The sequence below is a fragment of the Lytechinus pictus genome, chromosome 12, assembly GCF_037042905.1.
Source record: "Lytechinus pictus isolate F3 Inbred chromosome 12, Lp3.0, whole genome shotgun sequence".
In the NCBI taxonomy this organism is placed as follows: domain Eukaryota; kingdom Metazoa; phylum Echinodermata; class Echinoidea; order Temnopleuroida; family Toxopneustidae; genus Lytechinus; species Lytechinus pictus.
In genome coordinates, this window is record NC_087256.1 from 19,372,501 (window position 1) to 19,487,968 (window position 115,468).

General features: G+C 36.6%; 4 protein-coding genes across 5 annotated transcripts; 2 read left to right on the forward strand and 2 right to left on the reverse strand.

Annotated features, from left to right (window-relative positions):
- The first annotated feature begins 41,441 nt into the window (after positions 1-41,441).
- LOC129273655 (2,3-bisphosphoglycerate-independent phosphoglycerate mutase-like) lies at positions 41,442-54,000 on the forward strand. The gene is made up of 10 exons (XM_064107377.1): positions 41,442-41,523; positions 42,299-42,585; positions 43,768-43,900; positions 44,590-44,768; positions 45,448-45,651; positions 46,332-46,458; positions 46,912-47,060; positions 48,093-48,210; positions 50,664-50,798; positions 51,846-54,000. The coding sequence occupies exons 1-10, from the start codon at positions 41,469-41,471 to the stop codon at positions 51,986-51,988; spliced, it is 1,530 nt and encodes a 509-aa protein (XP_063963447.1). The 5' UTR covers positions 41,442-41,468; the 3' UTR covers positions 51,989-54,000.
- A 986-nt stretch (positions 54,001-54,986) lies between these two features.
- LOC129273656 (phospholipase DDHD2-like) lies at positions 54,987-73,490 on the reverse strand. The gene is made up of 17 exons (XM_064107366.1): positions 73,339-73,490; positions 70,265-70,642; positions 69,319-69,533; positions 68,611-68,812; positions 67,863-68,059; positions 67,150-67,357; positions 66,635-66,724; positions 65,497-65,638; positions 64,273-64,481; positions 63,752-64,032; positions 62,839-62,934; positions 61,584-61,761; positions 60,671-60,837; positions 60,081-60,186; positions 59,012-59,251; positions 58,409-58,529; positions 54,987-57,953 (listed from the first exon to the last, which is right to left on the reverse strand). Exons 1-17 carry the CDS (start codon positions 73,451-73,453, stop codon positions 57,836-57,838), a joined length of 3,063 nt encoding a protein of 1,020 aa, XP_063963436.1. The 5' UTR covers positions 73,454-73,490; the 3' UTR covers positions 54,987-57,835.
- Positions 73,491-73,578: 88 nt separating this feature from the next.
- On the forward strand, positions 73,579-88,665 carry LOC129272507 (mini-chromosome maintenance complex-binding protein-like). The gene is made up of 14 exons (XM_064107613.1): positions 73,579-73,896; positions 74,681-74,760; positions 75,347-75,487; positions 76,634-76,777; positions 77,350-77,649; positions 78,213-78,316; positions 78,880-79,046; positions 79,756-79,879; positions 80,575-80,692; positions 81,238-81,403; positions 82,435-82,568; positions 84,212-84,382; positions 84,970-85,058; positions 86,130-88,665. Exons 1-14 carry the CDS (start codon positions 73,839-73,841, stop codon positions 86,266-86,268), a joined length of 1,935 nt encoding a protein of 644 aa, XP_063963683.1. The 5' UTR covers positions 73,579-73,838; the 3' UTR covers positions 86,269-88,665.
- A 2,975-nt stretch (positions 88,666-91,640) lies between these two features.
- LOC129273002 (protein deltex-like) lies at positions 91,641-104,339 on the reverse strand. 2 transcript variants are annotated; one of them, XM_054910069.2, is made up of 4 exons: positions 104,051-104,339; positions 98,261-98,882; positions 96,265-96,490; positions 91,641-93,974 (listed from the first exon to the last, which is right to left on the reverse strand). In XM_054910069.2, exons 2-4 carry the CDS (start codon positions 98,866-98,868, stop codon positions 93,705-93,707), a joined length of 1,104 nt encoding a protein of 367 aa, XP_054766044.2. In that variant the 5' UTR covers positions 98,869-98,882; positions 104,051-104,339; the 3' UTR covers positions 91,641-93,704. The 2 variants fall into 2 exon arrangements, with proteins under 2 accessions (XP_054766044.2, XP_063963821.1); XM_064107751.1 differs by lacking the exon at positions 104,051-104,339 and adding an exon at positions 99,266-99,434.
- Between the last annotated feature and the right edge of the window lie 11,129 nt (positions 104,340-115,468).

Sequence of the window (115,468 nt, forward strand, 5' to 3'; positions counted from 1 at the left end):
TAAAAAAACCCTCACTGCACACTTGCCTCACCTCATCTTACATTGTCCTCCACATATATTTATATTATCTCCTCTTTTGGAAAAACGTCACTGCACACTTGCCTCATCTCATCTTACATTGTCCTCTACATATATTTTATCATTATACAATTTTTGATAAAACCTCACTGTACACTTGCCTCATCTCATCTTACATTGTCTTCCATATATATATATGTACTATCTCCTCTTTAAAAAAAACCTCACTGCACACTTGCTTCATCTCATCTTACATTGTCCTCCATATATATTTGTATTATTTCCTCTTTTGAAAAAAACCTCACTGCACACTTGCCTCTGCTCATCTTACATTGCCCTCCATAATATATTTGTATTATCTACTCTTCTGAAAAAACCTCACTGCACACTTGCCTCACCTCATCTTCCATTGTCCTCTATATATTTATATTATTTCCTCTTATGTAAAAACTTCATCAAACACTTATTTTCTACACTATAGACTCCTACGTTCTTTTATACACACACACACCATTTGAAAACTCTCTTTGGTTGTTCACGCTCGGTATTGTACACACACACACACACATGCACACGACCACGATCTAATGAATATTCATCGGCGAACCGTCGGATGGATAGTGACGTAGGAGCTGGACATCTTATCGCCCCTCGCTGTACTTTGTCATCAAAAGTGCCTACCTGTTTACTCGACTGCATGGCTCGCTTTGCTCGCTTTGCTCGCTTTTCAGGTTGGTTTGCTTCGCAAACCAGCTCAGGCAGCGCAGCGCGCTTCGCACTCTGGTCTGGGAAAAAGGGAAAGAAAGAAAAAAAGGGAGGGGGGAAAGGAGGGAAAAGAGAAGAGAAAAAAGAAGAGGAGGAATTAAGACGACGAGTGAATAAAATGAGATGAGGGGAAGACTTGATTTTCATATCTTGTTCACTATGGAGTTTAAATATCAAGTTTGGAAGTCAGTATACAAAACATATTTCATCTCGGAAATCGAATTTTCATTATTTTGTGTAATTTACAATAAATTGATTTTTAAAAAGTGCTCTGTAAAAATGTCAGTTATGGTCTGAATATTAACATTTTCTGCCCGCGCTGCGCGTTCGTGAAACTTTTGATTTATCAGGTACCTATTATTTTCGTGTATTTCATAAAGTTTTCAAAATATCCCTTTTCAGGTCTGATTGTCAGAATGTATCAGCTAGCGCTGCACGCTCGCATTTTGATTGGCGAGTTATGTATGTCTCAATTATACAACAAAATACTTAAAATCCCCTTTTCATGACAGTTTATGAGAAAAAATTTGGCTCGCCATTTGCGCTCGCATTAATGGTTAAAATATATTAACTGATGCATCCCATTTATAATTACAAAAATGCTTGAAATGTCCAGTTTTCAGGCCATGTTTCGCGCCCTCATTAGACATTAATGAATAAGATATTAATTTAATAATTAAATTGTCCTTTATGTTTCATCTCGCTCTTTTTTTTAGCGAGAGGAATAGGAACAGTGGCGTACCTAGGATTTTCCACAGGGGGGGGGGGGGCAAATTCGTCCGCCAAAAAAATTGACAAGCAAAAAAAAAGAAAGGTTTTCAACCACAAATAAAGGATTTCGTATCAGAAAAAAAATTGACAAGCAAAAAAAAAAAGAAAGGTCTTCAACCACAAATAAAGGATTTCGTATCAGAAAAAAAATTGACAAGCAAAAAAAAAAGAAAAAAAAAAGGTCTTCAAGACTCGTCAGGGGGACAGGGATATGTCCCTTGCATGGGTTGTGACTCGTCAGGGGGGGCAGTCTGCCCCCTCTGCCGGCCCCCGTAGGTACGCTAGTGAATAGGAAGATAGTCATCATTTTCATATGCATGTCCTATAAGGCCTAAGGATGTCCCGGTCCTATATATGCTAAAACTCAAAGTAATAATAACGTGCGATCCATATCCACCTCACAATTTTCCTACAAAGTGCTTGAAAATAATATAAATATAGAGCTAGCTGAAATTGACTCTTTTTTTAGATCGGAATATCAAATAGTTTAAGCTCGCGCTTCGCGCTTGCTTTGATTTTCATGATAAACTATGTATTTAGAATGCCTAGATTTAGGAGTGGATCCAGCTTCCGCCAATAAGGGGGCCCAACATTTTTTTCACCCATATTTTCCCCGATCGGCCGCTCAAAGTTGATTTTTGTTTGTTTCTCCCAGTGGCGTAATAAGTTTTTTAATAAGCCAACAATTTTATGCGGTCTCGATGCAGCGTATTGCGCAAAATTAATAAGAAGTTGCGAGCGAGCAAAACGAGCGAGAAAAAATTATGACATTTTTATTACAAAAATCAAAGTTTGTGATAGATTTTTACATAACACTTGGAAAAAAGGCCTGTTTCACCCTTATTCCTTTCCTTTTTTCTTTTTTTTTCTTGGTCGTGAAAATTGGGGGGGGGGGGGGCAAAACGCCCATGTCCTTACATTCATTTTGTAGCTTTATTCTTATAAAACAACATAAAAGTGTAATAATCTCATAAGCCCTCTTTAAATACTGCGAGCGCGAAGCGCGAGCTAATTAAAATTTTTGGGAGTTTCATGTATTTTGTCCTGAAAATTTAACATTCTGGGCAATGTTTGTAAACCTTGAACAAGATGCGTATGTAATAGATAATTCCTGTGAGCGCGAAGCGCGAGCAGAAATTTTTATTGTGAGATTCCGGCTTGATCGAAAAGGGACCTGTTAAGGACGTTTTGCAGTCAGTCATGAAGACGATGCATATTTCAACTATTAAATAATGCGAGCGCGAAGTGCGAGTTGAAATTTTTTGACATTCCGACCTAAAAATTGACATTCTAAGCATTTATTGTAATCATTAACGGTAAAGGTAAATAACCAAACAATTTATTGATACGAGCGCGAGCGGAAAAAAGGAGATTTCAGACCTTAAAATGGAACACCCTATTTAGGGGCAGCGGAACGGTTTTCAAAGTGGGGGGCTGACCATGCAAAAAATCACAATTATTTGGTCATTTGTACCGCGTATTTCTGTTTTGTAAATCATGAAAAAGGATGTGTAATTTGGTATCTTCCTACATTAATAATAGCGCAAAGCACGAGCATAAATTTTTTATATTCTCTGAAACTGGATAATTTTAGCACATTTTGAATAAAGATATCAAGCTGCGTATTTAATTAAACATGTGTGCGCATGTTTTAGAGTTAGCCAGAATCTGAGAATTCTTAATACATTTCTTTTTTTTTTCATGAAAATCAATAATGTGCGAGCGCGAAGCGCAAGTGGATATTTGATCCGGTCGTGCATTAACCCCCTTGTATATAGTGCCCTATATACATTATACGTTAGCATTAACAAAACAGTACGTGATATGCACATCTAGGTGAGTCAGTCGATGATGTCCATCACTCAATATTTCTTTTGTTTTTTATTGTTTGAATTATACAATATTTCATTTTTTATAGATTTGACATTAAGGACCAACTTGACTGAACCATATAATATTAAACAATGCTAATTCCACATGTTCAGGAAGGAATTAATTGTTGTATCACTTGACAATGAGGAAAAAATTAGAATATTTCATATTACATAAAACACAAAAGAAATAGTGAGTGGATGACGTCATAGTCTCCTAATTTGCATACCAGCCAGAATGTGCATCTGTTTTGTGAAATTAAGCAAAACTTTAAAATGTCATAACTTTCTTAATTTACATCCGATTTTGATGAAATGTTCAGTGTTATGCTTGTTGGATTTTTCTCTTTTTATTCAACTTTTTGTTGGGTACGTGGACCAGTCCTTTAAACGCGCCTGAAATGAGGTCCATACATTAAACGGGTACGACCCAAAATAGCCTTACCCGGAACAAATTGCAACAAATGATTTTTCAACGGTATTTTGTACTATTAGACCTCAGGAATAACATACTAAAAATTTACCAAAATCCGCATACGGGAAAGGGGTTATTTTCAAGATGGCGTCCAATTAAGATGGCCGCCATTCACTGAAAATGGATACAACTGACACATTATCCACCCTTAATTAAATCCTAATCCGGTTCATATTCCATGGTATGGGGGTAAAAAAAATGATTTAGGCTAGAATGAATTATAATGTACCTGGCAAATCCAAGATGGCGCCCAAAATGGCAGCCGTACGTAGGCTGGAAATCCACAATTCATCTAAATTTGTTTTTTATTCAATGGTTTTAAGGGTGAATTAGTACATTGAAACAAGTTATAAGGACAGCCAGTGGTCTGGTGTGTCCAAGAATCCAACATGGCTTCCAAAAATGGAGTTTAAAATGGACATAGTTCATTATATCCGCCTGGCCAATGATTTTGGTGTCTAGACCATGATTTCAATGGTCAAATAAGACATTTGGACAAGTTACAAGGACAGTCAGTGGTGCAGTATGTTCAAAAGTCCAAGATGGCTTCCAAAAATGGAGTCGAAAATTGCTGTTACTACTTAAAAAAACCCGACATAGTTTGCTAAATGTCCAGAAATGTGATTTTTGTGTCTATACCATGGTTAAATGGGTCAAATAATACATTGGGACAAGTTACAAGGAAAGTCAGCGGTCTGGTATGTGCAAAAATCCCCGATGGATTCCAAAAATTGATTCTGAAATGGCTGTTAATACTTAAAGCGGATAAAGCTCATTTCAGTTTGGCCTGGGATATGTGATTTTGATGTCTAAACCACTGGTTTCAAGGGTCAAATAATATATTAGGATAAGTTACAAGGACAGTCAATTGTCTGGTATATCAAAAAATCGAAGATGGCGTCAAAAAATTGATCTTAAAAATATACTACTGATACTTAAAGCGGACAAAGCTCATTTCATATCGGCCTGGGAAATGTGATTTGGTGTCTAAACCACTAGTTTCAAGGATCAATATTAATAGATTAGGGCAAGTTACAAGGACAGTCAGTGCAGGGCCGTAGCTAGAGGGGGGGGGGGGGGTATGGGGGGTGTGACACCCCCCCAACATTCGTGGCAGTCGGCAAAATCATGTACCAGTTGGCAAAATGGAGGATAGGGGAGAAAAAGAAAGAAAGAAAGGGAGAGAGAGAGGGGGGAGAGAAAGAAAGAAAGAAAGAAAGAAAGAAAGAAAGAAAGAAAGAAAGAAAGAAAGAAAGAAAGAAAGAAAGAAAGAAAGAAAGAAAGAAAGAAAGAAAGAAAGAAAGAAAGAAAGAAAGAAAGAAAGAAAGAAAGAAAGAAAGAAAGAAAGAAAGAAAGAAAGAAAGAAAGAAAGAAAGAAAGAAAGAAAGAAAGAAAGAAAGAAAGACTTTTTGACTTTTCAAATGAAAACTTTATTTACAAATTATAATCACAAAAGTCAGGTATATAATAAAAGAATAGTTTGACATAAACATTCAAATGAGATCAGGTTGATTACAAGCACAGAGTTATAAAACCAAATGTTAAATGAGCCATGCAATGCTGCCCTCGTTAATTGTAAAAAGTAATCTATTCATACACCATTTACGTGAAAAAGCATCAATATTAGAACATAATTTGTAATAAGTAAATTCATAGAGTATTCTGTTTTTGAGACGATGTAACCAAATAATAAGTGGATCGGTGAAATTTGAGGTACGGTACATGAAATAAATGGTACTTTTTAAACTAATAATAAGGAAATTAGCAAGGCGGATAACCTTTCTGTCACGCCCTCTGGCATGCGGAATGAGTGCCCAGTATAGGTCAAAATTAAGTTTGAGAGAGGGGAGGAGATTGTTCAACAGTCTATGAAGAAGATTGAGAGGGGGTTGGATTCCTTTACATTCGATGAACAGATGTTGAATGGTTCCTGGTTCTCCGCACCATCCGCAAAAAGAAGAAATGTCTGTATTAAGATGATGGAGTATAGTGAGCGACGGTAAAATATTGTGAAGGAGCTTGTATTGAATATCAGCCTCTTTTTTAGGTGTTGGTAATTGATAGATAGATAGCCAGTTCACTTTTGTAGATGGATCGAGAAATCCAGTATCATGCCAATGTGAGCTTGATGAGATTGTCGTATTATCTAGTTCTTTCCTGTAGATTCTGTAGATGGCTTTAGAAGAAGCAGTAAGTCCATTTTCGGAAGAAGCCAGAGTGAAGTTGATCGGAGTAACTGGAGCAAACAATAGATCAGAGTATTCGTGTTGACAGCCTGAGTCATTAAAATATGTAGGAAAAACTTTAGAGAGTGCAGTTCGAATGAGTAATGTTTCACATTCGATGAGACGCGATGGTTGTCGAAGTCCTCTTGGAAAGTTCTTTTGGAGACAGCTACTCTCAATCCAAAGACCAGTTGAGTGGTTTATCAAATGGCGAACTAGTTTCACTCCGCATGCCATCAGGCGCGTCGGAAAAAAATTATCAACATTAATTGCATCAATAATATGAAAACTATTTAAGGGCATGTTAATTGCATGGCTGAAAGAGAGGGATTGTGTCACAATTCGAGCTCCAGATGTCAACCAAGCTCGCAGAACTTCACTATAGTAAACTGGAAGACTTGTGTAAAACTTAGGATCAATTCTTGTAAAGAACAATTGGTAATCAAATCCTAATTTACAATACTGTCTCAGAAAATGAGCCATAAAGTCGTTTACTGGATGAGAATTTAAGGAAAGAAACCGTTGAATAATCGAAAATCTGTAAGTTAGAACACGAGCTTGGAGACAAGCTAGCCCCAGCCCTCCTTCGTCAGGTTTTTCATACAACACTTCTTTCTTTAACCAGTGCCGCTTATTTGACCAGATAAAATTCACAATTAAATTCTGAAGTTCGTTTAATACATTTTCAGGAGGAGAAAGAACTGCAAGAACATGAAATATTTTTGATGCAGCGAGCTGGTTTGCAATCAATACCTTGCCTTTAAATGAGAGTGAGTTCGATAAACGAGACCACGAAATGAAAGTCTTATTAAGTCTTTCTTTACATTTAATCCAGTTTTGTTTAGAATAATTAAACGTGTTCCCTAAATGAACTCCTAAAAAGGGGAGACCTTCACTATTCCAAGAAAAGTTGAGGGGTTTATCATTCCGCCCTTTCCAAAGGGCCGACCCAAAGGCCTTGCGATTTTTTTGTATTTAAACATGCAGCAGAGGCCAGACTAAACATATTGTAAGTTTGTTCAACTAATTCAAAGCCAGCATCGGCTGTGACAAATATCGATACATCGTCTGCATATGCAGATACTACACAAGGTTTGTTAATAGCAGGGATATTTAATGCATGATTTGACACGTTCTCTCTTAGTGAGTTCAGGAGAGGCTCAATGGCGAGAGTATATAGCAACCCTGATAGAGGGCATCCCTGTCGTATTCCTTTCTCAAAGGGGAAAGGAGCTGTCAGGGATCCACACACTTTAATGAGGCTTAATTTCAGCCCCTTCATACAAAATTCGTATATAGGATATAAAATGACTCCCAAAGCCCATGCGTTTCATAACATTGAATAAATAAACGTGATCTACATTATCAAATGCCTTTTTCTGGTCCAAGTTCAATACAGCCAAAGAAATATTATCAGTGTTTGCATAGAACAAAATATCTCTAATGAGATTAATGTTGTCATAAATAGAACGACCGGGGATACAATAACTTTGGTCTCTTCCAATAACATGATCAATGCATGATTTTAGCCTACTGGCAAGCAGCCTAGCAAAAATTGTATAGTCTGTGTTGAGGAGGGAGACGGGACGCCAATTTGAAATATCAGCGAGGACTCCTTTTTTGGGGAGTAAAGTAATGACCGCCCTCCTAAAGGAGTATGGTAAAAATCCAGATTCAAGAGAGGAGGTAAGAACTTCGAGAAAATCATCTTTGAGCATGGGCCAAAAGACATGATAAAATTCAGAGGTAAGTCCATCGATACCAGGAGACTTATTTTTACCTAGCTGCTTGACAGCATTATCAAGTTCTTCTACAGATATTGGATTCTCAAGGTCCTTTGATAAGGACGGATCAAGCGTTTTGATATTTACAAGTAAACTATTGATGGCGCTTTTGTCAGTTGGCTTTCGAGTGTAAAGAGATTCATAAAAATCCCGAACATGATTTTTTATCTCAGAAGGGTTCTCCGAAATACGTCCCGAAGCGAGCCGAATGCGGGATATACTTTTTGATAAGGAATTGTTTTTTTTTAAGTTGAAGAAAAAATTGGAGCATGAGTCTGTTTCATTTGTGTATTTAAAGCGAGACCTCACAAGAGCTCCGCGTGCTTCATTTTTCAGGAACGAGTTTAATGCATTTCTATGCTCGTCGAGAGTATATTTATCTTGTGGGCTAGATTCTTTTGCGCTCTGAAGTTTGTCAATCTCCTTGTTAAATTCTATGAGAGCTTGCCTTTTCCTTTGTACTATTTTTTTACTATACATTTGAGTAATTGATTTTATATGAACCTTTCCGAAATCCCACCAAGATGCAAGATTCGGGAAGTCATTTCTTTCTTTTTGCCAATCTGACCAAAAAAGACGAATAATATCAATGTAACTTTCGTCTTCCAAAAGGGTGTTATTGAAAATCCAATATGCACTTTTTCCTTTAGCCCGTATTGGGAATTTCAAAGTAAGAGAAACTGCAGAGTGGTCAGATAAGGAACAAGGTATAATTTCACACGTATGAATAGAAACTAGACACGATGGTACATAAAATCGATCTAATCTAGACTTTGAAAAGCCATGTGCACTGGCTGGATTGTGCCGTTGCCAGGTAAATTTCTTTTCATTTGGATTTAGAAAACGCCATGCATCGCAAAGAGAAGATTTATTCAGAACATTTTGCAAAGCCGTAACAAGTTTAGGTCTGCGTTCTGTGAGCGTGCACAAACGATCAATGGCAGGATTTTCAGTGCAATTAAAATCACCCACAATCACAATCTTATCTTCGCAACAGGTGGAGATATGACAATTAAGGGCATTAATAGCTTTAATTGCCATTTCATCAGATTGAGGAATGAGTGTGTTGTATACATGATAAATACAGTTATTATGGGAGAGCTTGTTATACAATATATATAGCCATAAAAAACAATAAAAGTAGATAAAATATCGACTTGAGAATTATTGACCAAAGTTGTCACTCCTGACCCTCGAGTAATACCGGGTGAGCAAAAAGGTTTATGGGACCAGTTGCTCCAGCAAGGATTGCTATCTTTAAGGTGGTAAGTTTCCTGTAAAAATACAACGAGCGGGTTGCATGCAATTTGCTCAACATAAACTCGGAAGGAGGCGTTTTGAGTTTGGGAGGAGCATCCTCCGGTGTTGAGGGTCAGCATTGACAGTGCCATTATGGCTATAGCAACTTGAGCGTACGTAATGAATGGAGAGAAGGTAAAAAGGAATTAGCTCTCCAGAGTGCTGATCAATTTGTATATCCTCTGCTGCATGTTACGTTTTACTAGGGGGCTGTTTTTCAGGGGCTTTAATTGTTTAACTAGCCCTGGAATATTTGATGTATATTTCCGTGCAATCTGGGCAGGCTTTTTCCGCCCTTTCACGTTTGATAGAAATTTCACAATTTGGCCTTGGGAGAGGGGGCCTTGAGTCAATGGGAGTGCATCTTCCTTCGGGATATCTTCATCCGTTTTGGGCATCTTCCCAAGTCATGGAGTCAGTGTCTGTAGATGAATCTCCAACTGTGGAGGATGGGGTAGGAGGGATATTGGGGGTTTGGGAGTCAAGGACTTGTGTTAGGGTTGGAGAGTCTACGGTTTCGGTTTGGGAGGAGGGAGCTTTCCTGGCCACTTTCCGAAGAGGAGAGGGGGCCTTCAGTGTAGTAAGAGTAGTATCGTTTTCGTTTGATTCGGGTGTTAGTTGCTTACGTTTTGAAACAACTTCAGAGAAAGTTCGGACAGGTGATGGGGGAGTTTTCCACACAGGCGAAGGGCACGCAGAAATAGATGTGGGGGGAGGGGACTTGGAGGACACGACTATGGGCGTGGTAGTTGAATTGCTGGACGGTTGAGCAGGTGATGTCAGAGGTATGTGCAGTGGGGAGGATTGAGGCTTCCTAATGCGCGAGGGGGTGGCTGAGGTTGAAAAGGGCCCACGATCACGAGGTGGTAAACTAGGGAAATCAAAGGAGGTGGGTACAGGTGGGGGCATTGTAGTTGCCGCCAAGGGGGGAGGTGATGGTGGCATGGGGTCCGAAACCGTAGTGAGAGGCGGGGAGGATCCGCGCTGGCGCACTCTCGTGTCATTTGAAACTGGGGCAGCGTTTGTCTTTGACTGATTAGTATTTGTGCTTGTTTGAGGTTTCTTACAATTGCGGGAAATATGACCAAATTCACCACAGTTAAAACATCTAACTGACTCAGTTGAAATAAATACACGATAGTTCATACCTGAAAACACGAAATTAATGTTATCTGGAAGTGTTGTGTTAGGTTTCACTAACACTTGAACGTGCCTTCTAAAACTCATAATATGGTTTAGACGCTTGTCTTTAAATCCTAGAGGTATTGGTTTGCAGTCGGACACAACTTTGCAAAAAGGTGCTAGATTTTCAGTCAAGACAGAATTCGGTAGTTCTGGGTATACATTAGATAAAATGACTCGAGTAGTGGGCCGTACAAGGGGGGTTAGTTCAAGAAAGGCCCCCTCATACTCGAGGCCTTGTTGTACAGCATTGACAACAGCTTCTTTGGATTTTAGGTACACAGCTATGCGACCATTAGAGATGCGAGAGGCAGATATTACGTCATTAGCGGGTATCGTTGTAGTAAAGACATTGATATAAGATTGTATCGTTACATTTTCAATAGCTTGAAAGCTTACACCATTGTGACGGGTGACATTTTTAAAATGTCCTACATTGTTTAACAAAGGGCCAGCTGCACTTGTGGTACGCTGGCCCTGTACACTACGTTGGTTTGCTTGACTGGCCATGTACGAACCAGTCTAGAAACCTTACAAAAAATAACAGAAAATGTGTTTAAAAAACACTAAAATTGGTAAACCTGACGAAGGAGGATCGAGTCTATATTAATCTATAACCCAACACAATTTTAATGGTACAAAATCAAGGACCAAATGGTCATATAAATCAGTGAAAAACCAGAAAAACCGGAGCTCGAAAAAAACACAACTACCTCACGAAAGAAAGAAAGAAAGAAAGAAAGACTTTTTTTGACTTTTCAAATGAAAACTTTATTTACAAATTATAATCACAAAAGTCAGGTATATAATAAAAGAATAGTTTGACATAAACATTCAAATGAGATCAAGTTGATTACAAGCACAGAGTTATAAAATCAAATGTTTAAATGAGCCATGCAATGCTGCCCTCGTTAATTGTAAAAAGTAATCTATTCATACACCATTTACGTGAAAAAGCATCAATATTAGAACATAATTTGTAATAAGTAAATTCATAGAGTATTCTGTTTTTGAGACGATGTAACCAAATTATAAGTGGATCGGTGAAATTTGAGGTACGGTACATAAAATAAATTGTACTTTTTAAACTAATAATAAGGAAATTAGCAAGGCGGATAATCTTTCTGTCACGCCCTCTGGCATGCGGAATGAGTGCCCAGTACAGGTCAAAATTAAGTTTGAGAGAGGGGAGGAGATTGTTCAACAGTCTATGAAGAAGATTGAGAGGGGGTTGAATTCCTTTACATTCGATGAACAGATGTTGAATGGTTCCTGCTTCTCCGCACCATCCGCAAAAAGAAGAAATGTCTGTATTAAGATGATGGAGTACAGTGAGCGACGGTAAAATATTGTGAAGGAGTTTGTATTGAATATCAGCCTCTTTTTTAGGTGTTGGTAGTTGATAGATAGATAGCCAGTTCACTTTTGTAGATGGATCGAGAAATCCAGTATCATGCCAATGTGAGCTTGATGAGATTGTCGTGTTATCTAGTTCTTTCCTGTAGATTGTGTAGATGGCTTTAGAAGAAGCAGTAAGTCCATTTTCGGAAGAAGCCAGAGTGAAGTTGATCGGAGTTACTGGAACAGACAATAAATCAGAGTATTCGTGTTGACAGCCTGAGTCATTAAAATATGTAGGAAAAACTTTAGAGAGTGCAGTTCGAATGAGTAATGTTTCACGTTCGATGAGACGCGATGATGGTTGTCGAAGTCCTCTTGGAAAGTTCTTTTGGAGACAGCTACTCTCAATCCAAAGACCGGTTGAGTGGTTTATCAAATGGCGAACTAGTTTCACTCCGCATGCCATCAGGCGCGTCGGAAAAAAATTATCAACATCAATTGCATCAATAATATGAAAACTACTTAAGGGCATGTTAATTGCATGGCTGAAAGAGAGGGATTGTGTCACAATTCGAGCTCCAGATGTCAACCAAGCTCGCAGAACTTCACTATAGTAAACCGGAAGACTTGTGTAAAACTTAGGATCAATTCTTGTAAAGAACAAATGGTAATCAAATCCTAATTTACAATACTGTCTCAGAAAATGAGCCATAAAGTCATTTACTGGATGAGAATTTAACGAAAAAAACCGTTGAATAATCGAAAATCTGTAAGTTAGAACACGAGCTTGGAGACAAGCTAGCCCCAGCCCTCCTTCGTCAGGTTTTTCATACAACACTTCTTTCTTTAACCAGTGCCGCTTATTTGACCAGATAAAATTCACAATTAAATTCTGAAGTTCGTTTAATACATTTTCAGGAGGAGAAAGAACTGCAAGAACATGAAATATTTTTGATGCAGCGAGCTGGTTTGCAATCAATACCTTGCCTTTAAATGAGAGTGAGTTCGATAAACGAGACCACGAAATGAAAGTCTTATTAAGTCTTTCTTTACATTTAATCCAGTTTTGTTTAGAATAATTAAAGGTGTTCCCTAAATGAACTCCTAAAAAAGGGAGACCTTCACTATTCCAAGAAAAGTTGAGGGGTTTATCATTCCGCCCTTTCCAACGGCCGACCCAAAGGCCTTGTGATTTTTTTGTATTTAAACATGCAGCAGAGGCCAGACTAAACATATTGTAAGTTTGTTCAACTAATTCAAAGCCAGCATCGGCTGTAACAAATATCGATACATCGTCTGCATATGCAGATACTACACAACGTTTGTTAATAGCAGGGATATTTAATGCATGATTTGACACGTTCTCTCTTAGTGAGTTCAGGAGAGGCTCAATGGCGAGAGTATATAGCAACCCTGATAGAGGGCATCCCTGTCGTATTCCTTTCTCAAAGGGGAAGGGAGCTGTCAGGGATCCACACACTTTAATAAGGCTTTCAGCCCCTTCATACAGAATTTGTATATAAGATATAAAATGACTTCCAAAGCCCATGCGTTTCATAACATTGAATAAATAAACATGATCTACATTATCAAATGCCTTTTTCTGGTCCAAGTTCAATACAGCCAAAGAAATATTATCAGTGTTTGCATAGAACAAAATATCTCTAATGAGATTAATGTTGTCATAAATAGAACGACCGGGGATACAATAACTTTGGTCTCTTCCAATAACATGGTCAATGCATGATTTTAGCCTACTGGCAAGCAGCCTAGCAAAAATTTTATAGTCTGTGTTGAGGAGGGAGACGGGACGCCAATTTGAAATATCAGCGAGGTCTCCTTTTTTGGGGAGTAAAGTAATGACCGCCCTCCTAAAAGAGTATGGTAAAAATCCAGATTCAAGAGAGGAGGTAAGAACTTCGAGAAAATCATCTTTGAGCATGGGCCAAAAGACATGATAAAATTCAGAGGTAAGTCCATCGATACCAGGAGACTTATTTTTGCCTAGCTGCTTGACAGCATTATCAAGTTCTTCTACAGATATTGGATTCTCAAGGTCCTTTGATAAGGACGGATCAAGCGTCTTGATATTTACAAGTACACTATTGATGGCGCTCTTGTCAGTTGGCTTTCGAGTGTAAAGAGATTCATAAAATTCCCGAACATGATTTTTTATCTCAGAAGGGTTCTCCGAAATACGTCCCGAAGCGAGCCGAATGCGGGATATACTTTTTGATAAAGAATTCTTTTTTTCTAAGTTGAAGAAAAAATTGGAGCATGAGTCTGTTTCATTTGTGTATTTAAAGCGAGACCTCACAAGAGCTCCGCGTGCTTCATTTTTCAGTAACGAGTTTAATGCATTTCTATGCTCGTCGAGAGTATATTTATCTTGTTGGCTAGATTCTTTTGCGCTCTGAAGTTTATCAATCTCTTTGTTAATTTCTATTAGAGCTTGCCTTTTCCTTTGTACTATTTTTTTGCTATACATTTGAGTAATTGATTTTATATGAACCTTGCCGAAATCCCACCAAGATGCAAGGTTCGGGAAGTCATTTTTTTCTTTTTGCCAATCTGACCAAAAAAGACGAATAATATCAATGTAACTTTCGTCTTCCAAAAGAGTGTTATTAAAAATCCAATATGCACTTTTTCCTTTAGCTCGTATTGGAAATTTCAAGGTTAGAGAAACTGCAGAGTGGTCAGATAAGGAACAAGGTATAATTTCACACTTATGAATAGAAGAAACTAGACACGATGGTACATAAAATCGATCTAATCTAGACTTTGAAAAGCCCTGTGCACTGGCTGGATTGTGCCGTTGCCAGGTGAATTTCTTTTCATTTGGATTTAGAAAACGCCATGCATCACAAAGAGAAGATTTATTCAGAACATTTTGCAAAGCCGTAACAAGTTTAGGTCTGCGTTCTGTGAGCGTGCACAAACGATCAATCGCAGGATTTTCAGTGCAATTAAAATCACCCACAATCACAATATTATCTTCGCAACAGGTGGATATATGACAATTAAGGGCATTAATAGCTTTAATTGCCATTTCATCAGATTGAGGAATGAGTGTGTTGTATACATGATAAATACAGTTATTATGGGAGAGCTTGTTATACAATATATAGCCATCAAAAACAATACAAGTAGATAAAATATCGACTTGAGAATTATTAACCAAAGTTGTCACTCCTGACCCTCGAGTAATACCGGGTGAGCAAAAAGGTTTATGCGACCAGTTGCTCCAGCAAGGATTGCTATCTTTAAGGTGGTAAGTTTCCTGTAAAAATACAACGAGCGGGTTGCATGCAATTTGCTCAACATAAACTCGGAAGGAGGCATTTTGAGTTTGGGAGGAGCATCCTCCGGTGTTGAGGGTCAGCATTGACAGTGCCATTATGGCTATAGCAACTTGAGCGTACGTAATGAATGGAGAGAAGGTAAAAAGGAATTAGCTCTCCAGAGTGCTGATCAATTTGTATATCCTCTGCTGCATGTTACGTTTTACTAGGGGGCTGTTTTTCAGGGGCTTTAATTGTTTAACTAGCCCTGGAATATTTGATGTATATTTCCGTGCAATCTGGGCAGGCTTTTTCCGCCCTTTTACGTTTGACAGAAATTTCACAATTTGGCCTTGGGAGAGGGGGCCTTGAGTCAATGGGAGTGCATCTTCCTTCGGGACATCTTCATCCGTTGGGCATCTTCCCAAGTCATGGAGTCAGTGTCGGTAGATGAATCTCCAACTGTGGAGGATGGGGTAGGAGGGATATTGGGGGTTTGGGAGTCAAGGACTTGCGTTAAGGTTGGAGAGTCTACGGTTTCGGTTTGGGAGGAGGGAGCTTTCCTGGCCACTTTCCGAAGAGGAGAGGGGGCCTTCAGTGTAGTAAGAGTAGTATTGTTTTCGTTTGATTCGGGTGTTAGTTGCTTACGTTTTGAAACAACTTCAGAGAAAGTTCGGACAGGTGATGGGGGAGTTTTCCACACAGGCGAAGGGCACGCAGAAATAGATTTGGGGGGAGGGGACTTGGAGGACACGACTATGGGCGTGGTAGTTGAATTGCTGGACGGTTGAGCAGGTGATGTCAGAGGTATGTGCAGTGGGGAGGATTGAGGCTTCCTAATGCGCGAGGGGGTGGCTGAGGTTGAAAAGGGCCCACGATCACGAGGTGGTAAACTAGGGAAATCAAAGGAGGTGGGTACAGGTGGGGGCATTGTAGTTGCCGCCAAGGGGGGAGGTGATGGTGGCATGGGGTCCGAAACCGTAGTGAGAGGCGGGGAGGATCCGCGCTGGCGCACTCTCGTGTCATTTGAAACTGGGGCAGCGTTTGTCTTTGACTGATTAGTATTTGTGCTTGTTTGAGGTTTCTTACAATTGCGGGAAATATGACCAAATTCACCACAGTTAAAACATCTAACTGACTCAGTTGAAATAAATACACGATAGTTCATACCTGAAAACACGAAATTAATGTTATCTGGAAGTGTTGTGTTAGGTTTCACTAACACTTGAACGTGCCTTCTAAAACTCATAATATGGTTTAGACGCTTGTCTTTAAATCCTAGAGGTATTGGTTTGCAGTCGGACACAACTTTGCAAAAAGGTGCTAGATTTTCAGTCAAGACAGAATTCGGTAGTTCTGGGTATACATTAGATAAAATGACTCGAGTAGTGGGCCGTACAAGGGGGGTTAGTTCAAGAAAGGCCCCCTCATACTCGAGGCCTTGTTGTACAGCATTGACAACAGCTTCTTTGGATTTTAGGTACACAGCTATGCGACCATTAGAGATGCGAGAGGCAGATATTACGTCATTAGCGGGTATCGTTGTAGTAAAGACATTGATATAAGATTGTATCGTTACATTTTCAATAGCTTGAAAGCTTACACCATTGTGACGGGTGACATTTTTAAAATGTCCTACATTGTTTAACAAAGGGCCAGCTGCACTTGTGGTACGCTGGCCCTGTACACTACGTTGGTTTGCTTGACTGGCCATGTACGAACCAGTCTAGAAACCTTACAAAAAATAACAGAAAATGTGTTTAAAAAACACTAAAATTGGTAAACCTGACGAAGGAGGATCGAGTCTATATTAATCTATAACCCAACACAATTTTAATGGTACAAAATCAAGGACCAAATGGTCATATAAATCAGTGAAAAACCAGAAAAACCGGAGCTCGAAAAAAACACAACTACCTCACGAAAGAAAGAAAGAAAGAAAGAAAGAAAGAAAGAAAGAAAGAAAGAAAGAAAGAAAGAAAAGGAAAATAGGGGTACTAACTTTGAAGAAGGTTACGACTTTTAGAGTAAAGACAACCAATTGGCAAATCCAAGTCCATGTAGCCAGGTTTAGAGCCCTACTAGTCAGCAAAATACTAAGTACAAAACAGATGGAGCTATAATAACACACAAAGTGAGCCCCCGGTCCTCCCCCAATAGGAACAAGCTTGTTAGTTTGCAAATTATACCACAATTATTGACGATTTAACAAACACATTAGTTTTGTAAAATTAGAGGCAAGACTAGGTACATAAATATTGGGTGGGATGAAATTCCAAGGTTTAAGTTGAATAATCAAAGCCAAAGTATAAAGTGGGCCTATTAAAGTGGCAGAACACTATACGCTCTACCAAAGTGATGTACACTTAGTACTGCCCCGTTTCAGATCTGAAAAGAACAGAACACAAGACTTAAAAAACTGGTAACTCTGCAGTTGGCAAATTTATATGAAGACAAGTCTACAACTTGTAGACTTGTCTACAAGTTTGCAGTTGGCAAAAAACACAAAAATGTTCTAAGTTATTTTACTAAACTTTTTTTTTAAATTTATGGTGTCAGAAGGTGCTTAGGGTGGGGATGGGGGCAGGTTGGGGTTGCCTCATTCCTGGTGCTCGCATTGTCTGACTAATGAGATATATAGTCCTGTTGTATTTTAAGTCCATAAAGATTATGCAAAAAACTATCTCCTCGCACTTCAAGTTATCATTGTTTTATGTAGTGACATATGCTTTTTTCATGTGTACTTAAAGTGATTGTCCCCTTTTAAGGCCTTAATAAAACATTTCCAGTCTGTGCTTACGTTCGCATTGGTGTGGACCGATATAGATACCGGGCTGGTGTTAAATCAACACTGGCGTTTTTGCAGTGCACGAATTCCTAAAGGCAGTCCTTAAAATGTCCCTTTTTCTGATCTAATTATAACAAATTTTCAGCTCGCGCTTCGCGCTCGCATCACTTAATTAGTGAAATAGTAAATTCCTACAAACAAGCCATAGAATGCCCCTCTTCAGGTCTGAATTTCAAAAATTGTCAGCTCGCGCTTCTCGCCCGCAATATTTCATTAGTGAAATACGTATCATGTTCATGATTACAATGACCACAAAAAGTGCTTCATGTGCCAGTGTAATTCTAACAAAATCAGCGCTTGGCGCTTGCATTAGATGACTATGATGAGATACGTACGCACTTCATAAATTCCAAAAGATAGTCCTTCGCGCTCGCATTGTTTGTTTTGTAAGACAGGTACGTATCATGATTACAAAACTTTGCTTATAATGTCCCTTTTTAGGACTGAATATCAAACATTTTCAGCTCGCGCTTCGCGCTCGCATTATTTGATCACTAAGATACATATCCGTTTAATGGCACAGTCCTTAAAACATCTCTATCAGGTCAGTATACCTGGCAATTGAGCGCGCTTCGCGCGCCCACTTAATGACTCTAAATTTTTTCTGGTGCCCCCCCCCCCAATGCCGTGACCCACGGTACGCCACTGTTTAGCAGTAGCGCTCTTGAAATATTAGTTGAGAAATCTTGCACAGAAGGTCAATTAAAAATTAACAAATCTTTGATTTTGATATTATTAATGCATAGGGTAAATCATTATACTGCAAGTTAGCAACTACGGCACACTAGCCTTTCTATTTTGATCCAAAATGTTTATTTTTAAAGTGCAAATATCTTTGTATATCTTTGTATAATTTACCTTAAAGTATTCACCAAATGCCACCAATTCAATTCTAAAAATTCAAAATCTTTTAGCATGTGATTATTGTAGGGGGGGGGCACATCCCCCATCAGACTCCCCCTGTGCTCACGTTGGCGCTGTCACGCCAAATTTAGTTGGCAAATTTAGCTGGTACACCCCCCCAACAAAATGCTTCTGGCTACGGCCCTGAGTCAGTGGCCTGGTCGGTCAAAAAATCTAAGTTGGCTTCCAAAAATTGATTCTAAATTGACTGCTGCTACTTATTAAAGCGGACATAGCTTATTTCATATCGGCCTGGGAGATACGATTTTGGTGTCTAAACCACTGGTTTAAGGGCCAAAATAATACATTAGGACAGGTTTATAAGGCCAGTCAGTGGTCTGGTATGACCAAAAATCCAATATGGCTTCCAAAACCTGATTTTAAAATGGCTGTTGATACTTAAAAGTGGCATAGCTCATTTTAAATCCGCTTGTGAGATATGATTTCGGTGTCTAAACTATGGTTTCAAGGGTCAAATTATATATTAGGACAAGACAATGGCAGTCAGAGGTCTAGTATGTCCAAAATTACAAGATGGCTTCCAAAAATGGAGTAAAAAATGTTTGATGTTACTTATAAAAGGACATAGTTTGTTTAATATCTGTCTGGGGAATATGAGTTTGGTGTTCAACCATGGTTTAAAAATGTCAAGTAGTACACTAGGGTAAGTTACAAGACCATTTACTTGTCTGTATGTAAAAAATCCAAGATTACTTATAAAAAAGGGGGTGTAAATTGACTGTTGCTACTTAAAAGTATGCATAGTTTATTATAAATACACCTTGGAGGTATGATTTTGCTGTCTATACTAGAGTTTATAGGGTCAAGCAATACATTGGGTTAAGTTGAAAGGACAGTGCAGGTGTCAGGTATGTCCAAAAATCGAAGATGGCTTTAAAAATGGGGGTCTTAAATGACTGCTGTTACTTAATAGTGGATGAAGAACATTATAAATACACCTCGGGGATATTATTTTGGTGTCTACACTAGGGTTTCAAGGGCCAAACAATACTTTGGGACTGGTTACCATGATATGCAGCTATCCATTTTGCCTCAAAATCCAAGTTGGCTTAAAAAATGGGTTCTAAAGTGACTATATACTGTAGAAATAATCTTGGTTCTTACACTTAAATGCATGGGGACAAGTTAATATTGTTTCATGAGTTGGTAACAGCACCCATTTTGATGAAATTTTAGAATCCATCATGGATTCTTTGACAAACTTGAGTACTAACCATCCTTGTTACTTGTCCGATTGTATTATTTGACCCTTCATACCACAATTTGGACACCAACATTATTTCTCACAGATGAATATTCTAGAACTCTGACCACTATTGAATATGAGTCGTTTTAGATTCCTTTTTAAAAAACCTTCTTGTGTTTTAGGCAAACTGGACAACTGCATATCAATGTAACCAGTCCAAACGTATTGTTTTAACCATGAAACCATAGTGTGGACACCGAAATCATATCTCCTTGGTGGATTTTAAATGAACTATGTCCATTTTAAAAGTAACAACAGTAATTTTAGACTCCGATTTTTGGAAGCCTTCTTAGATTTTCGACATACTGGACCACTGACAGTCCTTGTAACTAATTTTCTTCCTTTTGAAACCATGATATAGGCACCAAAATCATATGCCCTTGACGAATGTAACATGAACTATGTCCATTTTTAAATACCATCGCGGCTAATTAATACTATTTTTTAAGCCACCGTGGACTTTTGGACATACTTGACCACCCATCGTCCTTGTAACTTATCCCATTTTATTATTTGACCCATTAAACCATGGTATAGGCACAAAAATCATATTCCCGGATATTAAACAAACTATGTTGGTTTTTTTTAAGTATAGCAACAGCATTTTTTACTCCACTTTTGGAAGCCATCTTGGATTTTTGAACAAACCGGACCACTGACTGTCCTTATAACTTGTCACAATGAATTATTTGACCATTGAAACCATGGTCTAGACACCAAAATCATATCTCTCATGTAGATGTGGTATGAGCTATGCCCATTTTAAGGATAAACAGCAATTTAAACTCAATTTTTGGTAGCCATCTTGTATTTTTGGACACACCAGACCACTGGCTGTCCTTGTAACTTGTCCCGATGTACTACTTCATCATTGAAACAATCGAATGGAAACCAAATTAAAGCCACTTAAGTAAGTAATAGATGAATTGTGGATTTTTTAGACTACGGCAGCCATTTTGGGCGCCATCTTGGATTTTCCTGGTACCCTGGAGTGCTAATATTCACTCTAACTTGTATAAATAAATTCGTTTACCCATTGGACCATGGAATATGAACCCAAATAGGATTCTAGGGTGGATAATGGGTGAGTATAATTATATCAATTTTTAGTGAATGTCGGCCATCTTGGACGCCATCTTGAAAATGACCACTTTCCCGGATGCGGATTTTGGTAGATATTTAGTATGTTATTCCTGAGGTCAAATACTGCCAGAAACAGTTGAAAAATCATTTGTTGCAATTTGTTCCGGGTCAAACCATATATTGACCCGTCTGATATATTACTAGTTTGATGGGTCCGTATTGAAGACGGCGCTATCAGTACCATTATTCTAACTAGATAAACGCCATCTACGAAATGAATCAGAATTCCCTGTTAGAGCACTAACGATGACCCAAAAAAAAGGGTTCCGCCCTAAGAAAAAAAAAGGGTATCCGCCTACGATGACGCCCCCCAAAAAAACTAACAAATAAAAAAAAAAGTCCGTCAAAAGTCCGTCCCTGTGCCCCCCCCCCCCCCTGGATCCGTGTCTGCCTTGATTCTAGGTCTAAATATGAAACACGGGCGCATGTTTATTCAGATACTCAACTTGTTCTCTATTTAAATCATTATCCAGTTTCAGATCACAATATCAAACATTTTCTGCTCGCACTTTGTGCTCGCATTATTAATGTAGGAAAATCCCCTATTACTCATTCTTTTCATGATTTACAAAACATGAATATATTAGAGTGTCCCGTTTTTAGGTCTAAATCTTGATTTTTTTTATTGCTTAGTTATATACCTATCCTGTTCACGATTACAAAAATTGATTAAGATTTTACATTCTTTATGTACAAATGTCAAAAAATTGTCAGCTTCGCGCTCGCATTATTTGACTGTTTAAAGAACAAGTCCACCCCAACAAAAAGATGATTCAAATAAAAAGAGAAAAATCCATCAAGCGTAACACTGAAAATTTCATCAAAATCGGATGTAAAATAAGAAAGTTATGACATTTTAAAGTTTCGCTTAATTTCACAAAACATTTATATGCACATCCTGGTCGGTATGCAATTGAGGAGACTGATGACGTCATCCACTCACTATTTCTTTTGTATTTTATTATACGAAATTCGAAATATTCTAATGTTCTCCCCATTGTCAAGTGTTATGTTTGTTTGATTTTTCTCTTTTTATTCAAATCAAATTTTTGTTGGGGTGGACTTGTCCTTTAAATATGTAACGTTTTCATGGCTAAGTGCATGCAAGCAGTCCTTAACAGGTACCTTTTCGATCAGTTCAAAACGTATATAAAAAAATTCTGCTCGCGGTCTGCGCTCGCATTATCAATGTAAGGAAGATCCCCACTTACTGATCCTTTTCATAATTTACAAAACTGAATAGAGTGTCTCGTTTAGTAAGTCTAAATCTCGAAATTTTCTGCTCATGATGGTTTGTTTCGGTCATGTTCGCTCATTTTGGTTCACGTAGCAGACGATGCTAGCCTGCTAGTATATAGTATACTTACGCAGACCCTATAGTAAATCAAAATCAATTCTGGACTCGATATTTGCTTCCTCAAACTGTAGCTATATTATAAATATCAGTAGGCAAAGCTTTATAGTACAAGAACATTGTTACTTTCAACATTAAATGCGTTAATTAAGTTTGTTTGGACTGTACTAATTGTTTCAAATAAAAAGGGTCTCGAAACAAAAACTATCATACGTTAGTCACGTGACGTTGTACACAGAAATATGCCATGTTCTGCCTGCTCGATCTCAAAGTTTGGGAGAAAAATAAGATGTAACCATTATACCAGTCATAAAGTATTATACATCAAACTGTAGGTAATTTATTTAGCATTGAGATGATAATCATGCAATCTCGACTTTTTTACCCTCAGGGATATACCAGTGGGAAAACAAAGGTGCCAGCGTCTCGAAAATATGGGTGGTTTTAGACCGTTTGCCATAGCAAGAGTTGTGAACATGGACACTTTCAAATGAACAGCGAGACGTTAATAGTGAATTAATTGTAATAATATTTACATCAAATTAACGGAATTGGATAAAATGTTCACACTATTATCAATCTGGTATGAGATTATTAATAGTTATAAAGATATTCTGCAATATTACGTTCATGAAAACCACTGTTCCCTGTGTTGAAGCTGTGTGAGGGGACTTTCGGACACTCAAATGCACGCGACTAACCATTATGCGCGCTTCGCGCTCGCATCAATTGTTTAGTTATATATTTATTATGTTTAAGTTACAAAAAGTGCTTAGAATTTCCATTCCTTAGGTAAAAATGTCAAAAATTTCAGCTCGCGCTTTGCGCTCGCATTATTTGATTTTTTGAATAAGTTACATCTTCATGGCTAACTGCAAGCAGTCTTTATACAGTATTTTTTCCATCAGTTCATTTCTGCTCACACTTCACGTTCGTATTTGCACACACATCTTTTTCAGGATAACAAACATTGCCTAAAATGTTCAAAATTGTAGGAAAAATTCTTAGCTCACGCTTCGCGCTCGCATTTTGCTATATGAAGTGACTATTAGGAATACCCCTTAAAAGAAACAAAAAATCATCTACGAGCGGCCGATCGGGAAAATATGGCTTAAAAAAATTCCGCCCCCCCCCCCCCCCCCGTTGGCAAAGGCTGGATCCGCCCCATTCCATATCCGGTGGACGATTGGCTCTGGGTTCTTATATCGTTGGTGCAAAATTTCGGTTTTCCCATTTAGATAAATGGATTGTAAGAGTCCCCCTCTTTGTTGCCAATTTGTTTTCTTCTCCATGATCCCCTATGATACTGATTTTTTTTTTAATTCAGTGAAGTTGCTTTTTCAATTATCTGTGTTTGTATAGAAGATATTTAACTAGAATTAAAACATGATTCATTAATTGATATTTAGCTTTAATTGTCTTCCCGAAATAAATTTCCTGCCAACTAACAAAAGTTATGTATTTAAAAATTGAAAAGTCTTGCACACGTAGTATCCCAAACCTTTTGAAAATTCACAAGTAGGCCCATAAAATAAATATTCATATGTTTCTTCTTTCTTTCCACAAAATGAGCATAAATTGGTCGAGACAAGGCCAAAACAAAATAGGTGATGGTTTGTGCATATCATTTCGTATAAAAGTTTATACTGAAACCCACCTTTTTGCCGACTATTTTTTTTTAGTGTGCAATGTCTGAGTCTTAAATATTTGTTTTCTATTACTTATAAGGAAAAAAAAATCATAATTCATTCTAATTCTTTAAAAACAGAGGATTAAATTAATCTTTCTTTAACAGCTGTTCGTGTATTTGTCTAGATTTTTAAAAACATTAAATTAGTTGTTTTCTTACCCAAAACGAAATCCATTCCAGAGTTATGCTTTTCTCAATTTTAATATCATTCTTCCAGCAACGGGTAAACAGACATTATGCTTGAACTTTTCAATGTTATTTGCCTCTAAATTCAAATTGAGAAAATGTTTGATGTATAGGCCCTCCCATTATTTTCCAAGATATGCTGATTCAAATTGTAAACCCCTTTATCATACATTTTTTCCATAAATATACAACTCCCTTTGTATCGAATAAACTTATTATTAAAAATTACCGCAAGTTTGTTTCCCGGAGCTTTTTCCTCCTCGTTTTTGAAAAGGCCCGAGACAAAACTTGTGTAGGGGTCATATTCTGACGACAACCTGTTTAGGGGCCAAAATGTGTAAATGAAGCCCGCAAAAAACTTGTTTAGGGGGTATTTTGCACCCGGAGAAAAACTCGTTTAGGGGGTGTTTGGAATTATTGTGTATACAGCAATACATGTCCCCCGGCCTTATGTTATGTTCATCAAGGGTAAAAAAACTCCTAAACTATTTCGCCGAACGAAAAAATCCAAATATTGACATGAACCTAATCTTATTAGTTTATTAGTTTTGTTGTCCAGAAAGTTTTTCAAAGTCTGCAAATAGCACTTTAGTCTATCAACTGATTTTGAATTGCGAGAAAAAAATTGCCATATCATCTACATCATATAAAAAATGCCTCTGAAATAGATGTACATGTATATAAATATGTTTTCAATAGACTCATGGAATTGGCATGAAAGAGCATTTAATGTTGGAAAAAAACAGAGGTGTATCCTCCTTTAATATTATAATGACACACTGGATTCAATCAGTCTGCCTGAATGAATTTTGAAAAGCCTTTTGTCAGCCAATATGAAATAAATTGTGACATCTTGTGTATACAAATATTTCAGTAATAATGAAAACAAGCCCCCTTTCATATTCTGATTTTACATATGATGTATGAATACATGCATGTGGAAAAGACTATTGAAATGTACATATAGATGTTGAAATGATATGGTTCATAGATATTATAATTTCATAAAAATAAATAATGTATTGATGTTATAAATTGTCAAACCTAATGAGACTACAAGATTTGAGTCACATGTGGACTTGATTTATTTTAATTGAGAGATCATCAAAGTTTTAATATCATAATTATTTGAGGTAAATTGCCGATCAGTCTACACTCGTTTGTCTATTTTCCATTTGATCTCATCCCACATGGTCTAATCCTATGGTTTGTCTAGTGTCTACAACCAGTTTGTCTTCTTAACATTTGGTCTAATTGCCATTTAGCCCATTTACCATTTTGTCTAATTTCTAGTCAGGCTAATGTCCACTTGGCCAAACACAATTTAGTCCACATGGTTGGATAAAATGTTTATGACATGAATCACTTCCATTTGAAAAGGTACAAAAGAACTATTAGTTGAAGTGGAAATTAGACTTCCTGGGCATTAGACCAAATGGCAATTAGACCAAATTGATAGATTTTGGTTTAGCCCATTTGGTATTAGTAGTTTCATTGGATCTTTATCATATTCAATGTTGAATGTCCGTACTGCAATAAATGATATTAATATTTACCCGAATAATTCGAGATTTTATGGTATTAGTGTTATATTGGTATATGCTTACATTATTGATAATGATGATGGGGATGGTGTTGATAATTGATGGTGATGATGATTCTGATGATGGTGGTGGTGATGGTGGTGGTGACGGTGGTGATGATGATGGTGATGATGATGGTGGTGATGATGATGATGGTGATGATGATGGTGATGATGATGGTGATGATGATGATTCTTGTGATAGGGCCTAGATGATGATGATTGTAATAATGGCTGATGGTGATGATGATGATTCTTGTGATATAGGGCCTAGATGATGATGATTGTAATAATGGCTGATGATGATTGTGATAGATGATGATGATTGTAATAATGGCTGATGATGATTGTGATAGATGATGATGATTGTAATAATGGCTGATGATGATGATGATTGTGATAGATGATGATTATGATGGTGATAAGGATTTGGGACTATGATGACTGGTAGCAAGGGAGATGATGATGATGGTCGAATGGGGATTATGATGAATGGTGGTGATGATGAGGAGCATGGCCGTACGCAGATGGGAATGGGGGTTGGGGGAGGGGCAGTTGCCCCCAGCAATTTTTAAAATTATATGTTTTTACTGAAAATTTTCACAAAATTCACCAAAAGTATGCAAGAAATCCTAAAATTTCACTTCACAAAATGCAAAAGTACTCCAATGACAAGCTCGGTCGTTTCCATCGCTTTCGATTAAAAAAAAAAGTTTGTGTGTCCTGCCACCCCCCCCCCAAAAAAAAAATAACTTTCTGCGTACAGCTATGATGAGGAGAGGATGATTATGATGGTGAAGAGACGTACGATGCATGCAGGTCCCTCTTGTTTTTTTTCTCCCTCTCTCCCTTTCTCATGCAGACCCCCACGATGGCCCATCTGTCTCTAAATCTACCCAACATGCCCTCAGCTCCCCCTTTCTAGCAACATGTTCACCAGAAAAAAATCAGACAGTAACCCGTCTCTCAGAAGAAGAAGGGAAAAAGAAAAGTTTAGGATACTCTATAATTTCCTATCATATTTTATTGAAAGCAATGGAACGACAGATTTTTTAATATACGTATAGGCCTAACCAAAGCATATCATCATCTTCAACATTATCACCACCACCACCACCATCATCATCATCATCATCGTCATCATCGTCGTGCATCATCATCATCGTCGCGTCATCGCCTGCGCCGTCGTCATCATCCATCATATAATGTATATCAATCATAATTTGGTATTAATTTTGTATTAATTTGGTTTCAATGAAAGCTTTCCTGATATTTCATTTCTTATGTTTATTTATTTTCAGTATTAGATGACAAACTTTTCATACTCGGGGTCCAAAGTTTATTTACTTACAACATGGGCAGAGGGTCTTCCAATATTTGTGTCTAGACGTTTATATCAGACTTACATCAATCTCTGACATTTTGTTTAACCTGAAAAGCAAAGAAAGAGCAATAAAAACTTTGAATTCACCAAATCGTTTTAATTTTGATTATTATTATTGATTTTTGTTTCGATTACTTCTCATAATTTAAACTTAATATATATTGTAATTTTGAAAAACGTAGAAACAGTCTGAAACTGCTATGTTACTCATCACGCTATGTCATCGTGGTGTGTACGTGTGTAGCTAGCTAGCTTGGTGCAGTGTGCAAAATCCATATCATGCAAATTGACCTGGGGAAAGTTCGTGCGTGAGGCTGAGCTAAAGAATAAAGGTAAGATAATCACAATATTTTGTTTCATTTTAATTGTTTTAAGGATGCAGTCGATGTAAGCGTAGTGCGTACTGTATCTCTAGTTTTATCTGATTGATCATTGAAATGTTTTCATTTTTAATAGTGGTACTGGTAGAAATGTTGAGTTGTCGGCATCAGACATTATGCAGCGCCGGAAAATGGTAGCTGTTTCCCGGGGTCGTAGCGGGGACAACAAATCTGGCAAAGCGCTCAAGTTGGGCATGTACAGTCAGAGCGCCACGCGTATGCTAATGAGCACGATCGCTGAAATTTATTCAGAATCCCATCCGCCCGAAAATCATCTAGCGGGACTCTCGTAGATCGCGAGATATCACGAGAGTCATGCAGGTCTCGTTCTAATGACGTCATACTCTTCACTGGAAAAGCCAAGATGGAAGAATGCAACCGTAAGTAAATCTTGAAATCTTTAGCTTTATTTTGATATGAAATATGTGGTAATCCAGAAAAAAATTGAACCTGAAATAATGCTTTAGATCTAGGCAATATTTTAGCCGGATCGGAGATCGAATTTTTCATTAGAATGTTGTTTTTTACGTCCTGACCCTCCTCAGAATTTTTGGCTTTCGTGAAGCCTCCGATGTTGTAGAATATATTTCAGTGATGAACATGTGTAAATATCTCTGGGACGCAAAATCTCCTTCGTACTCGTATTTTACGATGAAACTACCTCAAATTTCCCATTTTGTCAACTGCACTGACGCTGATTCTTCTTTTGTACTTGTTTATTTTATTGAGTGATGACGTCAGCCATGGTCTCGCGCGGAGTAACCAACTGGTGGGTCAGTCCCATTAGTGTATTTTTGTGTCTTGTTTAAAAAGCTTGGTGCCCAATTCTCTCACATTGATTGTGCGAGGGCCAAATCATTGCCATGCGAACTTGAAATAAAGATTAGATCTAGTTTGAAATTATTTTGTAATTATTCCATGAGGTTGCAATCTAATTTTGTGCCTTATATTCTGATGCATTTCATCCAAATCAGACTATTATTTGAGACTGAGATAGAGCTCGAGACACTAGTAGTAGTGTCAGTGACATGACACTGTCAACAGTTGTCTTAAAAAAAAGGGAATTGACAGATTGAGATTGACTGACTTCTTGACTAGCCATGAGGCTCCTTGAGCGTAAATATCATTCATTAACGTGTGCTTACCCTCCTTGGAGCCAGGGATTGCATCCCATACATTTGCGTGTACCGCGAAAAAAAACCCAGAAATTTTACGCTCTCGAGATTTCTACTTTCCATATAAGAGAGGTAGATCTAGTCCTAAATCATGTGAATGGGATATACAACTTCATCTCTGACATTTTTACATTTTAAACAAGAATTCATTAAAAAGACAGAAAACTTTCAACGATGTTCATGTCACCATCATGTTTTTGTTTTTTTTTGCCAAGGCTACAAAACGCCTATTGAGGAAATGAAGTTGTATCCCATTTACATGATTTAGGTATAGATCTTTTAGAAGGAAAGTAGAAATCTTGGGGAGAGTATGCATTTTACTCTCTGGGTCAGGAGCCTCCTGGCTACAGGTATTCTCTCTAGTTGTCAGTACTAATAGATCTCTATTGTAATTGATTATTGAATTAAAGTTATTAAGTAAATTGAAAATGAATTATGGAAACCTCAATAATAAACCTTGGTTAACAAAGGTGTCATTATAGATTTTTTTTAGAATTCAATTTAATCGTAGAATCTAATGTTAGATCTAAGCTTGATCTACTTTCTTTGAAAATTTAAATTCAAGACTCGGGCAATATACTAATCAAGAAGTTAACGTCCATGGGAACTCATTCATTTACTCATATTTTGTGGACTTTGAATTTTGATGAGACAAAAAGACATTTTAGCCCAAGATTTATTCAAGAAAGTTTGCATTTTTCAGGTGACAATCTGACATAGACTCAGATTTGAATTTTATTGCATTTTTAAAAACATGTATCATTACATGATTAATTGTGCAGATGGGTGAGGCCTGAGGGGCCCTGATATGGTGGGGGGGGGGGGGGGCTTTCATTATCATAACTGCACTTTTTGCTATAAATTTTATTACAAACAGCTAAAACTTACCATCCAATTATGATTTTTTGCATGATCCCAGGCTATGTTCTGCTCAGTCCTCCCCCTTCCCACTCCAAAAAAAAAAAGAAGAAACATTCTGCGGCCTTTGGGTATCCACACAGACAATGTCATTGTACAGATATTTTTAAGAAGTGCCATGCTGATACAGCAACGCTTTGATAATTGAATTGTCACACTGCTGATTTTATTTTCTGGGGGAGCAGCAAAATTATTTTTTGATGGAGATGTGTCCCTCAAACCCTGAAATGGGAGTTCAAGAGGGAAACATACATGAACATGTATTTGTTTTTAATATAGTTAGGAAATATGAGCAATATTTTGATAAACTAAAATATGAATCTATGCATTTTATTTATTGTAAAATTACTGAGCCTGCAAATTCTTTTTGCTTTGGGCAAAAATATTACTTGGATGGGCGCTTCTATTGCTATTTCAATAGATTTGTTTGCTATTTTTTCCACCGTGTCCTTCTTCATTAAGTGCTGACAAATTTTTAATGTGAACATTGTAATTTTGCTCTGAGTAAATAAATGATAGGAAGTTAAATGTTATGTTATTACATATTGCAATTATTTTCTTTGTAATGACATTTAACTCTCTGTCCTTTTGTTTTATTGCTTTCCTAGTTTGGAATTTATTTTGTTGTAAAAGCAATCTTTTCTTTTTTTTTCTTTACAGATCACCTTCACATCTGGCTGGATGCCAAGTTCTTTTGATAGGAGACTCAATTGTGCGACACGCTGTTTTTAATGGACCCTTGTCTTCTGAAATTTTGTGCTTTCCAGGGGCTAATGTTACATCGTTAAGATCGTCATTCGTCAAATCTTTCAGAATTACTTCGACTTTTCTACAAAGGCTGTTTTCATCCATATAGGAACAAACAATTTAGAACATAGTGTTTGGGAAAAGGATTCCAAAGCATTTCATAATTTGTATATTAGTGTTAGAGAGCAATTTCGGTGTGCAAAGATTATTAACTGTTTGGGATAAAGTACAGATTCCCATATACTATTATCCAGACATTGAATTATATGGCTTTGTTGTATCCAGGGATGATGGGGAAGTACATGTAGCATGCCAGTGGGACACAGATGAAAGTATTGAAAAGATTAAATCAAATGTTTTATATCTCACAAGGGGTTGTTCTTGTGCCAAGAGCAAATGTCATAACCGTTTATGTAAATGTAGAAAAGAGGGTAGATTTTGTGGGCCAGGTTGCCGCTGTAGACAGTGCCAAAATCTTACTGCTGTAGAGAAACTGGCAAGTGATAGCGACTCCAGTGAAGAAGATTCTGATATTGATCATTTTGATTATGATTCTGATTTTGATGAAGTTCCTTGTGATAAAACAATTATCGAAGGTACCATTGAAATCGACATTGATGGTGATTTATCTCTGTTTGAAGATTTGCAGGAAGACTGTTCAGATTATGAGTAGGCATTCTCTGTGTCATGTTCTTGTAGCCCTTTAAAATCATTCATCAGTCATTTAATCAGTCTATTATATGCCAGTATTCATTGGCTGCTGTGAGGGTGAAGTTTGTTACATTGAATCAATTCATGATAGCTATTACTTTTATATTATGTACATGTTTTTTTTAATGGTTATAATTTTTGTTTAAAGAACATTTATAAGAAGGCATGACAGGCAATGTGGAAATGTTGGTGAGCATTTACACATGTTTTTTATGCATGTGATACCTTTTTATTTGTATATCATTAAGTGTCTGCAACATTACACTATTTCCACATTATGCATAACAGAAGATGTTGAACTATTTTTTTTTTTTCACAAGTATGCACATTTTTCATATATTTAACGTACCTTGCCATGTTATGTTTATTCTTGCTTTTTACTGCAATACATATGAGTCAGTGTATGTATACGTTTCTTGCCAGTTCCATTGAGGTCTTGCAGGTCAATCATTTTGGGAGCTGAAATAATAGTTGTCGTAGTTGTATGAAACAAATGTGAAGTTTCTTACGACAATTGTGAGGCTTAAGCTAAATACATGATGGTTACATGTATTTTGTTAGATTGGCTAATTATTTCATTAGCAATATATAGAGGTGCAGTACATGTATTTCCTCTTGAACTTTGACGCAGCTTTTTCAATATGTTTGTGATTTACAATATCCTATAAAACAGTTGTGTATATTATTTTACCCTGCTGTTGCTGTTCCTACTTATGATTATGTAAATGTGTAAATTTTTTGTTTATGTATATGTGTAAATTTTTTGTTTATATGTTGAAGCACTTGTACAAGTTGTCATGATGGTGAGCATTGAACTACCCTTGTTCCTACTTTTACATGTACATTATGTACAGTGCGTCCCAAAAAAAACTATACACTTTTGAAATGGCTGCCAAATAAAAAATATAGCACTTTTGGGGAAATAACTTATAGATATGGAAAGCCGATAAAGTCAACTTTCAAGTGACACCAAAAAGTTGGAAAAGTATTCATGCTTGAGCGAGCACTGCCCACTGAAACAAAGGGTATGAAAATTAGGGTGGGCCGGAATTAGCCTTCCAATTTCTTTCAGGTTTTTTGTTTGGTACTTGGAAAGTTGAGGGTTTTTTGGTGAATTAAAGATCAGTTGTGATAGTTTGTTGTTTGTGAAAATTTAATGCGTTTATTACATTGAAATTTAATGCATGAGTGATCGTGAATTGCAATTTTTAGTGCAGCATTTTGTCTTTATCATGTGGATCTCAACAATGTGTTTATGAAAGTCAAGAGAAGAGGGGGTAATATGACTTAGGTAGGTGAAGTACGTTGATGGGATAAAGGTCAACAGAACATTTAGCAACCCCTCCCTCCATCTCAACCCCCCACCCCCGCTTCTTTCCTCCTCAGACACTAAGCTCGGCTAGGCTGGCAGGAATTAGATTTACAGTTTTTTTGAGTGGTTAGTCCTTTGGAACCTGCTAAGCTAAATTAATGAGTGAGGTAAGTTTTGGTTTCTTAGGCAAATTTCATGAGTTACTAAAATTGAAATTTAATGCATGAGTGTACAGGAATTGAAATTTTAGTGTAGCATATTCATCTTGTGGACCTCAGAAGTGTGTTCGTGAGAGTCAGAGTAATGTGATGGTACCTGTTACAAGCAAGAGGGCGAGATATGCTAAGACTTGGTTAAAAGGGCATTCCTCTTCTTTTTTTTCTTTTACAAATTAAAAGTCATAATTATGTACCCTCCCCTCTCCACCTCCATTTCCCAGCCCCCCCTCTCTGTCTCACTTCCTGGATTGTAGCCTATTCAAAACTTAGCTGCCAATTGACCTGTGGCTGATGGTCACTTTTTTATTGAATTATTACCAAGAAATTTAATGATTATGATGATTAATGAAATAATTTATTGAAAAAAAAACTGAATGTTTGATTGATCACATTGCACATTGAATGAGTTGATTTACTGATAAATTGTTGATGAAATGATTGATAGGAAAAAGTTGATGCCCCAATTCAGAATTAATCATTAAATCAACATTCCGCTCTGGACTTCACGCGTACATGACAATAGCCATCAGTCTCTCAACAGGAGGGGAGGGCGGGAAAGAGGGAGGGGGCGGGGGCTGAATGTTCTTCTCCCACTTAAGTCCTATCTCACCCCTATTCTCCCGACTCCCATGAACACACTGCTGAGATCCACATGATAAAGTTGAAATGCTGCCCCAAAAGTGTAATTTGTGCTCACTCATGCATTAAAGTTCAATTTAATAATTTATAGAATTTGCATAAGCAACCAAAACTGGTTACGGTTGAACATTAATTTATCACAACGCCCTTAACTTTGCAAGTTTGAAAGGATTTGCCTCTTAAAAACTGACATAAATAGGAAGGCTAATTCCAGCCCACCCTAATTTTCATACCCTTTGTTTCAGTGGGCAGTGCTCGCTCAAGTATAAACAGTTTTCCAACTTTTTGGTAACATTTGAAAGATGACTTTATTGGCTTTCCATATATGTAAAAAAAAATTCCCCAAATGCTATATTTTTTATTTGGCAGCCATTTCAAAAGTGTATAGTTTTTTTTGGGACGCACTGTATATTTTCATGATCACCTTTTTATAAATTGTTTTTTCCTTGCCATTTAGAGAGTGCATAGTGGCAGTTTTAACATCTCATACACATGTTAACAATGGGGACATTATTACAGTTGGTGATACGTATATTGACCCCAGTAATTCCATATATTGTAATATGTATTACCTAGATATACATGTATGTAAACGTATGGCTGAATTATTTCTTTTATGAGGCAGTTTTGATGGCACTGACTTCTGTATACAAAGATTATTTCACTTGTTTCCTGTCATGACTACCAAAGTAATTTCACTGATGACGGGCTTTCCTAAACAATACATTCCTTGTTTATAAAATTGTTTTAACTCATATTTACCTCAACTACTGTCTGCTTGCCAAAGACATTCAGGGAGCATTAGATGTAAAACTGCCTTTATCTTTATTAACATGTTTGATTGTAAAACAAAAACAGTATTCACTTATACTCTCTTCGTGTACTTGCCTTGAATGATATTAGGTGCCAAAGTTTTTTGCTTGTATTTATGTTTTGTAAACATGAGTTTCAAGAGTTTGATGTTGGAAATAAACTCTTTTTTTCTTGTTAAAATTGATCAGATATTGAACATGCTTTCAATTTTTTTTCTTTAGGAATATCCATTTACTATGAGCTAGATTTTGAATTCATGCATTGTATTGCACTGGAGATCTGAATATGAGAATATAGAAGAATAAATGAAGAAAGAAATAGAAAAAAAATCAAGATTTAAAGAAAAAGAAGAGAATATGTGTATGAACTTAAGTTACAGTTACACAACTGTTTAAACACGTTTCTGTGCATGACAAAAAGAAAAGATGTGTTCGATTAGAAAGTCGGCTGGATGTGTGAGGAAAATATTACATGTAATATCAAGAGAGAGAGAGAGACAGACAGAGCAACACTAATAGAGAGGGAGAGAGATGGGTGTTTCCCACGGAGAAAGGTGTTTGAAAATGAATAAAAAAACACAGTAGTGGGACAAGATTTGTGAATATGAGGAATTGAAAATTGAGGAGGAAGACGAGATCTGTTGAACAAATGATATCCAAGTATCCCACTGCACGATGGAATGTAATTGTTCAGAGAAAAGGGTGGATAATGAATCGTGATAAATAGAAATATACATCGCACCCAGGTGTGGAACCAGGGGGGGGACACGTGCCCCCCCCCCCCCCCTTGAGAGTATTGAGAGCAACTTGTCTTTTTTTTTTAATGTAAACATACCGTAAATACACAAGTGTCCCCCCCTTAGAGTGGCAGCAAATATTTTAAATGGGATTATGTGGTTCCTTTACAAGTGAGCCCCCCCCCCTTTTTTTTTTGGGGGGGGTTGTTAATTTCAAATGTGGCAAAATGTCAGTCATTTTTGGAGGGAAAACTTTTGCTTGTCAATATTTCCTACGAAATATTTGCCCCCTCCCCTTTTGGAAAATCCTGGATCTGGCCCTGATCACACCCCCCCCCCCAAATAAATAAATAAATAAACAGAAATACTAGTGAATAAAACAAAATCAACTAATGGGAGAAAGAAAATTGATAAAATGGATTGATAATGATTTAGAACAGTAAAACAAAACACATGAATTATGGAGGGTGTCTTTGCATTTTTGTATTTTTTATGCTTTTCTAAACTTCCAAGCATGTTGACATTTATTAATTGTTCTATCCATTCTTGTTTGTTTCTGAAAACGGGATGTGTGCATGTATGTAATTCTTTTCAACAAATCTTGGCAACAAAACCGGCCGGGGGGGGGGCAGCATCAATAAGTTAACTAAGTACATACCGGTACATGTAATTCAGAAAACGCAGAATTGCATACATGGGACTGAGTTTATTGATAAAACACAAATACGACTCTACTCACTTAGAATGGCTATAATAATGAATGCAGAGATATAAGGAAATATCCCATAAAATTTCTTGCATTCTTGTCAGTCTTCTATATTGAAAAATCTATCAAAAACAATTTTACGTCTATAAACTTTGTATAAAAGAACAAATACTCTATGAAAGTAGACGACGTTGTTGTTCGGGGTTTCGCTTCGAAAGTCGATGTGTAGAAAGGTCATGACCTGCGATCACGCGTTGAATCCATGGAATGCGTTGACCAATCAGATTGCTCTATTTACGTAACTCGTTTGAAGCTCGTTTTGGACAGGCCCTCATAATGACTTGGCGGTATGTTTCCCTGGTTCCTGACTCTCCTCATTAATGAAAAACCATGAATTATGTCTCATTTTAAAGAGTGATAATTCAGCTTTACAACTGTTATTAAATTTGAAGGACGCAAGAATTATGAAATGGTATTAATCGTCGTTAAAGCTGAATGATTTGAATTTTTCCGGGGGCAAAGTTCTAGGGCAGTTTACCTTACTAAGTTAATGAAATATGTCGATAATTATGGTATATATCGAATCCTTGATTCTTCCCCTTTCTATCAATATAATGTTTATGGTTTAAAACAGTAAATTAACCCGGTAAAACGCAGAGAAACTAGACCCTTGCGTTCCTCATTACGTATTCATGAACCGAGCGGTCACGAATACGAGCTGAATAAATACGTGCGAATTAGCTCGCGCGGCGGAGTGACTGTGTATGTAGCCTTGGGCCTGGCTTGAGAGGGCTCCATGATGATATTTTTAAATATTTTGACATATACTTCTTCATCATGGAGCCGTGAACCGCCTGCCATATATGTATAAGAGACACATGTAAACAAAGCTGGATTTCCTTAGGAAATCCATCTTTTAAGATCAAAATCACGTACCGGGGGGGGGGGGGGGTAAATATTTTTTATTATATTTATTTTTAAACCTTCGATTAGTAAAAAAGTTAGGCCTACGATTAGGTATGTGACAAAGAAATAAAAATCATGGAATTACATTGTAACCTAGTCCATTGGAAAGGGCTGAAAAACCATTTAAAATGGTATATTGACCATTACTCTAGGCCAGATATTAAGAGAGTTATGATTTTTTTAATATTAAAAATCTGATTTAATTATTGCCATTGGCATTGTCTTACTCTTAATACTGTACCATTGCGACCATTCAAAATGTGTGACCAACCGTCTTGTCTTGTCTTGGGTTAAGTCGGCATATGCAGACTTGCTGTACTCCGCCAACTTTATTGATGTGTGTGAAATCACCAAGTAAGCAGGTCACTTGCTAGGTTTTTGATTGAGTTTGGATTTGAAAGAGTCTAATGAGTTTATCAATGTTGTGTCCATGTTTAACTCGTTCCAATCTTTGGTAGTTCGAGGGAAGAAGCTGTATCTATGAACATCCCTTTTGACTAGTAGACGCTGGAGCTTGATACTATTTCCTCTAGTCTGCCGGGTGTTTTGCTGGATGAAGTTTTTGGGGTTGATGGCAACAAGACCTTGACCCCAAAAATGTTTTTTTATACTAAATTATACAAATTATTCATTTTTCTCTATAAAATTGAGGAAAAACAGGTGATGAGAAAGGATATCAATTTGTCTTAATTGATCAATGTATTAAATATTTAATTAGTAATTATCAATTAGTAAATTGATATGTTAATTGTTCATAAACTCATTACCGAACACATACAAACTTATATAATATCCTTATTGTTTGGAATTTTTGGACCTGCAACAACACATCTTCTAAATAAAACTTTCAGAATGATAAAACATTAAATACTTACAAGATCTCAGTATTGCAGTATTTGATAAATGAATTGATTAGTAATTATCAATTAGCAAATTAATTAGTTATCTATTCAAATCTCACTGCTGCAAAAAAAAATCCTGATTTGGTATATTTTGATGGAAATTTTTGCTAAGGAAACATGGAATATAATGGATATGTGATCTATGAATATAAGGAATAGAAGTATTAAAGAAACATTCAACAATTTCATATACATCATTTACATACATGTATGACAACTATTATTGTTTGGCATCTATTGAATTTGTACCTAGAATTATATTATTTATTATTATTTTTCATTATTTTTTCTTGGGTGACCTCAGGCTAAGTTTGCCTAAATAAATGATAAATGACATCCCAATTATCTTACAACAAAATACTGAAAACAAGCTAAAATTGTGTAATGTGTATATTTATATTCATCAAAGGATGTAATAACTAATAATATAAATATAAACAGGGAGACTCTAGATCTCAATAGCACGCAACTCTCGCGGCAGTTTGCTATTTCTGAAAATCAATATTTAGGATGTAAAAAATAAATGATTGGATTTTTAGATTCCATTTATATTCACCACACACCAAGAAAAATATATGAACAAGCTGTTAAGGTTTAAAAACTGTCAAAACTTACCTTCAGGGCCGGTCACGATGGTAAAGACAACATTAGACTTTCACATGAGCCAAATCAACTTCCATGCGTCCGATCTTCAAAATTTGACATCGAGGCGGAGGGGATTTTTTTCAGCTACGACAGTGAAAATAAGCCAAATTGGCGAGAAACCGCCAAATCTACACCTATTTAAAGCCACCCCTTACAGAGCAACCCAAGCTCATTTTGAAACCGCTGCCGGTGCCGCGGTATTGAGATCACACCGCGCGATAGTCACATACCTACCTTCATACGCCTAATGCGTATGAAGGTTTCCAAAATTGGTTAATGAAAAGGCGAAAAATTGAAGGTTTCTTACCAGACCAATCTCGTGTAGATCCCTCGATCCGTTTGTCAACAAAGCAAATACAATAGGTCTGACTCTTGAACCGCTTCGTTATGACATACCTTCGATTAGCAATGTTACAAAATGCCGTTTTGAAGAGCAATTTATAGATACAAATTATTATTTAACAAATACTAAAATTTAATACGTGGTTATGAATAATTATAATTATGGGGAAAATACAAATTTTCACCTTTGGACCCAGAGAAAATTGGCAAAAAATGAACCAGCTAATTATTTGCAAAAATGGCTTAATTTGAAAGTGGATGGGCAATTACAAATTTCACACAGATGTAGTGTTTGTAATTTTGATTCATATATGTTGTTCTTGTGAGCATATATACAATAATATGCAAATGAGGTAGTAATTAATTATTAATTTGTACATAACGAATGGGAAAATTGCCTAATTAATATGCAAAAATGATATAACTTGAACAGGGATAGGCAAATAATTACCAAATTTCACAGAGGTGCAGAGTTCTTAAGTTTACTTCATATCTGTTGTTCTTGGGACCATAAATATAATAATATGCAAATTACTGTAGGTAATAAATGAATATTCATTTGTACATAAGGAATGGGAAAATTGCCTAATTTACTGAATGGAAAAGAAATGGCAAAGCCAATGTTTAATACAAAATATTATTTATTAAGAGGTGCTTAAGACTAGGAAATTTAATATTATTCTCATGTTGATGTAACTTCCAATCCATACTAAAAACTTTTTTATTTCACTCAACTCATTGAATACTTAATTTAAAAAAATTTCAATTTCAGAGTCATAACCTATGCACGTTAAAACCAATACACTATTCGTCAAAGAGTAGGGTGTTCACCCGGTGTATTGCACCTGCCGGTCCCCGGTACTACAATACTGCAAGAATCTTCAGGATTGAAGGAGGCAGTGTAGCTTGAAAAAAATAAAAATAAAAAAATAACATTTCACACTACTAGGGTGTAAATACAATAAATGGATCGGCAGATTAACGTAAGTGCGCACGCGCAGTAGAAAAATCATTGAGCTGGGGTATGTAGTATCATTTATAACATACAGTGCAATGAACTTCACACATGCCCCCGGCCTCCCCCATGCTGTTAGCCTGGGAACGTTAACTACTAATTTTTCGATTTTATTTTATTTTTATTTGAGGAAAAGTACTACTTTTCCTCAAATAAAAATAAAATAAAATTGCTGAACACTCGTAATTGTCGTATACAAAATAAAACGTTCAGCATACTTTGCAAAATACCACTGAACACATCCACAAACTCTATACAATACATGCACCCAACACATTCACTAGCTCCCTATCACACAACAAAATCATCCGATGACATGGGCAAAATCTCGAACAAAAGTGAAATTTTCTTATCTAAATGACCGCATCTCGCACTAACAATGTCACAATTGCATTTCCTTAACATCATAATTAAGAAATAAGGGGTCTAAAAATGGGTTTTTCGGCAATTTGGCGATGTTAATAGATTTTTGAAACATGTCCTCACATAAAATTGACACTTCCGCGAGCCAATGCGGGTCGCCATTTTTTCCTGGAAGTCATTCACTATAACACACAGACTCATACAAGAGAATGTGCCTACTCGGTTACTTAGAAAGTGAAATCGGCATACCTGGTTTTTATCTCCAATAGCAGAGTGATCAAGTTATCAGATCATCATGAAAATGGCTGGGTATGAAGTGTGAGAAATCAGGATTGTGCAATCACAAGTGAAATTGACGAAAGTTCCTTAAGACATTCAGAAATCTTAGTACTAATCAACCTATCAACGATAGACGTTGTTCTGGGGGATTTTTTCGTTGTCAAGGACGTAAACTTGGAATGTTCCACTTTGACATGGGGTTTTAAAAAATGAAATTGGGCAATATAATCACGTCGCTAATAGAGTTTCAAAATACCCTTCACATACCAATCCCCCCGCTTAAAGATCAAATTCTTCGGTCCTGAAATCTTGATCAATGGGAATCAGCTGATCTTCCGTATGAATGTGTTGATTATGCTAGGATTTCATCGAAGTCGTAGTTGAAATATGTGTCAGCAATGGGTATGAAAATATAAGAACTTGAAAGAGTTTTTCTTCAGGTTAATGTGAGTATCATTGTTTGTGTTGTTATATGTGTACTTTTTTGCATTGTTGGAATAACTTTCATCATTCTTGCCAAGAATTTGTGAGGATAATCATCAGCAGCACGCACTGGCAGGAATTTCTCGGCGCGCGAGTGGCATCCCTAATTTTAGCACTGTCCAGGATGTGCATGTATGTACTGTCAAAACTGCCTTAGTAAGGCCACTATAAATTAAAGGGAAACAGAAAAGTGGCAATAAGTGAACTATGTCCTTTATAGTTATAGACACATTCTTTTAACACTTATTTCTTTCCAATTGGAAACAATTTGGGTGGCCACTTGAGAAAGTTTTTACGATAGACATCAAGACAGGTTTGACTGTAATTGTTTTATGAAATGCTCCCATCGGATGTTTTATTCAACAAGCCCTTTCATCCAATAAAATATATTTTATCCAACTGTTCAGGTCAAGTCCACCCTAGAAAAATGTTGATTTCAATAAATAGAAAAAATCAAACTAGCATAACGCTGAAAATTTCATCAAAATCAAAACTTTAAAATGTCATAACTTATTTTACATCCGATTTTGAAGAAATTTTCATTGTTGTGTTTGTTGGATTTTTCTCTTTTGATTCAAATCAACCTTTTGTTGGGGTGGACTTGTCCTTTAAGACATTGATACATTGTATGTTTTGGTGTATTTAAATATGAATTCCAATTAAATATTTTTTTAATCAAAATCTTTTTTTGACTGGATTTTAATTTTCTTTTTTTTTGCAGGGTGGTTGATTGATACCAAGGGATAATGAAAGTCTGCTTGGTTGTTATAGATGGCTGGGGTATCTCAGAGGATTCTCGAGGTATTGAATTTATATGAATTTTCATTTCAAATCATGCATGTTTACAATATTATATAATGTTTACATTTGAAAATATAAGATCTATATTTTATTAATGTACATGATATCAATCTAAAGTGTCAGATTTTAGCTTTAGCCAAAGGGATTCATAATAATTGAGAATTTGACTCACATGTTGTTCCCAAGAAAAGGTCTATAGGTGTTTGAAAAGTAATTTCAGGCTTTATGAAAAATAAAATGCAAACCTGTTTAGTTTCTCTGTTCTTTCCAAATAAACAACAATGCCCAGGAGGTCATTTTGTACTTCTGAGTCTTTTTAACTTAAAATCTAATTTTGTTAAAAAGTGAGAACAAAAGTATAGTCCGAGTAAGAAAATAATTCAACTTGGGTACATTAAATTTGCCAGGAATATTGAATAATGACATAGATGAAACATAGCATTCCATAGAAGAGTGAACTAATTATATTCTTTTATTCTGAAGTTCAATCTAGATTGGATTTTTAGATTACGACTCACTGACAAGTTCGAGTCTGTTTTGGAGTATTTGCAGTGACCCAAATTCCATTTGATAACTTTTTTTGTATGTAAAATCAATGAGATCTTTCTCTTTTAATAACTTGCAGTGGGGTCTTTGATTTTCGTTTTGTATTTTTGTCTTTGATTATTACATTGTATATAGATATCTTTTTTAACAAATGGAATGAAAAAATAATTGAATCTTGAATTTTATGATCTCCCTGTCCCCCCCCCCCAAAAAAAAAAAAACCATGCAGGCAATGCCATCCTGAATGCCAAGACCCCAGTCATGGATGGCCTCTCTGAGCAGTCTGGTGAGTTTGTGTCTCTGGATGCCTCTGGCCTTGCCGTCGGACTCCCGGAAGGCCTGATGGGTAACAGTGAGGTCGGTCACCTGACCATCGGCGCTGGCCGTGCCATGTACCAGAGTATCGTGAAGATCGATTTGGCGATCAAGCAAAAGACCCTGTTCAGTCAGAAGGCTTACGTGGATGCTTGCCAGAGGGCTAAAGCAGGCAACGGCAGGATGCATCTGCTGGGTCTGGTAAGCTTCTGATCAGTGCCCCCGTCTTACAAAGTGTTATAATTGATCCAATCAATCATAACTCTATGGAAATCCATCAGTGTCATAATTTTTTCTACAGGAAATTTGCACAATGTCCTTTGTAAACCAAGAGAGGCACAGTGAATTTTCAAGAAAACAATGAATGCATGAATATACATCATAGTTAGAAAATATTTTGAAGAAACATGCGTAATAGATGTTGACGTTGCTGGATTAGGATATAATATAGGATTTAATCTGAATTAGATTGAAGGGTTTATTTCACTGCAGACGAGAGCTGAATGAACAAAGATTTACATTTTTTTTTAATCAACTGCATCAACTTCATTGGGAAAGGGAAGGGGTGATTAAAAAAAAATTGTCAATTCAATTGATTGGAGCCCCCCATCAATATCAGGGCTGCCAATTCTCGCTGATTGTTAGGGAATAGGGAGAATCCCTGAAAGAATTTCAACATCTCGCTGATTCATACATCGATTTCTTTCATTGGATTGTGTGTAATCGAGGAAAATCTCCCTTCTTCCTCAGTAAATTCTCCCAGAAATTAAATTATCAATACTTAACATCCCCCCTTTCCCGGCCTGGCTGGTCTCTGTCCTCATGTCCCCTCTTTTGTCCCTTTTGTACATAAATGTGTCCCTCTTCTCTCCCCTCCTCTCTCTTTAGTTATCATATTATACTATATTGCCATTTCTTTGTTGTTTATCCAATATTCTTTGAATTCGTAATGAGGAACCTTAATTTACAAGCATTGCTTCACTTGGGTCTCCTCGTCTTCCTTTAAAATTATTTCTTTTCTGTCTTAAGCCGTATAATGTATTTAAAAACAATGTTTTTTGCATACTCTTGTTTTATATATACCTGTATGTTTTATCATGTACTCTGCTCATTGTTTCATACACACTTATATGTTTGTCATGTATTCAAACTCAAAGTTGGAAGACAAATAAAATGAACTTATGAACTTATGAACTTATGAACTTATGAACTTATGAACTTATGAACAGTAAGGTAAATATTAAAGTTGGCAGCTCTGAGACATAGTTGATTTAAGAAAAAAGAGTGAGAGAAAAAGATAAGTTGCAAAATGAAAGCAAGAATTCTTATGATCTTGAGAAGTTGATATTTTCCTGTAACTTGAGTTGTGTTTATACATGCTAGGTAAGCGATGGTGGAGTTCATTCCCACATCAATCATCTCTTTGCTCTGCTTGGTGGTATGAAAGAAGCTGGTGTACCACAGACATTTGTTCATTTCTTTGCTGATGGTAGAGACACAAGCCCTACCAGCGGTGGTAAGTTAAACAATGAAAATCCATATTTTATTGTTCAAAACAGAATTCAGAAATAGATATCCTATTAAAATTAATTTTGCCCAATCGATTGTGGGCCTGGCAGCCACTGAGCTCTATCCCTAAAATCGTTGAACTTCAAACAGAGTAGCAGCAGCTCCCATGTTTTAACATCTTTTGGTCTGACGCGGCTGGAGCTTGAACTCCTAACCTTCCGGTTGTGAGACATATGCACTACTGACGGCGACATAGCCAACACACCAGTGAATTAAATCAAAGTTGCCGAGTATTTCTTCATTTTGTAGGAGCATGAAAATCATAATTGTACTAACCACCTTTGAAATGCTTGATTCTGAATTATAACTGATAAATAGCGTTTGATATTCAGATATTGACAGTGTGATCTGAAAGTCCCATCAATACATGTATGCTGTACACATAACAGTGGAATATATATTTTTTTTAATGTACTGACAAAAGTGTTAGTTTGCATGGATAAGTAACATACATGTACATGTGTACAGAATATGTTACAAATACATTACCCAGTATATATTTTATCCAAGACTGTAGAAGATGCTTGCACATTACAATAATCAGTGTCTTCTTTACTTGCAAATCTTTATAGAGAAATATTGTTAAGTAGAAATGATTAATGATATAATGCTTACAGTTTTTTTTTAAATCTCTAGTGAAATACTTGAAGCAAACTCAAGACAAGCTTGCTGAACTTCAATATGGCTCCCTAGCAACTGTCATGGGTCGTTACTATGCAATGGATCGAGATAAAAGAGATGAAAGGATAAAGGTTGCATTTGAGGGCTTAGTACAGGGTATTGGCGAGGCTACAACCAAAGAAAATGTAATTCAGGTATGTGAACATTACCTTAACATTTTTGCATGGAGTATAAGGTTGTTGTCATTGGGTTAAAGTTGATTTTATTTGTCATCAGAAATGTATCATGACTGGTGATAATGTTCCCTTGAAGGTAGCCATAGTTGGGCAGGTGATTTCTTTACAGATGATATTATTGATAAAAGAGAATGTTAAACTTCAGTGGCTTTGGAAATTGATCCACCTGTTTTGCAACTTCAGGGGAAAAATACACAGATGCATGGAGGACAAAATTGCCCCTGAAATGCTCAAATGAGCCCTGAAAAGACTAGAGAAGAGCCCTGGAAATTTCAGTAGGGTCCACTCTTAATTGTAATGCAATGTAATAAATTTTGACCGGTAAGCTCAAAAAGTAGCTCTTGAAATTTTTTAATTTTTCTCTTGAACTGCTTTAAACATAAGCAGTGGTGTTAAAAAGTTAGTGGACCTCACCACAAAATGCACTCCTTCATGCTGAGTGTTGAATGTAGACAACAACACTACAATGCTCGGCAAGCCCAGAGAGAAAACTTTATTGAATGTAATATTTTATCACCAAACTTCATAATAAAATATCTAAAACATGGCAAAACTTGAACACTTTAAAAAATGTTCAATTTCTGGTGGGGTTTTCTTTTGAGCACCACTAAACCATATTTCTTCCTCTTTTCCCCAGTTGGTGCAATCTCGATATGACAATCAAGGTAGCGAGAGACAGACAGATGAATTCTTAACGCCTATCATCGTAGATAAGGAAGGATGCATTCGAGACGGTGACACATTGCTGTTTATTGACTTCAGGGCTGATCGAATGAGGCAGATCGTCGAAGCGTTTGCCATCAACCGCAACTTTGAAACGAGTGTTGTCCCCCAGAATATTGTAAGTGAAAGTCTGGACTACTATAAGATGACAAAACGGATCCTCTGGTGATTGGGTGCTTGAGCATGTGTCCTGTCATTTATTTGGCCTAACGTGTAGATTAACTAGATTTATTAGTGACCAGGGGTGAGTGGTCATTAGTAAAGTTACATCGACCGGTCATGATTTTGAGATGAAGATGATTTATCAGTTAACAAGGGTCCACTCGTAGGGGTGAGATGTACAGTCATACTTTATGGAATAGCCAATGAATCAAACTTCCATTTAAAGCTAAAAACAGATAAGCTATCCCACGTTTACTATGCTTGTAAATGTTTCAACAATGAATTACAATCAATATCTTTAATTTTAAACTAGGAGCTCAGCATTACAAGGAAAAGAATAATGACATTCATGTATTATGTTATGCAGGGCCCGCTGGTAGAGCAGTGGGTACCCGCACAAATGACGACATTGTTGTTTTTATCATTTACTCATGCTTTTTACTCATTTACTCATGCCACACATTGTGGAAGAGTCTTCCTGTAGAAATAAAAAAATGTATATCTGTTGAGTATTTTACAAATCTCAAAATCTTTTATTTCATTCTTGACTACTCAACATAATGGATTTGTCATTTTATAATTCACATAATTATTATTATTAATTCAGTTATTTCAATTTGTTTTTGTTTTTATCAGAGTGTGACCGGTATGACCGAATACAAAGCAAGTTTCAACCTTCCAGTTATCTTTCCTCCGGAAAGCCCAAAGAACGTCTTGGCAGAGTGGTTATCAGCAAAGAGAATACCACAGTATCATTGTGCAGGTATTGATGGCTACAAAATGATTGTGAATCAATGTTCAATTTATCTTTTTTTTATGTCTATGATTATGTTAACTGTCAATAGTTATTATGAGGTAATAAAGCTCGAGGAAGATTTCTAAAATTTCAGACCACAAAGATGACTTTCTATGTTGATAAATGAATATGAAAATACCTGGAAAATGTGATTTTTGTCATGTCTGCATAGTAGAGCAAGACTATACTTGTCGGCGCTGATTTTCTGACGGCGCTGCTTTTCTGACTGTGGCGGTGGCGTCTACTTTGAAATCTTAACCAGGGTTAAGATTTTAAAATGTCATCATAACTTATCAAGTATATGGACCTTAAAAAGGATAAATCTTTTCTATTCATTCATATATGTTGAGTTGTGATGTGACTTACAATGAGATCATATAAAATATTGTGTACATTTATTTATCTCTTCTGCCATTTTAGAGACAGAGAAGTATGCTCATGTTACTTTCTTCTTCAATGGTGGTGTCGAGAAACAGTTTGAGGGGGAAGAAAGGAAGTTGGTTCCCTCGCCAAGGGTCGCGACCTATGACCTTAAACCGGAGATGAGTGTGCAAGGTGTCGCAGATGAGGTGAGTGTAATGTCAACATAAGATTTAGGGTATGAACTGTTCTTTGTGAAATGGTAACTCAGTGGGGAAATTTAATTCAGTTTAAATGCTAATTCAGCTGTGACTTTCAATGATTGGTCGATGAGTTATAACAGAATCAACTAGAATCACAACCCATGTGCTTTTATACATGAATGATAATTATGTGCCAAATATTTAATTGCTGAGAAATGAGTTAGCATGCCCTGTAGAATGAAGGGTCTTTTCCACCTCTATCTGCACCAAAATTGCAGCGAAACTTTGTCAGCAAAATGTGCGGAAAGACTTTTAAAAATCCCTCATTTTGGAAGAATCCTTACCTCGAAAGTCGCACTAACCTTCGCTCGAAAGGTGATTTAGATATTGGCGTAAAATTCCACAGGATTGACAATCGCCCGATATTAATAGCGTAATATCATGCACTGAAAACCGGATGTTAAGAGCGCATTGCATTGTAGGTAACGTGAAGCAGGGGCTTTCCCATGAACAGAAGGATCAGAGCTGGGGCAATGATGGTCTCTGGCCGAAAGATTTCTCGGTGACGATCAGCGGGCTCACAAGAGCGTTGTGAACCTTACCTTACCCGCGCCGCGGGCAAGGTAATAAAAAAAGCGTAAAGAGAAAGTTAACTGTATGACATCAATTTTGACAGCTGAAAACAGGTGGTGGTTATGAAATACGGTCTTTGAATGTCCAGTTGTAGTAGGTCCATTCTTTCTCTCACTCTTTCTCTTCTCCCTTTCTCCCTCTATTTCTCTTTCTCTCTGGGTATATGATCTTTTGTACAGTTCAGAATTTGCTTCAACTGCAACTAACAGGGTAATCGCATTTATGTCATACTCCAAATTTTTTGTACTGAAATATTTTTTCCATTTTCTCCCCACTCTCTCACTCTTCATGTTATCTTCCCTCTATGTCTCTGTCTCTTGTCTCTCTTTTTCTTTATCTCTCATCCCGTCTCTTTCTCTCCTCTCTCTTTTTCTCTTTCTTTCTCTCTCTTTCTATCGATCTCAGGTAGCATCAGTAGTAAAATCAAACCGTTACCCGTTTGTGATGTGCAACCTCGCCCCACCTGACATGGTTGGTCATACTGGAGTGTATGAAGCCACCATCAAGGCTTGTGAAGCCACAGGTATAATTTTTTTTTCTCTTTAATCCTCATAAGAGGGACTTTATTTGTTCATAGTATATTTACAATCGTTATATACAAAAGTCACATACAAAAAATATACATAAATAGAATATAAAACACGAAACATGAACTAAAGGATTGAAAGAACCCTTGAGACCTGTTTTAAATCAAGTCTCTTCTGATTACATTTTCTTTTAAACAACTTTGAATTTCTACCTTTAGGTCTTTCATAATATGAAGAGCATGAGTCATATGTTTGTCTTTTCCAAAACATTTTCTGATATAATTCCTATAGATTACAAATTGTGAAAAATTAAAAATAAGGTTAACAACATTCATTTCTGTTTTTGTCTCACCTGCATAGCAGAGTGAGACTATAGGCGCCGCTTTTCCGACGGCGACGGCGGCGGCGGCGTCAACACCAAATCTTAACCTGAGGTTAAGTTTTTGAAATGACAGCATAACTTAGAAAGTATATGGACCTAGTTCATGAAACTTGGCCATAAGGTTAATCAAGTATTACTGAACATCCTGCCTGAGTTTCATGTCACATGACCAAGGTCAAAGGTCATTTAGGGTCAATGAACTTAGACCATGTTGGGGAATCAACATCAAAATCTTAACCTAAGGTTAAGTTTTTGAAATGTCATCATAACTTAGAAAATATATGGACCTAGTTCATGAAACTTATACATAAGGTTAATCAAGTATCACTGAACATCCTGCATGAGTTTCACATCACATGACCAAGGTCAAAGGTCATTTAGGGTCAATGAACTTTGGCCGAATTGGGGGTATCTGTTGAATTACCATCATAACTTTGAAAGTTTATGGATCTGATTCATGAAACTTGGACATAATAGTAATCAAGTATTACTGAACATCCTGTGCAAGTTTCAGGTCACATGATCAAGGTCAAAGGTCATTTAGGGTCAATGAACTTTGGCCAAATTGGGGTATTTGTTGAATTGCAGCCATAAATTTGAAAGTGTGTTGGTCTAGTTCATAAAACTTGGACATAATAGTAATCAAGTATCACCGAACATCCTGTGCGAGTTTCAGGTCACATGATCAAGGTCAAAGGTCATGTAAGGTCAAAGAACTTTGGCCACGTTGGGGGTATTTGTTGAATTGCCATCATATCTCTATAAGTGTATTGGTCTAGTTCATAAAACGTGGAAATAAGAGTAACCAAGTATCACTGAACATCTTGTGCGAGTTATAGTAGTTTTCAAAATCAGCACTGCTGCTATATTGAATCGCGTGATGCAGGTGAGACGGCCAGAGGCATTCCACTTGTTTATATGTCATGACCTATCAGGATAATATAGTCGTTCAAAACAATCTTTACATCGAACAAAGCATCTATTAATTTCGAAACAATTTTCCAAAATACTGTTACCACTTGACAGGTAAAAAGAATATGAATACTGGTTTCTGGAACTTTATACAAATATAAAATTAAATATCATTTTTAATTTTCCATTTGCAAAGATTGTCTTTACTTGGTAGTATTCTATGAATTGATTTAAAATTAAATTGTTTAATCCTGTTGTCGTGAATAAAATCAAGTTTAAACTCTGATAATGGTTTCCAATTAAATTCAAGGGGCAAGTTAAGGAATGTGTTCTTTAGCCAAAGCCACATGTATAATACCATTCTCAATGTCTTTAAAGGAAATGCAACCAACTTCCTTGTATAGCACCACCAAAGTCTTCAAGTACTCAAATGTGGCCAGATTCCTTACCCACAATGCAACCTTTTGATCAGTGTTGTCTTGTAATGGGCCATTCTTGGTCACGTGTGTGATGAAAATTATGACAAATCTTCACTTTAATAGTTATAAATCATAAAAAATGTAGAGATTTATAACTGATTAAACTTTCAAAATCATGCTTCTGTGTGAAGTCACACACGTGACCCACTTCGTTTGACCTCTGACCTTGAATCTGCATATTTGAGACAGCAAAAAATATATCCAAATCATACCTTACTAAACATGTTAATCCTATATAACCTTTGAATTACTAAATCTCTAAAATTTTCAGATTTATAACTAATTGAAGTCAGGATTTGTCATAATTTCGGTCACACACGTGACCTAGAATGGCCCTAATATAAGCCTACTTGAATGAAATACACTTTATACTCACTACTCTTACATTCACGCTACAGTGATTTATGTTACCAATAAGTGTTTTTCCTCTTAATACATTTCAGTTTCTCTGTGTTGATAGTTATCTCAAGAAGTATATTTTAACACTAGCTATTTATCACACAAAGTCGATGAGGGACCACCCTCAGTGTTTCATTTTGCTTCAATGCATTTCCTGTTGTTGTTTTTTAGTATTCATCTCATAATATATGAAAATGCAAATGTGAAAGCTATCCCAGAACTTATCTTCACACATACTTAAAAAAATTCTTAAATCTGTTTTATTCCTTGATGACAGATGTTGCTATTGATACGATGAGGCAAGCATGTGCAGAGAGTGGTTATGCCTTCCTTGTCACGGCTGATCATGGTAACGCAGAGATCATGCTTGCCCCTGATGGTAGCCCGAGCACAAAACATACTACAATGAGAGGTAAGAGTCAAATTAAAAGGTTAATTAGTTATAAAAAATACTTCTGGTAAAATTAATAATCCATTGTAGATTAGGTCGCTACTGACATGTGCTAGTTTTCGTTGTGATTGCCTGGTGACCAGACGAGATCAGCGGGGGGGATGGGGAACTAGCTATGTGCCCCCTCATCCCAATCGGTGCTGTGGCCGAGTGGTCTTAGGCGCCTGGCTATACATAGAAAGTCCGGGGTTCGATTCCCGGCCACGGCACCTATGCCCGTGAGCAAGGCATTTAATCGACAATGCTCTTTTATCCTACATTCAAATAAATGGAAGTGCTATATGCATTATTGGTAACTAGGTGTGTACTTCTCCTGGGCTATGCAATTTTTCAAAATGGCCCAGGTTGTATAGGACTAAGATTGCCTGAAATTATAGTAAAAATGATAATAAACTACATGGAGTGTAAGATATAAAATGCATTAAAGACAGCTTTTCTTGCCTCTGTTTGGTGATTTTTATAGACAGGTTTCACTGTATATAAATCATCTCCATTCGACATAATAATCAACAAGAGATGTTAATTTGTGATCCCACATACTAAGGTTTTTATAATATGATTGGTCAAAAGTCAATCACGGGATAAAGTGTTGTTTCTCTATCAATCATCACTCGCAGTGATGGAACTTGTGTGTTTCGCTGAGCACTTCAGGACAGTGTACATATGTGCTGGCAGTAAAACAATTGTCAACTTGAGTGAGTTTCTTTTTACAAACAGAAACCATGATTTTTTCAATCAAAATTTGGGACTTATAGAGAAGTATGAATATTGGTTTCTTCTTTTATAGCATTTTGTAATGTGGAATGTAAAGCTTATAATCACCTCTTTGATTTCAGGTGACGAGGCAAATTATCATCTCTTGGCAAGCTGGATGTACTCGCTATCTTTCCTCAGTGTTGCTTTGGAAAGATAGCTACATCCAGCTTACCTTGAGAGTGATAGTTTACCCATCAACTTCACCATCATTATTTATGATCATCCATCACCTTTTGTCCTTCCCATTTGCAGTACCTTTCATCATGAACAACTCTGGGAGGAAGTTCAAGTCTAGTTTTACCCACAATCCATCTCTCCAGGACGTAGCACCAACGGTACTCAGTCTAATGGATACCGACATCCCCCCGGAAATGGCAGGCTTTTCACTCATATAGGTTTTAATTAGGTTTAAATCCAGTGAATCCAAACTACACCACGGGTACACTTTTATCTAGAAATTTTTAGTCATTGGTAATATGTCGTCCATAGGGTGCTAAACCAATCAGTTCCATTTGTCAACTGTCAGAGATGTCTTGGAATAGATTTTAGAGGATGACGGGTTGGGTCAGCTTCGTTGTGAGAGATTAAGAGCAGTTGCATTGCTCTGAGGCAAAGTAACACGTTTTGCCATGCATGCGTGTCACAGAAGTTCCGTCGCAAATTGAAGCTCCCTATTACTATAATCAGTGGTGACCTTTACATACACAATGATGAACGGCTTTGTCTTTATGATGTTTGCCGGCCAAAAGAATGGTCCCTTGTGACCAAATAACAAAGTGACTAATTCTACTTTATACCCTCCCCCCCCCCCGCCCCCCAAAAAAAGAAATGTTCAAAAAATAAGAAACATTAAACTGCCAGCACAAATCCTCTCATCTTACTGCCTTTTTAAGGTTATGTTTGCGAGAAGTTATCCCAAACTCCCTTTTTGTGATCTATGATTCTGGAATGATTTTGCCTAGCTAGAATGATGGGTGATGCATGCATTTTGCAAAAAGAGACTTTGTTTTTGGTAGTTATTAAAGTGGTACTACATAAAAGGCTGATGATATGCCAATGTTTACATATTAAGTGAATCAGGAAATGAATTTATAATCAATATACAGTAAGCTGACAATGAAAATTGTACGAACTACCATGTAACAGTTAAAGGTGAAGTCTGCTCTGACTGGAATTTGGTTTAAGTGAGAGAAATTTATTGATGAAATTTTGGCAAATAGCTTTTTAAGAACAACAGGGTGATAAATTTTCATCATTTTGAATGATGATAATTTTTTTGTGGTATGCAATTTGTTAATCGACCCAAATGCCAGTTTTTCATCAAATGGTGATTTCAAATAGCACATTTTTCAATACAAATGAATGTTTTCATTTGCATTTGAGTGGCATAATATTGCATACCTTGAAATTCAGTTTCTTTGTGGGAGTTAGAAATCAACAAGAATTAGGTTTAGGAGTGACATGTTGTTTTGTATGTGTGCTGTTTAGCTAACTTATGCAGTGTCTTTGCATGGGTATTCAATCCTTTGGATATGTCTTGTTCATGTAAAGGTTTGGTTTAATGTACAGTCTCCAGTTAGAGAGGTGTAAGCATCAAGGTTCAAACCCCACCATAGAGAACCTTTGGTACTACATTAGACACCGTTAACCTATGTGACATAAATGGAAGAAATTGGTTCCTTCAAATGCAAGATCATCTTGGCAACCGTGCAGTTGTGGTAATAATCTTGGTTCCCAGGAATCTGAAATTCTGAATATCAGATTTGAATATTGCAGATAGAACCATTTCAATTATATCCCTTATATGCATTTTATTGTGTAATTTGTGGAACAGTGAAATTGAAAAAGGATTTCCTATAGGTATTCTGTCAGTACAAGTATGTACCAATAACTGAAATACATTGTTATTGTATTTCATAAATAAAAGTCTGATTGCAATATTTCTATATCTCTATTATTCTATTTATATCATAAAAAATATATGTGTATAGTGATTGGACCCACCATATTGCATTTATGGAAATTATTATTTAGAAAGCAGAATCCAATTTTTATGGTAAAATGGGAAGAACAATGAAACTGAACCTTACAATTCAATTCTAATCTTGTCTTAAAGGCAACAATCAAGAAAGTACTGTTTGACTCTAACCAGCTCAAAGCTGACTTTGATATTTTGTTCTGTTTCATACATACACAAATGCTTCCAGGCTGTCATTTTAAACGTAGACCTACATGTTTTTTTTTAAATATATGATTTGGGCATCCATTCCTTCATATAATAATATGGAGTATAAACCTTTAACCAGATTTTGATGGTTGCCATTTGTTTGCATCCGAGTGATATTTTATGTAAAGTTGTGAAGAGATGCACTTATTATTTTAAATAAAAGAGCTATATGAATATATACACCAAGAGTATTTTTTCTATTATTGACTTCATTTGTTTACACTATATAGATTTGGATTCTCTGCACATAGAGCTGCAATTAAATGAAATTCACCAAAAATGAACAGTTTTGATAAATGTGTACTGTACAAATGTGTGTATGAGTGATGGATGCTTCCGAGAAAAACTTAAGACGAATCTCTGATTTGTGAAAGGAAAAGTGTTGTAATGCATGTGCAATTACTACCGTTTATATGGAATTTCCATATGGCATCATGATTTGTGCCACTATCATCAGTGGCTTATTGGTCTGCCAAGTTTAGACATACCATATAGTATGGAATGTGAGTGAGAATTGAAAAATTAAAGAAATGTTTCACTGAAAGGTGACCCCCACACACAGAAAGAAATAAGGATTAATCAATAGAACAAGCAGTGCCATTCACGAAAACTGGTAGTAATATGAGGTCTAATTATACAGTGATGTCACAATGAGGGGGAAAAGAGCATAACCTTAGTAAATAAATAAAGAGGCCCATATTCTGAAGTCGGGTTTAACTTAGACCATGGTCTAAGTCTGTGCTAAAATTATGGGGAGCCAAACATTCAAAAATTCTGTTTCTATTGTAAATTTCTTAAGTTTACTATTTTGCTTTCATAATGAAGAAAAATGCTTCAAAATACTTCATGCATCATTCCCAGACAATTATGAACAATTTGTGTGTCATATGAGTTAATCAATTGGATGTGTACTGTTAAGGATTTGAACCCCAATTGGCTCTCCATACTTGAACCACAACTTTAAACCGGGGTTTAATTTAATCCAGAGTTCAGAATAAGGGCCAGAGGCTTTAATAGGAGGAAATTAGAATTTGTAAACAAATTTTCGGTATTACTCCTATGTGTTTAGACATGTGTTATAAAGAGCATAACCTTATTGTGGGGTGGAGCAGGGAGAGAGGAGGGTGTACATCTCAACAATAAATCCAGACACCACAAAGCAAAAATGAACTTTTAGCATTAGATTTTAATATGTATTCTTTAATAGCTGCATTCTCTGAATCAACAATTAGAACAGTAAATATGATCAAGGATTCATATTTATATTGATCCCTGTATCACAGTTTAAATTTCTTTCAACAATTAACATATATCTGAACAACCAAATTGTTCCTTCATGCACCCTCCATTATTTAAAAAGGTTTGTGCATTTCATGTAATAGCAGTAAATACAAGAATAATCTCTTGTTCTTATTACAGTATATATACTTCTGAGAATTATTTCATCATAACCACAACAATTGAGTTACACAATATCATTTGAACAAGGCTTTAGAAAGTAAAATATGGCAATATGGGCAATAGTGAGCAACCCATGTGAAAATAAAAGGAGAATAACATGACATATATGGAACCTAGTAACAAAATCCATCAGAGTCAAAACTTTGAATCTGTTATGATAATACTATGGTTTATGAAGAGTGAAAACAAACAGCATTCAAGTGATGGAATAGTATATAACCTACAAGAACACATAAGAGTTTCTAATAACACTTCTTTGAAAGTGAACTCCACTGTATTCATGTACATGAAATATTGACACATCACAGTATACAACTAATGGGTATACTATACTTTCTTTGATGTTTAAAATTATGGAATTTTGACATTCTTTCAGCTCCAGAAGTTTAAAAATATGTTTTCAGCAAGTATTAACCTCAGTTATGCCTGGGAGTATCCGAGGAAATCATGAATTTGCATAATGCCATGCATGTATATGAATTTTAGCAGTGTCGGTCAAACTACGATAAGCACAGATTCTGGCATTACTTTAAATTTAAAGATATGTAGTACTTATGCATATCAATGCAGAGAAGTTGCTAAATGTAACGATTGAAATAAAGATCACAATGAAAAAAAATCTATTGGCAACTAAATAATTGTCCAAGAGAATAAATATAATATATATCTACATACAATGTTTAACATAGATGCTATGCAAAGAAAATAGGGCAATGAACAATTGGTTAATTAATTTACCCCCCCCCCCCATCCTGGACTAACTTGAATTAAACAAGAACCATAGCAAAAGAGCATGTTTTTTTTCAGGACATCCTGCAACTTCATTTGAAGTTACTTTGGCAGAGTGGTCTCGGGTGCCTGACTAGATGCATGAAAATCTGCGGTTCAACCCCCTGCCACGACACCTATACCCTTAAGCAAAGCATTCAATCGATAGTGCACTTTAAGCCTATATCAAAATGAATGGAATGCCACAGGCATTATTGGTACCAATGTGTGCATGTGTTCAGAAAAAAAATAAAAATAAAGCTGCACCACCCTCCCCCCCCCCCCCCCCCCCCCCGATGACCCAATTCAACAATGGACAAATTTCTTTGAATGTTCACATCATACATCCAGGTTTTTGACACAATATTATAACATGCAAATAAATAAATGTTATAGTATAATTTACTGTTCTACTTTGTACGTACCCTCCATAGAGTACCTTTATATAATTTTTGGAAATGTTCTTTAACTTTTTTTTGCTTTCAAGGACATGACAAATATCCATAAAGATTAACATTTAAAAAGTAGTTTTGGCATACACTAAACTATAAACTATACAGTGAATTATTGCAGGGAACACTGCTGAGAATATCTGGTTGAATTAATATCAACCTACAATTTTACTTCTAATGCATAAATATATGGCGTTTTCAAAACAATGTTTAGTTTGAATAAATGTCTTTTTATGAATCCCCTATCTCCTCCTTTTAACAATCATTATTCAATGGTTCATGAATATAATGAGGGCATAATACATAACAATCCTGTTCATTTCTTAACAATTTTGGACATTGCATACCTTGAGTTGGAAATCTTATATCTTAAAATGAAAACATTTTATGAATTCATGGCATCTCAAATTTTATATATAATTTTTCTAGACACATGGCACCTCAAAACTTCCAAGCTGTAACCTAAACAGGTTTTGATATTGCAAATTAGAGGAGACTGAAATACCATGTCTTATCCGTAGTCATTAACAATCAGGCAGGATCCTAACCTTATAAAACAGATGTCATAACAAATATCAATGAGAGTTTAGGAAATATATGACAGATACATGTATGTGGCATTACTGTACATGTAGGTGAATTAGGCCTTGAGTTTTGAAGTAAAGATAAATTATTAAACAACAACCTACGTCCATGAATCTAACACAACAAAATCAAGAGGCCTTTGAAGCGTATAAGGTTGGATTCTTAAGTGATCAAAACATACATGTGAAATAGGATGGCCTGAATTTTATGTTTGGGCCCATACCAAAGAGATGACACATTTCATGGAACAAAGACAGAACAGGATTAAATCAACATCTATATCGACAGTTTATTCCAAAATAGGGCCACAAATAGCACCCTGTTGCATGAAGCCTGCAATCGATGGTAACTTTGCCATTGATGATAACTGCAATGGAAACCTTGACCCTTATTAACATGTTGGTTCATTTATGGCAGTTACTATTAGAAGTAAAATTCAATGCAACTGGGTCCATGGACTTGAAAATGTCTACATTGCTTCATACCAATCTAACCCAGTCTCATGGGGGCGTTGAAATAAAATACTTGCAATCAATTGCAAAAAAAATTATGTTGCCAATTTACAACTGATAGATCAAATCAAAAAAGAGCAAATCAATTTGAACTTTTCCTTTTAAAAAGCAGACCAGCAATTGAGTGCAAATTTGCAATTTTATTTGCAATTAACTTGAAGAGTTGTGAATGATTTTCAGACCCCAAATTGACTTGGAATTGATTGCAAGATTCTAGCAATGCTCCATGAGACAAGACTAGTATCTGAGAGGGGTACTAGGTGTTGAATCTGATCTTGGTGCTGATAGTTGAGGGTAGATTCCTAAGACTCCATAGACTTCCTTTAGCACCATTAATACTGTGTCCTCGGACTCCCTGCACAAATGAGGAAAATAGGAATAAATCAAAGTCAAAGATTTAAACAAGTTCTATCAAAAAAAAAAACAATTTTTAAGATAGGGAGGTGAGAGGAGGAGAGGAAAGGGATGGAAAAGATAAGAGAAGAAGGGATATAAAGAGGGGGAAAAAGGGAAAGAGAAATGAAAGGGAAAAAATAAAATTTAAAAGAAAAATCAACACAGTTAAAAAGAGTAAAGAGGAAAAAATGTATCAAAATTTAAAGAAAAGAGAAGGAAAAGAAGAGAAGAAAAAATAGAGGAGAAAAGAAGAGTGAGAAGGGGAAGAGAACAGAAAATCAAAAGAAAAGAAAAAAGAACAGAAAATAAAGAAGAGAAAGGAAGAGAGAAGAGAAAAGGAGGGAAGAGAGATAGAGGAGATAAGATTAAAATGTTGCCTTAAGATGTCAGATAATCTAAAAAGTAACTTCTTACCAATAACACGCGTGACTGCTCATAGCAAAGAGATATTCATTGAAGCTTTCTAGGGGTGCTTCCTGTAAGACATAATCAATTCGCTTCCCTCCGTTCAACTGACCAAGTCTTAGGTTCTCTTCTGTAAAAAAAAAAGACCAAATACAAATGCTGTTTTAAAAAAATCAATTATAGTTTTGCAATATTACAACTGTAAAGAAACTAGAGAAATTCTGATCTAATAAGCACTAATCAATAGCGGAATATAATCATCGTTATTGTAAAAGTTTTCTTTCAGGGCACTGTTTCATAAAGGTTGGCATCAGTTACAAGATGTCATTCTCTAACAATTTCCATGATTTTAATAGGCCGAGAAGCACTTTCAGGGTCACATACTTTCCTGGATAACTGAAATCAGTATAATCAAAAGAAAATTGAAAATTTCTTTGCTAAGGTTATATAAAAACACTTTGAAACAATTGTTTTAAGCAATATATAATTGACTATTAAGAATATTATTATTATCATAATCATTACTTTAAAAAAGTGGATCATCCAACAGAAAGCATGTATATAATTCTCCCCTGAAATATATTTTTTTTTGGACATTTGACTTGAAACTACCTTGCTCTCTTGACTGCCCGTCTGCTTCAGTTTGCTGATTGGCTAGCTGCTGTTTACTCAGTTGCTCGGCAACCGCTTCCATCTGCTCATCCGTGACAGTGTTGGGATCCGTTTCTTCCTGTTCCTCTTCTGTCCGATGGGCAAGGGCAAATTGATGTAGGGTGTTCCATGTCTTTTTCATTGACTCAATAAGACTGCGCTTGAGATCGGACCCAAAGTGGGAGAGGCTTTCTCTGAGCTCTGTTTATGAAAACATGGATAACAGTAATGTAATAATAATTTAAGGATGATTAAGTGGAAAATAAATCATAAACGAGAGAGAGAAAAATGGGCATTATATCAGGGCTTTCAGCTTTGGAAACTGCTTCGAGAAATACCTTATTCTTCAAAATTTCTTACAAGAAATAGACAATCTATTCTACACAGATTGTGCATTAATGAACTTCAGCAATATCATTATTTTATTTAATTCAATATAAATCAAAAATACATTAAGATTTTGAATGATACGTTGCATCTCCCTTCCTTCTTCGTTTCGTTCACGAGGTCATTATGCCTGAACTGGTTTAAACTGGTTAGAGAGAGTGAGAGAGGAAGGAGGGGGGGGGTAGGTCACATAATTTCACAGGTGCATTTGGATATTGCTTGACATGATGTACATTACACAGGAAATTCCAGAGTGAAACCGACGCTTAACAGGTGGACAGGAACTGAAATTGACTATTGTACATTACAGGCAGGAAGAAATGTACATGAAACCAACACCAGAGGAATTCATTGCCATGAATTTGTAAACAAGCAGGAATGTGTAATTAACATGGACATCGATGGACATGCTGAGATCATGATTATCTCAGAGGAGTGCAAAAACTTTTTTTTTCATCAAATGCTTATATCATATAAAAGTTGTGTACTGGTCATGCAATGAAGCTATGATCACAGAACCACTTTTACAGTTGATTGCAAAAACCCAAATGTATACTCAAACCGTAGAATCGATCATGCAATCAATCCCAAAATTTTGTTTTACGGTACCCAGATCAAAAGAAAAAAGTATTTATTTACTCACCAAGATGAAGTCGTTTTCTTCCCTTATGATGAGGCATTAGAACAGGTTTGATATCTGCTAAGGTTGGATGAATCAGGGGCTCTATACGGTATGCCACAGGGTCAAACTAACAACAACAACAATAAATAAATAAAGATTGGGTATTATTATTCATTTGCATCATGATACGGCATGTATTTTGAAATACAGGGTCTGAAACCTTAATCTGAAATTGTTTTTGATATACTGACAGCAAAATTCACTAAGTTTTCTTACAAGATAACATAACTTCCAAATGTTTCTAATGTACATGTACATTTCTGGATATAAGAATAAGCACTTTAGTTTTGACACCTATGACCTTAATAGATGCACATCTATAGCATAAATATGTGATTCTAAACTCGAATTCATTGAATTGTGCTTATGAATGATTGTTTATTGACCTTTTGACACAGAGCCCAGGTTGGAATTTACTTTAAACAAAAAGAATTTTTTCCCAATACAAGGCTATTGTACTATTACATTACTTGTACAATTTTTCTACTCGATACTTGAATAAAAGGATTAAAAATAAAGATGGGTGAGAATTGAGTAATACTACTACTTACAGGGTGGAACACGTTGAACATGAAAGGGCAGGTCGGCAGTCGATAGTTCTCGCCCACCCTACCTACACCTCTTATCGTGAGGAACATACCGATCGGAGAACCCAAGGCAAAGAAACAGGCTGGATTGAAGTCTAGCTGAGGATAGTTTACAAATGGTTGCCCAACACCTGTATGGCGAAATGAATTATAATATTCCAGGATGATGCTTTATAAAGCTTTATACACGACTCGTGGCCCGTTCTTGTGTGCTAAATCAGATCATACCTCATTTTGATTCCATCAGTTGAAATCTAATCTTTGCACACTGAAATTCTTCTTGTTAACAACTACCTTAATGCAAAATTAACAGTTTGTCAAAATGTTATTAGTGTTACAGAAAATTTACTATGTTAATCAGAACAGGACAAATGTTGTTATATCATTTAGCACAAGAAAAGGTCACACGATTCAAACATAAAATCATACATTATTTTAACGCAAACAGGTTTATAAAACACCCACTACAAATAAATTACCTGTTATTGCATAACAATCTATTTCAATTTTTCTATTATTGACTGGTTAGCCATATTTTTTTCCTTGACAAAAACCTAAGATCTAATATTGGAAGTTCAAGTTATTACCCTGTGTTTCATGAAAATTATATTTCTTTATGTCTTTGAATTAACAAGTCAGTCAGATTGTCAAATTCAGTAGTTTTATTTTCATTTTAGTAGGATTCATTTTACGAGCACTTAGGAATACAAAAATATAATGTATAAATTTAAAAAATAACACCACCACCAACAAGAAAATTCTTATTTAACACAACATGTAATACAACAGAACAACGTCCTAAGAACTTTGCAGATGTATATGCAGTGTGTTTGATAAAGGCTGTGGTACACAAGACATTCCAAAGAACAGTACCTACCCTCTAGCCCTGGTTCATAGTCAACATGAACAGACATTGCAGCATGAAGAGCATTCCTGGAGGAGGGTTGTACTGCCGTTGAAACCGCCAACTCTTCCTGTTTCCGCCTCTCCTCCTCCACAGCTTTCTGTTCAGCCTTGGCCTGTTCTTGTTGCATCAGGGATTCCTTTCGCTTTGCCTGAAATGCCAAACACAAAATGACAATAACTGTGGTGCTGTCATCTCAGACATAAAGTGAAGCCCTCTTGTGTTCATCATTTAAAGACTCTCTAGTTGATTCTGATCGAGTGTACTTTAAAGAATCTGACAATCAGTTAAATCTGGAGGAAAGACCTGTGGGTCACAGTGACTCAGTTCGCTTTTTGACTCCCGGTCACAGGTGATGCCAAACAAATAATAATAATAATAATAAAAGAAATTTGCAATCAGAATATTTTTTCTTGTGTATTTCACTCTTATACATAAATTGTAACAACTTATACATTTTTAAATTGTTTTTTCATATATCATGACCAACACTTTTCCGATCAAGAAAATCATGGAATTAATTGAGTCTCATCAGCAACAAAGTAAAAACAATGATACATTTATGACTTTTGGCTAGAAATATAATTTTTGGACATGCACATACAAAAAAAATAATTTCTAAACCACATACCTAGGTCACAAACTTGGTCTCAAAAGTTACAAATTTTTTTCTAAAGTCATTATGGTGCAAGATTTTGATGTTATTGGTTTATCATGAAAAATGCAGAGGGGGGCTGAAAGCCTCTCTGAACAACCCCAAAGGTATTACCGTATTAAGATTAAGCTGGCTAGCTTGATTAAGGAAATTGTAGTTCACATCATAATTTGGGTTAGTTATTTCAGTCAGGTTATAATGCTCATTACATGTTACAATCAAGCAAATTACATGTTAATTACTATCTAGGCCAAGTTTCGAAGGCATTGTATGTCACTATTAGCACATCATGTTGTAAGGCACACTAAAATGTAATAAAATACAAAAAAATTAAGATTTCTTTAAAATTATCCATTAAAAATATAATACAATGGCCTTTAAATATCACTTACAGCGTTTGAGACTAATGATAAATCAATGAATATAATCTTTTGAAGATAAAATAATTGTCATTTATAGACAACAAAATCATAATTTACAGAGAATTAGTATCCTACAATCCTTTATTTTACTGGATATTACATTTAATGTTCAGTTTTAAATCATATCTGTGATGTTTTCATGAAAATTTACCTCTTTTGCTGCTTGATCTCGAAGGAAGCCCCCAAGCTTCTTCCTGGGACCAAGGGGAATTCCCATCTCTTTTAGATCTGAATCACTGCACATAAGCTAGTATTAATGATAAGATAAAGAAGAGGAATGCTATGGTAATTTCAGTGCAGTGCAAATGCTTATTACATCAGTGCTATACAGTATTATCGATATTGAAAAGAGGTCTTATTTATCAAATTCTAAGGAAAAATCAGTTCTTCCTATCAAATGAATTTAAAAAAATAGCATGGATATACAACAAATTTAAATTAATTCCTGGCTACATCACCTATTTCAAGAATATTTTAAAAAAAGAAGAAAAAAAAATAAGATGAAACCTAGCAGTCTATAGAAATGAGAACTAAATTTTGGTTAGTTTAGAGTTAAACCTGCATTTAATTATCAAAATATCAGATTTAAAAGAAAAATTCTAACTGTGCCAGTGCAACACAGACACTTATGAACAGAATTAAAATCAATTTATTATTGTTCATCACTCCAATTTAGTTTACTTAGCACCAAGAAATTAGGAAGACCACATTCTGGCTAAAAAGCTGTAAAATTTTCCTGAATTCCACAAGGTAGCAATACATGTATAGTGGGAAAAACTGCAGATTTGAACATGCATTTTTTTCCTACATCAGTCAGAGTCTGAATCGTTTCATGCATGGCAAGCAACATCATTCCTTCAAGACTACAATTTAGCAAAGTTAGCAGATTATATTCAAAATTACACTCGGCAACACATTTTCTTCTCTTCTTTTTCTTTCAGAAGCCCATCGAGACATAGTCATATTATGTGATATGCCCTACATAAAAAAGGTTAATTATCATTATTATCATCAAATTTTCATCACTATTACCATCATCAAAAGATAAATAAAATGGTTCATACCAGACTTTCCATGTCGATCCTTTCCTCCTCAAACTTGGGTAGCAGGTCCAGAAGCCCCATAGATTCCAGGGATTCCTCGAGGGTGATGACTGCGGGACCTTCGTCCAGCGTGGCCCCGCTGAGGAGGGACGCACTGCTGCTGGACGGTGTCAGGGACTCCGCAGAGGACTCAGGAGTCGGGGGTTTGTCAGCGAAGATCTCAGACTTGATGAGGTTCTCTTCCGACTCCACCTCCTCACCGTCCTTCTGGTGCTTGAGGAGGTCGAAAGCGATGAGGGAACCTGAAAAAAATTAATAACAATAATAATGATAACGATAATAATGATGATGATGACAATGATGATGGTGGTAATGATGATGATGATGACGATGATGATGAATAGTAATAGCATTTTAAGTGAAATTTTGTGTTCTTGTCCTGTTATCCATGATTTCTTTCTGTTTTCCACATTGCACAAAACTGGGGGTGCTACAATACATATTTTTATACATGACAATTTTAAGGTATTGTACTAACTCACCTAAACTATGTCCAATAAGGGAGACCTGGCCACAGAAATCAGGGTTTCTCTCTTGGAATTTGGCATACAATTTATTGATCTCGGAGCACACCACCTCAGCAATCTGCTGGGCATATATAGGACTGGTATAGAAAAGAATGTCTAAGAGTGTCTCGTTGGTGAAGTTTCGTAAACGGTTGATGCTCGGAAGAGTGATGCGCTTTAGCCGCCTGTTCGGAAAAAGACCAAAAAAAAATTTACAACATGATGTCTTGAAGGCCAAAATTCAATCACGTTTTCAAAATAATGCTGGCATTAGGCAAGTATTCAAATCCTATTTCTCATTTTGACAAACAAATTATGATAATGGAAAATTGATGACGCACACACAAAACAGCAAAAATATATTTTCCTGAATGTATCTACTACATTACAGATAAAGCGTAAAAGCAATTGCCATTACAACAAAATTGATGCCCATAATTGCGGTCTTTAAAGCAAACTGTGGATGACAATAGATGTGACAGTATTTTCCACATGATAAAATTGGGATATTGTCATAAAGTTGCTTAATTACCCAATAGGGCAACTGCACTTGCTTAAAATGGTATACCTTTTAGTATGTACAACCTCAATTTTTCACATTTCCCCCCTTCACTTTACTTATAGCTCAAGCAATGTCAAGTTTGAAAGCATTACACTATTTTCAAATGAATTTTTAAAAAAGGCCAATAGAATAATTTCAAGAGAGTCCAATGCGTAGAGGGTTGGGGGAATTTCAAAACAGTAAACAGGTATGGTGAATTAATAAAATAAATTATGAATTAAATTTATTTCAAGTCTCATTTGTAATCATATTTTGTATTTCTTTAAGCCAATAAAATAACATTATAAAATAGTGACATGGATCCTACTCTGATGATTGGCTGAATAGTATCACATGACCAGTCATCTATTTTACCTAAAAGGAAATTTTGCTAATGACTGGTACTAATGACTTGTTGCTTTGATTGGTCATGGTTTTGAGAAGAGAATGGTTTATCAAATGATGCCGATCCACATCTTATAAACAAATAATGCACATCGTTTTGCTTGGGCATTAGAATAATTACACGCTATTGTTACCTTTGAAACAGTGCACGTCTCATGCATGAAAGGACCGTTCCAAAGGTACCTCATGCATGTAATTGTTACTAATGCTCCTGGTGATGTGTATTCATATGATATTGAAAATAAAATACTTGCCTGTCGACACCTGTCGCGTCCCCATGGAGCGCTGCATACCAGTACACTGGTAGGAACTCAACACGCCCCGCTCTCCCCTCCTCCTGGGCTGACTTAAAATGAGAGCTCATCAAACCAAGTGATAGTGATCTGAAATCATCAACTATATCAAACAGAAACAAAAATAGAGAGAAAGGAGTTTTATATTTTTCTATTTTGATGCTAATAACATCAAGGGGGTGTTGCAAGGAAATATTTGCAATCAATTGCAAAAATTCTGTTCAAATTTTACGATTGATAGATCAGTTTTAACTGTAGCAAATCAGATTACACTCCTTGTTTCATGGAGTAGATTAGCAATCAATCGCGAATTCACAATTAATTGCAAGACTTATAATAGATTTGGGGACCAAAAATAGATTTGCAATTGATTGCAAGTTGCTTGCAATGCCCCGTTAGTCTTTATTCATAAATCATACGCATGAACATGTACAGACAAAGGAAATAAAACATATACACTCTGTTCTCAACGAATGAGGCACAGGTTAACACAAATAAAAACATATACAATGTAACGTTAGTCATCATATGCCAGAAACATAAATATGAACAAACAGATAAACAAAACGTTGGAGAAAGTGACATGGGTAATCATACAAAATGACCAACGCCTTCTAACTGCACTACCAGTGTATAAATGTCAGCATCCATTTTAAATTGAGACCTGGGCCCCGTCTTACAAAGAGTTGCGATTGATCAGATCAATCGCAACTATGGAAAGCCAGCAACGTCAACATCTAAAATTACACATTTGTTTCAAAACATTTTCTAGAAACGATGAATATTCAATACATTCACTGTTTTCTTGACAACTCAGTATGCTTCTCTGTTTTCAAAGGACATTGAGCAAATTTCCTAAAGAAAAATTATGACATTGATGAATTTCCATATACTTGAGAATGATCGGATCAATTGTAACTCTTTGTAAGACGGGGCCCTACGGTCCGTTTCATAAAACTTGTTATAACAGATTTACAATAACTGTTAAAAGCTACTGAAATCCTTCAATCTGATTGGCTGGTTGTGAATTCATTACAAAAATTGTGCAGTTGTTATTATTACAAGACTTTATGAAATATGACCCAGATTCGAGACTTACCGCATTCTGTGATGGTTCTAAATCTAAGATCACACACTGGTCCTATTCCATGGATAACAAAGACTACATGGTCCACTTGACTTGGCTCTCCTGCAAGGAAAATAGAATAATTGAAGAATTAACCCGAAATATGCATACCAGCTTTAAATATCACTCATTGCAAGGATGAAATAAAGTGGGGAATATTTCATCAGAGGACTATTCTTTACCAGGCTAAAATAAAAATATTTCAGTAAGTGAAGTAGGCATTGTGGAATGTGCTTATAAACCATGCTGCATGGCGAAAGTTACCAATTGATGTAAACAATATACCTTATTGATACACATCTGTAAAAAGTCAATTACATATATGTTGCCTCATCCCCCTCCAAAAAAACAACCATATTTGCTGTACTTTAATGTGTATTTTAGTTATGAAATTTCTCATCATATCAAGGGAACAAATTGCGAAGCATACAGACTATTCTGGGAAGAAATGTGTCTTTCATAACTCCTAAAGAGGTGTTACAGCTGACCTTGTTGGATGCTGTCGATATCATCAACACCTCTCTTGACCACCCTGGGTCTCATCTGAGTGTCCGGCGATGCACCCCACTCGTCCGGCCTGGCCGAGGGTCGGAAGTGGACAATGACGTTGGCGTTGTGCATGATGATGGTCTCACCGTCGGAGAGCTCCAGTCTCCGGTGCCATTGGTTCTGAAGTGTTGCAGTCCGGAATTCTTCCTGAAATTAGATGGGCATTCAGAAATTATTTGAAGTTTTCTTTGATACAAAATCAATATCATTTATATGCAAAATAAAGAGTGAATATTGACCCATTTCTGTCCATCTGAAGGCCATATGCCTCTACTTTGGTAGTCATATCCCATGATATCCATCAAACACATATCTACACTATTGTAATATTCAAAAATAAAATAAAAATCACATAAAATGAATGATCCACAACTGAAAATAAATTCACAGGAAAATAATTTGGAACTATTTTTTTTTTGGCCTTGGACTATTTCATGACATTCTTCCTACTTATCAAGGAAATCATTTGATAGCTCACAATGATTATTTCAATTTTTTTGCAAAACTTTTCCTTACCTCTAATGCCCTGTCACACCGATGAAAACAACTCCAGATCAACCAAAGCTATTACATTATTTACAATGGCATACCATTGGTGTGTTTGGAATTGGTTTTCTTGGTGTGACTGTAGCCAATGAAATCAAATGCTTACCTCTAGCATATTAGCCATCTGTTCTTCATACGGAATGAATCTGTTCTCACTGTCGCTCTTATAGAACCATGTGCATCTCCTGACCTGGGAAGGCTTCTCATCCCAGTAGATGGCAAACCGTAATCGCTCCGACAGACTCACGTCATAGCGCCCTCCATTGGTGGAGATGATTATGTTGCTTTCCGATGAAGTTTGTGCTAGAGGATAAAAAGAACATGGGCAAATGATTTGAACATGATAAATACAGTATACTAGTTATGATTAAATGTTCAAATTAGTTGAAATGTGAAGATGCTGGTCACAATACATATTGTAGACATACATTGTTAAGGCAAGTTATAATTTTTGCCAGAATTCAAATATTATATCATGTACCAAGTCAACCCTACATACTTTTCGCCCAAACTTCCATTGATTTGGAAAGTACAAGGAAAATCAAGCAAGCAGAACAAATTATACGAGTACGGGATTTCTGAAAATTTGTAATTTTTTACCCTTTTTTAAGACTTGAACAATATAATGCATGTTTGTTTACATACATGAAATGATTAAGCCCCAAGTCGCATTGAAGACAAGATTGCAATGACTTCACTACTATATGGGGCGACAGCCTGGAACGACAATTCATGGCACTATTCATAATTTTGATTAAGATTTTACAAGTTGGAACGTTCATATCAAATGCTACTACAATTGCTTTCCCAATTGGACTGCAATTTGATCATGAAGCAAGCATTCGAATGCATACCTCTAAGCATGGCCTCTTCCAGTTTGATTGAATCAATGATGCTGAACGGCACCCAGACGTTTCTTTTCTCCATCTCCTTACAGTAGAACCAATGGGGTTGGATGGTCTGGTATGCACCCCCGGACCTAGGGGATCCTCCAAGGGTGGATTGGGTCTGCTGCTGGATCTCTGCTGACGTGGGAGGTGGTTTGCTTGCATCATACTGGGAAGGAATATGTAAGAGGAGGCATGGTAGCTCAGTCAGTAGATTGGTGGTCTCATAATCCTTGTGCCATTTGGTTAGGCATTTATCTTCATTACCAGCTCCCTTGGAAAGGGCACTAAATATTCTGTTGGACCTCTGTTTACTTCTTAACAAGCATCCATGCTTTCTTAGCAGTCAGGCTAGAGCCAGGATAATAGCAGCGCTTTGTATCCTCAGGTAAAAAGCGCTTTATAAATTCAGTTAGATTCTTATCATCATTATTATTTCTAACCATCATTTAGTCAGTTGGTTGCTGTAACATTTTCTTGTACATAAAATTAAGAAAAGCCTTTTTAGAAAATAATTTATCAAAGGCCAAGTTCATCAACAAGTTGATTTGAATAAATAGTGAAATAAAACGAGCAAACAAAACACTGAATCATAATTACTAATAATACAAAACACCATGACACACTTTCAAAAGTAAAAATTTCATGTAAACAAATTCTTGAAATAACCCGTACCTGCTGTAATTTTGGAGGTGGCGCCAAAATGCCTGGGGGTAAGGGCCCGCTTGCTGGAGTCACACCATCTATTGGGTATGCCATGGGCTTGTGTTGGTACCCTTTAATACCAAACCTTGCCCCAGCTTGTCCAGAGGGAGGGGTGGCACTTGGTGGAAGAACACCAGTTGGAGGAGGAGCACTAGGGGAATAGCTGGTGACTTGAGGTGGTGGGCCTGCGTGTTTGAAAAAGTGTATTAAAAAAAATATTTCATTGATAAAATGAAATTCTACATGAAAATTGAATCCAGTAAAACTTAAAAATTGTTGTTCAATAATTTCTACAATGTTTGTGCATACAAAAGGAGATTTAAAAAAAAAACTTTTGAATAGCTAAAGGTAAATTGTTTTTAACAATACTTACATAGTTAGTGTTGGAAGTTGTGGTATGAGCAAATTAAATGAGTTCAATGGTATCCCTTTTAAAATACAAGTTTATTACAAGTTTAGAAAATCATCTTTAGAAAGTCCTATTTAATACTGATCTCATTCAATAATTTGAGAAAGGTCAAGAAATGAAACATAAATTCACTAGGAAATCTGCCCACAATGGCTATTGCTTATGAAGACAATTATTCTTATCTTTGTACATTTAGCATCACATAAGGTTCTACTCTATTCAACACATGGCACAGAGAATTTTCATGCAAGAGGACGCAAATAATCAAATTTTTGGCATTATCACAAAGTAAGTCACCCGTCAATTCGCTGCCATTTATTTTGTCAGTGCTGGTGATGTCCTTGTCCTTCCCCTCCCCTTGTGACATCACTCCCATTGTCTTTGTACACAAATTGAGCTAATACAAGGGAAGAGAGGTGACAGATTTCGAAAGGAGGCCACATTTCCTTTAAGCATATAAATACAGTTCTAAGCTCATTGAATAGATGGGGAAAAATGAGGGCATACCTGGAGGGGGCTCATCTTGAAAGTGTACTCCACGAGGCTGAGGGGGTATATTCTGAGCTGATGTGAACGGCACTGCCTGGGGTGGGGCCTGCACTGAAGGCGGTGGCCCAAACTGGTTTGTCGGTGCATATGTTGGCACAGCTGCAGGACCCGTCAGTGGGGCAGGTTGGGGCAAGGGCGAGGCAAAGGATGTCTGACCCTGTGAGGATATTCCTGCGAATGGGTCTGATGGGGCAGGGCCCGAGGTCTGCTGCTGTTGCTGGAAGTAGGAGAATGTTGAGGGTGTGGCTTGTTGGTTTGAGAGTGGGGGTGGAGCCCCTACTTGGAGATCTGGAGGATCATTCTGCCCCAAGAAGCTATCCGCTTCACCGTCTTCATCTGACAATACAAAGAAAGATACTTCATAAATCTTTTAGTTTTTCACAGCTGGTTGTACATAGTGTTACTCATATTCAAGGGACGTGTCATTGTTTCTGCAATTTGTTGCTCTACCTTGAACCCTTTCGACTTTATCTCAGTCCAATTTATACCGCAAATGCCACAGAATGTTACTATATTCAAGATGAGGTTGTACAAGTATGGTGAACAAAATGGAAAGCATTTCCCTTGATATTCTCTGAATTTCTGAAATGTTATCTTAATCATTCCAACAATTTGATTTGCTTTCTGCACTACATTTGACACATGCTGGTGTAAATTTAATTCCCAACAATAATTACTCCAAGGCCTTTTTCACTTTTGTTGGGCTTCAACTCCTCTCCATTCATGATGCAATTATTATGAAGATTTTTCTTTCCCATATGAACCACCTTACATTGTTAAACATTGAACTTAAGGCATAAGCTGCCATCTTTCAGACCTTTAAGTTGCATTGTACAGGTCGGTTCGGATAGCTTCAATAAATTTACTAAGCACATGTCAATAATTAAGATGTTGGGTCAATCATAGAGGGGCTATAGCCTGGTACATCAATTGGTTTATGAATCCAAAGTCACAAAATTGTATTTTCTTCTTGGTTAATGATCTTTAGAATGTTTGCAACAAATTAATGAAAGCTTTGTTCAAATATTAAAATTGTGTAGCTTTAGGTCCCCCGATCACAGTACGACAATACACCAGACGGTGGCCTGTACTTATAGAGAAGAAGAAGAAGAAGATCATACTATTATGACACTTTTTCAGCATACATGTAGCGCACACTACTAGTTAGAGTAAAACCCCCAAACATCGGACGGTTCCAAATATCGGATGAAAATTACTTTAACTCCCTCCCCACAACTACAGGGACCCGCACTGGTGGGGGACTTGCATGCATGAGATACATGAACATATCTGCTATTGAACTGCACACACAGTAGATCCAGGTTGCTGCTCAAAAAAAATATTCCAGGGGTTAAATCCAGGGGTAAAATCCGTGATTTTGACTTCGAAAGATTCTTATGACCCTTGCAAATAGTACCTAGCAGCTCATCAACCTTGTGACAAACACACTGAGAGAATACCGACTAGGAGATCATTTGGGTGTGGAAACGACCCACAACGAACAACAACAACAACAATTGCTAATTATGGACACCAAAAGATCAATGACCAAAAAAATATCGTAAGGAAGTGATTTCCGCCAGAAATATTGCTGCCGAGATCGCATATATTTGATCTATCGTAAGAAAAATAAAGAAAATAGTTATTACTTAACGATTTCTATATCAAAATTATTGATAGTAATAATTTTCTCAACAATCAAGCAATTATTTTGATGTATAGAGCGCGATTTAAATTGCCGAAATTGATCGCGGCGCACAACTTGGAAACTGCGTCCGATATTTGGCAAAAAAACAAGCTTCTGGTAGTAAGCGAATAATTTCCGTTTACCATATTTTTTTCATTTCTTTTTTTTTATGACATTAATATTCAACATTTGTATGGTGGTGTGACCTTAATTCGCGCGTTACCTAATTTTTCGCACAGTCGAATATTTCAATATCTAATTAATATATTGAAAAACTGATATCGCCAACAGAAAAAGCGATCCAAAATTACAATACAAAGTATGGTAATTTCCTTGAAGGTAAGGTCTCAATTTGTGAAAATATTGGCAAAACATTGGCAAATTTTGTTACCTTTTGCGTCTGCTCCGAAAAAATCTAAACTTCTCGACAAGCATCAAGAAATCGCCAGTTTGCAAGCAGAGGTATCCAAATAAGTAAGTCAAATGTTATGGCATTTTAACCTCCATCAGATATAACTATCTTACCTTTTTCTGTTTGATTTTATTTTCTAAAGCTGTGCAAAACGATTGTGCGCAAATTAAGGTTACACTTTTTTATGACGCTTTTTCAGCCGTGCCCGCACTAGTCGATCGTCATGGAATTTTGAGATCGCGATACCGGCGAAACCCTTGGCCTACTTTCAATTCCTTCAAGCTCATGCTAATTTGACTTTGGAATCTTGCCTTCCGTTTGTTTGGTGTATTATGATTTTGATTACTTTTGTGTAAACTGTGAGAAATTTTGGATTGAAAAAATCAATTTTTAAAATGTGCGCAAATAATGGTCACCCCATCATACTTATGAAAATACAAATGATTTTTATTTGATTCAATCAATGACAATGATTGATTTTTTGTTTTGGTCAAATTTAAGTGTCCGATATTTTGGGCACATACTTCTAGATTCTACTTCTACGATACTCAGCAGGAGACTTGCTTTTCAAAAAGATAAAAGAAACAACCCAAACACCTATTCCCTACCAAAATTTTGTCTTCTATCTTCTTCTTCGATCTTCTGTGTTGAATTCCTCCGTTCCCTGGAGAACTGCAAGCCTTTAGTTGCAGTGCAGCATGGTAAAATAATGAGCTATGTCACTGTTTGCAGCAGCTTGATCAACAAGGCGCTGTCTTGTTGTCTTGTTGTCTTGAATCGAAACAGCAGATCGATTGTTTCTATGTCTATGATCATAGATTCTGACTAACATTAACAATGTGACAAAAATATAAACAAGTGGGACTAAATAAAAAAGTGGGGACAACATAATGTATGAAATATCCACCAAATAAAACATCTTGGAATACTAACCTGTAGGAAATAACGATGCTGTTGCAGGCACGGGTCGAAAAATTCCAGGTGTTATACTATCATTAGTCGAACATAACAATAAAGGAGGTGGGCTGTTCCCTTTTTGGTCTGCCATATTCACCGGTTCGGTTCTGTTCGATGTGTACACGTCATATATCCGCATATGAATGAGGTCAAAGGTCAATTTAAATGTCCGGACTTTCCCGCGCCACAATGCAAATTTCGCGCGATGAATGAATCATGTGTGCAAAGCATTGTGTTGCAGTGGGGCATTTAAATTTGCTGTGTTGATACGATATACGGCCGGCTCAACGTGAAGAAAGAGAATTTCTTGCACTTGGAAGATCTGACTTTTCTGTGAGATCTAGGAACAAAATTCTCGTTGTTTTCTTTTTGAAGATCTGAGTCGATTTTACTTTTTTTGATATCATCATTTTCCACTGAATTGAAGTGCCGAAGTGAAGTTAAGTGAAGTCAAGTCAGAGTCAGACTTCTCAATCATGCCAGGAATAGATGACTGGGTGAATTCACCTCTTGACATTGTACAGAGTTTATTTGGTGAGTAACGAATTCATGGTTTGGATGAGGAAGGGGATGGAAAAGAAGAAGGAGATAATAGAATGAAGAGGAAAAGGAAGAGGGGAAGGGGGAAGAAGGAGGAAGGAAGAAGGAGAATGAAATATATGAATGAGAACAAGATTCAAGAAGAGGAAGAAGAAAAAAGAAATATGGAGCAGAGAAGGAGTTGGATGATTTTCCTGGTATTGCGTTGAAATTTGCTCTACATTTTTTAAAGACTGCTAGATCTAGACTCTACACCAAAATTCTTTTGTGTAGCAGATTATTTCCACATAGGCCTAAGCAGTTTATCTAAAGAACTTGGTTGCGAGCTTTTCTCTTGTGACCAAAAATGCTATTTTGATCTTGACTTTGATTTATAGCAAAATTATTTCCTGGGGAAGAAAGATGGGAAGAGAAGAAGTAGAAAGAGGAATTAGGAATATTAAGAGAGGGTTGTCTAGGCCCCTAACAATAAGAGGAAGAAGAAGGATGTGATGGAGAAAAAGAAGATTAAATGAGGAGGATTGAGAGCTAAAGAAGACAACAAAGAATAATTGGAATGAATAGTCTTCTTTTGGTCTTCTTCATGAGTCTGTGTAGTGCATCATGTGCATGTATTTTATTGGCACATTATTAGTATTATAAAATCAAGAAATACTGTAGCTTGACAAGACAACTTAACTTAGATAGTCTGGTTTAACTTTATTTTTAAGTTAAGTTATTGAAGAGACTTGAAAAAGTCTACTATTTCTTTATTGTTTGTTTTTCAATTCATGTGCAGATGCTGAAAATAAAGAATGGAGTAACAATGTCGACGGGTACTTCAAAAATCGTCTGAGTGATTTCACAGCATGGCAGAGGGTAATTTTTTTTCTGTTGATACACAATTATCCTTAGGAAGAGAGGACTTACACTTCTAATGGCGTTGACTTCTACCTTTTAACTTCTTTAGCCTATTGTTCCTTTTTTACACCTTTCTATTTAAGACAAGGACCATTTAAATCTGCTTTATTACTGAAGAGTAAACCTTACTGTATACATCTTGTGGCCTTTTATTTTATTTTCAGCCATCATTCCCGAGATCCAAGTTATTCCCTGTTAATTGTAATTGTTGTTTTGTTCAAGAGAAAAAAATGTACCTGATTATACCTCGTCAATGTGTTTTATATCAGTTTACATGCCGAATCAGTCAGTAAGCTCTCATCTGATTTCATAGATTTCTTTGGACATGTACATGCTTCTATTTCACTCATCTTTGAAGATTTGGTGCTACATCCAAGACAAAATTCTCATTGTTTGTTTGTAATATCCATCTCTGTTCTTCAATTCGAACCACAGAATCCCCGTAATAATTACCATCGATTGATGGGACATGTAGAATATACTTTGTTGAAAAGTTCTGTGCTCTGAATATACCCTTCCTGTATTATTTTGGGTTTTATTTCAGATTCCATCTCTTAACCACACACCGCTCCACACATTAAAGCCCAACTCACTGGTCCGGTACCGATGTATGGTGCAGGATATGTTTGATCCAGAGTACTACCTTGGGGTCTACGAGGTCCAAGATAAAGCCAGCAATACCACAGTAAGTGAATAGAGGTTGACCCAGTCTACCAAGAGCAAACTGGGATGGGGGTGGGTTGGGGGTGCAAAATATGGAGGGGTTTGAGAGTCAATAGACCAGTTTACAAAGTCACTGTCCTAAATCACTAGATAATATAGAGGTTGACCCAGTCTACCAAGAGCAAACTGGGATAGGGGTGGGTTGGGGGTGCAAAATATTTACAGGGGTTTGAGATTCAATAGACCAGTTTGTACTTACAAAGTCACTGTCCTAAATCACTGGATAATATCCCACATATATTTAAGACCCTAGAGGAGTCTTTGTGCATTTCGATCAGACACAAGTAACATGGGTTTCCCATGAATAGCTTTTAATTCCACTTTGATGAATTAATACCTCGGTTTAGATATCAAAGAATGAAAGCTCTTTTTTATTCACCCACTTTATATGATCAAGGATGCTTGATGTTTGGAATACCCATTTGCCTTATTTTAGTGTTGCTATGTCGGGAGGTCATCTAAGGTTTTTTTTTTTCATTTTAGTTCACATGGCCTTTACCTGCTTTTACTCAGATTATATCTACACACTGGCTTCAGGCCAGTTATATACCTCAGTCACATTTGCTCTGGCGGCTGTACGGCGAGTCGAAAACAGCCATTTTCACATTTTTGTAATAGCTACATACAGGTGGTTTGAATAAAAATGAACCTGCCGTACCGCCGCCGTAGAACAAATGTGACTGAGGTATTATAAATGTAAACGTCGGCACAATACTAGTGCCAGGAGGCCAACACCTTCCTTAAAAATCACCCAATGGCCTTACCATTTGAGGATTTGTGTGGAATATACAGTGTTTATTTTTCTTCAAATTTTTTCCTCCCTCAGTTTAATAAGTGACTGGATGGTATTGGTATTGAATGCCTCATGTAGATTGACAATAATATTGGTTTTATGATGTCTTATGTCTATCTGTTTTATTTTCTAATTCTATATATTAAAAAAATCATTGTTGAAATGGATTACTTGTATACAGGGTACCCTTGAAAACAAAGCTAGTTAAGCTAAGTTCGTCGGGCTAAACTATTTTTTTTTTAATGAAACAGATGAATAAATGAACAGATGCAGTTAGGTAAAATTGGTGTCATTTTTATTTTCTCTTTTCTGAAGTTCCTAAGAACTGGGAAGTATCAGGATATAGCAGAGAATAGTCGCGATCTAGAAGTCAACCTTGAATCAAGAAGGAATGTCACTTGTGATCGTCAGACATTATATTGTGTTCCAGTACCAGGAGAAAACAACTGGATCAAACAAATATCCTTTTCTGTTGTAATACTTAAAATAGAAGTACATGCAGTAGTAGTAGTAGTAGTAGTAGTAGTAGTGATAATGATGGTGATAATGAAGGTGATGATGAAGATAATGATGATAATAAATCAGTAAATAATTAATATGATTTTCACTCAAATATGCAAGGCATGCTTGTGACATAGAAATAATTTCAGAAGAAATAATTAGAAGAATATAATGAATCATATAAAGTACAGGTATGTCTTGTTTTATCTTGATGTTTGACAGAATAAAGGATATCTCCATTACGGGGTTATAGGGCTGATTGTTCAACACAAAAAATAAAAATAAAGACTTACAATGATAAGTGTATTGCAACGTGTAATAAAAAATCAGAATGAAACTCACTTCTCTTTCTCTCTCTTTAATTCTTTTTTAGTTATTTTGTTTATAAAATAGTTCAAATGTTCATGAAACATTCCTTTTTTTTCTTTATTCAAGAGAGACTCCATGATGAAATCATTGTGCGTTTGTTGTCTTTTATTAAGACAATCTAATTAGTGCCATAATGTAATTTACCTTAACTGGATGTTAACGGCTATGAGGAAACGAGCCAAAAGATGACGGGTCCCCAACTTGACCCCAGTTCTAGTTCTACATCCAGGGTCAAGAGAGCTCTTGATATTGACGAGACCACGCCCTCAACATCCCAAGATTCCTCAGTGACCCCTCAGCAGAATGGTGATGCGGTAGCCATGGAGAACGGCGGGGATGAAGGAGATGCGGAGAAGAGGAGCAGAACGTCGGATGGTGGAGCGGCAGGAGCAGGCACTAATACCACCGTGAATCTTAACTTCCCCATTCCAGGGGAAACAGGGACTGCTTGTCTTGTTAAAGTAAGATTTTATTCAATATACCCAACATGGGGATCATTGCCTAAAATCATTGAATCATTATTAGTATAATGTACTATTTTATCAATAATGTTTTGTTCTTTTTGTCCAATGTTATACTGTATTAAAGTTTGGGAGATATGAAAATAAATTAAACCAGCACTGAATGTTCAAAAGCCAATTGAAATCGAGGATTTCATGGAAGTTTCCATTGAATGACAAAGACAAAGAAAGGATAATACTTTTATGGTACCATGGAGTGGGCAATGTTTCATATTCAAAGATGTTGGTAAATTTTGTATGACACAATTTTACTAAATGAACAATGTAATTGAAACCTCAAAATAAATATTTTGCCTGCAAATTGATGAAGTCTGATTTTGAAAAGACATTCTTGATCAATCTGTATTTATGTTTGTAATAAATTAAATCCAAAAGGAAAAATGGAGAAATAAAGATAGACACTGTTGTTGTTAATTTGAAGAATGAAAGCTGTTAAAATGATTGTTTTGGGCAAGATGAAATATATTTGTTTTGGTTTTGATTCTTTTTATTTTCCTTTGAAGGTTTACGATCAGATGGATGTGTTCAAAGTAACAGATATGGTAGAGTTTGTAGGTGTTCTCTCAGTAGATCCGTCATTGGCACATTTTGCTGACTCAGAAGAAGGGTAAGTTTATCTTTCTCTGTTCTAAATACCATTTCTCTCCCTAACCCCCCCCCCTCCCTCACTCACCCCCCTCTCCCTTACTTCCTCCCTCTCCCTTCCCACTCCATATATTAAAAGGAGGAGTTTACACCATTTGCATGTTAAAGAACCTACATTAGAGTGAGGAAATTTTTCGTGGTGAAGTAGTTAACATTTTTTATTTACTCCATTAAATTTGTAATTCAATCCACAAATCATATAAATAACATTAAGAAAACAAATCCTACCATTTAACATAACTTTACAGATTAATATACAGGTGTGCACTTATATGTCGCATTGTGTTGGTAGTGTCAATATACCTTGGTCTATCAGTCGGTCAATCCATCCTGTATCTGTTTATATTCTGAAATATTACTGAGAAAAGATACTATGTGGCTGTATATCCTTATGGTTAAAAACAATAGAAGATTATTTGATGTATTCCACATGTATTTTTGGCAAATTATATTTACATCTGCATTATTAGTTGTTTGTTCATTGCTTTTTCATCACTGTTTTGGTTCTTTTTTGTTTGTTAATAGGCAAAGTTTAGGAGATGCAGTCGAGTCAATGGAATGTATAGAGGAGCAGAACGCCCATTCTCCGCCCCCATCACTGGTTCCCAGGTTACACGTGATCGCATCTCGGAAGCTCTCTCATATCAACCCTCACTTACCGCATGATATCAACTCCATCATGGGAAAATCATGTAGGTATTCATAACATGACATGTGTAGCATCCTGGCATCGAGGGCAGGGACATACCATATATATTTCTCAAAGAATTTCACATTGTCCCTTGTCCCGACGTGTCCTGACAAGGGCTTTTGGGTCTAGTGAGGAAAACGCATGTATTTCCCGAAACTTGACTCGTCCATATCATTATCCCCTATAGCTGTATATGTAATTCGAGCTATTATTTGTAGTAATTTCTATGTCTGTTTACTTCTCATTTACTTCATCCCCCATTTTTTTTAGGAGCTATATTTGCTGGAGCCAATACATGAAATTGTAATATGTATAGATATTGTGCTATGTTTATCCTCTAAATTTTGATATGTACTTCATGACCATGGTCCCGTTTCCTTAAGGTCTGTTATAATAACAAATGCATAAATACTATCAGCCAAGGATCTCAGTAGCTTTTAACTGTTGCAAATTTTTTATTGTTTTTTATTTCTATGAGGGGAAATGGTTATTTCCAGATTCAGAGATTCTTGGACAGGTGTACGTCATGTGCCATCAGCATTGTTGGATTTAATTTTGTGAATTCAATCGTATCCATATTAATGATGTGAATTCTCCCAATCCCTTTCACTAATATGAATTTTCCCTAATCCCTCTGATATGAATTTTCCCTAATCCCTTTGATACTTATTTTCCCTAATCCCTTTGATATGATTTTCCTAATCCCTCAGTGGTAGAGAATGTACTGAAGGAGGCGGGTGTCATCAGAGACCAGCTGAGATGGCTCCTCAGTCAAGTTCTTTTATGCGATGCCCTAACAGCAGATTATCTCATCCTCCATCTTTTATCATCAGTGTAAGTTTCTTGACAGTTCTCAACCTTATCTAGAAGTTGTGCACAACTTTACATATGTCTGGTGAACCTTTCTCGATGCAAAATCTGGGCCCCGTCTAACAAAGACTTGCGATTGATCCGATCAATCGCAACTATGGAAAACCAGCAAAGTCAACATATAAAATGCATGTTTGCTAAAAGAAATTCTAGATATGAATGTACATCCATAAATTCATTGATATCTTGACAGTTCGATGTGTTCTCCTTTGTGTACAAAGGACATTTTGCACATTTCTTGTAGAAAAAATTATGACACTGATGGATTTCCATAGAGGTACGATTGATTGGATCAATTATAACTCTTTGTAAGAAGGGGCCCTGATTCTTAACTTATTTAATCAGCGGTCTGTTTCATAGTGAACAAGTGAACAATTTCTATTAAAAAATTTACTATCAGTCAATCAAATTAAATGTTTTCAGTAGCTTAAAAACTATCATTGCAAATTTGTGACTATAACAAGTTTTAAGAAATGGGCCCCGGATCTTTGTGAATTGGATTACTAATTGTTGAAAATTTCACACATGACGCTTACAATTATAAATATACAATGGCATATTCTCTGTAACTTTGTAGAAAGTATCTTTTATATAATATAAATCATCTGATCAGAACTGATTTTCATCCTCTCTCTTTATCTTTCGTTCTCATCTTGTAGATATGCAAGGAGAGAGGTTTGTGCTATAGGGAAGCTGAGTTTAAATCTCTCTGGTATCCCCCAAGATCCAGAGTTTGTGACGACCCTCTACTCATTAATAGAACAGCTTGTCTCAAAAGTAAGTCGTACTCAATAACTAGCAGTGTCCAAAGCATCAGCATTATAAGGGATGAATTGATCTTATCAAAAGTTCGAATTTTACTTCTGCTTAGTGGCTTTTAACAGGCTTATATAGGGAGGGTCAAGATTTTTTAGAGCATTTGATATTTTATCCAACATATTTGTCATCTGTATATCTATAATATATTCAAATGGGGTATTTTTGGTCTGAAAGTGAATGTTCCATCATTTATGATTTTTATTTTGTGGTAATCACTTTAAGGTGTACTCTCATCACTCTTCGGCCCTTATAATCAATTTATGACTTTGTAGTTCACTGAAGCATTCACCCTATAAAGCTTTCATGATATGGGATGTAACTTGTTTGATAATATTCCTGAAATTATTTTATTTTTACGTGATGGATTATTACAAAGCTAATGGAAAGTAGTATTCTTATATGTGTCAACCATTTGTCTGATGTTGGGGCAAAATATAAACAAGCCTGAAATAAATCATGTATAGACTTGAACTAATAGTTTTCTGCCTTTGTTCATCCCATAGTCCCACCTCATGCCTCTGACGTTGGCTAACATGAACAAAATGAAGTTAATACCCAAAAAAGACTACACGGCAAACAGGTTAACCAGTGGCTTACTTCAGCTCACTGAACGAACGCACCTTGTTTTGGATGAAACTGCTATGCAGCCCGGCAAGTTGGATTCTCATGGTGAGCTACTATAAAGCAAATTCTACATTCCAATTCTGAGCGTTGGTACTTCAAGAGACCCTTAAAAGCATTATTGGATTCATATTTTACAAACATTGTACCATGATCTAAAGCCAACCTTTATGAATGTAAAATGTGTTATTACAGAGCATTAAAAATTTGGGGTACGGTATCACATTTAAAGGTAAAGTCCACCCCAGAAAAATGTTGATTTGAATAAATAGAGAAAAATCAAACAAGCATTATGCTGAAAATTTCATCAAAATCGGATGTAAAATAAGAAAGTTGACATTTTGAAGTGTTGCTTATTTTTCACAAAACAGTGATATGCACAACTCAGTGACATGCAAATGAGACAGTCGATGATGTCCCTCACTCACTATTTCTTTTGTTTTTTATTGTTTGAATTATACAATATTTCATTTTTTACAGATTTGACAATAAGGACCAACTTGATTGAACCACATAGTATTAAACAATGCTAATTGCACATGTATGTTCAGGGAGGAATCAATCGTTGTTTCACACGACAACAGGGAGAAAATTTTATTATTTCATATAATAAAACACAAAAGAAATAGAGAGTGATGTCATCAGTCTCCTCATTTGCATACTGACAAGGATGTGAATATAACTGTTTTGTGAAATTAAGCGTAACTTTAAAATGTCATAACTTTCTTATTTTTTTGCTTGTTGGATTTTTCTCTTTTTATTTGAATAAACTTTTTGTTGGGGTGGACTTGTCCTTTAAAGAATCAGTAGTTGTGTTTAAACTTGTGTGTACATTTGTGTGTAAAGTCATGCGTAACATATACACAAAACTGTTGTTGCTGACTAAATTCAAGATTGTTGATTGGCTGAGAAGCACTGACTGTTACTATGGCAATGGTCAGAGAATGGCTTATTTGTTAGATCAATCAATAGCAACTTTCACGAAATGGTCCCTTGTACAATTAAGGACTAGATGTCCTTCAAATTCTATGATAAAACATTTTGATCACAATCCATATCACTTGACATGTTGTATTTAGGATTGATGAATCTGGCTGCCCTCGGAAACGTCATCTCGTGGCAGAAGGTTGATTATGACTTCCACTATCAAAAGACAGAGTTCCCCACCAACATCGGGGTCCTGGTCCTATCGGATGGAAAGTCCATTCTCCCTGTGAGTGTTTAAAAGTTTTATGTATGGTTTTGTAATAAAGGACCCCTGCAATCCAAATTCCAGTTGATTCCTACGAATGTGCAGTGCTAAATCAGTCAGATGGCAGGTCCCAAGAAAGTGGCTTCTTTCATCCAAGTGTTATTCATGACTTGAGATGTTTTGCATATTTAATTAGCTTGATGCGGACCAAAACACCTCTTTTTCATTCGGTCATTGCTGCTCTAATTGTGCATCGAATTTCATGATTTTGATATCATTGTAAAGAAGAAGAATCATTCTTTCAGGTCAGATTTTGAAATATAGGTTAAAATTTTGATCTAAAATATGCTACAAAATAATCATTTTCACCTGTCAAAAGCTGCTATTTTCACACTTTATTTTTGTTTAAGCCCAAATGATTTTTAGATCATGATAAAGCTGAATATGTATGCTTTAAAATGGTATAGGTTTCAAAATGAGAATTGGTTTAATCGGGTCAAGATCACACTTTTCATTGGCCAAGTACATAAAGCAGCTTGAAAACAAGAATACTGCACTCTGATTGGTCAAAGAGACCACACACTGGCAAATTCCAACAGTTCCAGTGCCTGGGTTCATGGAAAGGTCACACTTCCCATGTGGTAATCTCCTCAAATTACCCGCGCCTGTTGTTCTGTGAACCTTATCCAGCCAATCAGAACTCTGAATTTCATGCAAGTACAAAATTTCAGAAATCTCGTCTTGTACCTTGGTGGGAAAAGTGTGATCTTGACCCGATTAAAAGGTGCCGCATATCAAGAGTGGCATTGTTAGAAAGTACAGAAGTTCAGCTTTATGGTGATATATATATCATTGAGGCTCAAAATAAAAGGTTTTGCACAATTTGCAAAAGAAAACAGAGGAAGAAAATTCAGTTTTGAGGCACATTTACAGGCCAGAAATTTACTTATTGATCAAAATATTGTATACAAAATAAATGACTAATATGAAAGAATAACAATTACTCTATCTGATGGTGCAATAATATTTCATTTAACTTGAGGTTAACACAAGTAAATTCTTAGAGAAGAAAATCTCACGAATCACGAGAGTTTGCAAGGAGGAGGATTCAGCCACGAGATGATTTGGATGAATCTGGCCTTTTTGCTCATTAGCATAGGGACCTGCGGTCTGACTGAAATACAACTCGTATGCTGTCATTTTAGTAAACAAATCTGTTTTAGAGATTATGAACTTTTAAAAGAATGTTTTTAATTTGCTAAGCTCCGCCCATCATAATAGAGAGCTCAGATCTCATTCTCTTCACAACATCATCTGTCAACCATCAGCCAATTGTAAGTGAGCTAACAGTCGTATATAGCTATGCTAGATCTGACCACATGCTAACAGTCTCAAAACAAAAGATGCAATGCTGCGGCATCACCAGAGACAGAAAGGACATTGGTGTTTTATGAAAGTATGGAATTCCATTGTTAGCATGTGCTGAGCTGTAGGAAGTTGCATCCAAATCAAAAAGCAATAACACTTCATTTAAGTTCCAACCCCACCATGGTTATTCATCATAAACCTGCATTAAACAGATTGTTCTGCTATAATTTTATGAACACAAATGACCTTTGAAGGAGGAAACAGAAAAGTGATATTGTTTTTTTTCTCCTGCGTAGACCGATTGCCGAGTCCATCTGCAGCCTAAGAGGGACGAGGTCAACATGGCCGACGTCCAAGCCTCGGTCCAGCAGGCTCTTAGGTCTGGGACCATCGACCTGGATAAGATCAGGACCTTCCTTGAAGTCTTACCGCTCCTGGAATACACCATGTCTGAAGATGTTCAAAAGGTGGGCCATTTCACAGGTTTTCATCACTTTACATTTTTAGGTGGTTATTTTAACTAATAATTAAACAACAAAACTGGATACTAATACATTGTAATTTTGCCATTTATTGGACCATTATGATTATGATAGTTTGATTAACCTTGATTTATTACTTAGAATTTTTTTATGTAGAATTTTTCATGTAGTATCATAGCTTTTTTTTTAATTCAATATCATATGCAAAATGCATGTGATACATTACGTATAATATTAAACATGTACACAAAACATAATTCAAATAAGCTTTATGTGCTTTGATCAATCAAGATCTCAAACTTATTTTGTTGCATATTTGTAGTGCGTTTGTTGCTTGATAGATTTCACGACTTCATAATATCGTATTTCAAATTATACGATAGGGCAATTCCATGAAATAATCAACCATTTTCTCCAGTCTTACTAATTTGCTGAATTTGAGATCATTACAGTATTTCATTTTAACTACATGTAAAAAACAATGTGAAACCATTTTAGGGTAGTCCTGCAAATTATAAATTCTTTTTGCTTTGTATATCATTTTGATGGTTGCTTTTCTTTTATCTTGACAGTTTGTTGAACAAGACTTTGTGGAGGCAAGGAAGAGTGACCCAAACAAAATGACCCCAGAGGACTTCCAGCATCTTCTTGTGATCACAAGGTCAGTAGACTATTAAGTCCTGTCTCTTCCATAGCTAATTTGGTATTAATTTTTCCTTTATTTCCAGTAGCCTTTATACTCGGTATAATTATGATATCAGTAATGTCATTTTACTGAATTTGCAATATGTCAGGATCACTCACTGTTTATTGCTTTCGGCCAAGCCAAAAATTACCACACACACAAAACAAAAGACAATCTGACCTGATATTTGAGGGATCATTGGCCCTAACAGCTTTGTCATATTATAATCTGTCTTCTTATTTTCCACCGAAGTAGTGATATATTTATATGTATGTTACTTCAAATTTTGATTTTTTTTGTTTATACCGAGGTTTTTTACCTGACTGCTAAGAAAGCACGAATGCCTGTGAGCAAGTAACCAGGGGACCAACGGCTTAAGGTCCTTTCCGAGGGACCTGGTAGTGAGGATAAATGCCTTACCAAAGGGCACTAGCGCACCATTTGGGAATCGAACCCGGGTCACCGGAATCCGAAACCCCCGCTCTACCGACTGAGCTATCACGCCTCCTTCTTTTACCTTTTCCCCATTATGCATCCAGCAATTACTAACATCATAGAAGATATGTGCAATCACATCATATACTTGTAAACTGTCATTCAGTGAGTAGTCCAACCCTTAATTCTATTTCGGATTCACATCACACTTATGGCAATGGCCTTACGCTCTCTCCACTTTACATGATCCAGCACATTCTCTAACCTCAACCCAACTCTCCTCCTTCACTTGCTTCTCCTCATGTCTCTTGTGGCCTTTACCTCCTCATTGAACCACCCACTTCAATCCCAAAGCCCTTCTTAAAAGAATGCTTGCCATCTCTTCTCAGCACATGCCTTTTCTTCTTCTTCTGGAAACGGTTCAGGCAACTGTCTGGTGTATTGTCATACTGGTGAAGTGCAGTGTGCCAGTGCATGTACGTCATCCGATAAAAGATTGCTTACAGCCTATACCAACATACCCGATTTGCCTTCACCAACCTGTCCATCACTTCTTTCAAACCAGACATCTAATTCAAACAATCATTTCTTTATTTTTTTCATGTCATTCAGATTACTGAGTCTGTCGTTGGGTCAGCCATCTTTGACAATGCAGATCTGGGAGAGGGCGAAGAGGATGGAAGCCGAGCGCAAGAACCGTCTCCAGAATGCCACCCGTCCTGCTGCTTCACCTGCCAATGCTGCACAGTAAAAACTGGATTACAAAGACTGGTATTCCATTGTAAGAACATTTTCCATCTACTTCTGCTGCACAGATGAATCAAGATTACAAAGACTGGTATCCCATTGTAAGAACATTTTCCAGCTACTTCTGCAGCACAGTTGACCCAAGGTTACAAAGACTGGTATCCCTTTTCAAGAACATTTCCAGTTACTTCTGCAGCACAGTTGACCCGAGATTACATAGACCGGTATCCCTTTGCAAGAACATTTCCATCTACTTCTGCTGCACAGTTAATCTTTTTGATGATGCTCCATGGACATACTAGTTCTTTTCACAAATAAAAATTACAAAAAGTGGGTTATTAAGAATTCCATATCTACGAGCCGTCCGGGGAGCCAGTTGAATCTCGTCAATGGGTAAATACTCGTTATTATTATTATTTATTTGGAAATGAAGATTATGCAAAGAATACTTGAGATGGTCTGAGACACAAACTTGCACCTATTGACCAATCAAAATGATGTGCTCTCTCTTCATTATCTATTGGTAGTAACTTAAAGTTTTCATCTGGAAGGTGGCTCCCGATTGGTCATTTTCATGCAACTTTTTAAGCAAAGTTCTTGACAGTGACACATGAAGCATTATGACAAATATTTTCTTGTAGAAGTTTGATCTTAGATGCAAGGTTTCCAGAAGCTTATCATAAATGCAAATGGAGATCATTGACAAGGCACTGCATGAAATGCTCTGTGCAAAGTCTTTTGGTATTTAGAGGTTGCTATATTCTGGGCTTATATGCCATATTCCTTTTTTCAATCACGTATCATCTGCTGTGTTCATTATAGATTGCTTTGAATTTATTTATCACATTTACCTGCCATTTTGACTCTTGTATAGCAATAATATCTGTAAAACAGCCTTAAAAACTGACATAATATCTGTCTCCGTTTAAGGGTTCGTGCCTCTACACATTTCATGAAATCTCTGAATTGTTCCCCAGAACTGAAGATTTTGAAATTGCCCTGAAAACAATGATAATGTTCCAGTTCTTGCTTGAATATAGTAGTTTGAACTTGATTTGTATTATCAAAGTTTTGAAATAAGGGATATTCGTGAAACCTTGTTTTAAGTAAATAAGTCTAGGCTTAGCAATTAAAGGTTTTACAACATTCTGCTTTCAAGAAGAAGCATTATTATTACTATATCAAGTAGAATACTCACTGTTGATGAGGCCAATATTCTTTGGTTGGTCACTGTTTGCTTCATAATGCCTAAAAGAAGAGGCCTACATAAATAAATATGAGGATGTGATGATATTTTTTTGAAATCAAAATAATTCAAATTTTGTACCATTGTAATCAAACCTATTCAAGATGAGCTAATAGGGGAAAACACAATTTTACAAATATGGAATTGTTTTTATTAAGCATATTGCATGATGGTTCTGGGGAGTCTTTCATCCAGATTTTCATTTGACAAGATGTCATATCTGACAACTTTCCTTGAATTTGATTGGCTGAGAAGCACTGTTACTATGGTAACTGCCGGATAAAATGGGACTTGACGGATTAAACATCTGACAAGTCCTTTCGTGAAACACTCCCCTCATGTCAGGATAGGGTTTCCTAGACCCTGTTACATAAAGCTTAGCGATTAATTGTGGGTCTGTTCTCTGTGATTGATTGCATGGATTATTGTATGTGATCAATCGTAGAAATCAATCCTGCAATAAATTGCAAAGCTTTATTTTACAGGGCTCTGTTCAACATGTGGTTCTTCCTAATAAGAATTGGAATTAGAATGGATGGTGAGGAACAGTTGAGATGAAATTCAAAAGAGAGATAAACTGTGTGTGTAGGCATGTAGGCATACAGTATGTAGATTTGATATCAAGGCAAGTCAATAGGTCTATTATAAACGTCTTCTGAGTTTGCCTATCTTGTACCATGCCTCTATTTTTAATTTTTAATGGTTTGAAATTATGCCTATTCCTTCACCTGAACTCCTCTATACCAGTATTTCTTTTTCTTTTTACTTATCTTTAATGATGTTATATACAATTTGGTAAAAAGAAAGAAGATATTTCCAGAATCCAGGATGCCACTCGTGCCTTGATTTTTTTTTCCTTTTCTACAGAGCAAAACAATGACTACATGTACACATCCTGCCCCTTTTCTCTTTACGTGCCTCCAAGATGGCACAATATAAAAGCATATTATTAGCATTATGATTATATATAGTATTTGTTTTATTTTGTAATATCCATGATATTTCTGAGATGAAACTGGGATGGCATTTAAATCCCTGTATATTTTGTACAGTGTGTTGTATGTGAAGTAGTGTTGTCAAAATAAGTGATTGATTAGTGTATATTTGAATATTCATCAAAATGAAATGTATAGTTTGTACATAGACTTCCATAAATTATATTGTAATGTGTCATTTTTTAGGACTTGAATATTCATTATAATGTGTTGAGTTTGCAGGTTGTGTGAGTGGATTTTTATTTCATAAAACCAATTGAAAACCCTTATATGGGTGTACCTTCTGAACCTTCTGAAGTTACACCGGCAGGGCAGTAGACTGCAATTCGCCAGCATACTACTCTCGTGTGGATGAGTGCTGCCGGCTCTGAAACCCTTTACAGGCTGTGAGGGTATCATTTTTTAAACAGAGATAACAGTACATCAAATTTTGGAAGTATTGGAAGATAGACAATAAGAAACCTTAAAAAAAGAGCTTGTAAGATTAGGGTCATGTTTGTCCAAAGTGATTAACTGAAATATCTATAAACTAGGAATTGAAACAAAATATTGTATATTGCAGAGAAGTGCATTAAAGAGTGAAAGCAGGAGTAAATACAAAGCATGTGCATGGAAGTGCGGGGTAATATACTAGAGGCAAGTACAATAATCAAGAGAGAGAGAGGGGAGAGAGAACGAATGAGAAAGGGAGAGAAAGAAAGAAATAGGGAGAAGTCTTGAGATGAAAGAGACGAGGGTAAAATAAACATCAAAGAGAAGAGAGACTGATAAAGGAAGTAAAGCAGTAGAACTGATGGAGATTTTGCAAGATAAATGAGGTAAAGTACACATGAGTTTGGAAGATCGTGGATGTGATGGGGGGGGGGGGGGTTGTGGAATCTGAAAATGTAAGAGCATGAAAGAGAAAAAATAAATGACATAACCAGACCCCACCCCCCCCCAGGAAAAAAAAGAAAGGTAAAGAAAAGTTGTGTTGAGAGGGAGATAAATGCAAGAGGATATGACTGATATATTCGTCTTAGAAAATATAAATCTATTTCCTACAAGGGCTAGGGCAGAGAGAGGAGTGAGAGGGAGATAGAAGAGGGGGATTGGTAGGGTAGAGAGATGGGGAGGGGTAGATGTAGAAACAGAGAGTGAGGGGATGAACAGACAGAGATGGAGTTACTAAGAGAGAGGGGGTAAGGAAAAGGTGGTAGGAGCGATTAATGACAAAATGAAAATAAATCAAATCGAACAAGAAGATGAGCAAAATGCCATTTGATTGGTCGAAAAGTAGAGGTTTCAGCCAAGCGAGACAAAAGAGATGCCTCCGAATGGTGACTGGGCATCCCTCTCACGCCCGCGGATACCGATGCGAATGCCCGGAAAACGGTTGGATGCCGGATTAGACATTCGAGTGTTTCCCCATTTGCACGTGGTTTACCAAGGGCTTCCAGCTATATTATTGGGTTGCTATCGATTTGGCAAAGATCTTTAGCATTTAGGTCGAGTCAATGATTCCCTGTCAGAACTTTTGCCCCCAGAGGTTTGTATACATTTTGAAGAATCGTTCGTCCTTGTTCTTCTCTCTCTCTTTCCTTTTTTGTTCTTTCGCTTTCTTTCTTCTTTATAATTATTTCCTTATTTCAGTTTCTCTCTTTCTTTTTTTTTCTTTTGTTTGTTTCTTTTTTTCTATTTTCCCCTCTTTTTTCTTTCTTTCAGTTTATTTGTTTCTCCTGATTTTTTTCCCTTTTCCTTCTTCTTCTGTCATGCTACCTTCTGCTTTCCATATGTCCCTTTCTTCCCCTTTTATTCTTAACAATCTAATATTCAAAGTGAAATAGGCCTTAAGTTTGGTATCACGATATAGAAGTACATGTATAAAGTATAGGCCTATATGCTTTTAAATTGATGACGGGTACAAGTACAATATCTACTCTCGAATCTGAACGTTCGAATCTGAATTTTTTCTATAACCATTTAGAAATTGGTTACACATCTTTATCAGTCTTATGTTTGAAATTCGACAACTCGAGTACCCCCTCTCTCTCACACACATGCGAACACATTTTCTTCTCTTGTCTCTGCCCCCCCCCTCCCCTTTACATATTTTTTTTGTGTGTTATTTCTTCAACCTCCTACTTTCAGGTTTTCTCACATTAAAAAAATATATTTCGCACTATATTCATTCCCTTAATTTCAACTTATTATTCTTCACCACACTATCTTTCCCTCCACCGGCCTTTCTCCCTTTCTCTAACCGTCTATCCCTTTCCCATTGGCTTAAAAAATCTCTTCCTCTCTATTTTTTCCCTTCACTTAACTTCTTCACCCATCCCTCTCTATCACACCCCCATGTTTCATCTTCCAAAAAGCTCGAAATCGATTTCACTTTCAAAGGCTTGTAAAAGATATCCGCCATTTTGATGGATCCATTCGGGGTCTATACCCCTTTCGATATTTCCTCCACTGGGCAATGAAGAGGAGTAATGGAGTCGAGTATTTATTTGCGGTCAGATTGCTGTAGGTTTCTGCCTTAAAGATAAGCATTCTCAGGCGACAGGTATGTCTTCAGTGCTAAATGATCGATACACGATATAGATCTCAAACATGAATGATTTTGTTTAAATCAAAGTTTAAAGGACCAAGCGACTTTCTCCCCAACTTGTCCCGAATCCATTACCTAAAAAAGAGACTACTTTCTAACCATCTACCTCAACGCCTGGCTATTCCTCTTAGTTTTCAGGAGCTGTAATATTAGACAAATTTGATCGAATTTTAGAAGAGACATTATGCGAAAATAAATTAAATGTATGGAAAAAATGTAATTAATTACGTAATTAATCAATTACCTTGTTATTGGGCCCAACTCTGAACAAACATTAATTTTTCTATTTTTTTTGCTTGAAAGATTAACATTTTTGTTGAGAATTTAAACATTTGTTTAAACTCTCATCTGAACTTCTTATAGTTAACCAAGTTGTATATGGTGTTTTAATTTCGTTGTACTAGGTATAATTATTTTTTATAGGAAACAAACAACTTTAATGTACTATGTAGGATTACATATTAAGTATAGTTAAATTGTGGATTGAAAATACGAGTCATTAATTCATTAGGCACCATGCTTCACAATTTACGATAAGACAGTAATGAATTTTATTACTCTTTTATTGTCGTCATGCATTTTCCTCTCACAAAATAGAGGATAATTAACACGGCAATCAAAAAAGCAAACTGTGAAAGAATATGATGTGATTTATATACATGTATATTCTGATTCCGTAGTATTAATACGGCTTACAGCACACACATTATACATATGCCTATTGATATTTGCAAAATAATGATGTGGTAAGGTAAGTATTTAATGTGTGTGAGGGTGTGTGCGTGTTTCCATGTACAGCAAGTCCATTTTCCAAGTTCATGCCAAGCAATGTTACTATGCTCCGAAAACAATTTTACGTAGGGCCTATTTTGACAAAAAATATCAATGTTAATTGAAGATTTGATGATTTCATTTGTTAAACATCGAATTATGTGAAAGAATACAGCCTAATTTATCACCAACCCATGATGACAAATTGTCGGCATGGCTAACAACCATGAAAATTAACGTATATCAAATTCATTCATATTTTACACTGTGATAAGAGCTTGTTCCCATAATGTCAAAGTAGGACATGCATGCTACCATGCATACGACTTAATACACCCGTTAAAACATTTTTTGGGCAAATTTGAACCCCTAGTTGGGGCATCATCTAGTAAGAATGACTATGACTTTAGCACCCCGAGAGAGTCAATAAATATTAGTCCAATTGACAAAATTATTATACAAAACGACAAAGTGTACTTTCCTAGTATAGTAGTACCAATCATTGTACTTTATCAACATGACCAATGTTCTTGAAAAGACGGTCATTCCTTTTTAATACAAGGGGTTTTCACCACATAATACTGGCTTTATAATTGTCGTCGGGAAAAGCTATTATCAGAGATTTGCCATTGAATTAATTGCCAGAATCGAGTTTCGAACTTATAAAAAAATAATATATCGTATTAACCAGTCTGTTGTAAACCATACCGAAAATCCAACCAAAATGTGCCCCAATAATTCCCGTATTGATCAAGTGATATCCACTAATGTCACAATCTTTTGATATCAACTTTTACGACAATTTTCGAAAGCTTTACTATCATTTTTAATAACCACAATAATCTGCACTAGCCTCGTGGATCCTGGCAAATGCGATTCCATATATTCTCATAGTACTCGATAATACATCTTACTTACCACAACACGTCTTACTCTCAAATAAATATTATTTACAATACTCATAGGTAATATATACAAACGTCACTGTATCCGTTGCATGTCTTGATGGGAAAATGTATAAACCCACAGCGCAAATAAAGCGTAATTTTCACTCCTTTTGGAGTATTTTGTTTCAGACATTGCATTACTCAAGTGTCTTCTGTTCACCGTATACGCATCTTTTTCAGTTTTGGGAACGAGAACAAGAGATCACTTCCAATTTTTACAATCCTTCTCGGCAATATCTCAATTGTGTATACAAACGTAAGATTGGTTTGACAAAGAATCTAGCTTGTTAGGTGCTGGATGACGATGTTTTTTTTCAGTGGGAATATCATTTTGTGATGTAGGTCTTATCAAATTGATAGCACATTTCAAAAGGATGTATTCAAATTATTCCATCCACATTAGTTATAGACAACCATAATGTACATTAAATTTCTGTTGTGTCATTAACCCGAGTACGAAATATGACAATAATGTTAATGACAATCATTGCCGAATACGTTAAAAGTCTAGAATAAAAACATTGGAGGAAGGATTATTTTCAGCGCTTTTCAGAGTTTTTTAATTAAGAAATATTGAGGATCGTGTTAAAAACAAAGTCATTGCCGAATATGTGTTTAAAGTATTTTATAACACTTTTATCCAATTTCAGAACTAGGGCAGTAGCTGGGAGTATCAGATCGAGACTAAAAAATTATTCACATGATCACATCAACTCTATATTGAGCTATATATATGATCGTCAACTGTATGGATGTATATCAGGGTCATTCGTTGTCGAAGAAAAGAAGCATTTAAAAGATATGGATTTGGTCACGTTCAAGTCTTTACAACGGCAAACAAGACATCTATCGTGATTTCTTTGCAAAAGTTCCAAAACCATACCACCCGCATCACTGCGGCGTGTTGGACTGATACTGTGTAGTGCTCTGGTGCATATAGTCCAACATGAGATCGGTAGTGGGTGTCGACTGTTGTTGTTGCTGCTGCTGTTGCTGCTGCTGAAGCACGTGTTGCTGCGACTGGTGGTGGGGCTGTAGAGGTTGCAGGGTTGTTGTATAGGAGTCGATGGAGCCGGAGCCGACCATCCCGCCGTTGGTAGCCTGTTCGTGGGTCATCTCCATTCCGGGTTGGTGAACACCACTGTAATCGTGCATTTTTGCCTGTGGTAAAAAAGAGAGAGAGAGAGAGAGAGAAGACAAATGAGAAGTTGATGATTATTTATAACACATCACTGTTATGACAAATGTACGCAATGCTAGTCTTGATCGGTCTTTGCACATGCAGCCATTTTCTTTTATAATATTTTTTTCATATCATTTACAGGGTCGTGTGGTCTAGTGGTCAGAACATTGGACTCATGATTGAAAGGTTGTGAGTTCAAATCCCAGCTCTGCCATTATCTCCCGAGAGTAATTTCTGTCCTCTATAACGGTCAGCCACTATAACTGATTAACCTAGACGTAAAAATGTTTCATATGTAATTGGTTATATACCAGCTTGGCGTTGATGCAGCAGGAAGCTGCTTTGCCAAGTTCCTACGGGAGTTACCTCAACAGAAACAGTAACAGTAATTTCAGAAAGGTTTATTGCCACAACTTTCGGGTATACTTCCACCAGAACTAATTTCCCAACGACGCTAATACTTCACGAGTCCTTACGAAAAAAAGCCACGCAAGTGGTGACGAAAAAGAAGCAAGTTCGTTTTCGAATGTAGCATGGTTTCTGTCCAAGTCGCAAACGAAAGTCTTGCAAAAAATAGAACCACTCAAATCATACTGAACAATTCTATACGCATTGGCAAACCTCAACCACAAAAATTTTTTAGACTATTTGAATATTGCTAAACGATGCAAAGCGCCGCTCAAGACCGGCCAGCAATTAAACACCTGACCAAAAAAAAAACTAAACTGATTGTTGACTCGCACCATTTTTCTTCTGCCGCCACGCGTTCCTCTACGTGTTTTCCTTTTGCCGTTGATACCCAATGACACAATCTCATGAAACAGTTCCAAAGGTAACCTTAATCTACAATCCTTCCACTGAAGAAGCTCTTCTACCGTATACTTCACCCTGTGTCTGGTATGGTCCATTGAAGAAGTCGAGGAAACTTCGGCGTTAGATGAGAGCATGACGTCTCCATGTGTGTCCATGTTGACTGATTTTCCAATTTGCTCACTGAAAACGATAATCAACACTCAGCGCCTAAATTATGTTGAAGGTTCTGTCAAAGATTATGCTCTCTTTCCTATTATTCAAAGCTCAGGATTCCTTCCCCGGAGACTTTTGCTCGCTCAAAACGATCAACACTCAATGATTCAATTCTGCGACAGGTTCAGTTTTGAAGAAACTTTTCCTTGTAATAAAGCTCTGGAGGCCTCCCTCGTCACAAAAAGGACAACATTGGCATTGCACATTCATGTTCACTCAAGCATACAAGAACAGATCACAATTGTGCACCAAATAGTGTCAGCATTTCTATTGTCCTAAATTTTAATAGTTCTTTTGTTATTTACACCAACGAGGCGTTACAAAGGATAATAAGAAATCACAAAAGACATTAAGCCATGGACCTAATTTTGGACCTTAAAAGCAAAGACCCGGATAGATGAAGAAAAGTTGCGTTATCACTGAAAATCATGACTTGTCTGTGATATCTTTATGATTTTGCCACAAGCCGGACATCTGTGGTCGCCGGCATTAGAAGGTAAAAACAACAATGGTTATTATAAATTTAAGGAGGCCTGTAATGATTGAGACAGTGTGCTGGTGCAGTAACTGATGACACGGGGATCATAACGACACTCTGACAGACCGACCCGTGACACATCGAAAACGTAAGAAAACTGGTCCTTATATAATATTTCACTTTTCATATAAAACATAAGGAAATTAAGAAAGATATACTGAGCCAAAATGATAGAATAACGACGGCCGGTACATAGATGATACCTGTAACAAGACGTGAAGAATTTCGTCAGTCATGCGTGTCGACATGGTCAACATCGACGACAATCTTTTTGGCGCTTGCGTGCAAAAAGAGGCCATGTCACGGATCACTTCTGGGACCACTTCAGGGCCCGGTTGTAGAGATAGTGATTTGGACGCTATCTTCTATTTTGATAGGCTATTGGGCATCGTTACCATGGTATAGTTACGATTGGATTGCAAAATAATTTGATAAATAACTCATATCATGTTATACTCTAAAACAAAGAAGTCAAAATGACTTGATAAAAGTCAGATATGTATTCCTATTGTCAGTTTGTTTTGGTGAATTCTGACTATTTCCTACATAGTCAACTTTGACTAAAACTCAGTCATCTTTTCGAAGAAAATAGAATGAAATATGACTAAACATAAGAATTGCACCATCTGACTACTAATCTAGTCATTTTGACTAGCTTATTCTTAAAGTTCAATAAATGAACGTGTAAATGAAATATAAAATACCTTTTCGCGTGCCCAGATGAATCCCCTGGCCCTCGCCCAGTGATAGTACGCCCCTCCAGCCGTCGGCAACCGTGTCGTCATCGTCAGCGTCTCTTCGAGGTCGTTGATGTACTCGATGGCGAAGCGAAGAGCCTGGATCTTCGACATCTTCTTTCCCGGTTGCTTGCGATGGGCTAACTTGATCCGTAGCGTCTCGAAAGCGTTGTTCATGTCGCGCATGCGTGATCTGGATCGGTGCAATCAATATGAAAAACAGAAAATACAATGGTATCACTTTTGTTCAAGATAAAAATTCATGAAATTTGTATCGTTATCACATTTTTATCATTTTTTTTCTACAGGAGTCAGTTCTTAAACATTATAAATATCTGTAAGGCATTAAGATACGTCACTCCGATGTGATAAGCGCTATAAAAGGGTTGATTATCATAACTTTACGAGCGAGCGTAGCAAGCGAGGGAAATAAACGAATGAATGAAGTGCAATTTCATGATCAAACTACACTTCAGGCCAAAGATATCTGGTAAAATGTTTTTAATCACCCTATCTGCCAAAGGTTTGTTATCAATTTGTCTAGTGCCAATTCGTCCAATTACCAACTCTTCTACTATCATTTGGTCTACCATCAGCCCGTCTACTATCCACATGGTCTAACTGCCATTTCGTCCACTCACAATTTCGTCTAATAAACAGTTGGTCTAATAGACATTTAGTCCACATAACATTTGGTCTAATTGGACCAAGTGTTAATTGGGCGAAATGAATGAAAATGAAATGGATATTAGACCAACTGGTTATGAGACGAAACGTTATAGACGAACTGGTGATTAGACGATGTAATGATTGAACCAAATGGTTGTTACACGAAATGTTGATGGACCGAATGGCATTGAGGTAGACCATGTGATGAGTTGACGAAATGGCAATAGACGAATTGGCAATATATACTCTAGCATTTAGTCACATTTGCAATCAAAAACTCATTTGTTTTTTACTAAAAATGAAGTGATCGAGTGAGAGACGAATAGAATATCATCTCCATATGATTCGTCTCTTGAATAAAAAATATTAATTTTGTAAAGCACGTCTCCATTTAACTATATTTATGATCAGCTATCCTGCTACCAAAATGTTAATGATATTCGACATCAATATTTATTTGAATAAAAAGTGCCAAAATCTTCCTGAATTTAAATTTACGAGAGAGCGTATATACTACAGCTATATAGTTTTATTTTGTGAAGGGGGGGGGGGGGCCTGATCAAAGAAGAATGTTTTTGTCATTTATTACAATTTATGACAAAACAACCATGGTGACATAATCCACATTGCAAGTCAAATTGTGGATAGTCTCGTTGAATAACGACATCCTTAATTGTTGATTAAAACGATTAAGATCGCATGAAGGGGCTCCCAACTATAATTAGGCGCGAGTTTCAAATTGGTGTCTACTGAATAGCTTCGAGATAATATCAAAACGCTTCCATTAAAAGATTTGCTGATATGGACCAAAGTAACAAGGCAGAAGGCACGGATAGAAGACAGGAGAGGGGCTGACAGGCGACTGTCTATGTTTAAAATATCGATCTTCAAATGTGAAAGAGTTTTGACATGAAGGTGAACCGTTATGGATAATCTCTGTGTTATTTTTGAACGATAAGCCATTAATATTCTGGGGAAATGGGAAAATGTAATGACAACAATTCACATAATAATGCTAGAACTAAATTAGATTTTCGGCTACCCTTTTGAATTTGTCTTGTCCAGCTCGGTTATCGTGGATATATTTTGCCAATTTCAAATAGTTTAATGTCATCCAAGAAATTCATACAATTCGGTAGAGTTCATAAGAATAATGATTTTTTATTTATTTTTAATATTACTATTTAAAAAGAGTAATTATTGATGATAAATATGACATTATGCTATACTGAAAGCGCCTTTTAGTGGGAGATTTTATCCTCATAAAGGTATGAATGTAAGTTATATCAAATACCTTTCTCTGTCGCTGGCAGTCTTCCTCTGGAGCAATTCCCTTGTCTTCTCCTCCTCTGATGCGAACTCGTCAGGGCTACCAACGGGAATGCACCCGGTCTCGTTAAGCTCCCCGCCTGATGAGATGCCTCCATTAGCAGACGATGCAGTGAGCATCTCCGAAATATTATGGCCTGTATTTCCCGCCATTGAGTCGTGGAGGGTGACGATGCCGCCGCGGGAGTAGGGTTGATGATGAAGATCGTGATGCTGCCCGATAGATGCGGCTGACGAAGGGCTGAGTTGCCGGTGGTGGCGATGTTGCTGCTGTTGCTGCTGCTGTTGATACCCATGGCAGTTCTCGTATTGCATCTGCTGATGGTGATGGTGGTGGAGATGGTGGTTGGAATACTGTTGTTGATGGTGTTGCTGCTGTTGTTGTTGTTGCGGTGGTTGCGGAGGGCTTGTATCGCCTGTAGGGCAGAGTTGTGAGCTGACTACAGGTGTTGCGGGACATTCAGTCTCCGAAATGCCATTCAGCTGATCTTCGCCCAGAGGACTTTGCTGTAAGGCAGCATCATCATCGTCTTGCTCCTGCTTTAGCAACATTGTCTCCTCCATGGTAATCATATAGCTTGATCAACCTGTTGGGATATGGTTGGAATTAACAACAGCAATAATACTAGAATTAATAATTCTCTACATCATCACACAATGATTTTTTTTGGTCACCCTAAAGGAGACGAGACTGAATTGAAATTAGTTTTAAATCACAAATGCTTTCATATATTTGTCGGTGTATTATGATGGTGTTTGGAGTCTCCTACAGCCCCCTCCCCTTCCACCCCCTCTCTCCAGCCTTCTCTGTCTGTTTCATAAAAACACAACATGTACGACATCTAAAGCAAAACATAATCCTCCATAAACTATCGAGTGTCTAGCGGATCCAAAATAACAACAAAAACAAATAAACAAAGCAAAATAATCGAAATTCCTCAAGCCATGATTATTTAGAATACATCCTTACGTGAATAAACCTTACTGCAAACGGCAAAGGAAATGGTTACGATGACTTTCTACTACAATACCTCCTCCAGCGATTTTTCATTTCTGAATCAGTCCATTACTCCCACCCTAAGAAAGTATCCATCCCATCCGCCTTCCACTAAATGGATATATTCGAATAACGCAAACCTAGCATGTACTTTTTTCTTCTTTATATACATATATATTTTTATTTTAATACCACTTCTTTTTCTGCTCCCTGACCTTGATTTTTAGCTCGGAGGGAAATTCGAAAAGATACGAGGCAAGCGAGGATGCATCGCCAGTCAATCTCCCAAACTTGAAATAGAGAGCGCGCATCACCTCGTCAAATTATACGGCGATTAGATGACGAAAATGCCCTACAATGCCCGCGGTCAAAATCATATTTTTGCGAGCGATGTCTGCTAGCCCTTGAGGCCTGCTTCAAAGTCACTGCACTATTTTGTTTTAAAAATTGCGCAAGTCGATATAACGAACATCAATCTGCGTCTGAGTTCGTTTTTTTCTTTCATTTATATTGTTTCGCCAATGAGAAAGTTTACTTTTATAAGTTCGTTTTTATGCACAGTCTTGTTCTTTCAGTCGGCAGGTAGCTGAATAGTTGAGTGGTTCGAATTAATTGATTATTGAAATCAGATTTTAATACATATTTGTTTTGATTTTTAGGTATAACCTTAACATTATTATTTAATGATTTTTCTTGTTTCAAATTACATTGTATTATAGAATAAAGGGTCAGAAAAGGCATGTTTTCTTGCTGTCCCTTCCATACTATTGATCCAATATTCAATATTTTGTTCTTTTTGTGAATTTAACTCTTGGTAAAATGTTGACAAATGGTATTTATTTTAATTTAATGGTATCTGTTACCTGATAACACGCTATATTCATTGTAGGGCATACACTATTTAACTATTACAGAAGAATAGGGAAGGAAATAGCCCGACTGATATACCCTGTCGCTCCACCCCAGAATTAAAATAAAACACATAAAGGGGAGGATATCAAAGCCTAAAATGTTGATCAAGCTCTTGAAATGTGGTCTAGAGAACATTGAAATTATATTTGAGCCCCTCAATCAGATTATTAATATTCCGAGCGGAGGAGGGGATGGGGGTGGCGCAGGACGGCCGTCGCTGTGATTCCCCCCCCCCCCCACTATTGGTTAAAAATAAACATGAGAATATCGAGAGGGGAAAGAGGTGAAAAGTAATGAAAAGAAAAGGATGTAGCCTATGAACCCATATTATTTTCCCAGTTTTTTTTATCCTCATACATACCCCCTATCCAAAAGCCCCGGCACACCGCACCTGTGTTTATATGGGTAAAAAAAAGCTGTGACTCTCTAACGTTCGTGGGGAGGGGGAGGGGGTATTGAGTATTTTTTTTTTATTGTAGATGATTACGATTGGTGGTGCGGGCATAAACAATCAGGGTTTAGGAGTGGAAACTATCTGATTTTCACATTGATTCGAAATCATATCGAGAAAAGTGCATTTGATATCTTTAACGTTGTAAGCGAGTGTTCATGGCATGAGGCATAGCCTCAATGGACATGGGGCCATGCCCATTGAGGCTACACCCCGTGATTGTGCCCCATTCGCTTTTGTGCCCCCCCCCCCCCACGTTCAGGTGACCAATTAAAACATGGAGTAATAATATGCGCCGCGTTTTAATCAAACACCTCCATGCACTAATTCGGCTTGCAAGAATTCGGACTCGAATTACCCATCCCGCCCAACCAATTTATTTTGTTTATTTCACATTGGGAGCTCGACATCAGATAGTGTTTCCATTATCGGTTATCCTCCTTCGGTTTGTTATTTGAACCGATAACGTATATTGCGTAATCTAGCGGTTAATTGTGTAAAGAGAATTCGATTTCATTTACTGTAGTCTGTAAACACAGGCATTGTTTTGCCATTTGTTTCACCACCCCACCCCTTTCAACAAGACACCTTCAATTAGTTATAAGAGTTTTATTGGACTCTTTCTACAAAACCAAGAAATGGGGGCTGAAGGATGAAAGCAAAAGTTTGCAAAGTCATTTGAATATTTATTTTCTTTTTTCCGGAAAATATTTTAGGGCGGTTTTTTCTTCTTTCAGCCACATACAATAATAACAAATATATATTTTCAAATTGGTGCACCCAGAATAGCAAACGTAATTGAGTATAAAATATAATTCATATACAATACATGGATAAAAATCTTCTATATTGATATTTCTTTAGGCCAATATCTATATGAGAAATAGTGAAACCATTATTATTTCAAAATGAAAAAAGTCACGTAATTGGTAATCTCATTTGCATAAAATTTGATTTTGATAATGTATTCTATTGTAATTGACATCACAGTGAAAAGCCTCTTCAATAATTTGGCATGGGAAACTCAGTATTAAAGACAGGCCATGTATGTACATTACTGATGTTTTATTTGAAGAAAAAAAAACAAGAACTTTGTTTTTATATGATATTCTTTAGGGTCCCGTAACACAAAGTTTAGAGATTGATCGTAAGCTTGATTTTTACGATTGATTGTACATTGTAGTCAATACAATCAATCGTAAAGATATTCTTCTATACGATGATGGTTAAGCTGTGTGTTACAGGCCCCTGATCATGGTTCCTACTAAGAAGTATCTAATACCCTTTTTACACACGCTAAAATTTCCTTAACCCCGTACTATAGGTGGGGTTAAATTGCCATTTAGCCCCACCTATAGTACGGGGTTAAGCTTAGCCCACTTTCTTTTTACACAGCACTTTTGCAAAGTGGGCTAACCACACCTTTAGTACGGGATTATTTGGCCCTGCAAAAAAGCAGGGTTATCCCAGCAATTGCGGTGCTAAGAGCGATAGTACGGGGTTAAGATCGCTAGTGTAAAACGAAAGTGGGCTAAGCTTAACCCCGTACTATAGGTGGGGCTAAATGGCAATTTGGCCCCACCTATAGTATAGTCTGCAGGCACAGACCCTCATTGGAACTTTGATCAACAAGTGTGCCTCCACGCAAAGACTAGCACATACAAAACTTGCTGTTCCAATACAGGACCTTCAGTACACAAGGCATGAGTAGGCTCCACATTCAGACCCTTAACTCGAGCGAAGGGTTTGCCCAGCAGACTACCTATAGTACGGGGTTAAGGAAATTGTAGCGTGTGTAAAAAGGTACGAGTGAAGTACTTGTACTACGAATGATCGAAAAAAACCACTAGTCCGGGGTTAGCGATTTTCGTGTGTGAAAAGCAAGCATTCCTTATCCGGGGTTAGCAATAACAAATTTGGAATGTGTAAAAAGGAAAAAAAATTGTACGGGGTTAAGGATAATACGGGGTTAGCGATAGTCCGGGGCTAAGAAAATCCTGTGTAAAAAGGGTATAAGAAGAAGAAAAGGAAGAAGAGGGAGGAGGAGGAGGAGAAGGAGAAGAGGAAGAAGAGGAAGGAGGAGGAGGAAGAGAAGAAAAAGGAGAAGAAGAAGAAGAAGAAGAAGACAAAAAAAACTTGGCACACACTTTTGAGATATCTGTAACTGAAAAATAACAATTTGATTAATCTCTTGGGGAGATCAATAGTAACATATTGTAGTATTATGTCATAAAAATAAGGAAAGTTTTACTGGTCTCTTTATTTTACACTTAAAAAAAATGAAATTGAAGCTTTAAATAATGATTCTAGGGTGCATTTTTCAGGGCTTCATTTCTACAATATATCACAGGCATGGGTGACAAAAGAACTTTGCAGCTCAGACTTATAATACTCAAATCAGTGTTAACTAACAAATAACTTTAAAGGGTGTAATTCTCAAAACTATATAGCAATTTCCTAATTACCAAACAGACGAGGAGCTCATAGCTCGCCCATGATGACAGTAAGATAAGATGTGAGATAACAGTCGAATTAGAGGCACGCGATAGTGGAACGCACCAAGGCCGACTGGTTTATTTGGTATAAAGCGGTAGGTCATCGGCGGAATGGATGCCCTCAACTCACCGGTCTAGTCCTTGTGATTGGCCTCACCTGCGTGCGACAGTTAGATCATCTTATCAAGAATCCTTTGTCTCCTCTTACCATCCAAAACATTACATTCATCTTTTTCTTTTTTTAACTGATTTATTTTGACCTATAAACGGTTAACATTATTCATTGTCTCTTCTTACTCCCTTACTGCACCCATATCCATCAACGTGTATTTTCATTTCCAAAGTCAAATTTATCGCATGCACTGCATGATTGACGTCATTTTGGCGCCAGATTGTTCAAAGTTTAACTCAGATTTTCGGTTGAAACCACACAGTTCTGCCTCAAATTGTCATAGATTGATCCATTATCATAATTATAGGCCTAGTTGCTGTCATTTGACTCTTTAAGGAAACAAATTCGAATGTTTATCTAATCAAGACTTTTTAAAGAACATTAATATGCTCGAGCATCTTTATACGCAACTCTTTCGAGCTGAAAGGAATTCTGGACAGTTTATAACTATATATTTTTATTATAATAACTGTTATTGATCATGATGGTGCTTGCAATGATACGAGTTACATCCAGCAAAACTTTACTGAGGAATACATTGTACCAATAATGAAGAATAAATAAAAAAAATCACGATCATTTAGAAATCGTATTATCCCAAGCCAAGATTTGAGGTAAAAACAAACAAACAACCAACCAAATAATCAAACAAACAAGAAAATGTATGCACTCATATGTCAAAGTTTAGTATAACGGTGTTAGATAATGACAAAGTATATTATACTTACTTTTAAAGATCAATTTAACACCTTCAGCAAACAATTACAACTGATGGTTTGAGCTATCTACCCTGGATGACACAGCTATTGAAGAAATGTTTGTCGTCTGCTGACCTTGGCGGCCACGAAGCCTCTCCCTTCAGCGTTAGAACTAAGCAGCGATTAATTTCCTTGCGACCAGTAGGCCTTCTCGTTTTGCCTCCCACAACTGAGCCGGGTTGAAGTTTCGACGAGGTGCAAAATGTCCTCCAGTAAAGGATGCGATGCGAAAGATGGATGAAGTTATGTAACAAAGAGCGCGGTTGCAAGGGGAGAAGTTGAGACGCAGAGCAAATATGAGAGATCAAAAGTTGGGGAAAGGACTCCAAGGCCACGCCCTTTCTTCTTTCTTCCAACCAATGAGGCGCAAGAGTGATAATGATTGACATGCAGCGCGACGCTTTGTCGCGGAAAGAGTTCGTCGCCGAGATTATGAGGATTTTGTGTTCCATAGGTGTTTGTACTGGTGATGATGCCTACCTCCTGATATAGCCGTCGCATTCATTTCCATTACCGATTGTGAATTCCCGCCATCGTTATTATTGATCAATAATCTCACCAAAGTCACCATCACTATCATCATCGTCACTATCATCATAGTTGAAATCTTCACCATTATCACCATTTTAATCGTCGTCGTCGTCATCATCATCACCTCCACCACCACCACCATCATCATCGAAATTTTCAACATCATCATTGCCGTCATCATCGTTATCATCATCATAATCATCACCATCATCATCATCATAATTATCATCATCATCATCATCATCGTCATCATCATCATCCTCCTCATCACAAATCATCACCATCAACATGTATATCGTCTTCATCCTTTTCCAATCACTCCTACTTCTTCACCGTTTCCTTCTTTCTTCTTCCTCATCTTTATACGCATCACCATTCTAGTGTAACACCCCCCCCCTTTCGCCCTCTTCCACAAACTCATCCTTCTCATTCTCATCCCATGAGAGTAATAGACCCACACGGATTTGAACAAATTGCAAATAATCAACCAAAAGGACTTTGTCAGTTTTGTAGTTACCTGTGCAATAAACATAACGGTTTTAATCCGAATGGCTACAAAACGCTTCATACACTTACTACTCCCAAATGAAAAGCTATAAGGTAGAGGAGGAGGATGGCGAGGAGGGGGATCGATCGGTATAGGAGGGAGTGGGCACTGGATTATCTCGCCTTTCAATCTCATTGGGGAGATGGATAATAGTTCCCGAGGCTGCGCGCTCTTGTAAGAAAAGCTGTAAGGGCCTGTTTCCAATGCAAATGATGCAAGTCACAATTTTCAGTATCTTTCTTTTTTTCTTTACTGAAAAAAGTGACGTTATACATTTCCTTAAAAATGCTTAAGGAAATCCCATTTTACCCTCATGATACGATAGGAATATGCTGTTGTCACAAGCTGTTATCTAATCTCGATCCTGAAAAGTCAATTTGCCGTCCAATTCATTGGATGAGCCCGAATGATGGGAGGGGGGGGGGGTGTCGTTTTGTCAAAGATTTGACCATAGAAGTAGTGTAACGATCCAAAACTTTTTAAGGGGTAGACATGGCGTGTGGGCCGAAATACAAAGCTGCGAGAGAGCAAAGCGTGCAAAACAACAAAATTGACATCTTTGATAAAAAATGAAATTTGTGATAGATTTTTTTACATAATATTCAGAGTATGATATCATATTTCATGCACCCCTTTTTATTTCATTTTATTTCTTTTCTCCCTCATGTTATCAGTCATTAAATTTTCAGAGGGGTCCATGACCCCCCCCCCCCAAGCCACCCCCCCATCTGTATGCCAATGCATGGAGGTTTATTGGGTCGATGTTTTACTTCCGTGAAAACTGTGATGACAAAAAAAAAGAGAAAATACCAGCACAAATCATATTGTTTCTGTTCTTTATCATCGTATTTGTGTCTCCCCTTTTCTTTCTATTATCATTGTTTTCGTTTTATTAAAATTTATTTTTATTTCTTTCTTGCGCTTGTTTTCTTCTTTCTTCGTTCGTCATCCTCTTAATTTTTATTTATCTTTTCTATAATAATTCATCTACACTCTAAAAGATATTGGGTAAAAATGCTCCAAGAGGGTAATTACGTGTCCAACAAACATTGGGCATTTATTTTGGGCATTTTTATTTATCCAGTGTGATGAAAATTTTGCCCATTCTAAAGTAATTGCTGCTTATTTTTCAACCTTACTGGACAATATGCTTCCCGCATTGTGTAAAATATTGCCTAAAATAGGTTGGACACATAATTACCCTCACGGAGCATTTTTACCCAATATTTTTTTTATAGAGTGTAGATGAATTATTACAGAAAAGAGAAATAAAAATTAAGAGGATAAAGGATTAGTGACGAATTACCCTTGCGCTGGTAAAAGTTTTACCCAATATTTTTTTTTTACAGTGTACGAAACGTAAGGTATATATTCTTTTCTTTTTCTCCCGGTTCATAAAAACCTATAATACTCATGTATGTTTCAGAGAAAGTACGATTTCGGATACAAAGACTTTGAAATATCGGCTCCTAGAATAATTTTGTAATCTGGTAATTTTATTTTCTTCAGTTTAACGTGTTCAAATAGCAGATAAAGTTGATTTGTTTTGGTTTGTTTTCAAACTCCAGTGTTATGTATTCAATTCAGAAATCACATTCATTTCCAACAGAAAAAACAATTCGCAATCTTTACACACATAAGTTATAATATATAACTACAGTGTGCTGTAGTTATATACATTTATTATTATCTGATAATTAACCAATAACAAAGAAAGAATGACAATGATACATAAAATAAAGGCAGCGCAGTTTCCCTGCATATGGTGAAAAGTAAAAAATATTATTATCCATATTTTGTTTAAAAAAAACAAATTATACGTCAGGGTGTTCATAATTAAAGATTGATAAATTAGCCAATTAAATTGAATTTCAGTAACTTGTATATTGTCATCATTATGGAACTGGTCCCAAACGAGTATACGGTTGTTATATATATATATATATATATACTGTATATATATATATGGTAATCTCTCGGGTGATATGTCAATGGCAGCAGCATGAAAATCCGAAATTTGTTTGATAAAATAATGAAGAAAATAACAGCCACAAAGTTTGAATTTGAATTTTAGATACAGAGACTTTTACCTGTGATAAAGTATCATCGAAATATTGCATATGTATGCCAAGCTAAGATTTGGGAAAAGTACTCGTCCCCTCTCGGTAGCATTTAACTCAATAATCTGATGCTATACTCCTATTTATCTCGAGGCAGTTTAAGAACTGCTGTTCGCGTCTCGCATCATAACTTCATTTTCTTGCCTACGATTACCAAATAATGCATTTAGTTCACTCATTAGTAAAAACTAATGCAAAATAAATAAATGATATACCGTGATATCGATGGTTGAAAGATATTTGACGATAAACAGTGATAGTGTCAGGATATAAACATCATTGGTTTTTAACCGTGTATTTTATTGTTTCAAATTTATTTAGACTATATTTATTTTTATTTCAGTTAAAGTATGTAGCAGGAAAATTGTGAAAGAATGAAGAAGAAGAAGTAAAGGAAGAAGAAGAAGGAGAAGAAGAAGAAGAAGAAGAAGAAGTAGAAGAAGAAGAAGAAGGGGTGGAGGAGGAGGAAGAAGAAGGAGGAGGGAAGAAGGAGGAGAGTGAGAGAGAGAGAGAGGGGGGGGGGGGAGAGAAACAAGACTGAAGTTGAAGATAAAGAAAGGGAAAAGGGTAAGAAGGTATATAAAGAGAAAAAAGGGCAGAAGAAAGTGTTGACGAGGATAAAAAATGATATGCATTTTTATTATTTCTTGTAAATATACATGGTAATGGTTTCAATAATTCTTTCATTTTCAAAGGCCTATCTTATCAATTTATATCCTTTTTAATGAAATAAAACAATACATCCTTTCATCCCAATTTCTCCAGTTTGAGTATATTATTTTGTTCTCGAATGAGACCTGTTTTTAAAATTCATTTTTCTCCGTTGTATCTATATTGCATTTGATAAATTTCCTGACAGTAGCCGGTTGTTACTCCAATGTTTAACGATTTAAAAAAAAATTCACTTCTCTCTTTTCTTTTAAAATACGTTTACACTTTTATCCTGATAATGCTATTTAAGGCATATGCTAACGTTGTAGACATGTAATTTAAAAAATATCAAAGGAGAGATGAAATATGTACATGATTGCCTTTCTGTCAACCTAAAAACTCTAAAACAACAAAAAAAAATCGAAAGAAATCCTTTCGATATACGTTATAATTGATGGTTTTGTGTAATTTCTATCGTGCCGATAATAATAGAACACATAAGTGTATGGATGAAATTAAGATGGTATTTCCGGTCACTTTATATTTCACTTTTTTGAAGCACTTAATAATGATTTTCGGACGCGATTTTTTCTGGGCTTCATTTTTGTAACATATCACAGGTGCAGGTGACAAGTGGGACCTCGCAGCTCAGATTTTTTTAAAGTAAAAACGCAGCTCAGTTTTTTTTAAGTCAAATCAATGTTAGCAAATACCTTTAAGTTCCCATTTATCCTGTGTGCCTCCACTCTATATTACCCCGGATTGGCTGTCTGTCTGTGTCTACCTCAGCCAATGTTGCTCAAAATTTACTTGATCTTTTTTAAAGAGATGACTCTTGCTTCCGTCAAGATACCAGCCATGGGATCAAGACATAACCAACAAGCTATGGTATCTTCCCTTTCTCTTATCTAAAAATGATTTAAAATCCTGTCAAATACCGCTGCAATCTAATTATTTGGAAGATAACGGTAGCGTTAGAACGCCACTATTGTATTCAGCCCAGGGGTGCGTTTGATAATTGGACGTAATTAGATGTAAATTGAAATAGGGTTGCGGGGCATATTCACCTTTATACCGCACCTGCATTAGTGGCGTACGGTAATCTCATTGTTGAGCATGATTGCGCCGCGTTAAAATCTTTTGTCAATAAATACATGCAGAATAAATCGCTTTCTTTACTGGAGGAAGTTGAGGATGTTTTGAAACGCGGATGTCACTCTACCAATATCAAGATAGCAACCGGAAAAGTGTTGGAAAATCTCTCTGGAAATACATAAATAAGAGCAAATAATTTTGTAAACACCCGGCTACTTTCAGGAAGTTTTTAAAATACAATATAGATAAGATAATCGTGGTGATCTTTTCCATCATCTCTTCCCGACGCACAGTGGGCCGGGACGAAACAAAAGTGCGCCAAAAGTCATTTTGGGCAATTTCAGATTTTAATTTTTGTCATGCCCAGCTGAAAGATAACACTTTGAAGAATACTTCAGCAAAATATTTCATTCTGGAATTAGCATAAAGGTTGTTAATTTCCTACCTCAAATCGTAAAATGTGACATTTTGCGAAATGTCACGTATATGACAACCTAGTTGAAAAACAGGCCATTTCACAGAAGGTTTTTCTTGTAGGAATCTGAAATGGCTCCCACATAATCCTGATATATTCTTTTTTCGTGTGAAAGGGTTCAAAGTAGATAAAAAAACACCTTTCAGGAGGTTTATAGGATGATTATTCCTCGAAATAGGCTGAAAATCCATGTTTTTGCATTTACATAAGAAACGTTTGGATTTCCGTGGATTTCCGTCTAAATTCTATAAGCATCATTTTTTTCGATGTCGATACCAAATTTAGCTGCCCGATTTTGCCCGTTTTCATGTTAGAGCCGATTTTACTTGACACAACACCCCCAAAACCTGCTAAAAAAACGGTCATTTTTATACCGCGCAGTCATCGTAGCGCACCGTATGGGTGTACATTGCCGTTCGCTTTTGCACGGCGAGGACGACTCCCCTTCCATTCCATGAAAATGACATAAATTCCGGGCATAATATAAATAAAATAAAGGTTGCTAACGCAAATGAGGGCTATACCCACAACTCTTCCAGAGATAAAACTGACTTGTAGAATAATTTCAGCCAAAAACCCTCCTCATAGTAATACATTCGTGGTGTTATACTCTGCGTTTTACACAAGTCAACACAGATTGATAGAAGCACGGTTAATATTTTTCAGATTTTAAAGTTTTTTTTTTTATATAAATCTAATTAATTATCATTTTGATGCCATAAAATTATTTTCGGCATCTCATACACACTTTTTAGGCATGCGTGAAGCATAAACCAACATTCACTCTGGTCAATCTTAAACTAGTACATATAACACAAAGTTTATATACTACACATTGTTAAGCGTAATTTGTCTTTTCACAGATAGGTTTTAAGTAGCCAATCAAAATTTGGTATCAAGGTGACGTCATATCGGCTTTAAATTATGTTCAGTCGATTCTACGCCCCAAATTACCCATAATCAACATGTTAAAGTAAAAATCTAACACGGAATATAATTTTGGCGCACTTTCAACTCATTCTGGCCCACTGTGTGACGTCCATTCATGCATGTGCTTTCATGACAGGTCTCAGTATTTTCATTCAGTGGGGGTAATGAGACAAAAGTTTTGAGCGGCCAAATATAGGCGTATCGGGCAAAAGCTATACAAATTCCACATTTTTAATACATTATTATTCATTTTTTTCATATTTATTTATTTTTTAGAGGGGGGCGACCAAAGGGGGCGACCCTAAGCCCCTATCTATGCGCCACTGTTTTCCTTCCTTGTCTATTCCCTACCCCTTCTCTCCCTAAAACTTAAAGATTTTGTTTTAGATAATGTGTGCAGCTTTTAAAGCCTAACAATTTCGAGGATCGTTTTGGGTAGACAAGAGCACCGTGGCATGGGCGGAAATCTCTCCCCAAAGGTATAGGGGGACGAAGGGCAGATCCAGGATTTTCCAAAGGGGGGGGGGGGGATATTTTCCCACGGAAAATTTGACAAGCTAAAAAAAGGTTATCACCCAAAATAAAAGGTCATTTCGTCCAAAATAAAATTGACAAGCAAAAAAAGAAAGAAAAAAAAATGGTTATCACAAAAAATGTAATGTCAATTCGTAAAAGGGGGGGGGCACACTTGGGTAATAAACGGTTTTTCTATTACACTTTTTTTTTACTATGGCTCTCAAAGGAGGGGGGGGGGGCACGAGCCAGCTTTTTTCCATCATAAAAGACCACAAATAGTAGGGAGACATTTGATGTTGTGTTCCCCCCTTTTCAAATGGTGGGGGGGGGGCGCATCCCTCCCGTCCCCCTCCCCCGGATTTCCGCCCATGGGCCGTAGGCTGGCTTTCATGAAAAAGATGACACATTTTAAAAGGTCAACCCAAATCAATTTAAAATAATTTATCGCACAAAATTTATGACAATAATAAAAGACAAATTCTGAATCATGCAGGGCCCAAACCCACGCGATAAAAACACAAACATGCTCATTCCCGTGACTCCTCCCTGATTGCAGTCCGCCCTTCCTATATCTGTCTTGATGCAAATTTTATGCCGTATACTAGTAGTTGTCTATAGCAAAACAACAGGCACATGTATAAAACGCCATACGAGTAGACCCTTTTTATTTTCAAATTCGAATTCAATTCGGTTTTATTACAAAATACTCATAAAAAAGTCCGGAGACTAACAATGTGAGTTCGCAATGGAATATAATTATAAAAACAACAACATTTAATCAACAAAATAATTTTATCATCCATTATTTTGTCCAATTACACAGAACAAAAATAAACTTTGTTTTTGAAATACATGTATATTGACGTTATAACATTAAAACCACTACTTGGACCCAACACGCATGCTCACACGTGACATACATTCCCATCACATCCAACGGATTTGTACAGTCAGAAAAAATGAGAGGGCGGAACATTGGGTATGGATAAAAATTTCTCGCGAGCAAGCGAAAATTTTGACGTCTTCAGATTGAGACTGAAAAGTTTGTGATTGATTCCGGGGATTGATTTCGTCCATCACCTAAGAGTTTTTGACATAAAATCACCCCTATCGTGGTGCTTGGTACCCAACCCCGGGGGGGGGGGGGAGGGGGCAGTTCCATTCACGATTGGCTACCATGTGTGACCATGGGTTTCGAAAAGCACCCTTAACAAGTATTTTCCATGTTCTGAAATTGCACTCCTTAACAAGTATTGGCGTGTGAAACCCTATACTCTTACAAAGTATTTGAAACAAAATGGTACCCTTGACAAGTCCCCCTGAGTCACGGATGTGATCACGGACGTCGGCCTTACCTTTACTTTCGTTGGGTTTAGTACCACCCCACACACCTCGCTCAAATCGGACCATCAAACACGTAATGTTGGGGCAAAAGTGAAATTTTAGTCTTTTTATACCCTCTCAAATTGAACCGTAAACACGTAGTTTTGCTAACGAAATATATACCTTTTTTTTAGTGTTTTTACGTATATACGTAACGTGCCCTATCTTGAAAAAGAGATCCTTTTTACGTGTTTTTGGGTCACTCATGGTATCCACTCGTCAATGGAAGTGCCCTCCCCTCCGGGGGGGGGGGGTACCCAGTGGCGTAGCTACGGGGGGGCCTGGGGGGGCACGTGCCCCCCCTGAGATTTGGTGTGCCCCCCCAGGTGCCCCCCCAGAAAAAATTGGCAGAGCAAAAAAAAAAAGGAAAGAAAAAAGGGAGAAGAAAAGAAAAAAAGAAAAAGGAAAAGAAGAAGAAAGACAGAAGAAAAAAAGAAGAAGAAAATTAGAGGAGGAAGACGAGTGAATGAAATAATGTAATTAAAAAAACAAATCTTTTTATGTTACTATATAAAATTTTTGCTGGCGCTTCGCGCCAGAATTGCCTGTTCGATGAGATTCATATCTTGCTCAATAGGCTGATATGGAGCAAGTTTTGAAGTCAATATGCAAAACATATTTTAGCTCGACATCGAGCTTTCATTATTTTTTTTCATTTACAAATTTAAGTGCTCTGTAAAATGTCCGTTTTATGGTCTACATATATCAGCATTTTAAGCTCACGCTGCGTGGTCACATTGTTTGATTTGCGAAGTTCATATTGTCTACGTGTATTCCATAATGTTCCATTAAACAAATGTATTCAGAATGCCCAGATTCTAGGTCTACATCTACAACACGCGCGATAGCCTGCATGTTCTTTATTTAAAATGTACATGTACTTGAATTATCCAGTTTCACATCAGAATATCAATAATTGTCTGCTCACGCTTCACGATCGCATTATTAATGATACCCAATTGACTATATCCTATTTATGATTTACAAAATATGAATAGAATGTCTCGCTTTTAGGTCTAAAATCTCAATTTTCTTCCTCTCGCGCTTCGCGCTCGCATCAATTGTTTAGTTACATACCTATCCCATTTATTAATACAAAAAGTGCTTAGAATGACCATATTTTATGTCGGAATGTAAAAAAAAATTTGCTCGCGCTTCGCACTCGCATTATCGAAATATATACCGTCTTCGTGGGTAACTGTAAGCAGTCCTTAACAGGTCCCTTTTCGATAATGCTAGAACAGTTGATGAAAAATTATGTTCGCGCTTGGCGTTCGCAGTAGCCATCTAGTTACATACGAATCTTGTTTAGGATCACACATAACATTGCCCAGAAAATTAAATTAAAAATACATGAAAGTAAAAAAAAAAATCGCTCGCGCTTCGCGCTCGCACTTTTTATCAGGCTTATGAGATTATTTCATGTTTATGTTGTTTTATAAGAATAAAACTAAGAAGTGACTGATATAGGTGAAGATAATTTTGGGCCCCGTCCCCTATTGGCGAAAGTCGGATCCGCCCTTGTGACACATACACACACACACCGGAAAAATGGTCGGTGCCCCCCCTGAAAAAGCAAGGACCCCCCAGTGCCCCCCCGGGAAAAAAATCCTAGCTACGCCACTGGGGGTACCCAAGGCATTTGCCCAACCAACCGCCGCCTTATAATGAGACTGTGGTTTTGGGTGATGTCACTTCACAGATCAAGAGTGATACACTTGGTACATTCTTTTCGTCCGTCGAATTTTAAGATGGTCGGTAGCTGGCGCTCTTTCATCAAAGATTATGGACTACTTGGCATCGACAATGAATTATCAAGCATTTTCATCACCGTGTATTATCGAAAGTTCTGTAACTGTGAATCGCAGTTACATCATAATAATTTTTTTTAAGTTGAACAATATCAAATCGTAATTTCCAGATGAGTCATAATATGAATAATCGAAACACCTGGATCACAAATAACACTTCATGTGTATAGGCCTTAACTCTTAAAAAATGACTGATGGTCAAAATAACCGTGCGTTTGTGAAATGTGTCCGACTTACCAAAATTGCCAAATCTACCAATTCTTGTTAAAATCTACCAGAATTATGGTTGATATTTTACCATTTTGTTTCGGTCAGACACATATTCCCAAACAGCTTGGTTGCTTTGAGTAATATTTTTTAAAGACTGCATCGAAATCAATGGATCTGACATCCAAAATGTTTTATTAAATTATGCTGCAAGTTTATACATATTGAGAAATAATAATCTCCCAGTCACAGACGACCAGGGGCCCGTAACACAAAGGTTAGTGATCAATCGTACGCTTGATTTTCACGATTGATTGTACATTGTAGTTAATGGAATCAATCGTCGAAAAATGTTCTATGATCATTGCTAAGCTTTGTGATACCGGACCCCTGATCGTATACTAGTACTCGTTTCCCTCACTAAAAGTTTTCTATGAAATGATTAGAAGGGCTAGTATAAAGCAACAACAAGTTCATACACATTGCTTTAAATTTAATTTAAGAATGCAGAATTAATACGAAAGATTGAAAAATAATCAGAAATATCAAGACTATATATGTATATATTTTAAAGTTCCTGTATTAAACGGGATAAAATAGATTATATACATGTACATATCCATGGACCTCCTACTGTGTTTGAACGTTGTCACATCTCAAAACTCATTTATCAAATTTGTTAGCTTAAACAAAATGTTACATAGTTTAACAATTTATTCTATCCTTCACTGATTTGCAATGTATTACTGGCTTCCAAATATTATGATGCATCATACACACATATCATAAAGGTAATGCTCATCAATATGAATGATGATGACTAAAAATTTCACACAGCGCACCTCTGCGTGAATCCTAAATTTATATTTTTTCCAAGATTGCGATCTCTCACGAAATGCTTGGCAGGATACCAGTCGCTTTTCATCATTTAATTAATTCATCTTTTGGAGAGGTCTTGATTTCTTCCTCGTTATGGCTTGAAAATGATTACTTCCTATAAAGGAAACTGCATGGTGGGAGAGGGGGAAGAGAGAGAGAGAGAGAGAGAGAGAAGGGGGAGGGGGCGAGAGAAAGATAAGGGGGGGGGGGGGTACATGAGATTACGGTCTTGGAATTTAACAT

What these genes read in the sequence shown, in the direction of transcription:
- LOC129273655 (XM_064107377.1), top strand. Translation starts at nt 41,469, where the DNA reads ATGAAAGTCTGCTTGGTTGTTATAGATGGCTGGGGTATCTCAGAGGAT. An exon ending in TATCTCAGAGGATTCTCGAG is followed by an intron (nt 41,524 to 42,298) that starts GTATTGAATTTA and finishes AAAACCATGCAG; the next exon opens with GCAATGCCATCCTGAATGCC. An exon ending in AAAACATACTACAATGAGAG is followed by an intron (nt 50,799 to 51,845) that starts GTAAGAGTCAAA and finishes TCCCATTTGCAG; the next exon opens with TACCTTTCATCATGAACAAC.
- LOC129273656 (XM_064107366.1), bottom strand. Translation starts at nt 73,453, where the DNA reads ATGGCAGACCAAAAAGGGAACAGCCCACCTCCTTTATTGTTATGTTCG. An exon ending in GACGCGACAGGTGTCGACAG is followed by an intron (nt 64,482 to 65,496) that starts GCAAGTATTTTA and finishes TTTTCCGAACAG; the next exon opens with GCGGCTAAAGCGCATCACTC. An exon ending in TGTTCAACGTGTTCCACCCT is followed by an intron (nt 60,187 to 60,670) that starts GTAAGTAGTAGT and finishes TGTTGTTGTTAG; the next exon opens with TTTGACCCTGTGGCATACCG.
- LOC129272507 (XM_064107613.1), top strand. Translation starts at nt 73,839, where the DNA reads ATGCCAGGAATAGATGACTGGGTGAATTCACCTCTTGACATTGTACAG. An exon ending in ATGGAAAGTCCATTCTCCCT is followed by an intron (nt 82,569 to 84,211) that starts GTGAGTGTTTAA and finishes TCTCCTGCGTAG; the next exon opens with ACCGATTGCCGAGTCCATCT. An exon ending in CATCTTCTTGTGATCACAAG is followed by an intron (nt 85,059 to 86,129) that starts GTCAGTAGACTA and finishes CATGTCATTCAG; the next exon opens with ATTACTGAGTCTGTCGTTGG.
- LOC129273002 (XM_054910069.2), bottom strand. Translation starts at nt 98,868, where the DNA reads ATGATTACCATGGAGGAGACAATGTTGCTAAAGCAGGAGCAAGACGAT. An exon ending in ACTGCCAGCGACAGAGAAAG is followed by an intron (nt 96,491 to 98,260) that starts GTATTTGATATA and finishes GCACCGATCCAG; the next exon opens with ATCACGCATGCGCGACATGA. An exon ending in TCATCTGGGCACGCGAAAAG is followed by an intron (nt 93,975 to 96,264) that starts GTATTTTATATT and finishes TTTTTACCACAG; the next exon opens with GCAAAAATGCACGATTACAG.